The 144179-nt window shown below is 41.2% G+C and overlaps 1 protein-coding gene across 1 annotated transcript; it reads right to left on the minus strand.

The window, feature by feature from the left end:
* Nucleotides 1-23077: 23077 nt before the first annotated feature.
* Nucleotides 23078-113386, minus strand: LOC119009032 (cadherin-18). Its single transcript, XM_037079923.1, has 12 exons — nt 113083-113386; nt 91598-92161; nt 75798-76092; nt 68862-68981; nt 58533-58700; nt 56623-56810; nt 55521-55774; nt 50036-50172; nt 46211-46332; nt 43409-43526; nt 31420-31671; nt 23078-23906 (listed from the first exon to the last, which is right to left on the minus strand). The coding sequence occupies exons 2-12, from the start codon at nt 91826-91828 to the stop codon at nt 23401-23403; spliced, it is 2391 nt and encodes a 796-aa protein (XP_036935818.1). The 5' UTR covers nt 91829-92161; nt 113083-113386; the 3' UTR covers nt 23078-23400.
* Between the last annotated feature and the right edge of the window lie 30793 nt (nt 113387-144179).

A 144179-nucleotide genomic window follows, 5' to 3' on the forward strand; every position in this document is an offset into this window, starting at 1 on the left:
ATGATAAATGCTCCCCCCATACTCTCTCATCATAACAGCACCATTAAGATGCTACATGTCACAAAGTGTGACCATAGGCCTTTTTCTATTTAAGTGCCTGGCTAAGAGTCACTGCTGGTATTTTCAATCTTGCTGCAATGAGGGCCCATGGGTATTTGAACACATTAGTGCTTTAGAGGGTAGCTCTAAGCCGTTGCCACTGTGTTTGAACTCAGCAGAAGTAAGGTATTTCTTTCTTTAGTCATTATTGGATCCATTTCCTTTATAGATATGGTAATATTTCTGAACTGCACTGAGCTGTGATGACTTCAAAAGATATGTGGTGCATCATAAGGGTCAGATATAATACACTCAGGTAGAGAGTTTAGTGTCAGAGCTGAGGATGTAAAACACTTTTTTAAAGACCTGCATTCATGTATTGTAGCTCTGTCATTCACAGGAACAACCGCTGATGTTAAAGCTATGAATGTCCTAATGTAGCCGATGTTCTTATTTAGAGTGACTTACAATCAGTGCAGCGAATGGTTATTAACTTGCATGAGAAACTGCTGCAGGGCTCATAACTAAGAGCTGCTTCCCAAAAGGAGCCTCATCTAAAAAAGGTACAAGGGTTGTCCCAAAACATTAGCACTGTAGGGTTTTTTTGTGTGTGCATCAAAATTCATCTGAACTTTTAGTTCCAAAAGAGAAAACTCAACAATAGCTGAGGAGGCAGAGTTGCTCTTTTGGGAGTGAATATTCATTTTAAATGAGTGCTACCTAAATTGAATGAGCCATTAGAGCTGATGTTTTTCCTGGTCCTTTTTTTAGTCGCATCACACTGTAGCTGTCTTCAGGGTCATCAATGCTCAGAGGCATCTGGAAAATCTTAGAAATGTTTGAGTGGCTCTGATGCAGGGAGCACATGATAAACATGGAGCTAGCAAATTTATTTTAATAATATTCAGATCGTTATCCCAGTTTATGTCCATGTTATGGTGCACTACGTAGCTTTGCTTCTTACCAACCCTTTATTGGTGTCTTCTCCTTTTGTTGTAGCCAAAACATTTTATAGACATAATCACATATATACACATACACACACACACACACACACACACACACACACACACACACACACACACACACACACACACACACACACACACACACACACAGTACGCCACTGAGTGTCTCCTTAGGGGCATATTAGCCCCCAGGATAAACCCAGTCTGTCCACTCAGAGTCAATCTGGCAGTGAGGAGCGGCTCCCCTGAGAGGAGCAGCAGCAGATCAGGGAGGAGGCTGAAGAGGCTGGTGTGTTTACTGAGGAAGCTAATGCTCATAAACTGCTGTAGAAGAACCACAAGAATTGCAAACACAACCAGAGCTATGCTATGAGTTAATAGTTTGTGTCAAGCATCAAGATTGCAACCAATGAGAGGCACCTCTAGCTGAAATGCATCAGAAACTTTCAGTTTATGCCGCATAAAAGTCAGCAATTTACACTGGTTTTGGTTTTATTGTTAATTTGATGACTCGCACCCAAACAGGATTAATCGTCATCGTCGTCGTCATTTACAAAAACAGCCATCTTTTCCTTTTGAAGCCCTGGCTGATATGGCTTTTCAGATTGAAAAAGAATAATTGAATGAACAGATTCTAGAGCAGCAAAAACATATATTTCTGGGTGGGAATGAAACTTGGAATCCTAAAATAATGAAAATATCTTCCAACATGCATTAAATACTAATATAACAGGAAACAGTACATCCATCTTTACTGCTCCATATGAAGCTCCTCTGAAATGTTTCAACTCCGATGCTGGGTGAAACAGTTTTTGTCTTTTCTTGGTTTGTTTGTTTCTCTGATGCATTCACTCAGCCATACGTACACTATAGCTGTCACCACCGAGCACCAGCTGTGAAATGTGGATGTTATTCATATAGCACAGATGGCAAGGCATAGAACGCTACCGCTCTTATTTAAATGAATGTTGGCAGTAATAGACGAGTCAATTCTTCTTGTTTTCAGCCAAGTGGAAGTGTGTCAATATTCCAAACAAAGTGACATGTCACCAACAAGAGGAGAGGAATATATTCAGTTATTTATTGCTCTTCAATACTGTGATCATCAGTCATGTGCAGTCATGTAATAGTGAAAACATGACCTAACTGTGGATCATTATAGAACAAACAACCACAAGTATGGATTCATCCAGCTGTATAGCAGACTAGGGTTCAGCTTGTTGTTTTGTTGGCACACGATGGGGTGTTTTATGTTCCCCTTTGTGAGCCGGCTGCCAGTGCGATTACTCTCCAACAAGTCATACCAGATTTTAAAAGCATTTTAACAGGCATTAAATGATTTTAATGGATATTTGAGGGGTTTTAAACATTCAAAGAGGTTGTACCACAATTTCAGGTGATACAACATGGCCAAGAGTATGTGGACAACCAGCCATTAAGCACATTTGTGAGCCTTTATTCTTGAACAGCTCATTCCAATCCAATCTGCTGTTATAACAGCCTGCACTCTTCTTGGACGGCTTAGTACAAGATTTTGGAAACCGGCTGCAGGCACTTGGTCCTATTCAGCCACAAGAGCATTAGTCAGGCCGGGCAGCGATGTTGGGCGATAAAGGCTCACAGTCAATCAGCTAATCTCAAAAGGTGTTTGAGGGCTCTGTGCAGGCCAAACAAGCTCTTTTCAGCCCAAGTCGCTGGAATAAAACATTGGCAGTTAACATTTCCGACAACCACTGATATGTTTGCATTTGTATGTGCCATGAGTTTGGACATTTATACAATACATGTCATGTCTCATTTACATTACATGTTTATCACCAAACTTTAATATCAGGACATGGAGGTGGACTTAAGCAGGGTAACAATGATGTGAAGCCAGCGACCACAGTTCAAGACTGTTTCTACATTTGTAACAATTCTCAAGGAGACCTTTGGACTATTTCCAGCAATGTTTGGATGACAAAAAACTGATAGTTGGGACACAAAGTCAGGATATCTGTGAGCCTTGTGGTGAGCAAAACAGGTGTTTCAAGCAAAAATATGGATAATTCCCTGTTAACCACATGGTTTTGGTGCCTTAACCAATCCGTAAGCAGAGCATGGCCACAAGACAAACAAAACACACAAAACATTTATTTTGGTTTTATCTCCATGTAGCACACATCGGCTTGATTCTGTTCTCTGTAATTTCCCATTGAGCAGATTTATTTCAGGTTTTAAAAGGTGGTAGACTCCTCCACAAACTGGGTTTAGATGGGTTTATGAGCCACCACTTCCCTGGTGGTGATATTGAACGTCTTTTATCCTCTACTGAATGCTACTAACAGGTTCACTGTAAGTGCTACCGAGGCACAGGCCCAATCATCTCTTTTAGACTGTGAGCTGGTAGTTCTTGCACAATTTCAAATCAATTTAGCCTTTCTTTGGTGGGTGACTAGAGCTGTGTTCTTGCTTTGATGCGTGCATTTGATGCCACTTGTTGAGAGATTATTTTCTCAGACGATGTAGAATTGTGAAGGCTTCTGAGTGGGAGGCCTCCATCGTGCTGTAGAGGTATCATGCGGCAGAGGAAATAGCTGGGCTTCCTAATGAAGTAATCAGACCGGGGAAGATGTTTATCACTCCAGCAATCACACAGTCGGAAACTCACTGAATAACAGCCAAGCATATCAACAGCCTTTAAACCCCCCTTCTTTTTCTGTCAGCTTTTTATCAGACAAGCATGTCTCACCGCTTCATCTTGTGGCTTTCTTTTTTCATAATGTGCTTGCTTTACTATGCAGATTGCTACAAACTGAGCGGTGTAGGGTCAAGATTTGACAACTTGTTATTTTCTGATGTTGCAAAATATGCCTTGAATTTTATTCTGTAAAGAAGAGTGCATTCCCAACGCAGATGGAAGATTTCTTTTTTCTTAAAAATAGCACGAAATGTAGAGTCAGATCGTCGTGCATATTAGAATTTGATTTATTTTCATCAAAATGTGCCAAAAAAGCATTTGCACTTAAAAAGGTTTCCATTTAGTTTTAACAGCACACAGTCACTTAGAAATCACAGCATATCAGATTTTACATTTTTTACACATGAAGTGTCAAAACTATTTTCAGTTTTTATTGCAAAGTCTAAGCTCAAAAGATCCACTTAACAGCTTTCGCAGCCTTCTTTTGTTGTTTTTTTTGTCTTCAGGGTGGAAAAGAGACTCGAGCTGAGACTCTGTTCCTGGTGGTCCCTGCCGTGTCACCCGGTCACCTGGTCTCCCGGGGGCCACTCTGCCCCCTGGACATGCTGCACTCTCCTGTAATTTTTATGCTGTAAGTGGTGGTTCAGAGGTAAAACTGAGATATTGATTTGCAAAGTGTGTCCCCTGTGCACTCCTACAGTAAGACTCCCGCCAGCCTCCACATGAATGCAGGTCAGTAACACAGGCCTGATTTTGGGTGTTGATGCTGTTGATTTTAGAGCTGTTTGGAGAACATGTCAACTTGGAATTAGCATGAGTTTTCACTCCAAAGCAACTCCAAGACTCCAGTGTCAGGGACGCTACTACGAAAGTATAACACTGCAAACCAATACTTCGAACTTACGAGAGTAGTTCAAAGTACAACCACTGCCTCTCCCAATTTAAGTTACTGCAAAAAGGGCTACACATACAATTACAATTATATACAATGAAATAAAATACTCCACTATTCTTAATTCTAGAAAATGAGTTTCTCAGTGTGCGGGGGGTGAATTTATAAACTTGTTCTCTCTCCTCCCTCAGATGTAAATCAGCACTGCATCATCAGTGCTGTTGTTCATTGTCGAACAACCACCATCACTGATTAAATGCTGACACGACTGAGGCAGAAATGTTCACAGATCATATTCTAAAGTTGTATTCACGTTTAAGTTGGGTCACACTCTCCAAATTCTTTCCTCACTCTCTAAATCAAATGAAAACACGCCAAATCACTGAGTAAAAATCCAGTGTGTTGCATATTAAAAATCTGAATAATCAGATGAGCACCAACTACTTTCTAACCCAAACAGACTCGGTGCATGAAAAGATTCCACATGTAGTGTGGGAGAGGTTGTTTTTGTGGAATAATGTGGCCCCGGTCGTGGTTGAAAGCTCCTATAAGATATAGTTATGAAACTTGGAGAGTGGAGACTTTTCACTACATACTGTCCCCAAAGGTTCATGCTTATATTTCCATTTTGCAGCAAACCTTACTCCGTTTTAATGAATGCGGAGCCAGCGATCCAAACTCTAAGTATTCACATGGGGCCTCGGAAGTTAACATGGTCACACTGACGCAGTTTTACTCTGGGAAATGTGAGGGGTTGTTTTTTTTTGGAGAGAATATCAAAGACAATCTGGAGACTCTGGACGCTCTCACCATCAATTGGCCGTGTGCTGCTTTTTGTCCCTTTTTTTTTTTTCCCTCTTATTCTTGTTTTGGTTGCTAACGCTGCTATCACTGAGGGAATGCAAAGCAGTGGGAATGATAATAAAGTGTTGTGTAGCAGGGTTCCGTTTATTTGTTTATTCCTTCGCAAGCATCATATTAAATAAACTTCCCTTGGAGACTCGCCTAGTCAGCTGGGACATGATTGTGCTACGAGGCAGCCGCAGTGCCGGCGCCACATATTAGCTTTTGAGTAACTGGGACAAGATACCACGCCGCCGTATGATTTCAATATGTCATCCGCACATGTGGGACGCCAGCATTTCCCCTGAGTCTTGGGAATTGGAGTGCGGAGGAACCAATTGTGTTCCTCACACAACACGCGTCATAATGAAAATGATCTTTCCCTGTCCTCCACAGGGAAATCTCCCAGCACTAGAAAAATACTACGGATTGATTGCGTGTGTGCGTGTGTGTGTCTGTTTTTGTACGGTTTTGACTATTTTTTTTTCCCTTTCATTGTAAGTTTTTCTCCCCCAAAATTCTGAGAAATGAACGCTTGAAGTTGATGTGAAAGCATTGTTCGTGTATTGTTCCTGTGACAGATGCCTCGGGCATACACAGAGAAAGCCTCGTGAAAGATTCCTCACAACTCAGTCTTGTAAACAATTTCTCAAAGCTCAACCACAAATACCATTCCCGTTTCTTCCTGTCTGATGTTCCTTCTTAATCTCTGTATATGTCACGCTTTTCAATTTTTGAATGCGGCAGGCAGAGACGGACCGGGCGAGTATTGTTGGATGCAGTGTTGCCACAGGAGCGGCGAGCGTCCCTGGAGGCTCCTGTCTTTTTATCTCTGGATCAAGGATAATGAGGGACAATCATGAGACCCCCACATGATCATACATAATCATGAGATTGCTAACAGTGATGAACACGGTCCCTTTGCATTACCTATGGCATGTCGCTTCTCCCAGCAGGTTTCCTGAGATCGCTCTGTGTGTCCCCGCTACACTCCTCAACTCAACAAATAACGTCACCGCGGTGCAAACATTGCTTCGGGGGAAACTGTCACCCAGAGGAATTCTTATATTCTGCTGCTATGGATGTTGTCCTTTTATTAAATACTGTATTGTTGGCCCAGCCAGTGTTGCATGGAGCCTCCTGCCTGGAAAACAAGCAGCCGTACCTCAACTCTATACAGTCAAAGTAAGCTGGTTTTACAGTTACTTTACATACAGTTGATGTACTTTATAGTTTTGTCCTGGCAGGAAATGATATGATATGTGCTCCTATTGGAAGTTCACACAGAGAGATCAAAATATTTAACATTTCCCTTGAATTTTCCAATCCTGAGAAATGTATTTCACTTTTCTTGCGGCCAGAAGAGGCTCCCCTGGTGTTGCTGTGCAGCTTTTAATTGTGGGACAAAGGCCTTTTTTTTATTTTTCCCAGCAGACATTTTCGACATGTAGGAAGGAAAGCTCAGGTCTAATTGATGGTTGCGAGCTATTTCAGGTTTGGCAGTTCCAGTGCCCCACTGTTGTTCCTTCCCCCTCACTGACATGTCTTACTGGGTCACTTAAAATGGAGCAGGAACACTTTCATTTGCTCACTTACACCTTTGATTTGCCTGCAATGTGAAATTAACCTGCAATAGTAATAGTCAAATCAAGCTCCGTCACATTTTTTTTTTTTAACAGATTGTTATGTTCACGTCACCACTGTGTACCAGTGTACTAAAGCAGACACTGTATGGATGTGTGAGGACGTCCTGTCCTCTGCTAGCCTCACAAGAAGTGTGAAAAGATGATTATTTCAGTGGAGGCTGTTTGTACTCAGTGTGCTCGAGTCGTACAGGAGTTGCTTTAAACCCAGTTTGAAAACATCATCATCCAAGTTGCAATCACCTGTGGGAAGACATCCAGGGTTTTTATTAAAACTTCATAAATCACCTCCTGCTCCCTCAGATTTATCTTATTTTGGTTGTGAGCATGAAACGACCTCAGCTTGCATTAGGCTGAAACTCAGCGTCCACACTCTCACGGCTCAGAGTCTGAGCAGTGTTCCTGGTAAGTCTGTGAAGGTTCAGGGCTGTCCCACTGTCAAATTGTTCACGAGGGCTCTCTCGTTGAGACATTTTGAGCCCTTCATGGCCACTTTCTGTAAGTGTGCAGCCGCGGGAGTTACAGTTCATAGCCTTGTAATGTAAAAGACAGAGTTACCAGGGGAGGCTGGAAACAGTTTCTTCTATTTTTAAACCCATAAAAACCAATAGTAACCCAGATGATTCTTATTTGATCAGAGTTTACATTCACAGATTTTAAATCAAGTAATTCAGTTTATTAAAACAAGTAGAAAGCTTTTGAAACATTTTTTCCCCTGAAAAGTCTGACTGAATGTGTTTGTATTTGTTTGCATGTGTTCCCTTGTGTTCTTATGTTTCGATTATTATAAACCTTAAAGCATTGAAATTAAAAATTCCAAACCCACCCAAGATAATCTGAGATGTCACAAAGCACAGACGCATATTCTTATTTATAACATTTCAGTCCTTACTCTCACTCAAACACCTTTGGACTGGGAAGCACTTGACTAAATTGCCTGACTGTATATTAACTATTTAAAAAAACTCAGCCTCCACCAGCTACAACAGAACATTTCAGCTTTTTACCTTTTTTGCATCAAGAATCACTATAGAAAAATCCGATTAATAGTAATATCAGACACAGGGAGCGATTCACCTTTGAAGAAGTTCTTTTAAATGCAGCTTACCTATGTCCTGTTACTGAAGTTGGGTTTTGAATGCAGGCTTTTTACATCTAATGGAGTGTTTTACTTTCACTAATTGTACTCAACGTTAAATACCAAATGGCATTTCGTGCCATTTGCCCCCCCGTAGGATAACACTGTGATCCTACACTCTCACTCAAGTGCCATCAGAATGATTTTGAAGCAGCTATTTTGAAAAAGTAAAAACAAAACAAAACAAAAGTTACATAAAGATGCTTTTGAGTAAAGGGTCTGTGCATTTTTTTTTTTGCCACAGTTGCATAAATGTGGCAACAGGGTATAAATACACATGTTGTGCCGAAGCCACCAGAAAACTGCCTGAACCCTCCTACACTGCGAGCAGGCGGAGACAAATCCTTGTTGCTCTTATATTTTATGCTGTTTGCGATTATTCTCAATAAATATTTAACTGCTCTCAGTAACCTCGCCGATCGTTCCCGCCCCTCTCAGGCCACATTTCCTATTTTTTTTGTTATTTATTTGCAATATCTGGCCTTCTCACAGCCAGATATCCCATAATAGTCTTTCCATAGGCATCTGTAGAAAATGAATGGGTGCTGGTGGGTCCATCGAGCTCTAAACATTCGGTGCGTTTTCCACCCTTAATGATAGTCTGCAGGGCTCGAGGGCCTGCTGGTTTATAATGGAGCTGACTGATTTGCACCAGGTGAAGGTCGTTTACTGTTAACTAGCTGTCGGGATGGAAAAGGCAGCGCGAGGAGCAGCACCGAAAAACACTTTTCTCCTTGGCGTTTGACACCTTCCAGCAATAAACAAGCCTTTTCTGTTTCGATGTGAGAAAGCTCATATTTCAATAAATCTTCACCAAAAAAAAAAAGAATAAAAAATCTTACTTAAAAACAAGGAATTATTTTCACATTCTTTTACAAAGCCAGGTTGTTTCAAGGAGGACACTTAAGTGTTGCTTAAAGAGAAACTGTTCCATTCACACACAGCATTATGCTTTTATCATTTATAATTATCCTCACAAGCGAGCCGCCGCAGTGCCCTCCTTTTTTTAACAAGCATCAGTTTGAGGAAACTCAACGGTTTTGTCTCCTGTGAAGGTAGCCAAAGAGGTTTATATATTCTGTCTCTCATTCAGCTCAATGTCACAAACACTCATCGGCGTCTCCCCAAAGACCTCATTATCCTCTTAATTTCCAATTATTTCAAAGACAAATGAGTACACCTGGCATCCGAGCAAACCTGTCAATGATGAGCGCGGGAGACTGTGCCATCCTCGCTCCTCTCAGCGGAGACAAATGGGCTAACGATCAAACCTTTTTATTTCTTAGCTTTAGTTTTTCATATTCCAACTAGGCTAGAATTCAAGAAGGACTTTGTTCTCCTAACAGCAGCTTTCCTTTCATACACATTGATGAGAAGGGCTTCATGCTATGTGCTGCGTCCTGACATGCTGCTGCAGTGCAGCTCATTTGCGGGATGACATTGAAGGAGGATTTTCTCCGTGTACGTGTGCAGATATCCCCGTGGCTCAGCTGTCTGGGGCTACTGTATAATGTTCAGCGTCGACTGTGATCTTCTCTATTCATTATCACCCCTCAAACCTGAGTTTAACCGATACAGTTTTGTAGCAGACTTCCTTGGAAAAGGGATCAATAAAATGTGATTCGACCTTGCATTTGGCCTGAATGACATCTCTTTCACAGAAGGTTAAAATATGCACATCGATATGCTGCAGCTTTGTTTCAGTTTTCTTTATTGAGACAATTTCTGCCATATTGCTTAAGATACAAAACTGCAGCATCACAGTTTCATAATGTCAAGGGAGTTAACAAATCAGCTGTCTGGATCTAAACATGAAATGTGTTTGGCTGAGCTGACTGAATTTAAAGTCCCTGTTATTTTTGTTTTGTCCTGCACTGTTATAGAAGCAGCACAGTCCAGGCACGATGAAGCTAAAAGTCTATGGTTGTTAAATGAATAAAACATACTGTAGCATGGTTCTATAACTGTGTGACAGATTGTTGTAAAAACTGAGTCAGTTTAGTTTGACTCAATTATAATTTTATCGGATACTACAGTAAATTAGAGGTAAATAATCCTACAAATATCATGTTTTGTAAAAAATAAATAAATAAATAAATGAAAAAAAAGCTATGAGTTAAAAATGTTTGTTGGGCGGTCAGCTGACTTTCCTCTCCTCCCTGTTAGAAACACATCTGCCTCTCTGGGTCCTTCACACCTGGACTTTATTTGAAGCTCGTCAGTGGTGCTTCAATCAGTCAACCTCCAGAATATCAGTGTTCTTGATACAGCTCCGTCCAAAAAAAATCCTTTATCCCTGCTTGGGTTTTGCCTTGGTAACGTGGTAACTGTTTTGTGGTTAGTTAGGGAAGTCTACACCAGCTGAGTATTTATTTTCTTGTTGGTGTGGGTTTTAGCTTATTATATTTATTTATCTGCTTTATCTGCTTTGCTCCGCTGGTCAGTATCAAACTCGGTCCAATGACTAAATCCTTCGAGCTTGTGCTGAACTTTAAAAATCTGCTTTTAGTCTCTGTGCTCCGAGTGCCTGGACCTCGTCACAGAGCAAAAATGAACACTTTGATACCATTAGGTGAATTAGAATGATGATTCCATGATGCCTGTCTTAACTAAGTTGTTCTTGTATTTTCTATGACCTTTGTTCATACTGATATTTATTGGTACTTTTGTATCCCTGCAAATTGTTTCTTATATCATTTTGACTTAACATCATTAATAAGAACCTGAACTTTGGAGAAAATAAAGGCAATAAGAAAAAGAGATACTTCTCTACCTCTGTTCCTACAAAGTTTGTTGATTTATTTCTGTTAATGAATTTTCTGCAATTGAATGTCATTCACAGTTCCACTTGTGCTGAATTCTAGTCAACGTTGGAGGTCAGAATTTAGTTAAAATATCCATCTTCTGACCTCCAAGTGTTCCTGCTGCACAGTGCCAAAAAACACTTGGATGACTGTAATCAAATCATTTATGTAAAAGAAATAAACACCATTATACATTTTTTCTTCACAGCACTTTTATACTTGGAACCATTTTAGCAGTCCCATTGTGTTGCACTTGCCTTCTTTTATATCCTCTGGGCTGATTGCAGTAGATTCAGATCACCTGTTGCAGGGTGCAGAGTCTGGCTTCTAATTAATGAGTGAAAACATTCCCCTCCTCGCCAATCAGTGTGTGAAAACGCCCTTTTGTGAAGGCTCAGCAGAGGTGGGGAATAGCACCCAGTCTCGTCTCATCGTCACTTTGATTTTGTCCTCGACTCTCCGCAGACCTCATCCACACATATTGTCAGCCAGAAACTCTGCTCTGTTCAGGCCCTGTTGAGATCTTTTTGCTGTTGTTGTTCTTTCTCGTCGAGGGAAATCGTCTGCATTCCACAGCTGAACCGAGTGACCATCATAAGTCTCTTTCGTCATGGCTGTGTTTTTCTGTGCAAGAGTGTTGCTTGACTTTCAGCAGCCTGACTGAAACTGAGCCCCTTGTTATCTCAGCCCCTCCAGACACCTTCAGGTTTCTGTATTTCATTTCGGTGTGGAGGTAATAAAATAATTAACATTTCTGTTCTATTATTGATTATGTCTCTTGCTGTTTCAGTATCAGTCTTTCATTCTGATGATAGGACATTAATATTAGTACATATTCTTTCAGTTTAATTTAGTTTAGTTTCAGTACTTTTAGATGCAAGATGGCGAGTTCCTGGAAAGACTGGCATGGCCTAAATACTTCTAAATCTTGTAACTTGTCTTTAGTAACCCACACTTAACATGTAATGCTTGTGAGTTCGATGTCTGTCACTCCTTAGATGAAGCTGTGATTTGCCTGGTTGGGATATTCATATTTAATCAAGTTTTCTTTAAAAATGTGATCGCCTGCGGGGCGAAGGAGGATGAAGCCCATCAGGCGAAGGGGGTAAAAATATTTGATCATGCCTGAACACAAATTAGTAATTCATTCCGTCGAATGAATAATTCCTGGCTGAACCCCAGGCTTCAAAACATCTCTCAGAAACCTGGGAGTGATGTCACGGATTACCTGCTGTGTGAATAATCATTTCCATCATTTTCTACGTACATTATTAATTCAGTATATCAAATTAAAGTTTTACCTGGTGAAGCTTTTAAGGAATTGTGCAGAGTGGGATAGAGATGCTAACGGGTATCAAGTGAGAACCTGCTATTTCACATGTTTAATTGAATAAAGCCGCTGAACAGTGATCAGATCTGGACACACTCGCGCTGTGCAGATAGAGCACCCTCTGATGTTAAGCCCACAAGAGGCCGACGTTATCGAGTTAAAAACATGCGTGAGTCTACCCCCTGAACACTGAGAATAACGTTCTAATACATTAGCAGTTTAATGTGTTCTGTGTGTGTGTGTGCGTATATGGCTTGTTTCACACTTTGTTATTTAAATAGTTGTGACTTCCAGCTGTAAGATCAGTGGGGGAGCACCAGATCACCTCGACAAATTATTAATGTTCATAATGCATCCGCAGTAATCATTTGTTTAGTTCATGGGGATGTTGCCAGTGGGGAAGGTATCACCATGCTCTTATTAGTGAAGAGCTTTGAAAATTGTTTGCAGCTGCCATCACTCATGAATTAGCAGCGTTCACATCCAAGAACTCAAAGTAGCTCGAGAACAATATCTGTACTTTAACCAGTGGTTCCCACTTCAGAGCAGGGGGTCTAATTAGATTTTAAAATCCCCACATTCACCTATTAATAGAGTTAAATTTGATAAATTGTAGAAAATGGCTTAATCAGTAATATTTCATTATATGGCAGTATAAATTAATACTGTGCATGTGTTATGAGAAGAGAAACACAGCCAGGACCAAAACTCTGAGTCTACACAACCCAATGAATAAATGCAGATGTTGAAGCGCTGTATTGATAATTTCCAGCTGTGTAGGGGGCGAGAAACATCCTTGAAGGTTAGTCGGGATGAAACACAGTGTTTTTAAGGAGACCTCATGGCCATCTCCAGCCCTGTTTGTGGTGACCAAGCACAGATTTTTCACCCCTCACAAGGTGGGTTTTGTGCTGAAACCTAACCGGACCATAAGCAAATCATTGAGAAAACATAAAACTGAAATTAACCCAGAGAAGTTGCAAAATATCTGTGGTTTGCACGGACATACACTGTGAACATTTATTGTGGCGATAGGGTTATGGTGGACTTAATCTTTAATGTTTCCTTATGGACTATAAATTCAATCTGTCCCTGTGTTATGAGAGTACAAACACAGCAGGGACCAAAAGTCTGAGTCTACAACAGTAAATGCATCCAAGAACCACACAAATGAACACAGGATCTCATACTCTAGGTAATAAAAAGACATTCAAAAACACACATTGGCAAACTGAATCCTCAACAGGAGAGCACTTTCCAAACTCCTTTCTCAATGACAAACACCTCAAAACTTAATTGCTGAGAAAAAACAGAAGGTCCTTTCTTCTTTTTGTAGATGAATTTCAGTTTGAACTTTCAGATTTCAAGTGGAGCACTTGTATAAGGAGACATCCACATTGGGGACTAATTAGCGCATTAAAGCCGAATGTTGATGGAAAGATGTAGGTATCCAAATGTTTTTTCCTCTTCAGTAGTTGCGCCTAATAAGCCTTCAATCCTAGGGGAATTACCCTTTAATTGTGCAGTGGACTGTCATCCATCATCGATGAGATTGAGGTTGAGGTGAATTGTGCGAAAGAAGATTAATTCTCCAGCATGACCGTGACCATTAAAGAAACCCTAAAGAAAAGTAAGGACTATAGACTTGGTGCTTGATTTTTGGACATAGGAACAAGTCAAACCAACATGAAATATTAACAGGTGGAAAGTTAAAAAGACCTCCACCAAAGTGACCTGGGTTCATTCCCCAGCTATGGTGTTTCAAACCTCAGGCTCCATTAAAGCAGACAACCGGTGATTTGTGGTGTGAGGATCCTTGACGGAGATTTAGAAAATCTCCCTGGTTTGTAGAAACATGAACCTTTCTTGAGTGTATTATACCCTAATGGTGAAGGTCCTCATCCCCAGGTAAAAACACTCAAAGGGATAGTTTGGATTTCCTGAAGACACACTCAGTTTGGAGGATGTAGTGATGGGTATGGCAGCAAAATGTTTCAGCTGCTTAAAAGAAGAAACGGCCCACCAAAGAAAAAAATAATAAAGAGGAGGAAAAAAAAATCCATCAGTTTAAGTGTATGCTATAATTAGAATATTTTCACCGTTTACCTCACCATCCGGCAGCTTTTTCCAACAGGGAACTGAAGCCATTAGATCGCTTTCTTCTAAAAGACCAGAGCGCTTTGACAAAAACTGTAATTTTACCTTGCAGAGCGCAGCCGTTGCAGGAGTACTGCTGCCGTCTGGATTGGTTTGTTTGTGTTATTATGTGATTAAAGTGATGTTAACTCCGTGTTTTATAAACCAATACTTCCATTCAACATTTTTCAGGCATCAACGAAATGCATGACCTATTTTGGTGAGCGATGCTGTCAAATCAGCGTAAACAAAAAGATTTTGGTGAGATTAATGCTATCTTTAAGTCAAAATGCATCTACTTAAGCTAAAAGTGCTCCAACCTTAGCAAACCACGTCGCTCTTTTTGTTAGAATTTGAATCTGATTCCTTAACATAATGGAGAAAAGAGGAAAAAGGTGTCCTTATTTTGGAACCCCAGACTTAAAGCAACCCCTCTACAGCAACTTCCTACAGCAACGATGTTGATTGATTGTTGTTCCATCCATTACTGTATCCACTTATCCTTTGTACGGTTCGATCCAAGCTAACACTGAGGTCGAGGTTCACCGGTGTAATGAAAATATTTTTCAAATACCAAATTAAGTCTTTGGCGATATGGGAATGAAACCAATCAATCAACTACCTTCCTCAAGAATTACTTCAAAAGTTACATAGTGTTGCGTAAAGTGACGAGGAAATCCCATCTCGTTATCTTTAATACTAGTAAAAATGGTGGAAAATAAACCAGGCCACTTGTCAATAAATACAGAGCGGATAAAAGAATTTCAGCCTTTCATTTAACTTGCAATTAACCAAATGCAATTAACTAAGTCCGGCTACCACACACTGACCTGAATCAGACAGAATATTCAGTTCATTCCATGTGCATTAAGCAGCACATGAATCTGTCTCATATTCATGAAGAAGTTCAATTTCATGATGTAGCTTTATATTAGTCACACGCTGGTGAAGAAACTCTGCAGAAGCCTGTCCCCACTCCTCTCCTGCATAACTTTTCAAGGCTATGTAGGTCAGCTGTCTCACTGATGGTGCTGTTTTTGAAGCAAGATCTTTAAAATGCTTCATTGTTTATTCTCTCATGTCATTGGGAATGATGTCAGCAGCGGTGAAGTGTTAGGGAGACAAATGCTAATCAACACATATCCAGCCTTATTTCCCCTCATTCCCTGAAAGCATTGAATGCCTGTAAAGGCAGCAACAATCAGAATTATGTAATTGTATTTGCTAAATGGGCTCATTTTCAGAGCCTTAATTCACAGGCATGCAGTTCTCCCATTATGGCATTTCTACTGTCAACCATCAGTGGAAGAAGATGTGACACTGATGAGTCCATTTTGCATCCTGAAGTTGAAGTTCCAACTTTTTTTTACAAAGTGCTTCTTTTAAACAGCAAACAAACCTCCGCAGCTTCTGCAACTTTTTTGGGTAAAACAACTTTAATGATCGCGAGCTTGAATTTGAAAGGATTTTAGTCTCTTTGATCTTTTATTTCCAATTCACCTTGACATACTCCAGAGTCATGAACATTTATAATATGCAAAGCCCTCCTCCATTAAATCATACTCTGTGTGAGAGCTTCAAACCTTCTTAGAAGCCTCTGACCTCAAACGGCAGGAAAAGTAGCACCGGCTGGCTCCGCTGGCCCTGAGGTCTTAGCTTACACAACCATCTGAAAAATAAAAAATAAAAATAAAAAAGTTTTTAATACACCCCCTCACACACACACACACACACACACACACACACACACACACACACACACACACACACACACACACACACACACACGCGCCTCACTTCTCAGGCAGTTAGATACAAACATAAATGCACATCCATCCCTGACCTGATATGCAAAGTGCAATTAAAGCTTATTTGGTATGCAAAAAAAGTCTACAAAGTCTACTGTGTGATGCATGGCTGCTCTTCCAAGAGATATGAAGGTGTTAAGGGTGAAGGAGGCAGTAAAACATCATGAGAACCATCACCGCTTGCAATAGGACCAGTATTTCCTTAGATAATCCATTCTGCTTCTTTTGACAAAAGATAAAACCCCAGGAGCTATTTCCCCAACACACATACTCATACGGCTCATGAGATATTACCCTCAGCCTTATCTGGGAAACATATGGCCAGAGCTTTGATAGATTGTGGCTCTAAAAGGAAGAAATCTTTATTCAGGGAGTGACGGTTTAATCCATGTAAACCTCGCTCAGTGTCTAACACTTATCTTACCGTTCATTCTCAGTACAAAAGCGTAATTTGGCACTCCGGCGGAAACTTTACACCACTTTTTAATTAATTCAAAAAACTGAGTTCATTTCTCAGTGAAAAAACTTATTCTGTAAGTGTCATGTATGCTTAATTACCTAACAAGTAACTAATTGCTTTGAGATTAGTTTTTCCAGTCATGGATGAAAAATCCGCCCCTCTTTATTTAAGGCGCTTTATTCTCCGCAAGATTTATCTCCTACACAAATTGCACGTCCATGGCTGCGATAAGAGCGAGGCGTTGACAATGGAACGGCACCGCAGCCGAATCTGTCATGTTGATTTCATGTCATTAGTCTGACACCGAGATGCTCCGGTGGAATGTGTGGACCAGAGCGCAGATTGGGGGTCGAATCCAGTGCCTTCAAATCGAATCATTACACACAGTAACACTGGATAATCGTGCAACTAAATCATTAAGAGGAGGCAAATGATTTCCTGCTCGAGGGTTGTTTATTGACTTGAACATCATCAGCTGTGTCTAAAGTCAGTTTGTTGCGGGGCTTTAAAATTATGAGCTAAAATATTGAAATCTCTGTCGGATAAATGTGGATAAATTGGTCAGAAACACACCAAATTACCCCTAAATATCTGTTTAAACACTCTCGCTTAAATCTGTACATGTTGTAAGTGGGCATGGGATAAATGGGCCGACATAAATATGACTCATAATATTATCATCAATTCATCAACATATGCTAAAGCCCCTTAAAACTGCATTAAAAGATACTGGAATCACTTTATCTTGCATTTTCTCAGGGACACATCTATTTTTATTGGTCATCCTTTTTCGTGACAGAGCTGGATACCGGCTACAGAGATGCTACAGCAAATTGGAGACGTGTACCTGCAGGGCAGCCGCCTTCCTCCCGCAGTTTCCACAGATGGTAACCTCATCTTCCAAGTTATTGTATTTCCACTCACACTTTTGTAGGATACATTAGGTAAGTTGTGCCTTCAGCATGACTGACAGGCTGAGGGATTTTGGGAACGATGCACTATATGACTGTATATCTGTGCTTAAGCCTTCCTGCAAGTAATTTATGATTTCCCCAATAATGGAAAATCGCCACAATCACTGATCCTGACTTTTTTAATCACAATTCATCCTAAAATCTTGTGTTGTCCCATCCCTAATTGCAATGGATATATACACACAAGAATAATGTCAAAGATTGGTCTAAAATCTGAATAATTAGAGAGAAGTCCATAACAAGTCTGCCAAACTGACAATTAAGCCTTCAGATTACTTGTTTTGTCCACTTAACAGTCCAAAACCCAAATATTGAAATATTTAAATGAAATTAAATAGAGCAACCAAGCAGAAAATCCCCCCATGTGTGAAGCTTGAACCAGAAAATATCTGGTGGTTTTCTTCCCTGAGGAAAAAAAAAAAAACAAAACAAAAAAAACAATTTAAAAGCATGTTAAAGCATTTAAAAGGGTGCTTTCACGCTTTTTCTGTCCTCTCAAAATGTCTAACCAGGTTCATGTCTGGTCTTCAGCTAAGTAATTCCTAACAGTGATGCCAGTTGCAGCCTTCTCATCGTTAAGACCAGGTGTAAATCTTACGCCCTGCAGCCATCAAGTCAGACACTATATTTTTATACAGAGAGAGAAATGACCTATCCCAAGATTCCCCAAACTACACAGATCACAACAGGAAGTCTGTTTTATTATGTAGGACTGCTTGGCTGTTTGCTTGTGGAAACTATACATTGCTATCATGATATTCCTTTCTCAATGTCTATGAAATTGCCATTTCCCTTTTCTTTGACCCCCCCACCCCATATTGTCGCAACAAATTAGAAATGATCACTTACAAACCAGCTTGTAGACAATGTGTCCCTCAACTTTCCAGTAGATGTGAAACAACCGAGAGAAGAAAGCAGAAAACAGATAACACATCAGGGGAGCGTTTAAAACCTGGGCCTGTTTCAAAAAGGATCCAGAGCAGACAGAGAAGACACGGTACAAAAAAACAAAAAAACACTGTCATTCCTTATGTAACAACCTTAACCCTAAGGACAAAACACCCAGGCACAAGCAGAGCGAGTGGTCAGTGCAGCCAGGATTGCAGCGATTTGTCCACTGGGGAAGCAAAACAAGCACAACACAGGAGAACCAGCACCTCAGGTCAAGTCTCAGCAGTCCATTCACATCTGAAGAAGTGACTCTCCTGTGAGGAAACAATGTATACATCCTGGTCAGAGAGGACTGATGGTTTGAAAGAGGTGTGAAAGAAGCTTTCAACTCACGTTAAGTACGTTACATCTCGTGTCACTGTGACCCTCCTGTATGGAGTTGTCGCTCTTCATACAGTAATACTACAGCTACTACAGCTGCTAGAGGTCACTGCCTAATTACGAACGTAAATATGGGTTGAAATGATGTGCTTGATTTTTAAACCTCTATGGCTGTTTTTTTCTGAGGAGGAGCAGCTCTCACATAACCTTCACTTGGACACGCACCACCAAGATCCAGAGTAGTAAAGACTAAGACTAGACTGTAGCTGGTACGTACTGATCTGGGTTTTCATTTTTCTCGGACTTGACAAAAGCTTCTCCAGAGCCACAGAAGAATTCAATCCATTTCATTGGTTGATTAGCACATATAACTAATGTGCTGAATACAATGAGTAATATAGGTGGACCGACCCTTTTTGATGCTTACGTTGTAATTAAGACCAGTTTGTGAATGAGCTTTTAGTCACCTGAAAGGCTCTGGAATTCCTGCTTTGACTCATTTTACCATTTGGAGCTTTTTCCTGCTGTATGGAGGAATCTATCCATCTAGAGCTGTGGTTCCTCTTCTCCAAAACTACCGTAAACATTTCCAGTTTTCACTTGTTTACACACATGGGCCTCCAGAGCTGTTACTACTATATTTGTTACCTGAGGAAAGAAAATGTGACACTTTTGGAGCATGGGAAACATCAGAATGTTGCAGCTTTGTGGGCTATGTTTCCCTTGACAACCACACTCGGAGAATGATTTTGAGAAGAATGGGGGGAACAATGATGGCTGAAAGGGAGGATGATAGATTCTGTTTGACTGACTGCTGCTGCATTCATCTATAATCAAACACAATTCATGCACATTTAAAAATGCAAATAAATGATGCCTCAACGAGAAACTTGGCCAGTGAAATAGCTTATGGGAACTTCTACGCTTGCCTTTGGCAAAATGACCTTTGCTCCAGGCCAGGCCTCGGGCTACGCACAAATGTTGGAAGACTTGCTGTGCTTGTCTCCTTGTTTCAGTCCAGTTGTGAAAAAAGACTAAACCAACAGTCACTCTGTGAGCGGAGGGAACTAATGGGCGAGAAAATGAGGCAAAAGAATGAGACAGTGGATTGTCATGGAGAGAAGAGTGTTGTTCTTAAGACCATCGTCAACCAACACCGAACGAGAGCAGGACGAGACAATGGAGGCAGTGCTGGGAAAAGATCACCAATCAGAACTTGCATAAACACTGTTTACAAGTGATACAATTTCTGTAAATTGATGTTATGGTCCAAGTACTTTTTTTTTGTTTCCGTCAGAAACAATTCAACAGAGCTGGAGAGTTTTGTTGCAAAATGAGATTTTTCACAATTGTGGCAGCTATTGAACTTTCCACACATGACCCCCGCTTTAAAAATACTTGATAGCACAAAATGAAAGCAATCGCAGCTTTTGGAGGTGAGCTGTGTACTTTAACTCCCTGCTGAGAAAATGACACCACTTTGAAGTCTGGTTTTCTTGTCTCTTACATGGCTTACGTAATAAATGTGAGATGATTCTTTGTTCCCTGATAGATGTGAGGAAGGCTGAATTTCCTCTGCTTTAGTGTCATTTAAAGCATCCTAAAAATGTCACTCTGTGGTACTTTGAATGGGACATTTCAGACTAGAAATTCTTAATGGAGAAGCCAATACCTCACTATTACACACACTGCAAATCGTGTAAATGTGACAACGAATGTTCTTTCTCATGTTTGATTTAAGACAAATCACTCAACAAATTTTAAACAGCCATAGCCAATATTTTATATTAACAATGGATCACATTAAAAGGGTCATTCATAGTGATTAAACCACGGAAAATCACCCGACTCACCCGACTTTTGATCACCTCTACAGGGCAGTTATAGCATCTTTCAGCTAATTATGTTAGTTTAATGTCTCATTTCAATCTCATCGCTCTCATTATTGGAACCAGTTACAGTGAATAAGCTCTAAACTCCAAATGCATGGTACCTTCTCATCACCATATGGCGGACAAAGTGTGTGTACACATAGCGGAGCATTTAGCAGCTTAAGAGCCAACCGTTGTCCTCAGGAGGCAGTGGGTACCAGACCAGAGCTGAAAGGACAGTGAATATTGGACTTGCATACGCCCGCATGACTGATAATGTTGCTCCATAGCTCCTGGATGTGTGAATGCTAACATGTTTATGGTATCGGTAAGTCATGGTATTTAAGTGTTATGTTCACAGCTCGTTTGAATTTCACCATTAACTCTTCCCATTGTACATATTAAAGTGTGTTTACAGGTCTTGCAGTATAAATCCTTTTCATGGCTCCACAGGAAGCTGAATGTAATCTGAAGAAATGTCTCCAATGATGAAGTTGCATTGTGGGTAATATCAGGTTTTGAAAAGTTGCCATTTGTTTTCATAACTGGGTGCCTATTTTACCCACAATGCAACTTAGCAACTAAGTGAAATCACTGGAGGAACTTTTTCAGATTACAACAGCTTCCCATGGAGGCTTTAAACACACACTTGAAAATTGGTGGAGTTACCCTTTAACAGGCACAAACGCTAAAAAAGCTACAAATTCTGCTAAGAGGGAATAACCTACAGGTGATGTGACTTGTGTTAGGTATTGTATATGGATGCATACCGTCTTCCCCTTATTCAAGACCCAAATTAACACAATACACAAAATACTAATTTTGATTTATACCGTTTTTTACATTTTTCATACAAGAAATCAATGTTATGACTCGCTCTGTACTGTACGTAAGAAATACAAAAAGTGCTGCAGGATGGCAATCAAAACATTTCATAACATTGCAGGACTTAATTTGACACCAGTCAATTGTAAATTGCAGTCTGTAGCATATGTGAAAAGAAAATATGCAATTTGAGCCAGTTAGCTGTCACCTGTCTGTGCTGCATTATTACCAATCCCAAAACTTGCCCTACTACTATGAACTCACACAGCTCTGGTAATATATGTATTTTTCCTGTGATTCTGATTCAGTGTTTTTTGAGCTGTAATGTTAAACACCAATTTTTGCAGCCAGAGTGGTTGCGGGCGTGGGACAGTGACCTCAAGCAGAAGACGCCCTACTGAGGCAGAAGATGTCGGTGTGTTTACCTGCAAAACAACAACACAAAAAAAAACACTCTCAGAACCACGAGAAAACAGACATTACCAGATGCACTGTGTGAGTTAAAGGTTCCAGTCAGTCACAGAGATTGTAACTAATGAAGCCAACCAATCACAGGTGGAGCAGTGGATGTGACATATCTCGGCACATACTGAAACTTTTTTCTGGCCTACTAAACCATAAGGTAGTGTGGGTATTAGAACGCTGCTACCTACTATAGTGGACAACAGCACACTTAAGAAGCAAGCAAGATTAGTTTGCAAGATCTTGTAAGTAAACCTACTTTAAGAGTGTGCTTACCTCTCCAGTATCAACACTTAATGAAAAGCCTGTTCACATTAGCATGTTGAATTTAATTTAGGAAACAGCATTGAAGTTCCTTTGCACCAGCGAGAGAGTACATACCCCAAACTAATCAGTGAACTGATGCAGAGTCTGGCTCCTATAGAGGGGTTCGCCGACATCTAATTAAATGGAACGGTGACCATGAGCCGATGCTGGGGGAAACTTTAAGATCCCAGGGTTTCTGCTTCTGTGGCTCTAGAAATCAGACTTGTGGGGGAGCAAAATGTCAGTCACATTCATTGTTCGTTTTTGGATTATACGATACTACACATACCCTCACTGTTAAAAATGTGCTAGTAGTGATAACACGGTTATCTTGCCTCTCTGCAGTTAGCATCAAAGAAGCTTAGAAAAATGCAAATATATTCCAATGTATGACTTCACTGAGGCTTGCACAGAAAATGGCAAACATGAAATAAATGACACAAAACGTACTGTAAGCTCATTTGACTGGAGGTGTCACTATTGTGCACATGGCTGGCTCAGCATCATCCTCTGTGTGGTGAATCAAGAACACCTTCGGTAAAGCCTCCCACCACGATAATCTTAACTGCAAGCTGCATTGTATATCCATTCTCGGAGGAAGAAGACACGCACAATTCTTTCACATATCCACTCATATGGATTTCAGGACTTTATTGAGCAATAAAAAATATACACCAAGGAAAATATCATTTTCCTTTTTCCCCATATTGTTGTTCTTCCATCTCAAAATCTGATTTAATACTTCCAGATGCACGACCCATGATCCAAAGCGACAAAATGAAAAAGAAAAAGGAAAAAGGAAAAAAAAAAAGAGCAGACTTTTTAGTTCGACAGTAGAAGTTGAAAACCACTGGAACAGTTTAAAAGCATCTCTGTTCATATTGTTCACTGAAAATTTGAAAAACGGATTTCAAACAGATTTTGGTTTGAACGGTAGTGAAATCACAGACTAGGTCGTCACATCTGAATCTGCCTCTCCGTAGAGTTCTGCCAGTTTCTGGAACTCAGGCCCCCAGTCGTCCAGGTAGTTATAATCCTGCTCTGATTGCGTGCCGGGAGAGTCTAAAGGGCTGACGGTTCCTGTGGGGGAGCCCTGGCCCTCGTAAGCGTAGGTCTGGAGGGAGTCGTAGGGCGGCACGCTGGTGTCCATGTCGGCCTCCACCAGTCTCTGCTTAATGAACTCATGCACATCCACCTCGTCCAGCTCCACCGACGGGCTCCTGCGGCTGCGGGGCAGGACGCAGTGTTGCCTCGCCTCCGGGCGAACGTCCCGGCGGAACTTGAGCTCTTCGGCGGCGGCTGGGTTGCGAAGGGCGATGATGTCAAAGGCCTCGGTGTCCTCCTCGCCTCCGCCCTCATCGTCGTAGGTGACCACATTCTCTCGGATGTCCTCTTCGGAGATAATGAGGGGCTCTTTCTTGCTCCGCCTCAGAGTGATGAAGAGAACCACGATGGCTGCAAGACAGAAATAGAGAATTGCATCAATGCTACGATTTAAAAAAGAAAGTAAAATATCCCTCAACAAAGAGAGCAATAAATCTACAGCTCTGGAAATGCCTTCCGACAATAACTGACATATTTAATAGTTGTAGACAAAAGTCAGACAGGAAGAAAATTGCTTTTCTCAACAATTAAAATGACAAACTGCTCAGCAGAGCCACATCATATCAAGGAACAGCTGAATATGGTTACCAGGCTCAGTCCTGTTTTTTTATGCTAATGCCAATCCCTGTGTGTGCCCGTGTTTGTTAATTCATAGCTCATGACAGACAAACATGTTGTGGTTCGTAAACACCCAACCAAATGAACACAAGCAAATTTTATGTGCATATTTATCTGATTTTCTATCACGACAATAAAAACTGGCCAAGCGATGAAGAGTTGTAAATCAATAATGGCGCTGTAGCCAACATTAGCGGTGTCTGTGATGGCACTTTGAATGCAAGCTGTTGAGATAATGACAATATACACATTATAATCATCATTGGAGCAGATTCAACTTCACATCCAACAGAAAGGCATTACACCATCTAAATACAAGGTGAGCCCTCGCAAATATATGGAGTTAAATCCAATGTTCTTTGGTGGTCTTTATGGTCTTAAAGCTTTGGTGAGACTGGCAATATAAAGAATAAGCCAGTTGTGCCACATTAAAGAGAAAGCTGTAAAATATCTCTGCAGATAAGTAGCTTACAGTGTGACATATCTTGGCTCGCTATTAATGAAGTCATGAAGCCATGTAATGTTTGATGACGTGCTACAGCTCGGAACTTGTTCCTACAACTAATGAGAGTTCTTCTTTGGGTTAATGATGACCTCTCCGCAAAATGTTAACAGTAATGTCTATTTGATAAAATGGCGTCAGCCAGGGAAGTACATTCCTACAGCAATGAAATATCTAAAAGGAGTTCATTATAGTGCATTATCGGAGAGGAGCGAACAAGATCAGTGTTCCTGCTGAGGCATCTTTGCTTCACAATTAAATTGCACTGCATGTGTTCAGGAGTAAAAACATAAATGTTTACAGGGATAAAAAGGGAAATTCAACTGCTGAAAACCCCTTTTTCATAAAGTAGATATGAATGTTTTATTCACATCTGGCATTATACATCAGACTGCTGCAAGATATATTTGTTTAAACAGCAACCCCAGCGTGTTAAATCAGCCTGTTGGGATTAGAGGAGGGAAGGTGCTGGAGGTAGATTAATAGGAGGAAGAGGTTTCAGCTTTCATATCGTCTAGGATGCAATGATGCATTTGGCTAATCTGCAGTCTTTACTCAAGCAATACATTTCTATGTATACGTATTGTGGTGTTTACAGCATTCTGTAGAGGGAACATATAAAGCAATTTCAAAGGGAAGATTTAAGACTCAGTGCAGACTTAGACACCAAAAGGTTTGTTGACAACAAGCTGGAGCTGTTGTAGTTTAACTCTGGAGCCTTTTTCCTTTTTCACTTCTCTTGGGCAAGTAAGAATAATCCCAACAATCACAAACAAAAACTGATCAATGCTGACCTGTCCCAGAGTTCTCATAACTGAGAACCTGAACCAAATGCAGTAATTGAAATTCTCTTTTAATGTGACATCTGGCAAAAGATACATCAGTATCTGCTGCTGTACCTCTGGACTAAAGAGCAGCCTCATTCCTCAGGCAGAGAGATTACTCGATTCATCCTCCACACTCATCCACAAATAAGATTTTTTTATGGTTTATTATTAATTCATTTTTTAAATATAATTTTACAGCATAAAGGGACTACACATAACTTATCTTTGCACATCACTAGTTAGAGTCACACACCCTGAAAATATAGGACCTCAAATTACAACACCAGCTTTTCAGGATTTAAGTGTAACATCTTGTTGCATTTTAAATGCCGGGCCATTTTCAACATGAATGCCAGGATGCAAAGCCTTAAAAAAACAGCAATGAGCTTCTGCACTGTGTGTTAATAGGTGACAAATGTGTGTAATAATAAATGTATGTCATTACATAACATAATGGTTACATTTCCTTATGAATTTGTGTACAATTACATCAAACCAGGCAGCAAAGCGAGTCAGGTGGGTCTGAGAACCCCAGGGCATTGCCCGCTGAATCCGACCCCAGGTATGAACCGATTATTAGAGCAGACTGTTAGAAGTATCTAATAGCTGCCAGCTATGCTTGGAGCATCAAATATTAAAATGATTTATCGTAGTCTGGATTCCTACAGCTATTTCTATGTATTTTTTGCTTTACCTTTTAACTGCAGGACCTAGAATCTAATCTAATTAATTACTAAAACTCACTCTAGTAACTGAGCAATATGTGGCCATTAGGCATTTTTCATAAACCCTGATTGAGTTGCACTTGGATAATCTGAAACTAAAATGTAGAATGAAAAACTTTTCCATTATGGACTAAAAAAGATCTGCTCAACTGTAGACGACTTATGACTAAAGTAATTATTCACAGATTCATCTACATATATTTCATTGTTCAGTGCAGTTCCCTGGTGGTGTTTTTAATGAAATGTCCCCCAACCTGCATGTGATTAATCTATGGGGAAAAAAAAAACAAAAACAAAAAAGCAAATGCACTACATTCCACCTGGTGCAGAGGCATCCCAAGTGGGGTTACAGAGGGTGAGAAATGCAATTTGTGTGGGACAGTGCTTATCGCTGAACTTGTTTAAAGCAACCAATTACACAATGCAAGGATGCGAGAGTGTGGGAGGTGCGCTGGGTCAATCACACTGTGCAGAACTCGGAAATAAAGATTTTTCTCTTTTTCATTTACTTGACCCTGCATGCTTTTGGTGCATTTTTGGCCATTTCCTTTTCTATCTACAGTTTAAAAACCTTGCTGTAGTTTAGAGGTAAACAGCCTGGATATGATGAGAAATAAAAAAATGTTACCCAGACACTCAGTTAATGCACCTTTCCATTATTTACCAGCATGCTTTGCACGTTCCACAGTTCATGATCTACTTGTATTTGTAGTATATTCCTATCCACTGCACTGTATACACTATAACATAATACACTCTCTACATTAATGCTTCCTCAATGGTCCATTCAGGTCATTTCATACGCCTAGCCAAGGCCAGTTGAGGAAGAACTGTTGCTCTGCACACCACTTATGGTACCAGGGAGCATTACTCCACTCTGCAGATATGTATTTGCAACAGTAGAGGCCATTGCAAAAGTCACATTATGCTGCATTCACCCTGGTTATGGAAGATTACACTGGGGGACTAGAGAGCTGCATTGTGCTTCAAAATAATGTGTCTAATCCCAATAAGAGGCCATTCTATGTTCCAAGGCAAAAGAGCAAAACTTGTACAACATAAGCAAAAACCAAGTGGCAAGCATTGGGGCTTAAAAATGAAGCCAACAAAGTACCAAAAATTGCAGTTCTTTGAATGGCCACTGGAGGCTGGCTCCAAGACTCAGTGTTAAAATGTTTACCATGTTTACTCTAGACATAAACAGTTTTGTACCAGTTTGTAAATAATACTGTGATGTAATAATAAATAATAATAATACCTGAAGTTATGCATAATTAAGGGCATGGCCACTTTGAGTGACAGCTAGTCGCAAGCTGTCTGCCAGGCTAATTTGAGAAACTGAACTTGACATAAGCCATCTTTGTGGAGTTGGTGCCTTTAGGATAATTTTCCATGCAATTATGGAGACAGATATATGGCTTGTTGTACTGACAGACCGGAGGGGAGGGACAGACGCCTGCCTTTCTGATTAATGGGCTACGCTGCTGACTGGCCGACAGCGGCTGGACCTGGTGAGCTCTGGAGGAGACAGCTGTGGACAGAGTCTGGAGCTTCTGGAGGACTGAGATTCCAGCTTGGTGATAGTCAGTGGTGAAAACACTAAACATAAGTCTAAGATAGCACTTGATCAATAATTAAACAGTGTCCTTCACCCACATTCTGAAGTTTGAACAATCAGTTTGAAAACAGCATTTTGTATTTGAGGAAATAGGCCTTGACCCAATCAGACTAATGTGGGTGCAGTTTTCCTACTTGAAGGAACTGCAAAGGATTATTATCGTATCAAACAAGATCCTCAAATTAACAGAAATTATCTATTTTATCATGGCATTACCATTAGCGTTAAGTATTTGTTCTGCATTGAGTTAATTCCACATTAAGAAGGTTATGGTTGTGTTTTTAATCCAATTCCTCTTTTCTACCCAATTAGTTCTATAATACTGTACTGTTTCACTTGAAATCAAATTACTACAATCCAAACAATGATCCACTTATGAATATTTGATGTTATTTAAGTCACGTGTAAAGGCCATTATCAACTGTGTCAGCTCAGAGATCGTTTGTATCCCTCTCTGCTTTGCCGCAGGCTTAATTAGAGTGGCTTATTAGAGGGCACACAGATAAAACAAGGACATTAATCGGACAGATGGAAAACAATCGGACCCAAACAAATCAAACTGACAAGTAAAGACGCGCAGGAATTGATGGAGTGAGCCACGTCTATGTAAGTGATATACAGTGGACATTGATGCGCTAGCTCCACAGCTTTTATCCGTCAATCAACTTTAGTCTACATCTCTAAAACCAGCCTGCCAATCTCTCACGACACCTTCGGTAAAAAGACCTCTCACTTACCTTTTACTGTGTCTCATGTGTGTTCATGCAAGACATGCTATTTCTTTCAGTCGTGAGCGGTTTGCTCATTCATGCCATCTAAAGACAAACTATAGGTGTTAGGGGTGCAAGGACAGTCTCACCTTAAATCTGTTTTATCTCTATTTTGAATTGTGTGCATTTAGGGAACGAGTACACAGCTGTGGGTTTGAGAATTGCAAAAACCTTTCAATGTGTAAGAGAGTCTTTTCTAATCAAAAATGTAACCAAATACAATATTATTCATTTAATCTGCCAGATGTGGTCTTGTTGCACTTGTTGTTTGTATAAACCTAACTATAAAGTAGACAATCTTTGTCTCTCTCTCTGTAACTTATTTGCATATCTTAAGAATTGTTCATCTGATCTACTTCATACTTGGGAAAATTGTTGCTCAGGACCCAAAAAAGGTCATAATTTGGTGGCTTTTGAAAAAGTTACATGTTCAATATGAATACATTTTGAATAAACAGCGGGGCATGGCTTCAGCACCATGGCTCTACAGACGAAGCTTAGCTCACATGGGATCCTATGATCTAATAGGGAAGTAAACATAAACAGAAATCATAATGGATTCTGGATTAGTGGGGATAGGTTGGCAGTGCAGTTAGCTGCTCCGACATGCCTCTATTTGGTTGTTGTGGCTCTGTTCATAAAGCACCAACATAATCATCCACCCTTTAAATCATAAATGTCAAACATGTTTGATATCATCGAGTCTATGAGCAGTTCAGAGGCTTAAGACTGGATCTGTAAACCCCTCACAATACCAGATAATCTGTGCCAAATGGCACATTTTGACTGGCATCTGCACTAGTTTACATGAAATCTACAAAACTTGATCACCTTCTTAGAAAAAAAAAAAAAAAAAACAAGTTGAAAGTACTTGAAGTAGTTGTTGAAAGATGGCCTGATTTCACCTCTTCCTGCTAGCTTAAGTCAGTCAGGCAAAATCAAATTAGCCATTGCTTTCCTTGACCCGAGATGCACCATCTCTGAAATCTGCCAGCAGAATAGAGCAGAATCAAGATAATGAAAACCCTTATTAACACCAGGTAAACATGCAAATCCTGGGCCATCATATAGATAATTCATCCAGATAGAGATCACGTTAGGTTTAAATGGGGCCAAGTGTTGAGGTTCAGGAGACTTAAAGTATAAAGGAACAATTAGCATAAGGACAGAGGGCTGCATGATATGTCCCAAACAGGTACAGCAGTTACTTAGCATGCATTTTATACCACCATTCCTCCAGGACACACACAATTAGCTGTTTCTTAACTGTACCTGTCATTAAACCCAGACATGGTGAATTATGTGAGATGGTGCAGGCAGGGCAAAATGAGAGACCGTTAATGGAGCGGAATCTGATTTATTTTGACTGCGACCCACTGACAAACTCTAAAATCTCTTGGGGTGATGGGTTTCCAAGCCTCTGCAATAGTAGCTGAGCTACTGTATGTGTGAGACACTTGGCTTGTAACTGGAAAGTGTGAAGCCCAAAATGCACCAACGGTTAAAAAAAAAAAGCAGGTGTGATGAGGACCCATCTCTCCCTGTTTCTCTTTCTCCCCTCCGTCCTAACTATCGTCTTCGCTGTGCTGATGATTAGTGATTCAACGTGTGTCTCTCACTCAAGCGTTTGCTCTAGACAGCGGTGATGGCCTTTTGTTCGCCTCAGCCAGAGGGTTTGGCATAGAGGAGGAAGAAAGCTAGTATGAATATGCATAACCTTCACGCACTAATGTCCACAGACAATCACTGAAGAGGGGAGGGGAGAGCTGCAACGGTGAGGCAGTGTTATTAGACAGTTTTGTCTAATCATGTCCGACTGCAGTTTTGGTTTGCAGAGGAGGAAATTGCTCTGCGACATTTCTCACACCCCTAGTTTAGTTGAATGTGGTTCATTTAGTTCAGTGTTTCAGACATTTTCCACCTCCAACAATTGTGTTCCAAATATGTGTTCTCATCTTACCCTCAAAGCTGATTGTCCACATTCCAAATCCGAAGTGAAAAGATCTTATAGTTATTACACATAATCATTTGTAGTCGCCAGAACAGCGTGTTGCTATAGTGACAAGGCACACATACTCTTTTGGGTAGTGCAATGAGCTGGTAACACGGATGCAGCTCTGTTTATTTCCACTGTATTTCTGAATGAGTTTGGTATTCATGGTGCAGAACGCATCTGTCACACATCTATGTTGGCTGTCATCGTATTCCTTCATGCTTATCCTTTGCTCTTCTAGTCGCAACATGCAATGTCAAACATGTGCCGGGCAGAGAGTGATGGGGAAGGAGATTCAGTTGCATGGTAAGAGAGCACATTTGAATTGAATTTCAAATCAGCAACAAATGTGATTTCGGTGTAATCTGATATTTCTTACTCGAGCTGCCACACGGTTTATTCCTAGACGTCTTTCCGTTGTACACACCTCTTCTCTGAATCACATTGACCCTGCAATCTCCATTTGCCTCTTCTTTGCTGTCTTTGTCCTCACCATCTCCTTTCAAGACACCTCTCCTCCAGCCTCCTCTACGAGTCTACCTTCTCCTCTGCCCTTCGCAATCCTTTTCATTTTCTTCCACCCATGCCCTCCGAAACTCTTTCTACCCTCATTCTGAATTCTACCTGTGTCCTTGCATGTCTATTCGTCCCTCTGTCCTCCTCTGCCCTTGTCAAACCCTTTCAAACCCTTTCAAACCCTTCCACCCTTCCCTGCTCTTCTATGGCTCATCTCCTCCATCCATGCCCTCAGGATGTTGCCCCCGGGCAGCTCCCCCCTGCTGAAGTCCCCACCAGGGCTGTCCCAACTTACCCAGCAGGATGACGATGCACAGCAGGATGGCAATCAGAGCCCCCGTGCTGAGACCGGCCGAGGAGAGGAATGCTTCTCCTTGGCACATCCGGATCCTGCCGTGGCGTTGGCACGGGCACACCCGCAGAGTCAAGGTGCTGGTGCCGCTAAGCGACGGCTCCCCACCGTCCCACACCACGATGGGCAGCTCGTACAGCTCCTGGGTCAGGTGGTTGAAGCGCCGCCGCCTGGCAATGATGCTGGCAGTGCTGTCTGTAATGAAAAAAGATGAAGGGAAATTAGCCCCCTTGGCTAAAAAGACTAATTGATGGTTTCCTCTTTCTTCTCAATTATGTTGCTCTTTCAGCGAAACCTGCAATTACCTATTTATACAGACACACATTTAGATTAAGGGTAGGGATCATTGGCCAAACAGAAATCCTGTCCACATTTACCATGGCAAATTGGATGTTTTTTGCTTTTGAAGTATCTCAAGCTGGTATAATTTTCACTGCATCTTACAGTCACTTCCCTGTGTTCCAAGGCTGATTTATTTCTAAAGGTGTTTACTACTTTCAACGCACTGCAAAAGAGCAGTTCACCTTGGCCTCTGTGATAAACACTGTTAATGGAACATGTCAGAGGACTAAACAGAAATGAAAAAGAAAACAGAAAAGGCAAATGAGAGAGAACACAAGAGAGTGATTTCACTGAAAGAAGAGGAGGAAAAAAATAAACACATGCATGCAATACTTGAATACACATCAAACAAAAGGCGTACTGAAAAGGAGCTCATTGTGTAACTTGTAGTCTCTCTCAGGTGGACCTGGATTCATGATCTGAGACACAACCACAATGATGACAGTGATAAAACGACTCTAATTGGAATATTCCCTGTGAACGATGTTCTGAATTTTTCAAAATGCGCGTGTATCGGCCGCTGTAGGATCCTTATTTCGATTTGTTTGCCATAAAGATGAGATATGTACAGTATAACATGCACAGCAGGCTACTTGCCAATGTTCTCTACATCGCTGCAGCCAACTGAAGCAGCCTTGTTTGCTCCAGCCAAGTTTATTTTTACATCAGTGGATTGTGGAACTACTGGGAGATTATATAAATTAAGAGCAATATATTACACAGTACATGCAATCCAACATGGCAGCACACGCAGCTCCTGCATGGACAGCAATAGGGATAGCATCGCTGATTGGACTGTCATTAGCCATCTGCTCACATTTATGGTCCAGTTGCACACCAAATCCCAAACTGAGTCACTATGCTGCATTGAATTGGATAATGGCCTGTCTTATCCATACTGTTTTGGCATCATCAGCACCAAATAAGTGCTAGCAAATTGGTAAAAACGTTCTGTAGGGATGATCTAATAAATTTGCCCTTATAGACAAGGGAATGGTTGATGGCTGATTAAAAGCAGCCATAAATTCAATGTGTTTGTACATCAATAGGATGTAACTCTGTTTGTACACCACAATCCAAGAGCAGTGGTGTCCCAGAGTGCTTCAAACATACATGTAGACATGAAACAATAAAAGGAAAAAGCATTTTAGTTGAATCATTCCCTTTTCATTAAAGCATGAAACTTGGCAACATTATACAGTTTAAGGCCCTGAACATTTTGAGATATGGAGCCGTTGCAAAGACGCCTCATGACGGCCATTTCGCTTTACGCCATTCCGTCATATCCTTACTAAATTCACCATTAAATGTTGAACATAACCACTTACAATATTGTTTATGGTGTCATTGTAACCAAGTAGAAATAATCTTTTCTGTGTCATTATTTTTGGTTCAGGAAATGTGACGCACAACACATGGTTTGGTTGACGCAGCAAGTAAAGTAAGCCAGTACAACTGTACTGAGTTTCTTGTTTTTATGAAGAAGTGAATGATCTGTTCACATATCACCCAGACAACAAGTCTAAACAAATTGGTCTTGACCTGCTTGTTTAAAGAAGTCCAGTGTACACGGATCTAAAGTGAAATGGGAGAGTTCCAGAGGTCAGAAGCCACAACCTCAAAAGCACAATCTGCTTTAGCTCTAAGCCGAGATAGAGGAACTACTGTAGCAGCAAGCCCTGATCGCAGGACCTTGAAGACCTGCTGGTGACAACATGGTGCTGGCGCGGCAGTAGATCTCTGATGTGATCTAAAAGTGATTGCAAGAACTTTAAATTGGATTCTGTATTTGATGGGGAGCCAGTGGAGAGCAATAAAAGTTGTGTGTCACATGAGACCTTTTTAACAGCTTGAAATAAGAAGATTTAAATTGAAGAAAATGTTAGTATTGGCCAGTTAATTCTAGCAAAATAAATATTAAAAGATACTCACACTGCTCATGCATCCTGTAGCTTTAAGCACTCGGCAGAGTTATATAATGCTGGTTCACAGTCAGCTTTAAAGGATCATTTGTTGTGGCTAGATGGCAAAAATAGGCTCACTTGTTTGCAGGGATGGGCATGAGTAATAGTCATTCAATGTATATAGTAATCACATTTTTTATATAGTCATTGGTGCAGCGGTTGCCTCGCAGCAAGAAAGTCCTGGGTTAGAGACGTGGCAGGGCCTTTCCATGCTGAGTCTGCATATTCTCCCATTGTCTGCATGGGTTCTCTCCAGGTGCTCCAGCTTCCTCCCACAGTTCAGAGACATGCAAGTTAGGTAAATTAGTCTTTGTACAGTGCCCATGTATATATGCGTGTGAATGGTCTGTATATGTCAGCCCTGTAATTAAGTGGTAAAGTGTCCAGGGTGTGTTTGCTGAGCCAGAGAACAAGCTATCAGTGTGGCCGACAGCAACTATTCGAGTGGAGAGGATGTTTGTGGAAAATGCAGTGAAATTTAGGGGCTGATCTGTGGAGTGCCAGCAAGGCACTACTGACGGTGTCTAAGATGTCTCAAGTGCTCAATGAAAAATTAATGTGACTACTTGAAAATGGAAATTACTTAAAAATGCCCATCCCTAGTTGTTAGCCAAACTTATGTGCGTAATTTCACCTGAACCCTTCGAGCTGTATCTAACTATATCTACATTAAGTGCTATACGGAGGCAGCTCAAGCAGGTCCAGTTGCATCAGTATAGCACCATGCAATTAAGCAGTGGCTGTTTTTTGGGGAAGATTCTCAGTCATCCAGGCCATGGTTTATCCGTTTCCTCTTGCAACAGAACATGCTAAGCTCATTTCCCATTCGTCAGGGATGTTAAACACCACCGTCCAAAAGCTAAGAAGCTTACACCGACATGTAGGCCATCGCACGGCCGCTTCACATGAAGGGCTGCTCTCAGGGTTTACCGTTAAGAATCTAACACGCAAACGCTTCCCGGTACCTTCACACTGTGACAGTGAGGGCGAGTTATCACTGCAGTTTAGCTATTGGAGCACATGGACCACAAAGAGCGCTGACTGAACATTCACGAAAATGTAAAGCACAACAGCCCTTTTGTTGTCTCATGAGATATAAAACACAGCTCCAGCACATACCCAGCCATCCCTGTTCATTCAAAGAACATGGCTGGATGAATCATGTACCTGGGTGACTAACTTGGGCCTCACACGGCTGACTAACTAGAAACTTGCGGATGACACGTCGCTGATATATACAGTATATCCGCATGGTATTTTAAGGCTTGAAAATGCTGAATCGTGCACAGGGCAACCTTTTCCTTTCCACCCAGCGAAAAAACACCTCCGCCGCGCTGTACTATCGTGCTGCTGCTCTGAGACCTCGCCTCCCACTCCAATCTCTGCTCCATCTATGAATAATTATAATGATCGACAGTTGGAATGACAACACGTACTTCAAGCTTTATTAAGTCAGACTCGCAGTATCACCGTATCAGCAAAGCAGATGGGTGGGGGGTTTGAGAGAGTGCAGTGTGAGAGATGCAAATAACAAGGAAGAGAGATGGGGAGTTGGAAGATGAGAGGAGAGGGGGAGGCGAGGGGGTGAATGGAGGAGGTGTGAGTCTGTGTGTGTGTGTGTGTGTGTGTGTGTGTGTGTGTGTGTGTGTGTCTGCGTGCCAAAGAGAGAGCAGAGAGAGGACAAAGGCTGAGGCAGAAAGGATACAAACAAGTTGGTTGTGTACGTGGTGTTCGCTGTCACAGCCTTTACACTCTGAGGCACGAGAACCGCGGCGGCGCAGGTCCTCGTTCAGACCACAGCGAGGAAGAGCACATCAATTATGTCATGCTAATTTCACATTAAACCGCCTCCCGTCGCAGGTGGGTGGAGGGAGAGCTGCGCGCCTGCTGATTAACGCCGCAGTGAGACGGACCATCTGCAGCCACGAGGCAGCACGAGTTAGCACAGTTGTGACACATCTCTACCCGCAGAGCGAGGCGGGTGACCACGCAGGAAACAAAAGGGAAATGCACTTTGAAGAGCACTTTGCGCTTCACTGAAAATAATCCTGAACGTTTTGATCTGTGTTGTTTTGCAGATCACTAGCAATCACTTTTCCATTTTTTTTTTTGTTTTGTTTTTTTCCCTCTCTTGGAGTCTGGTATTCTATTACATAAAAAAATGCACACAGGTTTTAATATGCATATGAATGAGGCTTTACACAACCCTGTGGAATTCTCGCCCTGCACTGGGCTCGTTAAGTACAGGCCACTAACTGGCAAATGGCCTCTTTTTTTTTTTTTTTTTTTAACTTTTTCAAAAACATTAGCATGCTAGGTAAAGTATCACTTACATAACTTCTGTATCACTTGTGCATTTCTGTCTCTCCAACTATGGACATGAATTCAAGTGATATTTCGCAATGCAGAAGTTGGAAATGCAGAGATTCTGGCAGTAACTCTGTCTCACAGTTGGTTTTCATGATTGAAAACATTTTATGACTGCTTCATTTATACACATACAGTACAGTTTAAATGGTAAAATCAGCACACATAAAGCAGATGTAAATTATTTGTAGAGAGCTGCGTGGAAAACCGTGACACCCCTGAATTACAGAATCAAGAATGCTCACACTCAAATCTAAAATTTGACCATAAAGTGAATGTAAATATCTTTTTCTTATAGCTGGCTCACTGCAAAATATATCAAGTTCAAGCAAACCAACAATAGACACGCGACGCTACCACATCTCTACAGACTTCACACTTGCCTACACATGCACTTAGCTGGATTCCTTGTGAACTTTGGTGGGTGTGTGTAGGTGCCGGTGATGGGATTCAGCACGAAACCTTCTCTCCAGTTGCCACTTGGAGCACAAGCACAAATTGTAGTGGCACTACTTTGTGGGCAGAATATATATTGGGTCACGTTCTAAAGGTTGGTATGATGTTGTAAAGGTTATAGAGGCTGCAGATGTTAAGAAAATGTATGTTTTGTGTAGGAGTCCGTACCGTTGTTCTTCCTGCTCAGAGGAGTAAAACAGCATTTTTTGTTGCGAAAGGTTAATTTGTATGGGATTATGTTATCAGTCTACAAGGCTCTGCACTGACTGGGCTGTATCGGTCAACCCATCATCATCAGAAATACTTCTCCGACGTCCCATGAGTGAGGTTTTGCTACATCAAGAGCTGATGAAATAAAGATCCCTGGTTGGAAACATTTCTTAGTAATACTCTCTAAAAACAACATATGTTATTGTGACTGTTCATTAGGCACATGACTGTTAGAAAGTTTGCCAGTTGACTGTATCTCATGATATTTCACTCAGTACTAATATATACTCTACTAAAAGATTTCATTCTCCCTCCATTCTTTCACATTCTCACAATGGACATTTAATTTGACTCCTCACATCAGATGTTGAGGTTATTGGCAAGTGTAATAAAAGGAAAAACGCACATCTGCATAACCAAGATGAGCTCATTCTAAAAAAAAAAAAAAAAAATGTTTTGTGATCACAATGAGCATGGAAGCTGGTTGATAAGAACTTTTTTTTTTTTTTTATTACAGGAAAGAAACTGTAGAGTTGGGTTTCACAGTGTATCTAATGTGTAGCTCCAACAACTCAAGTTTCTTTGTGTGATAGTGCCTCAACTGGTTAAAAGTCTTAGCCAATTAAAAAATATCTCAGCCCATGTGAAAGATTGATAAGAGGTTAAAGGAAAAGATGCCCAGAGAAATATTTCGTCTTGTATTCCAGACATGCATTGTTCATCTCTGCAATCTGAAGAATAAGCTGATTCGAACAGACAAAGAATTTTGTTTGTCTGTGTCTCAATGTTTGGTTCTTACAGCCTGTAATTGGTTATTTATTGAAACGTATTGAAGGCTGAAGATAACCACCACAACAGTCTGCATCCCTATATCCTGAAATGTTGTTACACATCACTTTTTATTTGATAGAACAATTCTGACAGGATTATCTGAAATGGGTTGAACAATTTTGACAGTTTTACTACTATATAGAACAGTATAAAATGAACTTGGACCCCGTAATACCCCCAAAGATTGATTTTACAAGCTGTGATGAACATTTGCAAATACACATTGTTGCCTGAGCTACAAGTCTTGGCATCTGCTCACCAGAGAAGGCAGTTTAACTGTGCTGTCAAGATGTAACTGTAATAAGATGTATTTTGTTGAATATCACTTAAGTTACCTGGAACAGAAGGTTTGGTTTTGGACTTGTTGTGATTCAGTAAGCCGTTATCAACTAAGCAGCACAGGGCAACTAAAGATTATGTGAGAAATCTAGCTGTAATTAAACCCGATCGCCAGAATAAATGTTAGCAAAGTATGTTTCTGCCAAACCAATGTCACTTTTCTTTGAATTCAATTTAAAATCTCTCTCCTGGTAAAATGCTGGGGTCGAGTCTGGTTCTGTCCTGGCAGAAATACCGCTTGGTTAGGGTTAGGAAAACATCATATTTTGGCTTAAACTAACCATTTTCTTCCCCATAAATATGAATGGAGATGTCCCAAAATATCAAAAAAACATTTCTGGAAATTGTCCGGAGGTCTTGTGGTGTGACACTAAAGTTGTTTGTAGAGACACTGACCAGTCACATGTTATCTTAGCGACTAGGCTGCAGCTTTCTATCTTATACTAATATCATTTTGAGTATAAACAACAGGGCTTTCATGCTGAAAAAACAAACAGCACATCAAGAAACAAACGTTACGATCTCCTTTTAAGGGAAGCCTCTGCATTCCATAAGGATTAGCCTGATGCAGTAAGGCTTAGTTTAACAACACATGCCTGGCAGTGACAAGAGATAGCAGCTAATGATGTGGCTGCTTGTTAAAAAGAAAAAAAAAAAAGAAAACAATATGCTTTTGCCCACTGCACTGGTTTCAGCATATATATACTTTTACAGCATGGGGTGCTTTTTTATTCCATACGGTTGTGTTTTGTGTATTTGTGTTAATTATGGGTTGGCCTGTAAGCCTCTGCAGTAACAATCAAACGGGACTGTGGAATACTATCATTATGTTCCTCTGGTACGCAGGAACAAATTGGTTCGCGGCTCCGATGTGGCACAGACGGCTGCCGAGGCCTTACTGCACACATAAAAAGCTTCTGCAAAACAGCATTGGGTTTATTTAATGCAAACAATGTTCTTCATCTCTCTTAAATCATAAACATAACTAAATTAGGGGAAAACACGCCTCGCTTGAGCACAGCTGAGCTAATCAAATGCCCCGATGTGAGATTGTGACTGACAATCTTTAGCTGCTTGTTTTGTGCGGGTTTTGTCAAAACACGCACGAGACAAGCAGCTCTGCCCTCCCTGCACAAATCATGCTGTTTCAGCAGATAATGATGTTTGAGAATCCAGAAGTATAACAGCCATTGCAAGGGAAGTGTGAATGACATAAAATCTAATTAAATGCCACACATATATCAATGGCTTGACAGCACTTCTTTCAACACAGCTGATTAACTGTAATATTGTAAGGTCTTCTGTGTGCACCCTGGAAGTACATGTCTTCAGAAATCAATTGATCTGTTTAAGTATGTGGGTTATTTAGAGATCATAGCCTCCGTTTAATTGCCTTTTTAGAGGCAAATGTCATCACAATGTGACAGATGAGGAGATCAAAGAGGCATTCAATTTCCAGTCATTGCAAAGTAGGCATAGTCAAGTCGAATGTATTTAAAGGGCTTTTAACAGAACAGGTTTGTCGCAAAGTGCTTTCCTAGAGCAGCTGAGTAGGAGCACCCCCCTTGTTTCACAGCTTTAATGGTGCCTAATACACTGTAGGAGTTTGACCTGCATTTATTGTGGCACATTCAGCACTTCAACTGTGCAAACACATCTGCGTGACACCTCAGTGTTTGAGGATCCCTGCCTTCATCTCCGCAAACGAGGAATCGTGAATTGAGCGAGGAGAAGGCCTTGATCTGAAACTAAGGCTGACTCTGTGTTTTCTTTTAAGCTTAAGAATCAACACTCAACCGCCACGCTGATCTGATTCACTAAAACAGAGCTGGAGCCATTCCAGGGTCTCCGTACGAAAAGCGCCAATTGTAATGAGATAATGGCTTTTAACAAATCTGATATGGTTGCGAGAACAGAAAATAGCTTCCCGAAAAAGCCGTAATGCTTTAGTTAATGGGTCCTTTTTAAAAGTCATCATTGTTAAATCACCTGAAATGAATGAGAAGGGGCAATCACTTCAAGGTATCATTAGTTATTTAACTAAGAAAGCAGTCATTAAGTACATCAGAGTGTCCTGCTTTTGCAAAAAAAACTGCGCACAGTTACAAAAAAACAAGTTAATGCGGATCCGTTGTGGGCAAACTGTAACTGAGGAGGAAAGGAGGTCATGAGAGAGTTAGTCGTGTGAGTGACTGAGAGGGATTTTCGTCAGTTGCACAACAACAGAGGGAGGTATTAGGCTCTGGCAGCATGCAGCCACCAACTGTTGGTCTGCTACAACAGCAGTGAAAGAAGTTGCTTGGAGTGTGAAGAGCTTACTTTAATTATCAGACACAGGACTCAACAGTATGGTGCATTGTGCCTCTCTCTCTCTCTCTCTCTTTCTCCCTCTTGCTCTCTCTCACCCGGATCTTGTGTACACAGCAAATAACTTCTAATACACAGTGGCAGTAGGACGCTATATGACTCTGACACCTCTTCTGAGTGGAAGTGCAAATGCAGGCTCGGAGTGACTGGAAATGACTGAGGCGGCGTGAACTCTGAGTGCAGCGGCTTAACATTAAGAGGGAGGTTGGTGTCGTGAAAATGCAGATGAGCCAGGAGCAACTCAGAGAAATAATAATTGATATGAATCATTCTGGATGGACCAGGAATTATCATACAAACGAGTAAGCAAGCAAATTATGCAGCAGAACAGATCAGAAGCGGGTTGTGAAAAGGTCTTGATGCTAAACACTATACTATTATGTTTTATCATTCGAGTTTTTGCCTAACCCTAACTGACGGCACTGTCCTTCATTGATAAAGAGCTGATTGCTTGTCCAGTGGTGGGTAGTCTAAAGCATAGTTCTTAAAACAAGGACCACTTTTCTTGTCTCAAAGCTAGCTTGTGTTCACCCTTGATCAAGGCATTTAGCTGCTCCAGTGGAGCTACTCTGTGGTCAACAGAACAGTAGAAGGCTTCATTGTACAGCTGACTTCCTTTCATTTGGTTAACTAACCGTCCAGGTTGTTGCTCCAAATCAGAACAGGCTCTTGAACGGATTTTCTCATTAAAAAAAGGAAACTGTGCGAGTAAAATACAAGTGTCTCTGTATGTTAGAGTGCTCACTTGGATCCCACTTCTGTGCCTTCTATACAACCAACAGTATAAATTGTAAGTATTTCAGGATCTGTTGGGGACGATTCCTCCTGAGGGGAATTTGTTCTGTCTTGGGTCTTGCAAGACATCCCCCCATTCTTTCAAGTTGTCCCTGGCAAATTATTGAAATATGAGTAATTTTCTATTTCCATGTCATGACACATAATCGTCCTATCCCACATGGAATTACAGAAAAACATGATTCTGTGGGGCACTATCACTCAAACAGCATGAACCAAGAAAACTGCTATCAATTCTTCAAGAAAGAAGGGTTTCCTTCCTGAATGGTTTGGGAATATTTCGCTGCAGATGGCTCGGTTGTGATAAATATCACAACTTTTCAGAAAACCACTTTGCAGGAGCAGGCGTATTTTCCAGAGTTGGATATGGACTGGAAATCTAGTCTTTCAGCAGTTTAATTTGCACTATGCATTTCAAGTGGACCCCGATCCCTCATCTGAACCCAGTGTGTCCTGGAAGACCCCAACAGGAGCTATTCCACCCAACAAAAGAGCTGTCAAGATCAAAAGGTCTGTAATTTAGTTGGTCAAAGTATGACAGCTGAAACCTCACCCCTTAACCTCTTTATGCCTCTGCATAAGCTGTGATTCCACCCAAGTTCTCAGAACCTTTAATCCCAGGAACCAAAGAGTTTCTCAAGCCGTCAAGGCATGTCAGTGCAGTGAATTTGCCCACTGACATATGAAGCATGATGACCGTTTTTTCAAGTCATTTTAGTGCATAACTCATGCTCAAAAGGACCTAGACCTTGCTGTCAGACAGCACTACTCCCCTGGTACCACACCTGAGGGACTTTTTGGGGGGTTAAATAGTGTCCACAAAACTTAATTCAGACCCTTGCTCTTGTGGTGGAAACAATGAGTTCTTTCAAAGGTTCATTAGTCCCTGGGGAAAGTTACTGCAGTGCAGAAGCAGCTTTACTAGTATTTGTGGCTGTGGAGGACATAATATACATATTACTATTCACAACTATATGATGCCTCACATTATGGCAGGCATTCAAAAGACAAGAATGACTATATCACTGTGGCCAGCCTCACTGTGATTCCCTAACACAGCGAATCAGCAAGAGATGTTTTGCAGGCAATCATTGAGGTGTACCTCTGTTACTCTAGGGTATTTCTGGGAAATTCACAACGTGACAGATATGGTACATATATTATCAATGGTCTTTTCACAACATATGCGACATAGTCACGCCTGTGAAGAGATGCCAAAGTGTCAATCTTCAAATAGCTGGGATAAAAAGGCTGTCAGCGGGGCTCCAGGGTTTATTCCGAGGTTTATTTTTATCTTTTGGGAGTGATGCCTTTTAATTTCTGTTAAGGCAAAAAAATATAAACCTATGATGCCCTAAGCACTCGACAGTACTTGATATGAGAAAAGAAAAACTCCAAATGATCAAGTATTGAACTTAGGTAAAAAATCTGTCCTCTCGCCCGAACAAATACCATCACACTTGGTTAATATGTGCAAAACTGAAGGACGAGTTTCAAATAAACCCATTATACCACATTTGCACTTTCACTTGTGTCTTTTTCGAGTACTTTTGCAGTTAATCCCTGCCTGGTTTGATTCATCTGCCCCTCAGAGACATCCCTCACCTGCTGCCCGCCTCCACTTCCAAGTGCCACAGCGAAACTTGCCTCTGCATCCTAATATAGTTGAAGAAGGCAAAGGGAGGGGGGGGAGCTCACGGTGAGAAGCAACTGGACCGAGGGCTAAGCAGACTTATCTCCTATTATCACATCGATTTTTTTGATCTCTCCGGCGCTCCCCTTCCTCTCTGTTTTCCTGCCTCTCTGTGGCTCAGAGATTCATCTGGAGTGCTGTGAACTCCTCCTCTCAGCGGGCAACTTTGGGATCTTCTGGCTGAGAGCTTTTAAAAGCCCTGTGATTGCAGACCAAGGTAAGGCTAGGTGTTCGCCAGAGACTGTGGTGGTTGCCGTGGCAATGTCCACTGTTGTCAGCACAAAATGAGGCACGCACGAACGGAAAGCGAGTGGGTAATCTGTTCGACAACACAATGTGCAAACATGCCAAACCTCTACGACTCTTATGTTTCCTGAGGGCTCAACTCGGAGTAGATCTCGGTGGTATTCGGATCTTCTCGCACAAACACAGCACCTCCAAGGCTTGAGGAAAATCAGTTCAACTTATTGGATCCTGGACTGTGAGCGGCGAGGATGGAGCCCTGCCCTGAAGGCAGAGAGCAAAACTCATAAGAAATGCAAATAAACATATTGATCGCCTCGATTACCTTCATTGTCTCTCAGGGTGAAGTTGGGATTAACTGGTAGCTGGCTCGGCAAAGCAAAGGAAAAGCGCTGTCCATTTGCAAAGTCATCCTTATCCACTGCTGTGACAGTCTGGATCACCTGTTGTACAGAGGATACAGGGTAAATGACTCTCCAGAGACAACACCTGCAACATTTAATTAGCCGTTGCATTTAGGATCACTTTTGACTCTAATTGAACGCAGGACGAGGAGCTGGTTTAGTGTCTGATGCATGTCTTGTGATTTGTTCATCATAATTGGTCAGAGCCAGAGTTCCTCTGACCTACAGCTGACTGGTCTTGTAACACTCTTCTCCTCTACCTGCGAACGCTGCCTGAAAAAGAGTGGCTGGTCGTGATGCGAGGATTTCATAACATTTGGCTCGGCCGAGGCGGGGGGGCTGGCATCTAACAATGACAGGGGTGCTCTGAGGGCAACTTCACTGCCACTTTTGTCGTCTTGTTACCCTTAATTGGTAAGAGACCCAGTGAGAGCAGGGAGAGAGCCGCTGTTGAGAGAAAAACGACCTGATAGCTGCTGTCACCACAGGGAGTTCTTATCTTCACTGTGAGATTTGGGGGTGTTGTTGAGCTCATGTTGTACTTGCACAAGCTTCTTTCTTTAACAGTGCGGTATTAGGATGTACTTTGTGTGTGCTTGAGTTTACTTATGTGGATGTCATGGTTGACAGGATGGCCCTGGTGGGAGCTTTTTGGCTGTGGAGTGCAGGATTATCTTTCTTCTGAGTGTTAATGGCTCCAGAGTTGTAATGATTTCCCATTAATGTGAAAAAAAAAGACAGCTAACTGCCACTTGATTACTCTTAAAGGATACTCTAAGGACAGTGGGAGCTTTGCAAAGCACAAGAGGAAGCAAAACAATTGGCTGTTAGCTTGAAAATCTCGGCTGAGTTCTGAGTGGGTGCAACATCACTCAATTCTGGGTTTAGAAGGACATATCATGGTCATTTTCAGGTTAATAATTTCATTTTGTGCTAAATCCATTCTGAGGTGCCAAATTAGCCGCTAGATATAAATAATGTGTGACATGAGGATGCGGTGTGATGTCACTAAGTCACAGAGGGCGGGACTACTGGCGGGGCATTTCAGGAGCAATATTTCTCTGGGAGGGAGGAGTTTCTGTTGATGTGCATGTTGAACTTTCTATCGTTCAAGACCTTTTACATACAACAGAACCAAAGCAAAACAAACAAACAAAAAAAAAACTTTCTCCTTTAATGAGTCGGATATGTCTCTGCTGTTGTTTAAGCAGCTTTTTGCACTTCAGTTTCTTAATTAATCTGTGAGTTTGTCTAAATTTGGCCATCAGCAGTGTAAAGAGGACATGACACATCTTTCAGTGCAACCTTCTCCGACTAATAGACGCATTAAGATATTGACAATTCCAAGTCGCTGAGCCGTACAGAGGTGTGATTGTTGAGCTGACAACAGTCTCGCTCTCCCTGTTAGCACATCTAGGTGTTTTAGAAATATCACACTCCAATCGAAAAATCCGACCCAAGATCACCTTTTTTTTTTTTTTTTTTTTTAACTGTCAGACACCTTTCAGCACCTTCTGTTCTCACACCATTCACAAATCCTGAACCTTGATTTCCATCTTATGGCATTGAAAATTGATTCAAAGTGTGAATGTGAATGAAAAAGCATCATACAGCTGCCAGTAATAAAAAAAAAAAAGGTTCCAAATTCACCAACACACTGCTAACCCCAGCAGCTCCTTTTAAATGGAGACCTATTATGCTTTTTCATTCCATCCTTTCCTTCAGAATGTTCTATGAGTTTTTGTGCATGTAAAAGCTCTTGAAAGTTAAAAAGCCCAAAGTCAGTGCCAATGGAAGCTCCTCTCTCCCACAGAATAACACTGCTTGTGAAGTGCCTCGTCCGTAGCCCCGCCTTTCATTCTGTGACATCTTGACATCAGACAACATCACCACGTCACACATTTGCACAATTGAGGCCTATATTTACCTTAGAAGTGATGCTAACTGGACGCATGAAACATGACAGAGCCCAACTGGAGACATGGTGAGTGGCAACTGGCTTTTACTCCAGATTTTCAAATTCAGAAAAATGTTCTGTGTGAATCCCATAAAAGTCGAAGCTCTAAAGCGGTAATGAGCAGCTCTATCTTTTTACATATGTTGTCTCGGACAATACATAATTCTTTTCACTTCATCCCCTCAGCCAAGAACCCTGAGGCCATAAAGCAACCTTAATTCAAATTTAATGCAAAATGTAATTCAAACTTTTCTTCCACTCACTTGAAACTATTAAAAATGTATTTAGTTGTGTCTGCCCAGCCTTTACTCCATCATCCTCTGCTGAACCACTCTTTCAGCCATTTCCATGCTGCTGATTGCCCTATATCTCAAAAACCTTCTTAATTCGAATGAATCAAAGGCTACTGAGAGCAAATTGGAATGAGCTTCGATTTAGAGCTGTCATGGTTTGCTGCTAAGATACTCATTTTGAATGCGGGATGATTAAGCAGCCCTCTCCGATGCCTTCAGAGTCTCGTACTGCTCAGCTCTCAGTAAGCAGCCCAAACTGCTGAGGGAAACAATAGCTGAGTGCAGAACGAACTCTGAGTGTGTGTGTGTGCAGTCAGGGGGGCGACTGAGGTTAAAACGCAGCTCCCGTCACTTCCCTTTCCCGAGGTGTGTCTGTGATGCCAAAGATTTTACTGTGTGGGGAGACAGAGGGAGATAAAAACGGTACAGAGATAGCAGTCGCAGACTTTTCTAGGTGAATCCTAGACGCTCACCTGTCCCGGCCTTGAGCTCTCGCACACAATGACTTCCTCGTCTGTGGCTATTTCTGGCGGATTGTCGTTCACGTCCAGCACCTGGACGGTAACAGGAACATGACTGAGGAGGCTGGGGTTGTCTGGAGCAGAGAGAGAGAGAGAGAGAGAGAGAGAGAGAGAATGGGCAACAGAGGAGATGAAAGTCAAACGTAAGCCTTAATAACAAAGTAGAGCGTCAACAGTGTAATTTTAAACTGGGACACACTGTGCTCTTCTTGTTAGACCACTTATGGGGTTTGTCTTATAAAAGCACTGAGGGATGCAATGCTGCAGAAAACAGTTCTGCATATGAAGTCAAATCCGATCATCTTTGTGCAGCATTTATTTTCCCCAGCTGGTGTGCTCAGCCATGATGCATTATTTGCCCCTCGTGCTGCATGAGCAACTCATAAAGAATGTAGATCATACGTTCATATTCTCATTTTAATAACAAGCAATGGTCTTAGTGGCAGCCCAGAATGAAATATGTTTAAAAAAATAATTATTCAACATTTCCATTCCGTCCTGTTGATTTAAGATTTCATATTTATTGCAGTGTACGCCATCTGCATCCATACATTATTATAGTGCCATTAGCGTAGCAATGTCAAGCTCAAGTGCTCCTAGAAGTGAAATGGGACAGTAATGTGATTTCTCTGCACTAATGTGGCCCAACAATTCTAGGCACAGACGATGCTGACTAATGACTAATTTGTTAATTTACGCGAATCGTACAAATATTACCCAGAGGAGTTCTGTTCGATATTTGGAGGTTGAGCAAATCACCACCTAAAAAAACTTGCAGTGTAAAGGTGTTCTATGTTTTTTTTTTTTCCAAATATCCATCAGTTTCATGTTTACCAATAATAATAATAATGTAGTCCTTTCGTCGAAATTATCCAATTGTTTTGCATTTACAATACCAAAATGTAGACTTGACCTGTGGTCTGTTGCTTGGCAGCATTGTCTCTTGCAACTCCATCACTGCCCCATCTAAGCACCAACATGAAAGTCAGGTAAAAACATATAATGTGAACGTATAATTTGTAAATGAGTGTGTACAAATTGTAATGTATCTGTGGTTTGCAGAAACTGCATTTCAACATTTCAACCTGGCCACTCCCCTGTAAGTAATAATCATTCAGCTTTGTTTCACTCAGATTCTTTCTCCCTGGTCATCCATCCTTCCCCTCCGACTGTCGCCTTCCAGTTTGAGAATCAGTCGACTAGAGCAGGGCATTTAACCCTCAACCCGTGGGGCACCTCAGCCTCCAACACATAGGACTAGTTTTACTGCGTAGCTCCCGGATGTTTTACAGTATGTCTGTGTAAAGGTAGCACGCTCACTCAGCAAAACCTTCCTTGAATAGGAAAAAACAACTCGTGCAGGTGCAGCGCACCTTCTTTTAAATTAATGCATCAACATCTTTATTTATTTCATCTTGTGCATAAAAGGTCTGACAGTGCATCTAATGTATCATAAGGCAGATCTCTGTGCTCACGGTTATTCAAGATTATTCAAAAACATGTTGAAGTTGATCCTCTCACTCACTATGGTCTGTCTAGTCCTGGTGGCCATTAGAAGGCAAGGTAATGTTTCTGCAGGATGGTTGTGACTATGATACGGCATGTCCTTGCTCATTCAGAGTGGTAAAAGTGCATCACTCTGGCTTTTGAAAGTGTCTTGGCACGTATCCTTGAATACTACGGGGAGGTGAAGAGATAAGGAAACATTAGCATGCAGCACCTCTGTCGCTTGGCAAGAGATTTGCCTAATTGGGATTACAAATTAGCCAACTTACCTGATAACAATTCTTAAAGTTAGCCGGCGCTGATTGAATTAATTTTCAGTGTAGGGAAAGGACATCGAAACAATTGGGACTAATTTGATTTGGTAGGTAATTATCAGAAAAATACACTCTGAATACATCCTAATCAGTATGCAAATGATCCGCTTCGTCCTTTTTTTCTCCGGACTGTAATTGTTAATTTCATCGTTAACTCACCTGGTACTGTGCTGCATTTAAACACCCTCAGTGATTATACTATTACTGTTAACTATGCTAGAACATCCCGCTGTGCTGATAACAGGACATGAGTATAATAATCATGTTACTATTACTGATCCGATGATACGATACAAAACAAATGGATTTTCCTTGTTCAAAGCTTTATTTTTACCATTTCACGTTGGATGTTTGTGTGGTATAACTGAAAATAAATGAGGTGTTTCACTCTATATATTAAATAAAAATATTATGTTCTAAATACTTGAAGCTCATGGACATTTAGTCAATGTTATAAGCAGGTTATAAGATACAGTCAGGAGGGGGCTGCATGGAATCTGATCACTGGGAACCCTAAAAAATGGTCAGATGTAAAAAAAAATAAGGTAATTCATTACTAACATAATCAAAGGTCCATTTTATAATAAAGTTGTTTTTTACATCTCATTCCCTACTTGGCAGCCACCCACACCAGTGTCAGCACTTGACAAGTTGGGACTAATAAAGTTTGTGGCTCCAAATACAAAACAAATGATTTTCCCTGTTGAGAGCTTTCTTTTTTTTTTTTTTTTTTACCATTTAAAGCAAGATATTTTCATGGTGTGACCCAAATTAAATGAACTACTTTACTCTCGAAATGGAATAATATAATTCAGTGACAAAGACTTGAGTCTTTCCGAGACTTCCGTTAAGGAGAATATGAGCATGGATATAGAAGAAGGAGGCTGTGTGACAGTTTGTTCACTGGGAACCCTTTAATAAATGGTCAGGACGAGGGCATTGACACTGAACTGGTTAGCTGGACAGCTGCAGGCAACAGCCACTGATAGCAGTGGTTTTTTTTAACCATAATAGCCCTTACCTCTCTCCATTCTGGCTAAGACTGACAAGTCAGAGTCCTGGTGCTCCTGCTGAAGTGTCTTTCCTCAAGACACTCAAGTGAATATCTGAATAAAATCTGTTCAGCGCCTACAAACTGCTGTTGATTCCACTCTGTAGGTAAAGGCAGAGCGTGTGGTGCAGATTCATATAGTCATTCCTTTTAATGGATCCTTTTCTTTTGTTGGTATTGATTCTGCCTCCAATTTTACACACTATGAACCTGAACCTGGACTGTTCCCTGACGATACGATGCCCTCAGGGTGTCTCGTCATCTTGAGGGAAAGGGGAAAAAAAGGGCTTAACCTTCGGGTACAAGTATAGCACCTACTATTTTATGCTTTTATCTCTTTAAATCATGCTGTTGTGGCACAAAACTCACCAGTGATTTGAATGCAGTCCTGATAAAGATTTATAATGACTCCTATTAGCTGGGGGCTAAACAAGATGAGAGTGGAGAAGAAAGAGCAATCTCTTTTAAGTGCCTTTTTCAGCCAACTGCATAACACTATTTCATGTGTTTACTACGGTCCCTGAAGGTGTCAAACATGGGAGAAATACACCGTGGTTATTTAAATATTTATATGTCCGACAGCGAGGAGAAAGGTATGTTCAGTATGTGCAGATATAAATGGAGAATAAATGTGCCTGTAAACCTAATGAAGTTGCAGCTCTACATCAAAAGTGCTATTTCATAATGAGAACATCTTCAAGTTCCCAGGCTGTCTTGCACTTTCCAAGACGTAAAATTGAGAATCCGTTGGAAGTAGGAACCATGCCAACGTGGCAAGAAATTCAGCACCCGAGAAAAACCTACATCTGCTCCCTCACATAAGAGCAAACACACCGCAGCAGGTGCGGTACATTTACTCGCCCACTTGTAAACATTCAGTTTATGGAAAGCAACCTGGGTACCTACCAACCTCCGAGGCCATCACAGTGATGTTGTGCCAGGGCATGTCTTCTCTGTCGAGAGGCTGCGTCGTCCGTATGACTCCACTGGTTTCATCGATTCTGAAGTACCTCACGCCTTCCTCTTTGCTGTCCAGGTAATACCTACAGGAGAGGAAATCATGACTGCATGCATTTTAAAAACAAAGGCAGCATTGGTACAGCAGATACAGGCTTCAGGGTGCAGTTAGCTGGTGGTGTCCAGTAAGCACGACGATTCTTTATTTACAGGTTGAATGATGTCAAGATTTTCAGGTTGAAACTGGTCTAAATGTGACTGAAAAATGCATTTTGTCTGTTTTCGAAGCATTTTCTCTCCATCTTTTCCTCTCTGTCAGAACTGCTTCACCTTGGATTACAATAATCATATTAAAGCTCAGCGTCAGTTCAATCAGGAAGACTATCTTTGTGTTGCTCATCATTCACATTTCACATCATATCCAGCAGACTACGGGTGTTTACTTTAGACTATGCCATGATCTTCTTAAGGCAATCTTATAGCTGCTGCCAAGCTTTAAATCTGTTCTCCTCTCTGCTGCTCTCAGTCATCATTTTGGTGGTGGATCGTCGCAAACCCTCCTTCACCCCATTAACCTCCAGAGCTCCCAGGTCTGAGCTCACCAGAAGCCCGCTTCTCTCTGCAATCCATCCAGATCTCAGCCGCACTCTTCATCCGATCACCACCATCAGAGTCTAGACTGCATCAGGGAGGTAATTCTATACCATGCACAGCTTCATTACCCCTTTGAAATACGATAATGACCAGGTCTAATCACCAAAAAACTATTCACTCTCATGTCTTCATTGTGCAAGTGTCATTAAATACCTGTTAACTCGCAATAAGTCACTCCTGTTTAAAACTGTCCAAAAACCCCAGGGGTGGAGTGGAACATGAGTCCCAAATCATGGAATAAATACACATCTACTGATAAATGAGGGCCTGGGAATTTAGTGTTGCACTTCCAAAACTCACAAAATAAAGATTAAAAAACAGTTAAAATTGAAGCAATAGTGGCCGAGATTCGCATTCTCATCAAGCTCCAAAGATACTCATCTCTACGTTCCCCACATGCAACCAGTAGCACCATTTTTCTGAAGCCAACGTCTTTAGGCTGTAATGGGGGATTTCTGTTCATAATTAGCAGTATCAACGCCCAAAGTATGATCTCAAACTTTAGAAAGCTCCCTTTAGAGCCACAACAGACATTATACAACTATTTTCACAGACTGAGCTTTACTGCTCATTAGAGGTAAATTGACCTTTGTGTAAAATCAGTGCCCCTTTAAGCCAAATAGTACTGCTTAGTTAAATGCCGCAGAAAACTATGCAGGCACTTTTTCAGCCTTGGCCTTAGTCCGACGATTCTACAAAAGCCCTGGGAAATGCACATTCTTCGGCTTTTGTATATTTCATATTTGGCAACACAACGTTTCTAGCCAGAAAAAACAAACCCTTACATTAAAGATAAGAGTTTCAGTCAACCAAAGCCCTGAAGTGAAATGAATAAAGTGCAACACAAGCCAAAGGGGATGTTCTCATTGCTTCTGTGATTTTCAAAGACTGGTTGCACCTCCAAAGCACACGAGCAGAAAAAAAATTCCCCGGTGCTTTTAAAATGGACTCTTGGTCTTGAGAGAACGTTCTGAAAATACATATTTCTAAGTCAAGAGCAATTATCGTCAAAATTTAATAATGACAAAAGGCGATGTTCTGCTGCCAGTGTTTACACTGTTGTAATGGCTTTCTAGCAGTGCTGTTATCAAACCCGAAGTGAAGCAGTCCGTGGAATACAAAGCAGGAACGGGCTCAGCTGCTCCCTCTCTTGAGTTCGCTCACGAAATGAGCATTGACTGTGTATTCCCTAATTTATCTCTTAATGACCTATTTACACCTTTAATCCAGCATTCATTCTCCTGAGTCATATGGACTAACTTGCCAATTTCCAATCGACAAGAGAGATGGAAATGGTATGGGGAATTAAGTGCCAGGGTTGCATTTATTTGAAATAATGAACTTTCTTTTTTTTTTTTTTTATTGAGCCTGGATTGCTGTGCATCCTCCGTAGAAATGTTGTCATGGTTTATTAAATGCTCGGGCTCATAAGAGCATGAAGGGTTTTTAGTGAAAGCATTTCAGTGAGAGTTTAGGTGCTAAGCATTCACTTTGTCAAAGAATAATCCAGTGGAAAAAAAAAACAAAAAAACCACTTCCATTCTGTTAATTACTGCCGCTGCTGTTAAATCCTGTTTATTTTGTTGTTTGATGTTTTATTTTCTTATTTTCCTGCAAATAACAGCCAAAAGTACAAGATGTGACATCATACAATGAATAGTTTCTAAAGCACATAGATGGCAAAATGAGCTTTTCTTTTCTTCAGTCCACCCCATGAATGATGTAAAAATGCAATGCTGCATGTGTATTTTATATGTACAGTATTATTTACCTTCCCTAGCATTTTGGGCCTTATGACTAAAATATAGTGATTGTGGGTACATCTGAAAAGTGTTTGTTCATCGCTACAAAAGCCCCGGAGTGCACTGAACATCAACAAACAAAAAGACTAGACTACTGCAGCCCAGCGAGGTGGTAATGCTCATTACACAACACAGAAAACAAAATTGTTAGATGGACAAACAACTGAAAGGAAACCTTGCTTGTTCTAAAAGCAAAGCAGGCGACATTTTAAAGTCGGCATGATGCGGTCACAGATATATTTCCATGCTGTTACTCTATTCTTAAAGCTTTGTTGCTTTCGAATCTGTCTGACGTCTGCATTTTCAGCCTTGGCTCGTTGTCACTAGTCAAAAGGTATATATAGCTAAAGTTCTGTAAAGAAAATATGCATAATTTCATAAAAGAGCGATCACACACTTTCCAAATTACGCCATGCAGCCGCGTATCGAACAAGCTGATCAAGCAACATCTGTGTGGAGGAAGGTGCAAGAAATATATTCATGTTTGTTCAATCCAAAGAGAGCATGCATGTATACCAATGTGTAGCCTGTGGAAACATCTTTAAAGGGCCCAAACACACCACACCGAGACCAAAGAAGCAGTGATGAAGGCTGACTGTTGTGTCGCATACTGTCATCTGTGTACCGGCCAAAAAGATGCATTTGAACACACTGCAAAGACTGCAGCTGATGGTCAACTAGCGCTTACATTCTGCCCCCGTCTGAGAGGAAGTAACTCTCTATACCACTGGGGAGTGGTAGTCTATATTTTAAAATTAAATAGGGAAAACTGCAAGATAATAGTATTAGTATTAGACATTAGTATTAAATGTTTCCTGTTATTAGCTGCAGTGTTTTGAAAATGTACATTTCCACCGGCTGATTGATGCATCATTTTCCAAAGAAATTAGGATGTACACAAATATTTGTGCGCAAATATGAACTTTTGCTTCAAAGAACGATCTGCCTTTAGAGGTAGAATATAATTGTTACATGTACATTTCTACAGCAGTCAAAACTGTGATGTAATCCAACGTCTTGTTTGGTAACATTTCCCAGTATTTGATTTCTATTTATTTGAAAATCACTTCTTTCATCAGTTTATTTGATATTACAGCTATTTACACTTGAAGGGAACATCTGAAAGTCAGTTGATACAAGCTGAAGAAAGGGCTGACTTGAAGCCATCCAAGTTTTCACGACTGTTCCAGATGATTATGTTAATGTATAGGAGCAGCCTGAGGTAATGAGCCATAGACTAAGACTTTGTTTGGAAATTTAGATGTCAATTTCCGACCAGCATTTGATATGTCACATCAATAACATGTTTATTTCATCGCACGCCTGGGCAGCTTTATGATGATCAAAGAGCCAAATACTGATCCCTGCTGCATTCTGCACCCCGATGCAAACACGGGGAGCAGCGGCGCGGTTGTTTCTCTTTTTTCTGGGTTCAAGTGGATGTCATCGAAATACCTCCCGCTGCCTTCGCCTTTACGTGCTGAGCACTGGGACTGATGTACTGTAGGAATGGACGATGACGAGGTATCCCTCCTCCAGGAGAGCAAAGAAGCTCTTTCATATGCAGATTACCTTCCTGTTTACTACAAATCTTTCGCAAAGTATCAAGATTCTGACATGAATCAAAGAATCATTTTTGCCAAGTGTCTTCCTCCCCATTTGAAATTGCACATCATTCATCAAAAGCTGCAGCGCTCGCCGCTCCAGAATGGGGCGGACAGTCGTGCGGCCATAAGTCTCGGCTTAATGTTGTTTCGAAAACCCCTGGGCTCTGCAGACCATGCTGAGCCTTTAAACTATGATCCCATAACATACACTACCAACTGAGATTGCTTCTTATTGATATATCAGCAATACTTCATCTAAAGAGGAGTTCCATATTTACAGGTACTCCATCATTTACGGCAAGGCTACAGAGGGAATTCAAATTAAACCATGTGCTGCCGAGTTGCTTGAGTGTACTGTCATGAAACGAGGCACCTGTGCAGAGCGAAAAACTTAGGATTAGTCCGCTGCCTGAGGCCGATATCAATCTCTTTTCAGCAGAACACAAGCATATTTTTAGAGTGCATGCAAATGTGCTAAGCAGTTGTATTGCCTCGGGTTAATTCACAGGCTTGCAGACAAAATATCAATATCAAAATATGATGATGCCAAGAAATGAGAAAGATTCACTATGCATATTGATTCTCAGAGCAGATGTGAAAGGGGGATGTATAGTATCAGAAACAAACAAGAGGCTATGACATTAATAATGTCTTTTGATCATTTAACATTATGCTCTATATTGGTCTGACCCGAGACAAGTTTAAAACCACCTCAAAAACTACTCGGTGTCAAGATGTGGCTTCAAATGCTCGTCTATAAAAAGTTCAGTTATATGGAGCAGGGAGTTGAAATGCAAATTGGAGTTTTAGTTAGACAAACATTTCTTGGAGGCAGACGTAATCTTGTTAGTTGACTTAAAACCTCAATGGGCAAATCCAAAGCCCCTCAGTCGCATCTCACTGGTAAACCCGAACGCCAAAGAAGAAACTCAGACAGCCATTCCTGATGAGCCGTGACCAGTGTGGCAAAAACGGTCTCTCTTTATCAACCAAGCTAATCCAGACAGACTTAGTGGCCAGTCTTGTTAGAAATTTTTAAGAAAGACCATCTGGCAAAGACTTGGATTTCTCTAAAATTGAAGGTTTTGGCAACCAATTAGTTAGAAAAATCCCAGAGTTACATTGGCTGCCTGTCACATGTAAAAGAGTGCTCAGCCTCAAAATAAGCCTCATAATATTAGCAACCTCCTCTCTCACCCTTTGCTTTTGCAGCGGGCTTGTCTGATAATTCTTAACAAGATAAACTGCATCTACCTTCAGTTCTATCCAGTGATGCACAACTAATGAGACAGTATACCCACAGAGCTGCTCTGCCTCTGGATATCTCTAATCATTCCTGCAGATTGTATGTGCACTGTGCACGTGTCTTACCTGACAGGACTGTTCCTGCTGTCAGGATCTCGAGCCGTCACGCCGCCCACCTCCGTGCCACTCGGTGCGTTCTCATACACGTCCATGATAAAATGCTCCAAAGAGAAGACGGGCGCTTCGTCCACGTCCCCGACGGTGATTTTAAGGGTGGCGGTGTCTTTGAAAGAGCCGAGATAGGAGTAACGAGGATCCACATGTGTATTCACCCCCTCGATGTGGAGGGTGTAGGTCTTCTTTCTCTCGTAGTTGAGAGGCTGTTGGGAAAAGAACCATAGGGAAGTGTGATTAGCACACTTATAGTGCAAAGTAGCTACACTATATCTGGATGGAACCAGTGATGAGAGGTGAATGCTAATTTAAGGCTCAGTTAAATACATTGCAATACAAGTATTGCAGTAAGATAAGTTTTAGTTTGACAAGAGGGGTGGAAAAGCAAGCGTAATATTTTTTTTTTCTTCTGCTTGAGGTAAGACTTTCTTTTCCATATGATTTGTCAAATCATCATCCTATGGAGTTTTAACTAAATTCAAATTCAACAGCACTGCAAAAGAGACTGTAAGTCTTATATATATTTTCCATTTTTCAACTAATTTAATCCGAACAAAGTCTGTTTGTCTTTTAATCATTTTGAATTTTTGGAACAGAGTCCATCCTGGCATCTGCCTTCTACTAATTTATTGGAGCATTGCTACTAAACCTGACAGATGTATCAGCTAACAGATAGTATCAGCTGCTATTGGCATATCACACATATAATCATATTAGTGCATATGTTGCCCCCTTTTTTAAGAGGACATAATCTAAAAGAAAATGCTTAATTACAAATCAGTCAAAGAGCCTTTTTTTTTATTTATTTATTTTTTTTATTTGTTTAAGTCATTTAATACTGCTAGACTGTGGATTTCTTTGTGAACGGACAGATTTACCTAAGTGTCCTCGTATGATATGAGATGGTAAATAGTGGCTTTCTAGCATCCCTTGGGGTCAAAAACAGTCAACAGTTCACCCGCAAGTTCAAGCAAAAGACTGATAAACATTTCCTCATATCTTCCTCAAGAGACTCTAAAAATAGACTCATGTCTTTTAGGCTGCATCTCCTTACCTTTTTAAGGCTGATGACTCCCTCTCTCGTGTCCCTGTCCGTGGATATGGAGAACATGTTGGCCCCCTCAGAGTTAATGATGCTGTACCTGATGTCTGCATTGACGCCAAGGTCCTCATCATTAGCTTTGATCTTCCCAACCGGTTTCCCTACTTGAGCTGATTCAGGGACATACAGCTGGTAATTTTCTGTGGATAAAAATTTAGAGACGGCACAAAAAAAAAAAAAAGTGTTTTAAACAGAGGCCGATCTGCACCGCATCATTGTCTGAAAGGGCTTAGCTAAGCACTTTGAGTCTGTCACCATTTGTTCCTGGGGGAATGTCATTAAAAACACTCTGCAGTGCTTCAATTGACATTAAATGCTAAAGTGTGGTTGATAGCACTGCAATGGAGCAGATCAAACTCTGAGGCAGATGATTATTCAGAAAATGTTGATGGTTTGGAAATAGTTTGTCGCTGCAGCACAAAATGAAAAACTAAGCCTTGGGGGATTGCGCTTGATGAGGCACTTTCAAAGACAAAGAGTCACAACTTTGTCATTACTTAAACTTATCATTTAAATGGGAAAAATATCCGACTGCAAAACAGAAGCTTTTGATGAATGCCGGTCTCATTTTTGCTAATTATGGAAAATTTAACCGCAATATTAGACGACTGAGTCACACAATAATGAAAAAAAAATACATTATAGTGGGGAATGCTGAGTAGGTCTATGAGGGGAAGCCTCAATAATTAAAATAAAATTATGCTTTGCTCTTCAGAGATTGATGTATTGCTAATCAATGCATGCATGAAAAAAGCATAATGAAAAAGGATTTTCTGTGCAAACACTGAAATGTTGATGCTCACAGTGCAGAGGATAATCTGCCTGTCTCTTATGGTAAAACCTATTAGCACTTTTGTTCCGCAATGTGAATGATTTTAAAGAACAGTACCTCTGTTTCAGTTATCTTTCCACTTCCAAAAGGAAAATACAGTATGGAGCTCATTTTAAAAATGCATTTCAGGTAATTTAATGTGCCTCAGGCCTCTCTGTTGGAGGTCTTCTGCTCAAGGCCCAGAATGACTGCGAACAGCTGATTATATTCCCAGCCACAACTTGGCTATTTCACGTAATAGGAGATAATGTATTCCAGTTAGTTGTAGTAACACAATTACCATTGGTCATTTTGCTAAATCGTCCTTCTGGCTAGTTAACAAGCAAAAAAGCCAAAGGGAACAATTTTATCAGGGTAAAGTCAAAGACAATATAGTGTCTCCTGGTTTCCTCAATACAGTGCACCTTATTCCAACACAAGCATCCATCTGTTTGATTAGTTAGAATGACTTCGACACGGTTTCTTGTTACATAAGAACAGACTATATTCATTCGACATTTACCTCATTAATATCCAGCCCGTGCTCATCCCCGACTAATTTTTAAATTATGGCATGACTTGCCCGATGTAATGTGAGTTACATCACTTCCATTACTCAAATTACATATATATTACGTACAGTACAACATTACAAGACTATACGTAATTATTTCAACCCAAAGTATGATGTCTCCCTAAACCTAACAAAGTAGTTTTGTTGCCTAAAGCTGACCGAACCTCACCCATGACAATGCTGATTACAGTCTAAAAAGTCATTACATGTCATTAAACGTGAACTCTTTGTCACCAGCTTTATTTTGAAAGTCTAACCTAATGAATTTGAATTTGACTATGAATTTGAAGGACCGTACCATAGGTAAAGTCTATAAAGCACTTATTAAGCCTTAATCTCAGTGACCATATTCTATGACTACTATGACGAATAAAGAGCCGTTATGCATGCTAATAAGCCACTACTTAATGGAAAATATGTTTACCAGTAATCTAAATAATGTATTTTGTTAGATAGACTGTAAAGTTGTGAACATACTTTGTGGAAACTTGGGCGGGTTGTCGTTGATGTCCGTCAGAGTGATGTTGATGGTGGTGGAGCCAGAGAGGCCTCCGACCTGGCCTGCCATGTCTTTGGCTTGGATAACAACCGTGTAGTGTTCTCTGGCTTCCCGGTCCATGTTGGCTAAGGCAGTCCTGATGATTCCTGCACGGTCAGAGGAAAAAAACCCCAAAAAAAACCATTATGAGCCAAAATGCTGGGAGGCACTGCCATGTTTCCATGTGGCTGCAGACATTTTTTGAAAGGAATATTGGTCATGTCATGGGTTGGGGCAACTATTACAGTAAAAAAAAACATAACCCATGTGAAATATATTGGTTGTTGTCAAGATGTTATTGCCGTTTTCCTAAGATTTTTCCCAGCCAAACTTCTTGAAGTTATGGACTGCACATAAAGCACCACATCACAGCCCCCCCTTAAAGACTAACACCATAAAACTGTGCTTCTTTCATCTTTGATTCTCCTGGTCCCTCATTGCCAAGGTTAGCCTTTCCTCACTTTTCATTACAGTCAAAATGACTATGCAACCTTGGATCACGGCAGAATGCAACTTTCTATGGCACCCACTCAATCACATTTATTACTACAATAACACGGCAAACACAGCCATGAACTTTCACAATGCTAACTCTGTGATATATGACTGCACCTCTACCCACTACAGGGAAACCGTACACAGGTAATAACGCAGTAACAAGCCTAAAAACACAGGCAGAGTATTCGCCTCCCATGTTGCTGTGCGGTAGGTGATTTACTGAATGCAATAGCTGGGTGTCTTGCGCATATGTCTGTGTGTGTTTGTCTGTGTGCTGAGTCTTAATGTGTCTGTTCCTCCATATTAGTTTTGTGTGTGTGCGTCTATATCTGTGCTGGAGGGTTAATGCGCCATCTTAGCTCCCGAAACCACATCACCACATGGAGCCAGATTTAATATGTTCTACCCGTTACATCTGTGCTCGTTGTAAATCTTGTTTTTTTCCTCAGAGCCATGACCCTCCAGCAACAATTGTACTCATGTTCTTGTGAACTTGTGAACCTGCCAATAATACACAACGGTTGACCAGGAGCACAGAGACCTGTGAGAAAATGGGATGCTGTTGCTCATGATGGTAAATGGACTTTGCTGCTGTTGCTTCATGTTGTGAGTGAAAATCACAACAGGAGGTGATGTTGGATAAGATGGAGAATGAAACAAGGCATCGCTAATATCACTGGTGCCTGGTGAAACTGCTCGATTTTCTAAAGTGGTTTATGTTTACAGCAAAAAGTGTTAAATGGTGCATAAATAATCACATTATAATATCACTTAAGCTATATTTACCCTTTTTTTTTTTCTTCAGAAGTTTAAAATGCCAAATTCAGTTTGTGGCACCTTCCTTCTCAACTCCCAGTGCTGATTAAATTCCACCCTGGGAGGCAAGATGAATGCACTAAACTTCAATTACACTTTTTTTGAGGTGAATGTGAGGACAACAGCGAGTGATGACAGTGTTCAGGATGTACTAATTATGAGCAAAACCATCTTATCTTTTAACTGAACCTAACCAAGTTCTTCTGGTTGAAATTGTCACCAGACTTGACATCTTTGTTATTGTTAACTTGACCATGGAAGAGACCGTGTCCTGTGGTGCCTAGATGCTAAACATAGTGGAGCATTTAGCAGCTCAAGATCCAGATTTGTTTCTCAGGAATAGGTGGAGACGATAAGAGAAAGTAACGTTTGGACCTACATTCACCAGGTACCCAGAAACATGACTAATGCTGTCCTGTATCTGCTGGATCTTGGACGACTGACCAAGAAAATTATCATTTATTGCAATTTTTCTGTTAGCTCTAGGTTTCTAACTCGAGCCTTGAAATATTCCAGTTTCATGATTTCCTAATTTCACAAAAGTGGCAGCAATAGCCGTGTTATACAATAGGTCATTTTCCTCTTTCTTTCTTCTCGACTCTATAGACAGAAACTAATCCACTCGCCTCGAGCAGAATAATCATTAAAAGTGGGTCAAGGAGCAGGGCAGCCAACAGTATTACGATCCAGGGGATCTTAGGTTCCACATCATCTGTCACACTGAGTAGTAGCTGAGGTCCTATAGACTGCCTGTGAAGCCTGGCTCATCAGCAGTGAATCAACAAAAAGGGAAATTATATTTTATTAATCACACGATGGACAAGGATGGAATGGTAATATATAACTATCATAAGCAACAGACATAAAAGAAGAGTGATATGAGCAGAAGGTGTCACAGAAGGAGTCGGTGTTCTGCTGAGAATTGCATTGGAGAGCCGAGTTCAAGTCAGATGATTTTGTAATCCCCACAATGTAACCTTTAAAAATATAAAGTTGACAGGGTGATGAAATTTATATGAATGAGCTTTGAATAGAGTTCTCTACTGCAGCATCCACAGTGGTATGAGCAAACCTTAACCTATTGATTTCTCCAGTTCAAATTTCTCTCGTGGCTGATGCTTCTGGACTTTTTCCATATAAAGGACAGAATCAGTCGACTGGTTAAAAAAGAGTGTTTCAATGTGTAATGTCACACGGCGCTCTGTGTGTCCTCAGATGCCCCTACAGAGCTACACAGAAACACAACCTGTTGGATATTGTGAGATAAAGCAAAACTAGATTTAGACACTTTTTGTACTTTAAAGCATATTGCAGGGGTTCAGTCTTTCTTTGTACCGACTCTGATGGTATCTAATACTCGTGCGGCGTCATTTTGTGTGTATTAGTTCTGCCTGTACATGAACAACCGTTAAGTGGGGCACCAGCAAGACAGACACGACGTGTTGCAGGGCTTTATTCCAAGGATATCAAAGCTAACACATTTACTTTGACTGCCAGGTAGATTCCTCTCTGACACGATATAAAAAATATGTTGTTTTTTTTCCCCATTCAAAAGTGAGTTACTAGAATTCATTCTTGATTTAAAATAATGGTGGTTCATATATCATATGGTTTTTAATTAAATGGGAGTCAACTGACCTTTTTGTTGGTGAGTTACATGTTGGTACATCCTTCTTATCGAACGCTAATCAGACAGTGACAGAATGTGCTGGATTGCTGTTTCAGCTCTGAGTCAACAGGAGAGATTAACATGCTGCTCTCTGTATTGGAAAATGCCAAAACTATGAGCTAAATGCACATCAATAATAAACACTGGCGTTTATTTTTTTGTGACTCCCAGCATTTCCTGTGATCTCACTTATCAGAGCAAAAACTGAACCAGTAAGGGAAATTTCTTCATAATAGACGAAATATGGGTTTTAAATTGTACATTTAAATAACACAACTTTGATCGTCAGTATTTTGAAGCCTTACAGGTCGTGAATGTGGAATATAGTAGAATCTAGCAATGAGGTGGCAGATTGCAACAAACTGTACACCCTTGGCTTTCACGCTCCCCACTAAAAACATGACCAATGTGAAAACCTCTTGAGCAAGTGTTGTCCATTCTGGGCTACTGAAGACATCAGGGACAGGGGACGTTTAATTGGGTTTTGTGGCAACCATGTGACATCTGCAGTCATGTTTTTGGTGACCAAAAAAGTCATTTTAAGCCAAACCATGTTTTTCTGACCCTAACCAAGATGTTATTTTGCTTAAACCCAACCAGAGCATGAGCACAACGTTGCAACAAGAAAGACATTGAACCTACAGAAACTTAAGGTTGCAATATAAAGAAATGAGAGGTTTTAACTCATCTGTAGCTTTGCAGAATCTTACCTTGCCAACATTTATTCTGGCTATTGGCTTGACATTAATGAAGACATAAGTATGACTATTTTATTCCATTTCTGCCGTTAGATCCTCCTAAATATTTCACACCGGACCTTTTAAACTCAAAGATTTTAATTTTACCCTACAAAACTGAAGCATAAAAAATAGAAAAGCTTGATTGGACTCGTGGTGGAAGCCTGTCAGAAACCTATAATGTCTGTCCTTTGTCTTCCCATTACCTCTACAGGTTAGACATGATATTTTCTAGCACACTGTGCCACATTGTTCTTTTCAAATGCCAGATCTCAGCATGAATCTGCTGCTTTTCTTGGATTCAAAACTAATCAAATTGCTTGCAGCCACTTTCTAATGATGCGGGCTTTGTCTTGTGTTATTAACTGGAGTCTTAGCATTACTTAACCTGGGGTCCTTGAGACACAGAGATCTTGGCAATTGGCCACACTTTCCATTAAAACAACACCAAGACAGACGAGCTGACCTTTCAAGTCTCTTATTACCCCTTTACTCATGAAGGCACATCGCTCCTGAGCAATATTTCACAGCACCGGGTTTAGGAACTTTGAGCACAACTATGAGGTTTTCTGTCTCAGCTTTGGGAATTCCACAGTCGTCAACAAAAGTGCAGATGATCTGCTGTCAATCATTTGTCGACAAACAAACACAGGAGAAGCCCCTGACCATTCAGGAATGAGGAAAACACTTAAACAAGAAAAGAGATTTGTGACCACCTATGAATGATGTAGCTAAATTACAAACATACTCACTGAACTGCATTAAATGTTGAACAGCATTCTTTAACAATAAAGAAAAGGCCACAGAGGTATTCTCTGGAAAGTGCAAGTACCTGAGCGGTATGTCAGTGCTTTGACATGAAGATCGCACCCCTGAACTCCCTCTCCTGACCACTTCTGAACCACAATACCTCAGATAGTCTCCCCTAAATCTCTATGGAGCTCGTCAGTTAATTTAGAAAATAATTGAGAGAGAGCTGACTTCCTTGAACCCGGGCCCATTCGACACAGTGAGGTGGTTAGCCTTTTCCTCAACCTCCCCAGTCTATTAGAGTTGATACCATCACACTATCCACCTCTTTGTCTGGCTAGAAACTTCTAAAGGAGGACAATCTCCTGGGTGAACAAAAAGGATTATAGGAGATTACTAAAGCGCTCTTCAATCTCCAGCTTCAGGAATCTTGGTTTTTGGTCCATCCAATACGATGTTATCCCTGTGTGTCTGCACTCTTAAAGCGTTTCTGGATAAGAAAAAAAAAAAAAATGGTAGATAACACCAACAAAAGCAGAAATATAAATCACAGAAATCATAAAAAGTAGACCTTTACCTGTGACTTTACAGGGACTTTTCTGTTTTTTTTGTTCATATTTTATGATATCTGATTGAGAATAATTGGACTGCTACATCATGACTGACTGACAGTGACAGCTTTTTCCTTGATCTAACCAGTGGTTAGACTTAATCCATGAACTGCAAAAAAAAAAAAAAAAAATGTCTTGATCTGTGTCAGCTCCTTCAATAAACTCGAACACTCCCAAATCCCAGATCAGCAGAGAAATTAGCCTATTTAGAATGCAAAAGGGACTTAGTGGCTCTGCAGTGTGGTGTGTCTTTGCGCCTGTGTGTGAGCGAGTACAGATGTTAGGCAGGGTTGGAGGGGCATTCGACTATGAGACTCCAGAGGAACAACCTTGATGTCTCTGCGGGTAAGTGACAGATGCACGGTAGTGATGGGAAAGACAGGAGTTACGACCCGACTATAAAAAGGATAAATGCAGCCGCCGTCTAAGAAGTACTTTTGCTGAGATATAGAAAGCTCTTAATAAAAGTGCTGGCTTGCACTTTTGAAATTTGCAAACCATGTAATCAAGTAAAGCCATTTCAGCGAAAGTACAGTTAGCACATCATTTAGCAAATAGAACTAGTATGGCGATATGGCAAGCTAATACTGTAATATCACTCTGGCAAAAAGTGGCAGACTTTACCTGAGTAAACCTGTCAAATGTAGAATCAGGCACCATTTCTAACTTTTATCCTGTAATTTCCATTCAGTGAGCTGAGGAAGGTAACGTCTGCCTAATACGCTGCTGTCCTTGTGTAGCCGCTCTTGTTATAGACACACAATCCCCAGACAAGTCACAACAAGCGCAGCAGGTAGGGGGCTCAGGGTCCTGACACCTTGCCAGGATTCAAAGCTGTTGTTTAAAACTGACCTCAGCAACCGTCTCTGACCATCCAGCTTTAAAGATACAGTTTGACATTTTGGGGAATGCACTCGTTCAGTTCCATACAAGGTTATCAGAGGAGACTGATAAATACACAATCTGATATTGCTGCTTATGTGTTGTTCCTGGAACATCATAAAGAAAAAGTTGCTCTGGGACCATCACTGAAACTGACTGATCATGTATTTGTTATTTTTGTCATTATATTACACTGCTTAGCAACTTGGGGAAAAAGTGTAAACAAAGTTGCCTAAACCTAATCAAGTATATTCATTGTCTAAACCTAACCAAATGTGTGCGTTGCCTAATCCTAACCAAGGAGTTTTATTGCCTGAAACTTGCCAAACAGCAACAGAAAACTGAAAGGAAATGAAGAATAATTGAACTTAGTACATGGATAGTAAGTGAGTGTGACGGAATATACGTACGGGATCTGAACTTCGCTCTCCTGAATAAAAGTGGTATACTTAATCAATGATGATGGCTTGCTCTAGATGCAGACCTTGTTGCTATTTGATGATGATGATGATGATGATGATGATGGAGGAACATTAATTATGATGTTCCAGCAACAAAACACAATTCAGTTGCAATTATGATCTGGGAGCAACAATAATTATGGAGCAGCCACCTAGCTCAGTTAGAAAAAAAAAAGGGGGGTAAAGAGGAAGCTGTCCAAAGGTAACAAAATATTGTTTGTAGAAAAACCAACTCCATCATGTCACTGCTTCAGGCCAAGAAGGTTTTTGTATTAGACACACAACACATGAAGTGATAAGGGGCTGCTGAAGGGCTGAGAAACAGATTTTTTTCTTTATCTTTGGGCAGAGTCAGGGTAGCTGCTTCGAATCATTATGTTCGGTTAAACTCATCCCCTGCTGACCCCCACACTATATTTAGTCCTGTTTACTAGTCATGAATACAGCAGCCTCCATATGCAGTAAGTCTGGGTAGAAATGGAATGTCATTATAGGTAGGAGTCTGCAGGTTTCTGCTCCAGCCACATTCTGCACCAACAAGATTTCACTGATTAGTCCACCGCACTTTCTGAAGGTGTGACAATCAGTGGCGTTCGTTGCTGTAATGTGCAGTTGGAACGGAAACCTGCAGCGTCTCAGTACTTCACTGATCAACAAGTGGATAATCCATACCTTCTTCCAAATTACATTCCACTGTGCTTTATGAAGTGCTACAGACGCCATACAATTTTGATTATGCACAAACCTGCACAGGGATTGATCAAACACGTTTAGAATTTTGTGTGGTATTTCTGATGGTAATAGTCTTTAGTATGTGGCGTACATATGAACTAGTTGATTGAAAAGATTGAAGCCATTCAACCATGCATTCATCAGTTCTCATTGATACACTCTGGTGAACAGTGGCTGCTGGAGTGTCGGTTTCTTGGTAAATAGTCATCATATCACCACCTAGTACACAGCTACTTCATCATATTCGGACAACTCTTCCATAACCAGCGGCTATAATTTGGAGTTTGCTCTGAGCTAACTCTTCTCATGAATTCATTACTTTTTCATGAATGATAATAAATAAGACTAACCATCCTCACCATCAAATTTTGTTCTCTTAATAAGTAATTCCAGCTCATTTTTAGCACTATTAAGATGTCAGATCATAAATATGAAAAATTATTGGTCCATTGGACTTGTTATGATGGAAATGTAAATCTCTTTCACCTTCATATAATCTGTATGGACTCGATGGATTGTTGGAATTACACCTCATATTGCTCGGATGAGCAACAATATTATTAAGTAGCAAAATGTAAATCACTCATGAGTTCTTACAGACAACTGTGTCATTCTGTGTCCAACCTTAGAGACATTTTTCATGAAAAAGAATTGCGAGGCCATACAAAACATTTTGGAATATCAGATTAGCATCACGCAGTGCAGAGCAGCCACATTTGTTTTCTTCTGCCCACATATTTCCCCTCAGGTCTTCCATCATTATCTTTTGCATCAGTTATATTTCTGTCTTTACAAACTCTGTCATGCTCGTCTATTTCTCCACTGAAGTAAATCTAATCCTAAATTCCCATCCCTCCCTTATTTTTGCATGCTGCATGACACCATCACAGAGGCATCAATTACAGTTTAACATCCATGATTGAATCTTATTTCTAGTGGCTTTAATCCTTAATAACTTGGCAACATGTTATGTGGAGCTATTAACATGTCTGTCTTACAGTATATATAGTTATATTTACTATTAAGGACTATGAAGAGAAACTGTGTCTTGGCCATTCACAAACAGCATGATAACAGTAATTTACTTTTCAAATTTTTTTTTTAAATTTTCAAATAGAGAATATAATTTATGGGCATCACAGCAAGTCAAGTGGATCTTTAAAAAGAAAAAAAAAAATCAGGAGCTGAAACACAAGTTAATGATTGCTCTGTAAAAGCATCCTGTTACACAGGCCGCTTATCCTGTTCAAAGGATGAAAACTGCTCTACGCTTTGACAGTGGTCAATTTAACACAATATCCAAACAGTCATTCCAGTCACTTGTGGGTTAGAGATGATCAAACCACAAAGTCAGAGCAGTAGAAACAGGTAAAACTGTTCCTTGCTGAGGATTTGGGTCAAGTCTGAGATGGTCCTTTGGGGATTCCTTCTGCACCATATGTGTAGGCCAAATGCTATCATTACCCTCTGTCCTTAGACGATCTTCCCTTCTACCTCATGGGTCTTGTAAAATCTGTCACTGCTGTATCAGGCCACCGGATCAAGGTCAGATGGGGAGAGGTGCATTTGTCCATTTGTGTGTACGTGCGCGCTTGAATGTGTGTGTTCTCTTAATCCCGCTAATAATACATGAACATTGTCTCTAAGCATGGTGGGACTCAGGTACATGTGGATATGAGAAGGTGTAGCCAAGGTAATGCACTGTCAGACAGATGCAGGAGCGGCTCCACCTCCCCAGTGTGGTGCTCAACAGTGGCAGCATGCCAACGCGACCGCTTTAAGACTCAGGCTTAGCATTTTAAAGATCACATGCGAGTGCAACTCCCTCTATGTGCACATTTTCCACTGACCGCTGGAGTTCCTTGTCCTAATTTGAGGGAGGAGGGTGGTTCGCCAGCGGCGAAAACAACTGCCGACTTGTATAAATTAATATGTGTGGATGGAATAGTGCTGTGCAGAGTGCAGCTGGCTAGGCCTTCGATCACATCCCTACTCCTGAGCACGTCCCATGCTGAATTACAATGCAGACAAGATGCCGAGTCAGCTTGAGCAAAACAAGCCATCTGATGTATCCAAAAAGCTCTCTGCGTATAGAGAAGGAAAGAAATCACTGTAATAATCACTTTTCTACAATCAAAACATGATACCAAATAGATAACTATGGACTACAATAATGTGTAGTTGATAGAACAAAATATGTGGTGTTGTGTGAGAAGGAAAGCCCGGCTTTCCCTCAGAAACTGGCATTGCTCCTGCCTCGCCACATCACTGTGAAATTGCTCCATCAATCCCCACTGCCTTTCCCTCGAGGTAAAGTCAAAATATTCAGCAATTCATTTGTGTTGCTCATTCGGCAAAGAATTCATGTTTTACATGGGCGGTGCAGTCTCGAAGGGGCCAATAGTTGTTCCAGACAGCAATGAATCAATTCATACAAGTGGGTTGTTGTTCATGTTAACCGACAGCAGCAGCAGCAGCAGCAGCAGCAGCAGCAGCAGCAAGCATGCAAAAGCTAAAGACACAGACGTGCACATACACACTCCTTTGCAAGACAAAGAGAGATCAGAAATAAACAGACACGCACACACTCACATAAAACACATTTTTTTTCACATTGTATAAAAGTTATATGTCTTGCACTTTGGAAGGTTTATTAACATTTAATAGATTCCAGACTCCATTCCCTCAGACAAAAGATGGATCCTGAAAGGGTGGCTTTTCATCTCCTTTCAAAAGGTAGGAAACAATGGCTTTCCGAAGGCATCTCTACATTTGTCTCCTTTGACCCAGGAGAAGTTAGTTATAGGCCACAAAGAGAGGACTGCGTGCTCAACAATACAGCAGCCGTATGAGTAGTCCATAACTCTGCTGTGGCTGCTTTAGCTTTTATGATGTCAGACGTGCCGCAATAACAGAACAGGATGTTCACTGCAAGAAGCGTATGGTGCACAGATTTCACAGTGTGATATACACATCACTTTAGAACACTTTAGGAGATCAACAAAAGAGATTATAAGAAAGTTATTACCTCCTTTTATAGTTTTTAGTTACTTGTAAGAGCTTGCTTTGCCTCTGCATTTTTTTCCCCCCCAAGCATGCAGTCGTAACACACCTGTTTTGGGGTCGACGGAGAAATATGGCTGTCCTTGAAGAATACTGTAGACTATTCTGGCACTGTTTCCATAGGTGGGATCATCAGCATCCGTCGCCGTGACTTGCAACACAGACGTGCCTGAAAATTAACAAAAACAAAAAGACACAGAACACAGCAAAATTATTTCCTGATAATGACTCTGTTAAAAAGGTATACAGATGTGTAAATGTGATTTAGTTCGTTCTATTTAATGCAACCTTGCACCTTTACTCCACTTGTAATTTCGACCAACAATTATTAAATGTGAGAAACAAACAATTATGTAAGAAAAAAAATATGTCTTAAAGACACTACAAGAGCCTGGCGGCAGTAAAAACATCTGATACTGACATATAAATATTAAACGCATATTTTGGCAATGGCTAGTTAAGTACCACTTTCACCAATATCAGAAAATGTCACAGGAAATACATTAGATATAAATCACCCCATGTTTCTTATTTTGCGTTAAAATCTCATATTGTAGCCGACCGGACAACAAACAAACTGATACCAATAAGTCTGATATGTCAGACAGGCTCTAGTACAAATTTGAGGTACATGTATACTTTACTTTCTCAGAGGCAGATACTCTACTTCTTACACCAATACATTTGTCTGGCAGATTTAGTCGCAGGTTACTTTTCAGACAGATATTGGTCTTTCAACGGTTGGGAAGATGTTCCTACTCAAACGCTACCATGAACATTTCAAAAAACCCCATTGGATAATCTGTAAAATGCATCGTCACAAACTTTGTGTAAACGTGGTTCTCAGGAGCTACAAACACATCAATACCTTAAAGAATACAGCGTATCCATATATGCAGTAAAATACAGCCTGCGCATGAAAAGCAGTAATATCATGGAATACCATACACGTTAGTAAATCCTCCTTGGAATACTTCTTCCACTTCACTGAATGCAATTGCGTGATGCTGGTTATGTGTTGAAAATAATCTCCTAGTAACCATGTCTGGTGAATTTGGATCCAAGGAGAAACCACTGGGTGCAATCTCAAATGTATGAGCGCAAGGCTAGAAAAGAGAGAGATACTTAAAAATGCTGAAAAACAACTTCAAGAAGAAAGATGTAGCTTCAAGAGAAACAACTAAATAACTTACATTCTAGCAAATTCTCACACGACGTTCCAGCGCACAAACAGTGACAAAAGCAGGTGTCGTGGTTTGCTTACTGGTAAACAGGCGGCATTATGATTATGTAAGCACAAATAGATGATAATTAACTGTCTATAAAATGTAATCAAGGGTAATCATATATAATCACTTGTTCACAGGCACTGTTGCACACCAGCCGACTGCAGTGTGTGTGCGTTATTATACACAAGAAAGGTCAATTCCTTATTCAGTTGTTAAACCTTGCAAAACCTGCAAATAGAAAATATGAGTACAAGCCCCGGTCTTGGTTTTCATGCAATTTTCATCGCAGAAGATGACAAAAACAAAGACAAGTAATTGGAAAACTTAGCGGGATGGCTCATTATTTGCACCGTTATTTAAAAAGTCTGTGTAAAAAGCCATCGTGGTTCAATTTAACACTTGAAGCGTTGCTCAAACAGCATTACAAGCTTCATTAACCCATTATAATTGCATGATGAGTGCATTGTAATTGCATTTTGGTGCTTATACGATGCATTAGAATATGTAAGAGTCACTGTATGATTGTGTTATGGGACATATGAGCTGTATGATCCATCATAAGAGCCTGAAAACCTTTTGACATTTGCCTTTTTTATAAAACTAAATCAAACAAGTGGAACTCGCTCCACTGCGTCACACCTGATATGACTTATTTTTTTCTTGGAAAACCTGGAGGAGTCGAACGAAATGCCACCCGTAATGAGCCACGCACTCCACTGTGTGCTCGGGCACTCTGAATCTCTGTCAACCTTGCTGCCAAAATTACACTGGGAATTATTGGGACTTAATCAATTGTGGGATTGCTCTGGAAGCTGAGCTGGTTCTAAATCATCTGTCTAGCAAAACTTATTAGTTAGTACATAATGTAATTGATTGAGCCTTGACTTGTTCTGTGTTAATGGCGTAAGAAAATAAAATCCTCATCTGTGACCTTGTATGAATAATATTTCTGTGTAGAATCTTGTGAAGAAAATGACAAATGTTCAGATATAAGGAATATATATAAGGAATTGTTAAGGTGATAAACACTAAGTTAAAAGGTTCAATGCTACTCAAAAAAGAGTCAATACTTAAGACTCAATATGTTTGTGCTGGCTGAATATTAACTTTAAAAATCAGCAGAACCTTGCAGGGAATCTCGTCTCACATGTTTGAAGGTCAAAGTAACATTTTTCATGTTAAAGGCATCCTGGAGAAAAAAAAAAAAGGCTTCAGAATACAACCACCACACAAGGTTTTCACTAAGGAAGCACATACCTGACAAGACTTTAGTTGTCTGTCATAAAAGGAGCACAGATTCTCTGTAAGCAACTGAAAACATCAACAACAATTATTTCAAATGCACTTTCACAACATTATGGTTAGACCTTTGCAATAAATTTGACGTTAAATCTTTGAATATTCGATTGTTGTAATGCCAGACTGCTTTTAAAGCAGGAAGGCTGCATTTAGGCTTCAAGTGGTGCACATCGAATTGTAGATGGATTATATTTACAGTGGCGGTGCTTTTTTTTTAAGATGACAACGTTTACAGAGAATATAAGACTGGCCCCTTTATACAATGAATACAACAGGCACAAGCTTAATTCCATCAGGTGGGATGCTATAAAAAAAACAGAATGTGATACTCGGCCAATCTTTTTGGACGTATACTCAATTCAAAAATAGCCCAAAGATAATACATAATGTATAATCAATATTTTACCTCATCAAAATAATTGATTGTTGCAAGTATACAGTTTATCTGAATTTGACACCAGCAACATGTTTCAAATAAGTTGGGACATAAGCAATAGATAGAAGTTGCATAATGGTCAAAAATCACCTGGCTGAAACAGGTCACTTGGTAACAGGTGATACTATCATGATTGGGTATGAAAGGGGCATCGCTAAAAAGGTTCAGTCGTCATCCAGGATGGAGAGAGGTTGGGTGTGTGAGCGAATTACTACATGGACTCAGGAACACTTTGTAAAACATTTGACAGTAAAAACAGGTTGTGTTAAATGTTCATCAATACAGATTACGATCACCTGCAAACAGTGTCCCGACTTCTTGTGAATCAGGGCTGTATGTGACATTGTTGTAACTGTATATATTCAATTATACATTTCTTATGTAGGTCAAGCTAAAGTTGCTGTTGTACATTTGTGTAGGTGAGTGGGGTAGAATTACCCCTCAGTAAAGTGCAATCCAGCACAAAACCATCACTAACTATGGCCTCAGTGATACAACATATAACTTAACACCTCAATGACAGAATCACTCAAATTTGAGCATTTTTAGGCACCATAAAAGCAAACTTGTGACCTGTGTGTTGGATTGCATAAGCCTGTGCAGGTGTACCTAATAAAGTGATGACTGAATGCATATAAGTTGCTTATATTCATGAAGCGTCCCAGTGTATTCTGACTCCATGAGAGTGAGAGACTCCATGAGAGAGCATCCCGCGGAAAGAACAGCAGGTAAAAAACGGTAATTTAGAAACACACTAGGCTTGAAAATGGCTTCTGATTTCCTTTCAAAAGGTTTTTTTCTGCAATCTGGTTCAACATATACAGATCACCTGTTCCATTATGAACCCAGTCACATACTGTGTCCCATTTTTACATCCACTTTCATCACCTCCTTTAGGTTTCAATCCATCCATCTCTCCTGACCTCTCTGGACTTGCGGCTGCGACCGCAGCACATAATTCACTTTTTAAAGATCAAGGGTTGGGCTCTGACGCTGCATTACAACCACCAACCATAACATTTGCTTCATTCCCACTTTCATTTGGAAAAACATCTCCTTGATGTGCACTGTAATAAAGCTCCAATTAGTTATTGAGGATGTTGGTTGAGAGTTGACGGGTTGGAATAATCGTAATGGGATAAATGATGTCAATACGTAGAGGAGTGCTGATTTTCAGAGGAGCTCGCCAGAGGATATGGAAACCTATTGGAAAATTGAAGGCAAAATAAAATGCGCAACTACATTTCATAAAACATGGGTAGTAAACATAATTGATCTGTGTTTTAGGATGGATTAGAGCATCTACTGGGAACATTCGATAAAGGCTTATGGGGGACATAAATCACAAGTATGCCTTCGGTCCTCTGAATGCAACCATGAGTCTCTATTTTGTTTTGTTTATCAAGAGTCCACATTTAACCATGAGCACTCTTCTGCTACATAAGTCCCAATAACACTCATTAAATCATAACTATTCATCTAAACAAGCTGCCTCTGCCACCGAGTTCTGAAAACCACTATCAAACCTTTTCCCAGGAGTGAAATGATTGACAGGAAAGCAGAGCTATCATCTCCAGCGTGTCCATTTAGAGATATCTCAACTGGGAGACATACAGTGGTGGGAAATTGATACTCCTTTCATCTGGCACTCTAAAACATATTACTGTACCATTGAATGGGAGGTGGGAAACGGTAATGCTGGACTAGCTGGCATGTGCCCAGCTAATCAATTCAGACAGGAAAAAAGAACATCACAACCAATTAGCTGCCACACACTCCCAGACAGCCCTCTTCCTGCACTTGGGAGCGGCAGTATTGACAAATGCTGGGGGATTAGCGCTGTGGAGTGTGAGGACAGTTGATTGTTACAGCCGATTTGACGGCGCAGACGCCGAACCGAAGAGGAATTACTTTAATGGACATCAGCAAAAGACAGGGCGGGAAAAAAAAGGCTAATTATTTTCCCCTTCACAGTCCTTGATTTCCTCCCTTGGGTCATCAATGGTGATTGATTATGTTTTGTGCAACTGATGATGGAGTTTGCAGCAAACACTGAAACTTTAAAATGAGTAGTCTTGTTAAAAACTACATGAAAGCAAACAAGTGCTGCACATGTATTTCCATTTGCCTAATATGCACTCATTCTGAGATAAAGATTACAGCAACCAATTCAATAATCAAAAATCATTGAATGCAGGATTTAAAGTATGACCAGAGCTCTGTAGCTTATTGTGGCTGCCATTAGCTAGTTTGCTCAGTTGGCTCATTCAACATTACAGCTAGCGATTCGTTGCCCAAATATCCAGAATACGGATGCCAACATCGTGCACTGGTGACGTCATTTGGTCAGCACAACAGATATTTGGAGCCACTGTAACGAGGTCCCGCCCATATACTGGACTAACTTAACTGCAAGCAGGATTCACCTGTCATGTCAATCATATCTTAAAAAAAAAAAAACACGCTTGAACATATACCAGCATGATAGCACTGAGTTAAAATGACAGAAGCCATCTTTTGAGAAAAATGATTTGCCATGTACTCATATTTTAGTTTGTGGAGAGGGGAAACGGGGAATACTGGCAGGGAGAGCTGCTGGAATGGGCACCAAAAACCGGCTCAGCTGCCTATTAGCAAACATGGCCGGACAGGGACCGAACACAGCCTCAGAGACCAACGGAGGCCAGCCTGAAGACAGAATGAAGTAGAGTGGTGATACTGCACCCTGTAGCTCTGCTCTGGTGGGCGTTGGGCAATCGAAAAGAAGGTGGTGGGGGTAAATACTGGAAAATAGATTGGGCCTGTACCTGAAATAAAATATTCAGTGCCTGTCAATACATTATTCTTCAACATACAGAGAATGTGAACATACAGTGCAGCCCTCTCAGATGAGATTAAGATATGTGTTGACATATCCGACTTGGAAACAAATATACTGACTTGCAAAGTTGTATGTGTGTCAGGCACGTCTGGTCGTGAATATTCATGAACGCAACGAGGGAGATATTGACTGTTTATAAAGAGGGCGCCTACAGGTCTATTGGGGTTTGCATATTTAATCGGTTTTGCACATTTCCATCGTCTCGCTGCAAGAAACTGATGAAGCTGTTCGTTTTCTCTTTGAGATATTTTTTTTTCCCTAATAAGTCTTTCTACTTCTTTTCAGCAACTCAGGGGATTATTTTAGACAGGCAGATATAAATGCTATCTTCTCAACAAACTGCCGGCACCACAAACTCCCCATCATATAGTTTATTTGAGGCAAAATCTCTCTGACAACAGTTTGGCCACCACTTGGACAGCCTACATATGTTCTGAAGGAGTGCTGTGAAATATCTGAGCATCATACTTCTGAGCTATTGTGCTGTGAGGCGGAATTCACTGGACTGAGAAAAGGGGTGGCTTTTGTTCACGGAGCTAAAAACAGAACAGTACAATAAAGAAATAAAAAATAGATGTTTGCCACATGATGCCGGGCATACGAGAAGCAGCTGTCTCAGAGGAGGTGGATAGAGGCTTTTCTTTCCTCTATGATGTGGAGGACTCCACAGTCTCGATGGCGGGGATTGCTGTGGAGGCATTATTGAGTGCTTTATAAAGACCTGCCCACCCGGGAAACCATCACAGCAACCAGAAAACAAAGATGAAAAAGAGGACTGGGCTGGCTTACAGAAGATCAAACATTCTGCAGAACCTTATCACATAGGGGACAAACCAGAATGCTGCGCGAGGTAGCAACATGTTTGATCACAGTTCTTCATGCTAACACCTCTTTTTAAACCATCTTGAAGCGGGACATGTGTATGAATATATTCAAACATACACAAGATGTAAAGCCAAAAGGTCTTGCCGTAGTATGTGTCGGGATAAAAGGGATTTTAAACACACAGAATATCTGAAAAATAAACTACATGACGCTCCACCTCAGACAGTTTTCTCATCCATCAAATTAAGGTGCACGGATGCTGACAGTAAGAGTGTAATTATTTAAAGGTCCAGTTTATTTTGTAGCACTACTCACCCACTTCAGACATCTCAGGCACCGTCGCTACAAAGGGTCCATCTGGAAATTTGGGCGCATTGTCATTGATGTCTTGTACTTTGATGATGAATTCCGACTTTGGTTCCAGCGCCTCCTCTGTGTGGCGGTCCAAGGCTTGTGCATGCAGAACATAATGCGTTTTCTTTTCCCGATCCAGGCTCTTAGTGGCATGAATATCTCCTGTCACCTCGTCGATGATAAATATAGTCCCAGCGCCTTCCCCGTCCAGAATGTACCTGACGGATCCATCGCCTTTATCTGAGTTTGAGTGAAGCTGCAGGGAAAAGGCAGACAGAAGGTGTGTGAATACAGGGAATAGTGTGTTGCCAAAATTACTTGCTTTTGATTTACAGCTTCAAAACGTGATTCATGGGCTTTAAAATTTACTTTGCCCAAGGTGCACTGATGTAGAATGGCTGCAGGAGAAATACCTGCAGAGGGACTTCAACCAGGATGATCATTAGTGCCCAAACGACTGGTTGATTAATCTTTTAGTCAACTGACACTTTTAATTATAAAAACAATACCAAACATTATTTCATTCAAGCCTCTCAAATGTGAAAACTGTTCAGATTTCTCAGGTTTAAATCATCCTACATGTCTCCAGACTAACGTTTCACACCGGGTGCACCAGTGTGCCTAACTTTTTCCTCCCTTTTCTAACTTTTTTCATCTCTCTTTTCTAACTGCACCACTGCAATCAGTGTTAACTTGAACTTGACAGATCTTTGGAGGGATGTGTGACGGAAAATAACTGCACCCTGGAATCCTGTTCGAAATGAATCCTGAGTTCTGGACCGACAAAAATGAGAAAAACTGAAGGTGTAAGATCGGGATTTTGGATATTATGTTGATCATTTTTCAAAACTTTTTGATATATTCGAAATAATCAATGAATGAATATACAATATTATGATAACACTATAAATACTTACAGCACTAGTCGGTGTGAATACATGGATTGGGGTTTCATAAGAATGAATTACACACCCCATGTACTGCACTTTGATATAAACCATTTAAAAACATATAGCAGTAAGCTTTGCAGCATTACTGCAGTGCCGAGCGGTCCTGGGCCCGTGTCCCAGATCTAACGCAGACATTACATTATTCAATATTCTTCTCTCAGGCAAGCGTCTACCCGGGCATTGGTGAAGAAATGCATCTTTGGAGATTAAAGTTTTGGGGGATATCCTCACAAGACTATTAAAGATGGAAGAGCGCTGCCTCTTGCTCACCAGGAGAGAGAGGAATAAGAGAAAAACGAGCCACTTGTTCAGTTGTAATTGACACCATGAGGATTAAGACTTTCATGCCAATTGCTCAGCTGGGTTGCAGTTTAAGACTTTATAAATATATTTTACAATGCCACTGTATTTTCGAACCAGGGTGCAACAGTAACATCATAATTTAAACAACTTCATTTTTCGCCCATGAATAAAACATGTTAAGAAACATGGACTTTGCTAGCCTCCTTCTTCCACAGGGAACTGTCACAACTTAACAGAACAATCCATTTTTGCTGTGCACACTTTACATACTGCTCTTACTGGTGGCATTTTTGCATTTCACATTTGTAGGTACACATCAAGCGAACTGTGAAAATAACCCTTGGATTCCACAGCACACACGTCAGCTCAGCCTCAAACAAGATTCATGCGATGCTTTGGAGAACATACGATAGACACACTTGCGAATACATAATTCATGCTGTGTTTGTGAGGAGATTATGTGTTACTCCTTCTCTTATTATTATATATGCATTACCTGGACACGTTTGCAGGGTAACACACTGTAGAGTTGGTGACAGAATCTTTTGAATTTTCTGTCAAAATCCAACGAGCACTATTTGTCAGACATAAAATAGTCCTGTTAGTGAGCACTTTGACGTGAGTTTTGCACAACAAAATCAGACGACTATCAGAACCCTCCCCAAGAGACCAAATCCTCCGCGCCTGAACAACAAAGACAAGCTGAAAACAATAACAAAAAAGAAATACAAGAGTTCAACTTGAGCAGTTTCAAAAAAAAAAAAAACATTGCAAAGATATTAGCAAGAGCAGTCACAAGTTGAGACTAATCAACAGGAAATTCACTCCGTACCATGATTATGTCACAACATCTGTCCCAACCGGACTTGAAATATCCAAATGAAATGTGATAATTATGTCACGCAAGAGGATGTTAAAACTTCTTTACAAGTTAGCACACTCTTCAGCAAGTGTAGGTGTTTCAAATATTTTTAAATGTTCAAAATCAGATGTCACAACATATGTTTCAGCGAGGTGTATTATCCAATTTCAGTTTGTTATTTGTGAATAACTGCACAGTTGATACATCTGATGAGGGATAGGTGATATAAACTAAATATACTTTGACTGGAACATAAAATCCCCAATGTTACATTGCTTGATAATCTACTACACCTAACATCACAAAAAAGCTATTTATAACCAGTCATATGGCTTCCCAAAGTAGACACAGCTGTTTTGGTTTCTTTACACAACACTGTTGTAAAAGTCAGATGGTTGGATGGGAGGAGACGAGCACTGCTGGAGGGAACTTTTTCGTTTCGTCAGGGAAAAACAACATCTCAACAGTCCACAACAACCTTAAATGTAAGGAGCTGCTGTGGATAGATGACGCAATAAGACATCAGTGGCGTGGAGATACATTGGCAGCCTAAAGCCCAGGGACTACCTGCAGTCCAGATGATGGTGCCTGTTGTTTACCAAAGTAAAACACATGTACCAGCAAATGCGGAAAAGACCACGAATTAGGTTCATCACCTGAAGCACCAGCAATTAGACCCATCCACCCAAATGCACAACAAGGCTCTCAGAGGAACACAGCAGCAGCAAATAGTGACGTCACTGTGCTGCACCTGTTGTTAATGTAAATGGCTTTTTGATAGTAGAAATCTGAACTGACCCAAGGTGCAAGCTTCCCGGCTGGAAACATTTCAGAGTTTAGACAAACAAGGTTTAAGATTTCATTCTATTTTTGTCGAGCTTCCTCACATTAATACATTCTCTGTTTGCAGCTCATGTAAAACTTGGTCAGTCAGGGTTCTTGATCTACTCCTACTACTCAATGTCAAGGTTCAGGGAATTATGAAGCTCAACAGAGTAGTGTATAGTGACATCAACTTATATCATCTTATGCATATCATAATGAGTTTACTGGCGCATTGCCCAGCCCTACATCTGCTTTCTGTGTAAGGATTTATATAATGTTCTCCTGCCAAGCCTGCAGAAATAACTGGCCGACCAACTGCCATGATTTTTTTTTATTTTTCTATTTTTTTTCGCTGTAAACACGTTTGACTGGTGCATTCCCAGAATTGGGACACAGCTCAGTGTCTTGGAGTAATGACGAGAGCTGAAAACAAGATGGTCTACTTTCACAGTGACCCAAAATTAGAAACAATCAATCATCACGCTGCTCAATTTTATTTTCGAGCATTAGAGCAACACTGCACCCATTATTGACCAAACAGCACAACACGTAGCTGTCTTCTGTTACATAATTAATTACTACAGTGTTTCAGCTCTGCTAATCCTCCACCGGGTGTCCATCAGACATCTCTGCTGGGAGAATTTGAAAATACTGGACAGCCTGTGCACCTATAGCGAGCATTACATGGGAAAAACTCAATTCTGGCCGACCCAGGTGCATTTTCAAATTATGTAACAGGTACAAACACATACGCACGTCTATCTAAAGAGCAGAAGACTTCACTGATCCAAGTATAAAATACACAAACATTTCCAGAGGTGAGCTATTTAACAAGTCGAGCGGCGGAAGTCCTCAGGCCACATCTAATCTAAACCTGGCCTGGCAAATAAATTAGTAATTAAAAAGCCGCCGTTGATTGCAGGCCCGGCTCTTGATGAGAGCCGACCGTCCTTTCCGTGGTAAATATCAAGCCTGTAATTAGATAAGGAGTCAAAGATCCTGTTGAATCAGGTAGTTAATCAGTTGCTAGATTGTACTAATACGAAACACAACCTTCAAAGCAAGAAATCAGAACATGTTTACACATCTATGGCCTTGTGGATAGGACCGATTACTCTGTTGACACCGTTTGGTGCATTTCTGCAGTCACTGAATTTTTAATGTAGTCAAAGACATTTAGAACTGGCTGATAATCAATTCCTACACACAAATTTGATCATTTAAATGCAGAGAACCAGAGTTATTACTTAAAGACAGACCACTTCCATAACTAATACGAGGATATATCCACTTCTGTCCAGCCGCACTCTACAACTCCAGCTCATAAATGAAATTACGCCTCCAGTCAGAGTGCTAATTTAGCCATTGACTTCCCTTGCAGGAGCCAATAAATCATGCTCGGCAAAGTGCGGACCAATGATGCATATGGCGCCTACTGCCTTCCAAAATCTATGGGTGATAAAAGTGTCAACAGGTTGCGGGCCATTACACAAACATCACGGGCCGGAAGCACAGAAGTGTCAGGCCAGCTGAGAGTGAAACAGTGTGAGGATACATTCAAATCAGAGAAGAGTGACTGGACAAAGACACATGCTTGGAGTATTAACACAGGTCATGATTGGTTCTGAAATCCTCCTAATCTTCCGTAACACCTCGTCATGGTCCATCGTGTGCTCATTATAAATCATCCAACATCCTGTGTGATACCATAGTACCTTTTTGACCACCATTACATTTCACAAAAGAAGAGGAGATATTATTGATTGATCTGCTAATAACACTAGAAAAAAGCAAAAGTAAATGTACATATCCGAGTATCAAAATGACCGCAAAGGTGAATATGGAGTGAAACTTGAATGCACTGATATAAAGGTCAAAAATGGGTTTCAGGCGGTTTAAGTCTTATTGACTGTCTGTATTCATGATCTCCTGGCTTGTGACATTCCTACCATCAGTTTGTAAGGCTGAAAGTACTGAACAACTCTCAATGAGTACATATTTCTAAAGAGGGCTGAAAAGGCTTTTGAAGCAAAAAAAAAAAAAAAAAAATCTTTTTTCTTGTGAAAGAAGGTTATCTTGAAGGTTGTTTCATAAATCTGTACTTTTAAAGATGGTGTGATGAAGGGCTGAAGGACTTTATACCTTTATGACGAGAATTTCTTTGTTTCATTGGCAAAGGGGAGGACTGAATGAGAACAGAAGTAAAATAGACAACATGCCGCTGGTATCTGCATTGGCCAAAACTGTTGTTTGGACATCAGTATCACCTTTGAGCCTGAGTTTTACAACTGGTGCATCTTACAAATACACCTTCATAAACTTTGAATCATGGAAATGCAGTTTCACATAATTTCAGATTATTATTTGTATACAACAACCTCTGTAGAGATATCTTGTTAGTTTTGTCGCTCTCCCCATTGATTTAACATTTATTTGGCTTACGTTGTGCTCCAAAACGCTTGTTGCTGTGCCTAAGCTTTATAATGTTAGAGAAAACTCTCCGTACACTCACATCAATTGGATTTATATGATGTAAAATGTGAAGATGTTTTAGCCCCAGGTTTACCTATCAGGCTACACAGAGATCCCCCCTAACCATCTGACTGGTGGAGATGTTGGGGCCACAGGAATCTTTAGGAAAAGATCTGCAAACAAAGTGATCTCTCTCACACGGTTTATTAACAAAGACACATTTCTAAATGTTTTGATTTGAAGCTAATTGTTTGATGAAGGTTCTCGGCCATCCAGGTCATTGTAATTCTAGGTGTTGTATTCTAAACAACCGGACTTGTTTCAGTGTCTGGTGTCTTAAACTCTGTGTTTCAGCATTGTTAGGGGTGAAACTCAGAGCTAACGCGTGCCAGTCCTCATTTCTAACAGAAAAATCAAGTGAATTAAAACAAACTCAGTCAACTGAAGCCTTAAAGACCGATTTAAGACAACATACCACAACCGATATTGGTAGATCTCATACTGATATACCTCCTCCTGCTGCAGGTAAACTGCACTCATCTTTCTCAAGTTTACTGACCTTCTGTGACTGCTTGATGATATCTTAGAGAGGAGAGGAGGTAAATAAATTCACTTGGGGTGTCCAATTTTCTCTGGATGGGGAGCTCCATCACTAGTGTTCAGGGGACAGTTTATATTTCATATATTTCTTAGTCAAAGCCGATTGTACAAAACTGGGCTCGGGGCACATTTCCGACACAGGATTTCAAATACAGGGCTCCGTTTCTCTGCAGACGGTTGCTGCTACTGCATTTCGGCTTCAGGGACGGGATATTTTATTTATAGTTCATTTTGATCACACAGAAAATTTCATGACTACCCGCCTTAATGTAATTAGTGTCAGTTTTGTTTAACGGCAGAGCAGGCCCGCTATGAGCTTAACATACATCAACAGCATATGTGGCAATATGAAAGAGGGAGGGAACGCGGCGATGTCCAGCTCGCGCAATAAATAATGAATGGCAACGAATGGAAACCTCCCATACACAGTGATCAATAAAGCCCGGGGAGATGTCATGTGAGAGGTGAAACGATGACCTCCGCAACCTTGTTTTGTGGACATGTCTCCACAAAGACTTAGAGGAATCCTTTTCCTCCACAGGGCATCAAAACAAGGGATTGCGGTTTATCTCTCTGTCTCTATGGGCGACTTTATTAAAGACTAGTGGAATAGATGACTGGCATGTGGCTGGCGGCTGGCAGCTGGCAATGCATTTCTGAGGAGTTTAAAGAGATCAGTAGAGTCTGGGGCTCCGAAGTCGCGGGCGAAAAACACTCCAATCTCAAGGACTTATAATTTCATCATATGCCCAGAGGAGCAACCTGAGAGATAGTGTATCTTCACTTTCCTTTCGACAACAAGCTACGTTTTTTTCTCACTGCTCGGGCTGTGTGTGCTCATTGTCAAAAGTAGCCGTAAACGGTTTGTGTTCACAACCTAATTGGTGCTCACAGCCAAACAATCTAGCTTCCTATTCATTTGCACATTTTCATTTGCACATCATTCTTGTAATTGTTCACTGCCAGCCGGTCTGCTCCTTTTATCCTTTTACCCAAAAAACAGATTGTGTATATATATTTATATTGTATAGTTATATTTTCTACTTTTTAAAATAGTTTATATTGTTAATTTGTTATATTATCTATTCTTTAAATAGTTTATATTGTTAATTTGTTATATTTTCACTTAATAGTTATTTGATGCATGCACCAATATCACCACAACAAATTCCTCGTATGTGTAAAATCGTACTTGGCAATAAAGCTTTTTCTGATTCTGATTCTGATTCTGATTCTTCGGCTCTGTCATACCACTTGTCAGGTGTCTAAGTCAATTACAAGGGGGGAGAAAATTTGAGGAAGAACAAAATCCTCCAACCCGACAGATATTTGCCACTGCGGCGTTATTTCAGCAACATTAAACTGTACTTTTTTACTCATTTTGGTAGTGCTCGATAATATCAAAGTTAATGGGTCACAAATGTGATCAAACTGGGGCTGTAACTTGTGATTATTCAGTCACTCATTTAGTCTGTCGGTGCCACGCATTCTGAGTTCGATGGAGCACAGAGTGAAAATTGCACAGATGAATAAAAGGGGAAGCTTTTAAAAAGGAAAAAGTACTTACACCTGTTTGGCCAACACCATCAAAATGCTAAATTCATTTAAGTGGTTTCTGATTGGCAGGTTGATCATTAACTAATCTGGCTGCTGTTAAAAGCTGACAGCTGACATCAAGTGAACCCGCCTTCTTAAAAATCACCATATCTGTGATGTATTTTTAACAGTTTTAACTGATATTATTCAGAAATCATCATGAATACATTTTAAAACATTTTTTTTGTATGTATATATATTTCAGCACATGACAAATCTTTTCTTGTGTTGGTTTATTTATATGTTATACCATTTCTGGAGAGCTGAACTGCACTTTGGAATGACTGGATTGACTGAACATCTGAATAGAATGACGCTGGCTGCAGAAATCCAGATTATTCATTCACTGAAAGGAAAACTGCAGTGAGAACAAACATGAATTGGCAGGAGATTCACAACGTCTGCGATTTTATAAATTTGATTTATCAGATCCCCCGGTAAGAGGTCAGAAAATAGCCAACAATCAGCATCAGAACATCTCATTTGATAAGCTAAAAGAAGCATATTTGTTTTTGATTGGCTTATCAATTGGCAGAAAATGAACAATCAACTAATCATTTCAATCCTAATGTCAGCAATCAATTGCATTATCCAGCAGCCATTAAGTCCACCAACAGAGCTCGTAATCACTCAACAAACAACTACTATACAACAGAATATCTTAACTAAATAACAGAGTTCCCATACCTTCCTTAGACAACAAATTCAAGGACTTTCCAGTCGTAATTCCCATGTAGGCATAGTTTCAGACATGGATCAAGGTTAATTACTGTTACAACACTAAGAATTCTCATAACGAGAATGAGCAGGCTATGCAGACGCTCACAGAAAACAATTAAAAAGAGAGGGAGTCTCAATTGCTCCATGTTACAGTGATGGCAGAAACCACAGGAGACACACACAGACAGCAGAATGCAGAATGCTAACCAACATTTAGCTAAAACACACATCAAAAGAACTTTTCCGAATCAGTTTTCTTGCACAAGGTAAAGAAAAACACTTTTAATGACCCATATCTATTTTTGACTGTTTTCCAAAATTTTCAAGGGCTTGATGTTCCCCTTCCTTTTTCAGGGATATAAAAACAAAAACTCATGGGAATCCTGCTTTGAATGAATGAGTTAAGAAGAAATAAATCTACCGCAAGAAAACCCAGTCTCATGTCAGAGCAAATAATAGACCTGCTGTTCCCTCTGAAGTCAGCATGTAGCTCGCCTAAGTGCTAAAAGTCTGCACATGTATGATGATACAGTGCCAGCAGGGGGTGGTAATGAGCAGAACAACAGATAAATGCAGTTCAAAGAACCAGACAGTCCATTTTCAATGGGAGGTCTTGAATGATCTGGTTCAAGTCCTAGTTGAGGCAAACACAGCCAGGAAGTAGTTATTCTAAGCAAAACCGAGATCTTCACCAAAATAGCTCTGGGGCGTAAACCAAACTGAGGGACTTTAGCGCTTTTATTTTCAAAATGTAACCTGATATAGCATGCTAGTTTTTATCTTAAACATGGACGAGACTGTGTTGGTTCTCATGAACAGGCGCAACCAAAGAGAAAGGAACACACTGAACCAGCTAGCAAGTTGCTAAAAGAATTTCAAAACTTCTGAAATCATACATAACCATCAATAAACTCGTTCACCCATAGCGGATGAGAGAAGATCCAACCTCTCCAATTGTTGACCAGTAGGACAATATGCACCATCACAGCATCCAGTCTCGGTTTAGACATAACCAGCATGCCAATTATGCAATTCCTGCCAAATCTTCCTGCAGAACAAGTGTAGAGCTGACTGACCACATGGTGCTGTGATAATCAGCCAAAATACTAAGTGGCTGCAGTTCAAACAGACATTATTCATGTCTATCTTCAGAGTCAAGAAAATTATTTAATCTCTTTAGATTCTGGCAATCATTAATGGAACACTGAAACTATCAGCTGCTTGAAAAGTGGGAGTACATGACATGTAGCACAATCTTCACAATTACATGCAGCGAGGGAGGATACTTTCTATTCAGTGCCATCCTGATACATGATTAGTTGCTACGCAGCTTGACCTTCATCTGTTTGACTCCTGTACTTCTTTCCTCATCTGTGCTTGCTTCGTCCTCTTACAGATCCCGATAATGTATGTGCGTGGTCGGATTGCATTATTGTCAAACGCCCTCTGTAATGGCTCGGTCGTACTCTTTCTTTTTTTACAGATCCACATAATGTATGTACCAAGCTAGCCTTCACTGGCTCTCTGCTTGCATTAAAGGATGTTGCTATGCTGCTGTTATGTCCACTCATTATGGACTGTGCAGAAAGAGAACAAGAAGGCCAATGAGAAGAATATCTCTCTGCTGCAGGCGGAAAATGAATAAGTATGGCAATAAACCCTGCATGTGACAATCCGGAATCAGATTTTATGCCAGGCACAGAGTACAAAATATGTCAAAATAACAGCCACGCAGGCTACATTTGGGCTGATTGATCCAACGCTGATTTATAATAGATTTTTCTGAGAGTTCGACTTTCAGTGAGACATCAAGTTTATGACTCAGCTAAACGGGCCTGCGGGCTACACCAGGGCACAGCACATTTGTAGAGATGCACCGAAGCCACAAATAGCTGTACATGCTTTACTGCAAGCTCGACATCTTTGTTTATCCGCGTGCTCTTCGTTGGGATTTCACAACTCTTGCAGTCAAACCTGCGCTGGACAATGTGTCGGCCCGCAGAAACAGTCATTAAAAACTGCGTCGCTTTGATGTCGGAGAGCAGGCCGTGCCCATGCTCAAATGGAAGCTGAAGGTGGGAGTCGGGGTTTTGGAGTGTTTATTCTGTCAACAGTGTGCCTGCAGAGGGGAGCAGGGGGGAGTAAGGAGGAGGAGGAGGAACAAGCAGGTTACGTGCACTAGCTGATGATCAGTGCCTTGGCTTCATATTTGCAATTAGTGAAGGGGGGGGTGGGTTCGTGTTTGATTAAATCTCGGCTCTTTTACTTCACTCAAGAGGACTTAATCACTTTCTATGTGGGCGTGCTTGATTGTCTGATTATCACCACGTTTTTGGCCACGCACCCTCCTAATCAACTCCTCTGAGCGGCCCCTTCTCTTCGATTGATTCGTAACAGTCACAGCAAACCCTGATGATGGAGCGCCATCCTAATGACCATACATCAAGAGACGGCGATGAGGGGCGTGCTGGAGATGTGATGCACATCACGGAGATCCGCCCCAATAGTTGTCCTCTATTTTGACATCTGCAGGGGGGTGAATCGCTGTCTTCCCAGCAGGATGGTTGACTTCTTGATGTACAGTAATGAGATTATTAGAGTCCCGGAAGCAACCCTGACACTCATTTAATGGCTCTGCCTCTAACTGCTGCTAAAATTTCACATTGGAACGAGACAGAAATGAAACCGTCAGCAGATCAGCTTTAGAAAACATGTTTCTGCCTTGTGCTCTGGCATTGAGCGAAGGCAAATGGTTTTAGTCTCAAGTGTCTAAATGGTGCTAATATGTTTGAACGTTTGAGCCAGAGGACAGAGGAATGCACTCTGGAAATTACGCATGCCTGCACAGACAGCAGGCGTGCAGTAAGCTTGAAGTGTTATTTTTCCGTGGCATCAATGGAAGTTTAACTGTTATTCATATGGTTTGGCATCCTTTTTTATCATCCTTTGTTTGGCGAATGTGTGACTGTATCAAGGACTCAGCAGATCAAACACATTTCTATCCCTGACAAGATCAAAATGAACGTTTGCAAACAAAGACTGACTCAAACCCAGGTGAAGAAAAAAAAATTAAAAAAATCAATGGCACTGTGCCACAGATATGCACATACAACATTTACAGAATGTACATGCTGGTGCTAAATTGATTGTTCTTTTGTTCAGTTTTGGTTACCATTAAATGTGTAAACCTGCAGCAATCAATACTTTTGTATTAGCGATGGATTATATGACTACGCGTATCGTGGAAGGTGTCACTTGTGGTGACAAACCCACAGAGAGGGAGCAGCAGGCAGATGCTTTCAGTGGAAAAGATCAGATACAAACCTGCTGCACACTGCAGACAAAGAAGGCAACAAAGAGGAGCGTTTAGCAGAAGGGAGCCACTTTCTGTTGAAAAATGGCGAGTACGTACGTAAGGGCTCAGTGAAGGGACCATTTTCATGGTCTAACAAATGTGATTTAAGGCAATACAACAGGGGATCAGTATGAAGTCAGAGTTATATATATAATTACAACAGGAAAAGCATCCTAAAAGGGGGATATCTATAGCTACTATATCATCGACAATATGAAGGTATTCAGAATAAAATGCACAATATTGGTGTCCTTCCAAGTGACAGTCATCTATATGCATCACTTCAACATCATGCCAATATTACAGCAAATGTTGAAAGCACAGGTGCATGTCAGTCAATCAGTTTGATCTCTTAGTTAATATTTATTGTTGAAAGCTAATTTTAAGAACATTTTAACAAATGATGCTTTTAAAAGAGTGGCAGGGACATATGTCCCAAATTGTAAATGACACATATGGTTCAGCACCTGCAGAGACGGATGATTCCACCAAGAATTGGTGACGACCAACGCAGAGCTACAATAAGAACATATCAAAAATTGGTCATGTATCTTGTTCATGTGTCCCCAGTTGGCCATAAGCAATCAGTGGATGCTGTTTTAAGTCACTACTCAAACAAAACTTTGCTGTTTGGAGCTTTTAAAAAGAGAAAATTCACTGTTTAGTCTATCTGTAAATAGAAAGTCTTTGGTTTTACAACTGATGGTTGGACCAAAAAATCATTTTCAGCTCTGGTAAACGGCAAAGGGCTTTTTTTTTCTATTTCACAATATATTTGCATTAATTGAAACTTGAATTAAAAGATACTCAACAAAGTCAAATGTCTGCTGATTCCAGCAGCTCATCTTTGTTGTTTATGACAGTGAATGAAGGTTCTGTCGGCTGGATTAAAAGAAGCACTCTGAAGACGTCCCTTTGGACTGAATGATTTTCTCACAGAATTTGTGAAATATTTCTAACTGAACCATTTACTGATTATTCATGAACATAATCGGCAGATTAATCACAAATGAAGTAATTGCAACCCTGTAATGAAATGTCTGAATGTGTAGCGCTGCCACACGTACAAATATAGATGCACCGCTGCACGTGTCTGAGTGTCAGAAGTCAGATGTCTCCTGCTAAGTACTATTTCTGCTGTTGTTCAGGATGTTTCTCATTCCAACAAATGCACAGTAATAATGCAACACTTGCCATTAAATTTACTGTCGTTGTTCATGTAACACTCGACTGCATTAACACTGAAAACATTCCACTTTGCATGCAATTGTTTCCTGAATTGCAAAGTGTGGATGAAAAGGAATTTAATTAAAAAAAAAAAAAAAAAAAACCTCCACTCCACTCTTCCTCCTTCCCACTGCTGAGCTATTACTGTACATACAACAAGACAGTTGCCTGATTCTGTCACAGCACAATCCATTTTTAGATGTATGAATAAAACATTCAGCCACCTTTCTCAGGGGTTGCTCTGCAAATGAACACAGGATAAGACAAGGGGTATTCCACCCAGGTTGAAGCTCCCATTCAGTCAAACCTATATCATTTGCTGCATATTTTAGCTGCACCCAATCGTAGCTTGATATAAGGATTTCTGACTGAGGATCTACTGTATTTTTCTCTTTATCAAACAGCTGCAGCTGTTCAGCAGCTCCTCCAACAAAGTTACAGAAGTCAGTTCATCGCAGTTCATACTCATTCAGGGTTTGGGGATTTGCATCGTCTTCAAAAAATTACCATCCCGTCTGTAACCTGCACGACTACTTCAAAGCGCCACGCTGAGCTGATTGACATGAAGACATTCACACCTCCCATTGGGAGAGCGGGTTGTCTCCTGTCTCGTATCTGGACAAGCTCTGTCCCCTACCGAGCATTTGCGTCTCACTCATGCACAAAGCTGTCATTTCCCAAATGCATCAGCCCCTCAGAAAGGTGTCACTGGGGATTATGGCATACCTCAAGGGGATTAAAAATGTTCTTGACAGACTGGCCGCTTCACTTATTCCCAGAAGTCAGTCTAGTCACTGTGCTGTCCTTTATGTAAGAGCATCGGTAAAATGTACACATGACACTTTCCCAGTTCCCAAGGCCACGTCGTTCATTGCGGTGCGCTCGGTTGATGTTTGACATTGCAGATGTTTCAGCACACTTCTGCTTTTTACACTGACCATGCAGTAATTCAAAATTCATTTCGGCGTGCACTATCCCACACATGTTATCACGAAACGTCTGTTTCAGAACTTCACATTTTTTGATGATGGCAATTATCGACAAAGAGAGTGTTGGCGATTCCCTGCAGTGGAGCTGCTCATTTGCTGCTCGCTAATGTCCAGAGTTTTTAATCAAGCAGAGGGAGGAGAGAAAAAAAAAAAACAAAACAAAACAATACAGAGTACGTGCTGAGTGCATTAATCCTCCTCCTCCTCCTCCTCCTCCTCCACTCCTGTCTTCATCTAATTAAGGGTCATTCTGTCTCCTGGCCACATTAGGACAGTGCACACGAGTCCCAGCCCACATAATTAAATGTTTTTTTGTGCTAACCATCTGGAGACCTCATCTCTTTAAACATGCATGTCAAATTGATTCCTTAATAATGTTTATGTTTCTTCTCAGTGCTTTATTATCATCCAGGATTAGCTGTTTATGTTTGCTTTCATCAGCGACACCCGCCACACACACACACACACACACACACACACACACACACACACAGAACAACAACACCCTTAAGGTAGGAGTAGAACTAGCACATCAGCTAACCAGCCAGCGAACCGAGCAATCGTGAACTTCAAAGCAGTGGACGAATTTAATCTGAGAGTAATTTTGTTCATGCAGTCTGTGCATCGACCGTCTGACGCTCTGAATGCTGCAAATATCTTTGCTATTGTCTAATACTGAGGACACAATGGTTTGGATTGTGTTTGTTGGCGCTGTGGGATTTTATGGTTCATCCAGGCGTCAAATAATATTAGCAAAAACATGTTTCACCAATAAATAACCTTTCTTTCCCGCTTTGTCAGCTTCGCAAGGACACTGTGATTAAATCCCCTGGTTTATTTCAATAAGGAGCCGCTTGAGGTGGAAAGTGATATTTGCTGTTGTTGATTTTCATTTTCCTTCTCAACCCTCCCTGTTTTTTCCATCCATGTCATCTCTCCTTTTCTTTCTTTCCCCCCCCAAATGGCACTGTTGTTGAAATACCGACATATGTGCAGTCAGAGGAACGTTCTTGCCTTCCCCATTCTCTTTCTCTCAGAGTGCGGTTGAGGGGATTAATCTGTGTCTGAGTGCCTAGAATAATGATCACTGCAGCGGAGAAACACATTTCAGGAGATAAGGGCAGGCAATCTGCAAGCAGAGGACTTAACCAGCTCCCTGTGGCCTATTGTGGAGCTAAGAGAAAAGTCACCAGCAACAACCAGGCGACGTCGTGCCCTCTGCACACGCGGGAAGGAGAACCTCTACCATCTCCTCTACTGCGAGGTAAATCCATCAGTTTGAAATGACACTGAAATTACATTCATAAAATGTTCTAACTACGAGGCACCCCGGCTTATAGTGTCCCCATTGCACTACTGTCCAATTTCTAACTGCGGTGGTTCATTTCCCACCAAGAGATCAGATCTGGGTTCATTTCCCACAGAGAGACCAAATCTAATACTTCACTTCAAAGATGGCTTGATATAGAGGGCCATTCTCACTTTCTTACCGAATCCACTCTTGCATAGCCGGCTTCCCAGAGTGACAGGCACGCTGAGAGGCACTCCTTAATTACAGAGAATAAAACATTTTTTGGACATTATCATAAGAGGAATTTCGGTCAGACAACGTAATGACAGGAGAGGATGAAAAACGATGCACACCTTCTCAAACGAGACCCCGAATTTCCACTTCAGACGATAATAAAAAGCGTGTACAATGCCGACGCGGCAATCTACCTCAATAGAACAGCTTGCTCCTGCTCTAACCCATTTCTCAATAAACAAGAGGGGAGAGAAAAATGCCAAGTAAGCTGTTGAAAAGCAAGTTCCCTGTGATCAAAAGAGTTTTTTTTTCTTTTTACAGTTTAATGAAAACCTACCTTCCCCACATACTGTGCTTCTGTTCCAAAGTGTTCTTCTAAAACAAAGAACTGGTTCCAGATCCAGCCACGCTTAGGCCTGTGGTGCACCTCAGTCTCCCCGTTGGCCAGTTTGGTCTGGTTCTTGGAGGGCACTTTGGCGGGGACGTGGTGGCTCGCCCCGTAGCACCTCTGGATGAAGCAGAGGCAGACCAGAAAGGGACAGAGACAGGAGGTGGTGGATATCCTCATGGTGGCGTGTGCGTTTGTAAAGTTATCCCCGTCTTCCAAGGTGGTAAGGTCCTCCCACCACCGTCGCCGCCGCCGCAGCAGCCGCCACCACCACTAGCCACCGCTGCAGGCTCGTGCAAAAAGAGGGATTTAAATCCAAACTATGGAAGTAAAGGTCCCGGTAGATCCTCTAAGGTTCATGGCTTCCAAGCCGACGGTTTCACAAAAGAACAAGAGCAGGACACATTTACATTATGGAATTTCCCAGGCTGTGAGACACTGTGCAAACAGACGTGAACTTCTGGGTAGTTCTACGAAGAGCAGAGGTTAATCCCGGAAGCCATTCTGGATTTCCTGGGAGAGAGAGAGGAGGGGAGACAGAAACACAGAGTTAGAGATTAATTTGATGGATATTAGAAGCTAAATGTCCACTAATTCCCTCCAATTAAATTGCAACTCATAAATCCTCACAGATGAGGACGTGCACTTCAAACTGGCCGACTGTGATAAAGTACAACAGCAGCAAGAAAATCTTGTTTCAGTATTCCAGTCGTTTTTATCGTTGTGCAGATGATATAAACAAGTTTAGACTCGGGGAGTAACAGTGCTATTAAAAGGTTGTCCATGTCTCTAAGGTCAGAGAGCTGCTCGGTGACTGATAGCGCCCTGTGAGGTCAGAGTCATGTATCAGAGCCCAGCAGCGGCAGCCCTGTGACTCAAAGGATGAGTTGGCTTTATTAAAAAATATCCGCGAAAGGTTTGATTTGGATGTTTTAACAGGAGCGGGGCAGAGGCTTAGTGTGTCCCTCAGCGCGGTGAATAATAAGTGTGGCAGGAAGAAATACATTTACTATGATAAGGACAGACATCAAGCCACTCAGACGTAAGGCAGAGGGTGATTTTTAGAAGGCGGTGAAATGGAAAACGCAGACGGGAACTGTTTTTCTAAATCAAAATTATATATTGAAGATGGCACTGAAGTAGTGAAAAATAACCGCAAGCATTGTTGAATTTCTGTGTCTCTGAGCATCCAGGGGTAGTTCTGGTAGTCCTGCGCTCCAACGTGTGCAGCTGTGTGGTCTTGAAAGAGGATATGTGAGGAGTCGTCTAGTCTCAGAGTGTTTCCTCAAGTTCAATGTGTTATTTAGTTGCCGCTGAAGCATGAAATCACTCCTCGAAGCTTACGTTTCTTTCTTTTTTGATAAAATCCGTCATTTGACCTTGCTTCTCTGAGATGCCCTTCGGTGAGATGACACGACTAAAGAAAATAATGATTCTGTAATCTCATCGCGGTTGCTGTGCAGGGAGATATGAACGAGGCCTTTTTTCAAACAGGGTACATCGAGTTCGAACTTGTGCCAGAAGAACAGGAGGACGCAGGATGCTCAGTTTGCAAATGAGACAAAAATGTTCTTGCTGACTTTACCACCTCTACCATACCCTGCTGATTTTACATAAAATCAATGGTACACCTGCTTTGTGTGAGGTTCAAACTATTCAGTGCTTTCAGGTAATTTTCATTTGATCAGCGATCACTGATTGATGGACACTGAGTGTCATATCTTGAAAATGTCAAAGGAGACCTTTTTTCAAGTGGACTTAATTTCTTCTCCAAGTCTCAAAACGAAAGTTTTGGACTTAGCGACAGTCTTAGAATGGAAATTGTTTTTCCAGTTTTTCTCATATTTTCCGGCACTACTTCTCGGTTATTCAGTGTTCACAAAAGCTCCAAAAGCATCATTAAAAGAGGATTTGAATCATCCTTGGCTAAATCCATACTTCAAACTGTGAGTCAAATAGTCAGGCTTTTGACTGACATTTCACAAAAAAAAAGTCCACAAAAACACGCTTAACATGTTAAGAATGCACAAAGAGACAATCCTGTGGTGTTTTGGTATGACAGCGGGTGGGGGCCTGCATAATGCTATCTCACAAATAAACAGGTTGTTCCCGTGGAGACTGTGCGCGCTTCTTAGTCACACCGAGTTGTCACAAAAACAGAAAACTGCCACCCCATTTATATGAAAAACAGCCCCCATGCATTTACAAAGTGAAACTTTAAGTGAATTATGCGAGAGATGAGAGTCGAAAAACAAACACCAAAAGTAAAAAAAAGAAGTTTAGGCCCTTTCCCATAAAAAAATATTGATAAGAAGTACCACAGTCGGGAAAAAAACAAAAAAAAAAAACAACTTCAAGCGGAAAAGTCCAACATTCAAAGTGGTGCAGCAGAATAGCAGCTTCGTGGGGGATTATCGAGAGGACAAACACATGCATTTGATATTTAATAGGATCTCGGAGCTGACAGACTTCAAAGGCTGCAGCTCTCTACTTCTTACAATGCACGTGACAACATTAGACGGAGACGCTTAAACAAGACATTAATGCAACTTATGACTGTCACATACTTTGAAGGATAATCACTGAATTTTTATTTCTTATAAATATAAATATTTTCACATATATATGGATTAAGATGGGTTTAGAAACCATCGCTAATCCCCATGTTTCAAGTATCTCTACATGCAAATTACGCAGCTCAAACCATAGTTGTTGGAGATGTCGACTAAGTGCAAGCGGTTGTAATACCTGCTGCGAGACCAGGCTGCGAAAAGAGGAGGCAGAGTCTGTTCCACATCGACTTGGATTAAAGCGGTGGGGGATAAATACTCGGCAACACTCTAAACATGTGTAATCTGGGGAGAGATTCTCATCTGCATAGGTAGAGCTTCACGCAAATCCTGCTACAGCTGCTCACTTCCAGTGAATATCAAGCCGGTGAAAGAATACTGATAGGTCCCTTTTCAAAAAAGGCTGTTTTAAGGCTCCTCAGTTTAGAATTAATTTTCTCATTTACTACTGTAGTTCATTTTCCCACCCAGTCGAAGCATCTTGGAGACAATAGAGTTACCTGAGTGAGTCAGACTCTGTGTCAGGATGAGAATAATCGTTTCCAGTGGTTTCACTTTCGCCTCCTGGGGCTCTCTTCAATCAGTCCCGTAATTGTCTGATTATCATGCCGATTCGAGGCAAAATACATTTCGGAAAGCCATGAAATCAACAGCATCTGGCTCTGTCAATGGAAATAACTCCCCCCACCCATTTTTACGATGATGATATTGTTCTTGAGCAGCCTTCTGCCCACGGCGTGTTCATATATGAGCAGCGTTTAGCCAAATGGGTTATACTCAGCGGCAGCCATAAAGAACTTGGCAGGATGCATAAGATAAGTGGCTTTGTTTACATGCACATGCAGTTTCTCTCCTTATCTAGTTTGGTGTACGCTTTACCTTCATTTCAACATCCTGGTTTGGTTCTCTGATTGTGAAAAAATCATGACTGTTCTTCAGTTAGTTTGAAGGAGAAGGCTCGATTTTTTTAAACCATTTTTTTTTGCTTGGTTTTCTCGTTGCCACCACCGACAGTCTGATCCGACTGAGAAATGAGGCTCCAGCTAAAGTTCCGACAAGAGGACAATTTCTTTTTGCATTCTTATCATGTAGTTTATTTCCCATGACATCCCGTCATTCACTCCTCTCACGCATTCTCACTCATAATCTCCTTGCTGTCATTCTCTGGGGCTGTCATTTGACATATCAGCTGTTCTCATCTGCTGATCTCATCTATCCAATATCACAGCCACACACTTCTTGCTGTTTCCCTATTTTTTTTTTTTTTTTTTTTTTTTTTAAATGTTTCTCTCTCTCTCTGCCTTTAGTTTATTTTATGCTGCTCTCCTGTGCACCCTCAGTGTCTGGACTGGGGGGGGGGGGGGTTCTTGTGGCTGTTGCAAAGTGCAGTCGAAACTTTTGCGGGCCTGGAATTATTAATTAATAGACTGATTAAAATTAAGAAGTCATTTATCGAACAAAGAATCCAAATATTTACTGGCAGCAGAATCACCAAGTAGGGTTGGGTCGATACCCGTATGATAGTAAAATACCTTAAATGAAGCCTAAAACGCTGGTGTTGTTGAGTGCATCAGTCGAAGATCATCCATATTTATTGGAAATGGGACACCTGACCTTTGTTTGTTTGATCTCAGTATCAGACGTCAAGGTACCAAGGTACGGTACAGTAGGTTTCACAAAGAAAGAGAAAATGGCATTGGGGCATCGGTACAACTGTAAATGTGCTGCTTTCCTCTGTTGTACATCATCATTTGCCATCATCACCTTTGGTTATTTGGACTGCTGGTCAATCAATGAATGATCTACTGACTGCTCAAAATAAACCAATCAATGATGAAAAGGTTAAATGGGTGCAACTGTAACTCAAGACCACTGCATCGCTGTGGGATCATCCCGTTCCTAGATAACCAACCACTCAGCTGACATAGATAAACCCATTTTTGTTTTTAAAGTATTAAATTATTAAACATTTTTTTGGGCACACTGCATATAAAATATAGATACATTAAGTCATCACATCTCCTTTACCGATCCACGCTTGCACAAAAATACCCAGCCCTCGTGATGTTTCCACTCCCTGTCCTCCCTGTTCCCTTCACTCCCAGTGGTGCGCTGAACATTTTCATACTTTCATTTTTATTTTTGTAGGTGAACTGTTCAACCTGTGGCTAGGACACCACTGGCAGACAAACACTGTGTCTCTTCCTCCTGGTTTATTCATGGAAACAGGAAAACTCGATTGCGGGGAATCAACCGGTCATGTAAACAACCTAAATTGAATAAGACCTTGGCCGAGGACAGCCAACAGTTCTTGCACGTATCCGCAGCCACTGATGACACTGCGGTAGGTGAAGCACTTAAAACGCCAGGAAGATAAAGTCAGAATACTGGCAGCGGGAGAGGGAAACATGTTGGGAGCACACGGATGCAGCACCTCTCTTCAGTCTGGCAGAGAGGGAGAACAGGCTCCTATCACCTGCCACTAATAGCTAATGTTTTGGGCTCCTGCTGAGAGCTCACCCACTGCATTCGATTTCACAGCATCAGCTTTCTGCCGATGTCAAACACCAGATAGCAGAAGACGAGGGAGGGTCAGAACACATATCGCCGCACCTCTGTTCTAACCTCAGAGCACAGAGGGACCAGTCGCAGAGAGGCGACCACAGCAAAAGAGTCTCTTGACTTTTCACCCCTCCTCAAAGGAACAAATAGAAACATTTTCTGCCGGCGCATGAGGCCTGGCTGCTGCCTGTGTTTTTCCAGGCAGCGTTCCCCTGAGCTGAGGTAAATAAACAAGACAGTTAAAGTAAGTGCAGCACGACACAAAACGCAGAGGAGAAAATTAGCGTTGGCTTTGCGCTCGTGTGAAACCAGACTGTAAGACTGCTGCGATGTGTTCCCGAGGCCTGAGCGTGAATTTATTTTTCTCCTCTATGTTGTTTCTGCTGACTCGGAATGAGCTCGCCACAAACCTGTTGCTCGATGCATAAATGAAAGTCAAGCTTAAGGACATATTCTGCACCAGTGGATGCAATGTGTGTTCTAACGTCTGGTGTTTTTTTTTGTATTCCTTGTAGCATGTAGCTTTACAAATACATGGTTTGGTTAATCGATCATTGTATCGATCGGCCATATAACCCACTCCTATAAGGCAATTCTTTGAGATTTGCAAGTTTATCTGCAGAGACACGAGGTTGCTCAGTCAGAAATGTAAATACCTGTTGGAGCTGTGTTTGTAAAGCACAGCAGAGTCTCAGAAGCTGAGTTATATTACCAGTCACACACACAACTTCATCAGCACAAATGTGTTTGTCTCTTAAGTTTTTTTTGTATCTTTCCTTTAGTCCATCATTTGAATCCTGTGAGTGGGAGATTTGTTTCCGTGTGACGGCAGTGACGCATTGCCGTAAACATGACTTTGACATTGGGCTTGTTTTGATAAATGTATTTGGGTCCCTCGCCAGAAAAACATTATTTCCTGTTCCTCAGCGATGTCCTGTTGCCTCTCCTCCAGCACCCAGCGTCAATGTCAGCTCCTTTAAACGTCCATGTCGATATTTGCCTGGCAATGTTTCACTCCAGGTCTGATAGCACTGCAGTTCTGCTAACATTAAGTTTAAGTAAAGTTGTGTATATTTAGCAGTTTTTAGAAAACTCCTACATGTTTCTTGGATTTTGCACATGATGGTGCACAGTACAAGGATTCAACACTGCTCCTGTTGATCTGTGAATATAAGCTCTCTTATGACGCATCCTCTGCAATGACGATATATACTTTTGAACTAATTATCTGATGACAGCCAGTTTTGTCAAAAGTGCCAAAAAACACATTTGATTGATCTGCACTCGGTCTGAAAATAGGAGCGTTCTGCCTCGGAGTCTGTCGGGTGACGTGACCCAGCTCATGGTTTGTGAAAGGAAGCAGATTAGTCTGATCAGCTTCACAGGCGGGGCAATCCTCTGAATGTACAGCACACCCTGGAGGTTCCACGAAATTGGGGGAGATAAATAGGTTGGAGAGAGGTGCCAGTGTTTCAGGGGTTTAGCCAAGCAGACTGTAGTATTTCTACAATGCCATCTTACTCGAAAAAAAAAAAAAAAAAAAAAAACACAGAGGGAATCACGGCTGAATGGATTGTTTCAGTAGTGTTTCTACAAACACTGCCTGAGCCTGTGAGCCCTTTTCCAATATCGAGCGTGATTTGGAGAGAACATGATTTTCTTTTTATACGATTTTGTTTTTTTGTTTATTTATTCAACTCTCCCAATGCGGTGAAGGTCTGACCAGTTGCACAACATCAAACAGTATTCATGAATGAAGCCTGCCCTGAAAAAAAAAAAAATCTGTTTGCCCGCTCTAGCAGGTGTTAAATGCCTTTGCTCACCTTGAGAGTAGCTATTGAGCCAGAAATATGTATAAATAATAGAATATGCCAGACCAGCAACCCAACGTGACACAGTTAAGTCGCACACTTGCTTCCCGAGCCCCAAAAATTAATTGCACTCATTGTCATAAATCTCATTCCAACTGCTCGACAGCTGCTTTTAATTTTAACATTCCACCTTCATTTCAGCACTTTTTTTCCAGGAGGCGAATGATATTTCTGGTCTGGAAGTTATATTCCAACAACTGCAAGAACACGACTTTGATCACATTACGTAACCCAAGGCCGGTCGGCAGAAAACAACCTCAGGTCATCTAATAATCATGACCCGGCTCGATGGTTAAAACTTCCCTCGACTCGTCTTCTTGTCAAACCGAGATCTGAAGTTCTGGGAATCAGCTCTCTTTCTTCTCACCTCGAAAGTGATGCGGGCGAGAGTCGTTTAGTTTCCAGGCTACAGACAGTACATCTGTCTGAGTAACATCTCAAATGAAGGTGAACGCTGTGGAAGAAAAAAAAAAAAAACAGAAAAAAAGAAAATACATCGCTGTCAAACGCACTTTTTACTGTAGAGCTCCATGACAGTCTGAAGCCCTCTGTGCAAACAGTCCAGGAGAGACGCAATAACACTGAAGCCACAATTAGGCACCTGAGGCTTGAAAATATGACATATTATAACAATTCCTGCATATATTTCCTCTTCCTTCTGCACACACGGATGCAAAATCACAACAAACTCTCCAACCTTGCATTTCAATCTTTTTCCCAACGCTTGTGGGTAATTAAAAGGAATAAGCAGCAGGTATTTAAACACAGATTAGGCCTGAAGGTAATTAGGCCCATTGCAGTAATGACTCCCACTGAGTCTTGTGGGCTGGCTGGTGTGTCAGTCACCCCCTCCCCACCATGTTTCCCAAAGTCAACAGTGACTTGTCCTTCCAGTACGCTACCCTCCGAACGCCATCTGTCCTAACCCTCAGCTTTGATTACCCTCGAACCCAACGCTCGCCACTCCTCACACGGCTCGGCGAAGCAAAGGTTGCCTGGATGAGAGCAGGAGGCCTCCGATGGTTTTTCCTCTCCTCATGTTTACATGCCAAGTTAAACAACCTCAATTACATCTGTGAAGGAGGAGTTCTTCTTTTCCTCTCTCGCTGTCAAATTAGAAAACATGCCTGCACTCGTCAACCCCACTATATGTTGTTTGGCTGCTTAATGAGAGCTGGGTGGAAGATGGAAAATGTCCCATCTGTTGTGTGTTTAATGGCTGGATTCTTGAGCTCTAATCATACAGCGGGAGTGCCAGGATAGAGCAGACAGCACCCATCTGCTGGCCACTGCAGGGAAAAAAACACAGTTTTTCAACTCGCATCATCATCATCTCTCTCCACTCTCCGCTGCAGCCGCTCCCGCACAACACCCTTTTGTCTGGATGTCGTGCAGTGATGGCAACTGCAGTGAGAGCCACTATGTATTATGGGTAGAAGTTGCACGAGGCTGGCAAACGGCTGGATGTAGAGTTCCAACTCACGATTAATCATTATTTGTTGAGTAATTCGTTCATTGTTTTTCTTGTTGAACCAATTAATTGTTCAGTCTATCAAAACTAAGAGGACGGTAAAAAGAAAATGCTGAACACAACTTTAAAAAAGGCGTTCAAATCTTAAACCCCACATATGTTCTATATGTTTTACAATAAAATGTGTTAAGCAAACGTTTACATTTTAGAGACTGAAGTTAGGGATTGTAGTGACATTTTTGGGGGAGTTTAATTACAAAAACTAGGGAGAGAGCATAAACAAATAATAATAATAAATGAAAACAAATACTTCTTGTCAAATGTAATTATGTAAAACTATGTTTAAGGCAGCAAATTCTCACATTATACAGGTTGAAATCAGTTAAAATATATTTCACTAGATAAAGACAGAACTGGCCATCAGAGATTTCTTTCTCAAATATTCCAAGGACATCTCTGTTATCAGTATCATTGCACAGTAAAAAGAAATGTATACAACATCAAATGTTCAAAGTATATGTATTAATTTATTTTATAACCATGAGTCCAAACTCTTCTTATTTGTGTAACTGAAAGAGAGATTTACCATATTTGGCTCATAATTCATTGCAGCTTTGTAAATAATTATTCTGAAGGTCAGTGATCTACGATGTTGAATCACTGCCCAACTTAAAATTGTGTGCTTTGTCCAACTAATGACCCAAAACCTGAAGCTACCCAGTGCCACCACACCGATAGTAGCACTAAAATAGGGTTGGGCGAGGCGCCCCAGTAGCTCAGTTTGTAGAGTATACACCCCATGTACAGAAGCTGTGTCCTCGCTGCACAAATCTGATCTGTGACCGCGGCTGCATGTCATCCCTCTCTGTCTTCCTGATTCCTGTCACTCTTCCTGCTGTTCTTCTAATGAAACCAGTGGCATATGACGATGTCTACAATGAAATCATAGATACTGTAGATGTTGGAACCACTGGGTGGTTTCACTGTAGACACTGTAGACACAGACACTGCTGTCTCACTAGCAGAGAGAAAAGTCTCACAGGCAGATCAACTCTCACATCCCTGCCGGGCGAGCATCCAAAACACATCCTCGTGCCAGGTTGAAGTGCCTTTGTCTTCAGCGCACGCCCAGAACTGGGTTGTGACCAGCTTCTGAAGCTCAGAAACAAAGTTAGCTGACCAACTGTACTGAGGAAGCCAAGCTGAGAAAGCAATACCCCAAAGGGCACGACTGAACGAGACAGCGCTGCCACCACTGTGACCCGGGCATCCTGGGTTTACCTTACTGGACGGATTTGGGACAGTGAGACGTAACGCACTGACCAGCAACAACAGCTTACTTTAATCTCTTCTCCCACATGTTACGGCAACAACTCCTTCCTTATGGCATCTCTGAGGGGACACACTACTTTTAGTTCCTGTTTGGTTCTGAATCTCATCCACAAATCCAGACAAACTTTCAAAATCTCTAAACACAAATGGATTCCATCCTTTGTTAAGCCTGAAGGATAAGTGAGATTTGGTGTAGAGAGACAACTGTCTGTTCTCTCTCATAAAAAAAAAAAAAAAAAAAAAAAAACTTCACAATGCTCCTTTAATCCATTGTCAGTTGACTAGTCAATGGATTGACTCACCATTTCAGCACTACTTGCATGGGTTTTTGCAAATCTTTGGGGATTTAAGTCATTGTCTGCCAAATAGAACAAGAGGAAAAGACACACGGTGGATTCAGGATGGAAATGTATTCATATCACCTACAGCTCTCGGTTCTCTCCATGTCTGAGGAGTCTAAATTCAGGTTGAGGCTACTCAAGTTTGGCAGGCTTCGGCGTTCCACACATGCTAAAACACACAGAGCAGGTGGGTTTTACAACAAGGAGAGGGCCTCTGTGCTCTCATCCACAAAGTAGGGCTGCGGCTATTCACATTAGCATTTCATACACAGATAAGCTCGCCTTTCTCGCTGCCAGGTAGATTCCCTCATGAGAGGATGAAGTGTGAGAGATTTGGGGGTTTCGCAGATGCTCGCCACGCCGCTTTTCAAGTGCCCACAGAGACTCGTGGGGAGGGTGATAGCTGCGGCAGCAGACAAATATGCCTCCTCATCGACCAAATAAAGAATAAGCTGGTGATGTCGACCGCTGAGATGGAGGTTGGGAGGAATAGTCATCAGGAAGTGTGAGGAGAATGTGCAGTATGCTGTGTGGGCTGAGGGGACAGCAGTGTTTTCACACAGACGGTTTTCTTTTTCTTTTTTTTCTTTTTTTTTTCCTCTTGCCATCATTACAAATGCATTAAAAGCTGAAAACTGCTGCAGTGAAAAAGAATCATCAGTTAAAAGAGCACACATCTGGGCAGAATGAGACTCACGACTTTCTCACTTGAGTTGAGATTACAATTCTTTAGTTCCTCTTTTATTTATTTCCTCTTTTTTCACGATCACCAGTGGGTTTTCCTTTATTCTGACTGCGTTTGTTCTTGTTTTTTTGTTGGTTCCTCCAAGGCCCTTTCTTTTCTGTCATTGTTTTACTTTGAGAGATTTGAAAGACACGCTCCAGTTTTTTTTTTTGCTCCATGTGCCCGTGCAGAGACAACATATGGCGTAACATAGTTTTTCATTTGTCGATCCAATTTAGAGTGCAACACTGAGCCCACTTTTGTATTTAATTGGTGAATTGCCTTTAATACCGAGACTCTTCCCACTCGATGCAGAAACTGGTCCTTTTGCTGCAACTATCAATTATTTTCATTTTTTGATTAATCTATAGTCGGGATGAGCGAGCACACCGTTATGTGTCTGTTCAGCCAAATCATTTAATCATATCTGGACTCAGTACGGGCGGGGCCCAAACCGAAAGCAGGTTGTGCTCAAACTGGAAGTTGGAATAATTATGCCTGAAATTAGTGAGGGTTCATCAGAAGTTGCTATATTTATTATTTACTGGAAAACTGTTTACAGCCTCAAATTAAGCTTCTGATCAGTGTTGTTCTTTTATCAGGGGCGCAGTTTTATAATCTTAAATGCATAAGATTCAGTCAGCCTCCCAATGAGGACATCCCTTCATCAGCCTGTCATTTTTATGGATGTTATAACATTTAACTCAGATGACACTCATGCTCATAAACAAGTACACTCATTTCAGCCGAGCAGTTGCTCAACCCTAATCTACAGATTGCATTCTTGATTGATCAGTTTTTGGTGTTTAAATCATTATCACATGGTTTGTTTCATCAGACCAACATTCAGAATCCATCACATGTTCAGAGTGATATCATAACAAACTGAGAAAAACATAGTTTACAACTGAGACTCTGGAGCCAGAAGGTTTTCACCATTTTGGCAAACACAAAGATAATGCAAGAATCCACCCATAAGTGTCTTAAGGACCATGATCGTGGGCCATGGTCTCAAGTGCCTCTGGCCCCCCAACATTCATCTTCGAACTCGCAACCTTTATTTTGATCTCGATTATCCATCTCTTAATTTCATGACTGCATCTTGTGATTGTTTGTCGAAAAGTCTGTCCACACTTGGCAAAAATACTCAAAACTGTATCTGTGGTAGCTTCCACTACTATTGGTCTCCAGGACCAACTTTTCTCATGATTATACACACAAACAGACTCGTCTTCAACTTGGCTTCGGTTGTTTGGGCTTTAATTGACACGAGATCTGGATTTGAATGCTCAAGCTACATCAGGGTGCGATTGTGCTCTTTAAAAAGGAGAACTTGTTTTGCTTAGTTTAATGCAAAACAACACTCTGCTGGTGCGAAAACTACAAAAACCACAGAGAGACTGTGTAGATGCATCCACTTAAAATAAGATACGAGCTCTGGTATAAACTGTATGACATGTCAAGGTTGAAATCAGGCTCCTGGCACAGGGTGGTCGACTTGTTTAGGCACATTGAGATTCATTTCAATACACGCGGAGCTGTTTGACACGTTGGCACCAGCTTTGACAGTTTGGCAACGGTGCTCATAGCTCACAACCGGCGCGGTCCTTGGGGCGAGGAAGCAGGCAGATGTTGCTACAAAGTGAATGGTTCAATCACAGTTCTGGAGACGCTTCTAAGAAAAGCTGCTTACACACAGCACAACCCTACATTAGCGGCAATGGGAGCAGTGGAGTATAGCCAGTGTTGACTGACAGTATGAATTAAGCTTTTCTTTTTTTTTCATATCATTGCTACAGAGATAGTGTAAATGCGTCCAAATAGAAGTAAAAAACACAACGTTTACGCCTCGGCTAAGCTAGAAAATGGGAGAAATGGAATGCCCGTTTACGTCATTCTTATTCCTGCGCCCACTCATATAGACGCTATCCTCACACATATTCACCCTCTAGATGGGATATTTCAATAAAATGTAGACTTTTGGAATATATTTAGGTGAGCTTTTACGTATTTATAAATCCCAGCATTGGATTCAACCCTTTGCAGAGGTATTCAAGCAGCGTTGAAATTCAAGTTGTCGCCTTAACTCTAGTGGACAGCCCCCCGCGGCTCGCCTCTCATCCACCTCAGATCTGTGAATCAGCAGGGACTCTCTGTCCATCTTCCCTCGTCCTCTCCCCCCTCAACCTCATAAAGCGCTGGCATGGTCCAATTAACATCTCTCTCACATTTTCCACGTCCCGCCGCTGCTTGCGAAGGGTGAGCCGGTCTGACAGGCGCTCAGCACACTAATGTTTTTTCAGTGCCATCACATCGGGGCTTCTCTTTGCACCGTGACACCGACAACTAGCTGACGTGACTCACCTCCCCTCTCTGTCAGGACACTACAAGACTTTTGAGTTAGTGTCCATATTACACTGAGAGCTATATTTTCAGCCAGCGAATGTAATGTCTCTCAACACTGAAGGGGTAAAATATGATTAATAATTCCTGCAGTGTTTCACATGAAAATGCTTTAGACATTCTGTTGTTATAAACTCCATCCAATTCCACAAAATAAGAAAATAGTTTGTAGATGAGTACCTTGTTTTAATCCTGCACTTTCAATAATGCAACACTAGAGCTGCAACAGTTTGGTAATCGATTATTAAGTGCATTATATGAGTTCTTGTGCATGAAAAAGATCCGCACCAACAGAAGCTCCTGTCTCCCACAGTAAGCACCGCACCTGAAATGCCTCATCAGCAGTGCTGTCTCTAACACCGTGCCTTGTTGACATCACAGTGTGTCACCGTGTCAGACATTTGCATAATGTATGCCTGGCGGCCAGTTTGGAACGTTCAAATTGATTGAGCACAGGTGCTCTGTTGTTGTTAGTGGTGCTGGCTCAGGCGTGTGTGAGTTGACCAATCAGAACAGACCGTACTGTGTATTCAGGATGGGGGCCCTTATAGACACATGAGCTAAAACAGAGCTGCAGCACTGGACACAATGATAAAACAGAAGTGTTTTTTGAGCATTTTTTGAGCACGACTTCATCTTAGGCTTTGGCAAACACTGATGGACTGTTTATAGACCAAATAACAATTAACAGTTAATTAGAGAATACAACAACAAACATAATCCTTAGCTGCAGCACGATGTCGCACACTGGATGCCGTTCAACAATTTTGTCACATTTTTGGAGTAAAACTTCGTCTTCAACAGAAGTTTAACTTCAACACTGTCTTTGAACACACCTCCATTCTGCTGAACTCCCCCTGTGTGAGACAACCAACGTCTGCCAGTTTAGTCTGTGTATAATGTGGAGTTTGTGTGCCTAAAGCTTCGAGCATAAATCTAGAGGGGGACAAATGTTACAAAGCGCGAGCCCAGGTGAATAAAACACACCTCCCGAATGTGACCAAAAGGCATACCCACCACCCCGACGCTTTCGAGCAGAGAACAAAATAAAATACTCGGAGGCAGCCCCGAGGATTCCAGGCAGAAACGCGCAGCGATTACATAATGACAGTTCATCCTTAAGAGCTATTTAAAAAAGAGAAAAGTCTCCGAGCAAACATTCACAAATGCGAGATGGAAACCAAAACCCCCCTAATAGTACATTAACTATTCATGCGGCGCATTGGCAATCAAATGGCTCTGTTTTCATGGCTCGCTAAGACGTCCTTCACATAATACCCTGAACAAATATGCAGACAGAGGATATTTTGTGTCTACGTCCCTCTGCAGCTGCAGTTTTTTTCTTGCTTTTACGTCACATTTTCTTCTGATACGTCGCACTTTGAAGTCTCTGCATCTTTTTTTCTTGCCAAGAGATAAATCAGACATCCTGCAAAAACTGATGTTGGGCGTTAATGTCTAGTTTTTTGCATTATCATTTTTGAGTCACATCTATCACACTTTGCAGAATTTGACTGAACCAAAAGCTTTCTTGTCATGCGAGGCAGAACAATGGTTCTATTCAATCCTGAAAACAGATTTGTGGCAGACTTTGTTGACATGTTGTGACATCCAGATGTTAGAGGTTGCTTTGCAAAGGCTGGGGAAATTGTGAGTGCCCTCTTCTGGAGGTTGATATGAGAACAAATTGATTTTTTTTCCCCAGAATCCAGTTAGAATGGATAACATATATTTTGAGAAATCTATACTCCCAAGTCTTCAAAAAAACCCCACAGAAATTCAATACTATAATGAAAATGGCCCCCAAAATGGTAAACAAATGATCCATTAAAATCAGAATAAAAAAACCTCAAAACCGAGGCAAACTATGTATTATTTCATTTTCATTTTCAGTTAGCGTTAATTTCATCATTCATTGTGTTTTCCCCAGGCTCAAATCTCAATGCTCTGATGCCACAGCCTTATAAATATGCTTCGTCACAATCTAACTTAAAATTCCTCTCGGATCGCTGAGTGTTCTTCAAGGAAATGCTTTGCTGCCCATTTGTCACTGACAGTGAGAGCTGGAGATGAATCATTCGAATGCAGCTTTCACCCATACTAAAAGAAACCCAGAGTGCAATAATGTCAGCGTGATGAAGAGTGCTTTGTGTCCTACTGTAAAGAAATGAGAGTCTAAATCAAAAGTAAGCAAACGCTTGACGACAACAAAGTCCAGAGAGACCGAATTAAAAGTATCGGACTGGATATTTTCCCTTTCTAAAAAGGTATTGGGGAGCCAAGTGTGTTTGGTTTCAATCGAGGGGAATCTTTTTGTTGCTGCATGCAGGCAAATGAAAACTGCCTGCCAGTGTTGATTGTGGGCAGTGCAGGATGTGAGGCACACAGAACTCAGCTGGCTGGTTTGAAGTCTGTTTGCGGGGTCAACCACACACGTCTTTGCTTTTGGCTGCGGCTGCGACTTCTGCAGGAAAGTTCACCAGTGTTGAACTTGCAAAGCCACAGTGCAAATTTGCTTCCCCACAGGATGCAAATGTATTGTTTGCCCCTTTGCTGTGGCGGTGTGACCCCTCACACATGCGCCCCAAAATCTGTTGAGTGCGACTTCTTGATCGCAACAGGTGACTGAGATGCAGAGGCATGTTTTCTTAACATTTGAGACTGACACAATTTATTCTTGCATTTGATGTGAATAAAGGAAAGCACTGATTTCCACCTTGTAACCTGTTTACAGTAATTTACCTAATATGTTAAGAAAAGTCAAAAATTAAATGGCCAGGTACACAAGTGCAACTAGTGTGAAAATAAGTCTGGAGTCATGAAGAGTGGAAGAATCTGGAGGTGATTACTTGCCACTGGTGAGTTTGCAAAAGTGTGACCATGCCCTGATTTTCTTCAAAGCAAGAGAAGTCAAATCCTTCCAAAGTGTTCTCAATTTCTGAATGATTACCATGTGGACCCTTTGACCACACCCACCCCGGTAATGAGCTCATGGAAGCCTCCTTCCACCTCTTGTCTCCTGATTGGTCATTGAGTCGTTGAGTCTGTATGATGGACCTGAACTGCAACAATGTTAACATGGAAGTAAAATAGATACAATACAAAGAGAAATGCTGAGTATTGACTCACTTGATATTAAGCTTGGAATTTGATCCATGACAGAAAATGTCCCCATTGAAAGACGATACTGTTTGTGGTGTTTGACAGCCGGAATATCTGTCACTAATCTCTATCTGGCTTAATATGATGGAGACAAGTGCACTTTATTGATATTTGGATAACAGACATTAGCAGTAGCAGCGGCCTGATCAATGCAGGTAGCAGACTCAAAACAATCTAACTGAAAATCTTTACTGGAATCAGTTTAACTGGACAGCGGGTCATATTGAAACACAACGGGCGTAAGCAGGAAAATATCACACATGACGGCAGAAAATTGGACTTGAAAGTCGATAACTTTGGATCTTTAGGTCTTAAATGGCAAGGCACAGCAGTTCATGTGCATTTTTACAGAACTATCTCCATAGAGACACTGGCTGGAGGAATGCTTTTCTTTTAAGATGGTGTCAAATTCAGGGTCTTGTTTACAGCAGCAGCAACAAAGGTATGAGAGATGCAGTCTGGGAGATTCTTGCAACAACCGTTTTGATGCAAAACTGGTGCAAAGATTTAATTTTAAGGAACAATTTTGTCCATAAAATCAGCAGGGTGTCTCTTTATTTCCTCTTCACAACCTAACTTTCACAAGGTAGCACTCTTCTCACCCTCGATCGGCCGTGTTCATGCTACCCATCACTTTCCTCGTCAACTTATTCCAAATGAACAGCTGCTGCTGCCATAAATTTACAATACGTTTCCTGCATGTTTGATGCCCGAGTGCGAGAACTCATTTTGGGGAGCGTACGTGAGTGTACATTCCCATAAGGCTTGAATGATTTGATGACACATTTCATCCATCATTCATCTTTGTAGACCATACAATAACATCACGCCGCAGCATTAGAAGCAAGGGATTATTCTTACCCTTATCGCGTGTGTGGATTTGGAAGAAGATGGAATCACTGACACGATTGCCTTCTCAAAGCTTTAATTCTTACTTGCAGAAAACAAGTCAGTCTTGGTTGGCATACAGAAACAGTGGAGGACCACTTTCTGTTCGCTGTCTGTGGAGAGACTGTTAATGCTTGGTGGAAAGCATGATTCATCTTATGAATGGCTCTTTGAATGTGCCGTTGGAACAGTAATCCACTGTTCTTTTCTCTGTCTAGTCTGCCTCAGATATGATTGAAAACACAATGGTGGCCATCACACTGGAGCCACCTGGGGTAAACCATTTCTGTATGGACCATTACTTCATGATGCATCTAGCTTTCTTTTTACGATTGATTTGAAATGATTTAGAGAAAGGGCTTTGGTCCCCCCCAAACCCCATCCATGAAGTTCTGTGAGCATCAGGCGCAAAGCTGCCCTGACATTTTATCTCTAGTTTTGGTTATGCTCAAAAAACACTCCAATTCCCATAATGCAATAGCTCTTTGTTTGAGCCTCTCCAACTGCTAAGCACCCATGTCTTTGAAACGCTACCCCTCTATTTTGAAGCAGACGCTGGCTGTTAGTCACCAAGCCTAAAGGGAGTTAGCTCACCACGGAAGATGTTACACAACTGTTTGACAGGCTGAGCGGTGGTCCTCTGTGGTGAGTAAACTAAACTTCATCTTTTAAACGAGTGAGATGACCCTTAAATGCACATTAAAGCAAACCCGTGTGTCCACTTTTAAGTCGACTTAAAATCAACTTCATTTGGTCAAAAATAGTCCAAAACTGGCCTTTCAGCACCCGAACAGCAGGGATGGGTGACTGAAAGCTTTCACGGTGTTAAAGTCTCGTCTATAATTGAGCTTGGTTTGACAATTAGTTTTTGGTGTTGCCACCAACCTGCCACCATGCTGAGCAACACGCACCGCTTAAGATGTCTGCTCTGCAGCGAGCGCACTGTAATGACTGATAATTGCACAGTTGTTCACACTCGAGCTGACACAACACTTCAGGGCAGGGTTTGCGAAACTGGCGTCAGATCAGGGGAATCCATTATTTAACGTGTGCACGCCTGGCATTATGAAGTTATCATAACGGCCGAGATCACACACGATTCAAACGCTGGAGTCTGTTTGTGAGCAAAGCAGACATTTTCCTGCGCTGCCGTCTTCAGTGAGATTAATAATGGTGTATTTAGCTCAGTGCCCTTTTCAAACAAGGAAACATCCACAGGCTGGCCAAACAGGTGTACTATTATATCAACAAACAGTGTCTAATAAGGGTGCTGAGGCCACCTTTGTCCTTTCAGAACATTTGCAGTCGGCGTTTGATTGCTCTCAGGCAAGTGTTGACCTGTGTTTAAGGGGATACTACACTTTGTTTTATCAAAAAGCAAAACCTGCCAGTCACTGATGCGAAGAGGAAGTGGAAATCCAAATTTCTGATGGGATAAATATCCATTTGTTCTGGTGATAAGTGGGACAGCTTGTAGTTTTCGGTGATGCTGAGAGGGGATTGACCAATATAGTGTTACTAGAACTGATACGGCTCAAGGAGGCAGATAACCAATATTTGGAACTGTAACAATAAAAAAATCTTCACTTCAGAAATGTCAATTATCACTGATTGAATGTAACAACATAACTTAACTCCCCAGTTTCACACATTCAAATGTGTTTACAGGTCATAACAAGTATGCTGCATGTGTGAAAAAAAACTAGTATAAAACCTTATGTGGCTCGAAAAGGAAGCTGCCTGTCATCTGATGAAATGCCTCCATTGTTGTCACTCAGTGGCTATGGTGCATTCTGGGTAATGTAGGCACTGCTTTTTTAAAAAACCTGGTGTCTACATTACCCACAATGTAGTTCTTTAGCCACAGAATGACGCTACTGGGGGCGTTTCATGAAATAACCTCCAGCTTACTCTGGATCCACAAAAGGTTTCTCAGTATTTTTTCACATATAATCTGAAGAAAGCGGAACGCGGGCTGTGATAACCAGTCTGTCTTTTGTGTCCGATTAAACTTTTAAATGGTGCTTTTCTCTTTTGGTTGGGCTGACTAAGCAATTCCAAGGCCTCTCTGTTGGCTCTGCTAGCTTGTTATTGGCTTCAGTCATACTCATCAAAACCAAAAACTACTGAAGAAAAGAATCAGTACCTGCTATCCATTTTAAGCCTAAACATTTTTTATTCCCCCAGTGCAGCTGGTGGGCTATTTATTTATCTATCTTTCTTTTCCATATGCTGTCATACAAACCCAGACTGCTCTGAGTGCTGGATAAAACTGAGCCATTTCCTGACCAGTAAATCTCAAATTCAAGAACCATCATGGCCTCCTTGAACTCAGCCAGTTGCCTCAGTGTGCTTTAACAATGTTAAAGGAAGAGATGAATCAGACTGCTTTTAGAGCCAACACACACGCACTGCGTTGTGGCCTTCAACCTAAAATGCCATGCCTCGGTTACTGCTTCAGGTGCAATGGTTAATTCAGAGTTTATGCCAGTAAATATGTAGTGCTCAGCCCTGCACATGTCAACTGTGGGGAAGAGTGAGCGATAATGGCTTGCACATGGGAACAGATTATCAACCTAAAGACAAGATTGACATGATGGATGGATGGATGTTCAGCAGGGGGGGGATCCTCTGAGACCAATGCCTGGAGGGCACACCACGCAAGACCGCTGCAAACCACATATTGTATTAATGTTTGCAAAATCACCTGAATCCTCAATTGCAGTCCAGAGCTGAAACCAGTCGGGGAGTTTCTGACGATCAGCTAATCATTCAGACGAAAATTCTGAACACTGGCTGGTTAAAGCTAATGAAATGTGAGAATTTACACGTTTTCTGCTGCTCGAGTTATTGCAAATGGATTCCAGAGCACTGTGACGGACACGTTTTGCTCATTTTCAGCATCTTATAGATGGAAAGGCAGCCGTAGTTCATCAACCCACTGGGACAGAAACTGCTACAGATGTCCCCTGGCAGCAATTAAAGAAATAAAAAAGAAAAAAAAACATCAAAACTTCTCCCTCTGCCTAGTTTTTTTTTTCCCTTAACATTTGCATGTTGTCTGCATCAGTGTCAGAGCCCACAGCAGCCTCCCAGTACGAGCCCTTCTGTGAAATCATCCACACCTTTTTTTTTTTTTTCTTTTTTTTTCCTCTCCACACTCTGTATCCCAACAACATGCCACTGAATCACATGACACTTGCCATCTAAACATTTGCAAACACATCAGGGAGGTGATCACCTTGCAAAAAATAATTAATAAATAAATATAAAATGCAACGCTGGGGACTGGCAGCCATACAGTTCTCCCTGTGCTCACCAGAAGCCAGTCAATGCAACATTAACAGGGACAGCTCAGCATCTGGCACTTGGCTGAGGCGTCTTTCCACACACGCACACACGCGCGACTGTCAGACATTCTCTCAAAAAGCGTCTTTGGCGTTTTTTTTTGTTTTTTTCGTTTTTTGTTTTGTCTTTCCCTCGCGCTACAGAGAGCTGGGATGTGGCGCGGGGAGAGAGAGGAGCTGCAGTCAGTGAGTGGACTCCTGTTTCCTGCAGTGCGCGTAAATTTCAGTCTGGCTACACTGGTGCGGCACGCGCATCGGAGGGATCGGATAGCCTCCAACTCCCACTCCGCTACAGCAAGCTCTGTCTATCGTTCAGAACTACACCGAGGCGCTGTGTGCAACAACACCCCAGGTGGAAAGACCGAGGCGCGCGTCCACTCATTACAGCCACCAAAAAAAATAAAAAATAAATAATATATACATATATAAAATAATAATAATAAAAAATGCCTGAGACAAAGTGCGCATTCTTCTACTTCCACTTCTTCTTTTTCCTCCCTCGACCTTTTTCCCTTCTGCCCAAGTGCCCAATTCCACGGGGGCGCAATAGAAAATGCGCACACGGTCAGTCCGCACATGCCCCCCCTCCCTTCGCTCACAACGCTCCTTTTTATTTACCAGCTCTCTTTTTCCCCCAACACAACACGTTATAGGCGGGGGCGCCACAGACAGTCACGCGCACAGGTGCAAACGCGCAAAACTTAACACTCTCGACGCAGAAAGAAAAAAAAAAAACAGCGCAAACTTCTTTTTCCTCGCTTACCTGTCTGCGTGCACTCTCTCGGACACGCATGGCAGCTGGTTGACGACGAGAAAGACGCACGAGTTCGAGTTTGCTCCTCATTCCTTCCTCTTTTTGTGTCTTTTGCCTCGGTCTCCCGTTCAGCTTCCTCCCCCTACACCCGCTGTCATCCTCTCCAGGGCAGAGCTTTGACTGCACGGCTTCAGGAGAGCCGATACTCTCTCTTCCCCCCCGTGTGAGTGTATGAGAGTGTGTGTGTGTGTGTGTGTGTGTGTGTGTGTGTGCGGGGAGACGGGACGAGCGAGCCGAGCCGGTGCTTGTGTGCGCATCTCTCCTCCGAAGCGTCCCCTCCAATCCTGCCCGGCTACTGCGGCGGCTCGGGCCGAGGACGGCGCCCGATTGGTCGGTTCTCAGATCAATCCCCCGGCTATCAGGCTCGGACCGGCCCTCCCCGTGCTTCCCTTCCACCTCTCTCTCTCTCTCCATTATCTCGCTCTCCTCATCTGCTCCTCTCTCCCTCTGTTAACACGTGATTATATAAGATAGTGATCGGGAGGCGATACGTGATCCCGATCTTCATTTTCTAACACACACACACACACACACACACACACACACACACACACACACACACACACACACACACACACAGTTCCAGACACAGCCTACCTTCTCTGACTGTCCCAGTAGGAAACAGAGAAAGAAAGAAAAAAACTCTGCTTATATCCACGTTTTCTTTCCTCACTTTAAATTAAAAATGAGGAGAATTTACCATCTAATAACCTCATGAAGTGAACCCCCAGTGTTAAGCCATTTATTTAAATATCACTGTAATATTTTTTGCTTGTGGAAAACTGGTATAAAATACTCTTGGAGGTGAGGAGAAGTGATTGTGTTTTTTTTTTCTTTTTTTTTTCATTTTAAAAGCATTAGAGACTCTGGCTGAGACTATAGGCAGCAAATCACGCTGACATTCAGAACTGTGGGAGCTGCACGCAGAATACTGCACAGATTTCTTGTTTCTTTTCTTATTTTAGCAGCCAAACTGTTTGAAACACTTTCACTCCCGTGCCAAAGACTGTGTATGTTTTTCTTTTTTTTGTCACGCTTCTATTTAGTCTCTCTATTTGAAGTTCCTTTTCTTTTCTTTTTTTTCAGAATGACTGTTTTAGACTGAATAAATAGTTGTTTTGATCAACTTTCAGGATATATTAAACTAAAATGTAAATAAATAAATGATGGGTTTGACCTGTGTACCTGTGGTGTGTCCCGAACAAGTATTATTGGATCATTCCACAACTTTCCCAGTCTCTTGTCCCAGTGTTCTTGGCAGGAAATGTACAGTCAGCAAATACTGACAAAAACCCATAAAGCTGAGGTAAAAACATAGAAACAAATAATGTTTCTGCACGATTTTCAACTGAGTATGTGCCGAGAGAGTGTTAGAAAAAATGCCACATTCTGTTTCATCTGCTTCACACTGCGTCCCAACTTTTTGCCTCCACCAAAGAGATTATGTTTTGACCAGTGGTGGTTTGTTTGTTGGTTTGTCGGCAGGATAACACAAAAAACTACTCAGCAGATTTCCACAAAACTTCGATGGAAGATGATTCGGGGCGCCCGGAATAGACCCAGTTAAGTGTTGGTGCAGATCCAGGATATGTTCTCATTTCCTTTAACATGGTGAGAAATTGTGTCTTTGGACATTTTGTGAACTTGTCTGGGAATAATGCATTGCTTTTAATGAATGTAGGTGACTGAAATCTATGGGTGGGTACAATTCGGTGCAAAATCAGGATCTGGTCTCAGAGTCACAGTCTTCTTTCAGATGCTACACAGCAATACCAAGGGACAGAAATCTGCAACTACCAGCAGTGTGCATCTGAGATAATGTGGATTCGGAAAAGGATGCAGATGACAATTAGGCTCGATTGAATTAAAGAGGACTGTTGGGCTTTGGTGGAGGTCTGTGCTCTACTGAGTGCCGTTCTAGTTTGGAACTGAGCGTGTAATATAAGCAACTTGAGAGCACTTTACAGCCGAGTGTGGTAGCTAATTTAGCTCATTATGACCTGGGATATCACTATAACTATGCTGACTGACTGAGAGATTCAACAGTCCATTCACGTGCAGGCCTTACTTTAATAAGAGGAGGGGCAGCTGGGATGGAAAGGGTTATACCAGAGTAGAACAATGAGGACAGGCTCACTCAAACTTGGAATGCAGTAGTTTTTGTTGTATTTTTCTAGGATGTTTGTGCTTCAGAAACTTTGCTTTAAAACTTAAAATAAATAACGGACAGACTTGAGGAACAAAATAATTGGGCAAAGACCATTCATGTTTTTTTGGGCGGATGGTATATTTTTTGTCTCCCAAATCTACACATGTGGAGTTGAAGCAGTGTTGTCTGTGGTTGATTTCATTTTTTTATTTTTTCAAAAGCTTTAGACACGTTCAGACATAAATATTCTAAGAGTCAAATATCCTTTAAAAACATTGACTGTCTTTCATGAGGTTTTTTTGAGTCATGACGAGCTGAGCGTTACTTTCATCCCCCAGAATCTTAATAGCGCCAACAGCGAAGCACAACCACCAATTACTCCAGTGAGTTCAGAAGAGTTAGGAGAATTAGGAGAGTGAGGTCAACATCTAAGCAGTGGCATTCAGGGAAAATAGGCTGCAGATTCATAACATTTCATTTGCTCCTATGGCCTCGCCTAACAAGCGAAAATATTGATCTTCAATAGTTGAGATGAATTTTGCATATTATTTTTTGAGCTTTTGAGAGAAAAAGGAATCCATCCAACACAACTTTATCAGAAAAAAAAAAAAAGTTTTAAGCACAAAAACTCTTTATCACATCAAACGTAACACTCATTAAGACGTACGACACAAGGGATGCTACTGGCACACTCCCAGTGCACCAGCTACCACAGCCTGACCCTTCGTCTCTGAGTTTGTTGCTGCTGTTACACCTAATGTAACTTCTTGAAGCGTAACTTAAGTTTTGTGATATGAGTAAGGTCACTTAGGTTACAAGAGTAAATGTAGTTTTTTTACCCAAATTGTGATATTTTTCTAACCCTAACCAAGTATTTTCTTGTGCCTAAACCTAACCAGATGATAATCACTGTGTTGTCACAACATTGTACATTGTACCTAAAGAAACACGAGTTTGCAGCATAAAGGAATGTAACAGGTTCAACATCTCTGGGGGTTTTCAGAAACATATATCTCCAGTATTTATTCTGGTGACTGGATGGATTTGCTTCACCAACACGTTCTCATTCCCAGCTCGTCAAATACAGCAGCTTAGTCAGTGTTCTTTAGCTTCAAACTATGACACTCTACCTACTGCTCTGGCATCACGTTAGCAGTAATACACAAATTTCAATGTACAGTTGGATTTTAACAATAAAGCTTGCTGACAAACAGTTCACATGTCATGACATTATGATTTTAGACCTTTGAAACACTTGGTTAGGCAAGGAAACAATTTTGTTTTGGCTTTAAATGTCTGTTTTTGTTCACCCCTCAAACATGGCTGGCAGTCTCCTCAAAACATATCCAGTGGTTTCACACTCACAGTTGCTGATATGCATTCTCGGACTGTGTTCACAGGCTTAGCAGCCTTGGCAACTCTATTATTCTGTCTATCAACTTTCAATTCATTTCTAGAAAAAAATAAGCATCTAATAACCAGAGATTCCAGCTACTCATCCCACTATCTTTTCACCTCTTCCTACAGTACAAACCACTGTTGACAGTCAACAGGGTGCATCAGTAGTCAGCTGTTGCTTTGAGTGTGCATGAGTGATGCACTGAGGCGTTCAATAAAGAATGACATTTTGTTTTGATCCATGTTGCAAAATGCTTCACACTGCTCTCTGAAATTCAAAGCTGGGTCTGCGACCATGTATGCATCCTTGAAAACACTTTCCAACTCAAGCAGCCACACATGTGGTGTCACAGACAGTCTGTCACAGGGCCTGTTTCCCCTCGGGGCATTTCAATGATGTTTGCTGTCTGGCCATAATCTTACCAGGAACTGAATGCACAGACTCACAATCGCAGCATGGACCCGCAATATCCAGTCAAAACCTTGTTTTTAAGCACCGCAGATGTTCCTCTGCAGGCCAAAACATGAAGCTGTGATCCACAGTAACATTTTTCATGAGGATAAAACTTTCTGGGGCAGAAGTGGCAGAAGGAAATCCTAAATATCTTCTCCACACAAGGTATAGCTGTTTTCTTCTCACTGCTTCTCATTAAATTAGCTTAAGAATACCACCTCAGAGGTAAATAATAGACAGTTTAACTGCTAAATGCTGTCATCCTTATATTTCCAGTTTCTATGTGTGATTCTGTTGGCCAGTGTGTTTGATTTAAATGGTGGTTTTGCAGTTAAAAAACATACCAAAACAATTGAACAACAGCTGATGGGGATTAATCATGGCTGTTGAAATTGTCATGTTTTGGCCTTGGTATGAAATATTCTTATGGTATTCTTCTGAAAATATCCATATTATAACTCTCACAAATTTCCAGATGTTGCATTCTCCCTTTAGATATATATAATCAGTGTTTTATCATTTACAAATGTTGAAACACAGTCAGTGTTCACTGGCTTTGCAGCCTTTTTGACACACACGACACGTAGTAAAAAAGTCAATAACGTTATGTATGACACATATAAATGTGAACGTATCAGCAGTTTGCAGAAACATAAACTGCCAACATTTCATGTGGGTGACTGGTCCGGTGCTCTTGCCCCACCATCGATCAAACAGCCCCACAGACCTGCAGCTCTTCATACATTTAAAGCAGATCAACAGTGGACGATCGAGATGGTAAAACAGTGATGCGACCAATTGCAGTGTCCCAGCCTGGTGCTGTATGTGCTGGGGATGTACAGCCGCTGTGTTAAGGGCGAGGCCGAGAAAATCCCCCAAAACAGCAAAATATCAGTAAATTAAGGAAATACGGAGAGCGCATTTCAACATTTTGGAATTGTGGAGTAAAGGATGATGTCACTGACCTGTTGAATACTTTAAAGAGAATGCTCCCCGTGTTTGGTACCTGGGTATCACACTTGCTTCCATTATTGTGTACCACACTTGAATGGGTGCAGATTATTTTGCAATTATCCCACAACGACGGAAATATTTTGTTGGGCAAAAGGTTTCCAGTAAAGTGAACGCATCCCCATACTCCTTGCTTGCGCGATGTCACATCGTGACTGAAACGCCATTGTTCAAACTGACTACAAGTAAACAAACAGATGATGTTTTGATGACACGCCGGAACAAATGATGGCATCGCGAGCAATGATATTAATGTCAAGGCGGAGATTTGCTCAGAATCGCTTGCATAATGTCTAGACTGGGTGAATAATCAAATGACACAGTTATCCAGTCTTCCACAAAACATTAGTCTTCAAAGTCATTCATAATCTCAGTCTCTTTGTATTCTCAGCCGTGCTGTACATTCTCAGCTCGGACACACACTCTTTTCTTGGTTTCAAAATAGCCCAATTACACTGTTTTGAACTCTTTTTCGGCAGGGTGCTCTTACCCTTGACTTTCCCTCTCTCTTCGTCTCTCCCCCTCCTTTTGTTTCTGTCAATCAATTAGTCAGTCTGTCAGTCAGCCGCTCTCTTTCTACCTCTCGCTCTTCCACCGCTCCACCGTCCATGCAGGCACACGCATTCACATTGCTCACGTACCCTTGGGCAAACTGTTGAGTCTGCCTATGAATTCAGCCATGCTTTTGCTCTCTCTGGATCCAAAGGGAAACATAATGAATAATGAAGAGAGCAGTGAACGGGGCGGGTGGGGGAGCGGGATGAGGAGATGGGCAGCATGAGAGCGAGAGAGCGAGAGGCCCTTCAGGACCAGGACACGGTGGGGAGATGGAGGGAGGGCAACTTGTTAGTGTTCGCCCATCAATTAGGCCGCAGAGGAGACATGGAGAGAATGGAAGGTGATGTGTCATGAACGAAGGGAGGGGAGGAGAGGCAGTGGGGGGGCTATATACTAAAGAGTGCTTGCTTAGGAGACAGATTAGGCATCAGAGACGAGGAGGTGAGCGGCGAGATGAGAGTAAGGAAGTGGACGTGGAGAGGCAGGGGCCTCGAAGACGTCAGAGGCTCCTCAGCACTCTGCCTCCAGCTTCATCTATCATCCAGGCCTAGTTCTCCCTGCCAACACAACTGTGTCTCTGGTCCACAGCCAGAGTTGGCACCCAGCTTCAAACACGCTCTAAAGTGGATGTGCTCAGTATATTAACAAAAAGTAATGACTCTCCTTGAAGTTGCATAGGTGTTTTCCTTGCTTGAAGAAAGGAGAACTGAATCATACTTCCCATTATGCAGACTTTTTGTTACTGCCAAAATTTAAGGCTTAGATTATTCAAGAGATAAATGTGACAAACCCAATTATCATCAATGTTGGCAATAATGTCTGCAAACTATCGATGTGAGGAAACTCACAGTTTCTTATATAGGTTAAATTTTTCCATCATTAATTGTTTTTATGTTCGGGTTAGGTTTAGGCACAAAGACCACTGGGTTAGGTTAGGAAAAGATCATGTTTTTGCATAAAATGCACCTGGTTTTGTCGGCGCAAACATGGTTCAAAATGTCCCAATATCCTGTCAGAAATATAATTTGTTTTGAAACGCAGTCTTGAACTGTGGTCACTGGCTTGGCAGTCTTCTCAGGTAACTCCACCACCCACCTCCTGATAAAAGTCAAGTATGTTGTGACAATATTGTCCATACGCTCTGGTTAGGTTTAGGATGTGAAAACCACACATAATATAATATATGATCTTGTCTTAAAATGTCAGCTTTGATCGCCTCAAAAACAACTTGACATGTCTCAAGGTCTCGCCATAAACTCCCTTTTTTGTGGCCGCATACACTGGCTCGAAATTGTCCTGAGGTCTCCTTTAAAATATCCAGTGATTTCACACATAATCATGTTATGTTATGTGATATGACACATATTGCATGAGTGTCAACACAGATCGGTACAAATGTGGTTTGCAGAAACATTTCCTGACAACATTTCTTTCTGCCAACTGGGCTGGTGTGACACAAGTATCTGCTTTAAATGCTAATGCATGTGTCTCTTCTTCATGCCCATCATCTCGTTTGCCCCTCTCGTCGGAATGATTGCTGCTGGTGTCTGCACAAATTCAGGGGAAGCTGTTCCCTGCCATTCACTTCAGCACAGTGAAAAGTCAGCCTAATCCCTGCGAGGTGGATTATTCTGCAAAATTGCCAATAAACAATTGGTGAAGTCAGTCTTGTAGAGGTTATTCATATTCAACCAACTTGTTTCTGAGTTGGTTCATGCTGATCTGCATGCACATACAGCATTAGAAAACTGTTTTTGGTTGTTCGGTGCGCTCATAGAACATGATTATGATTCAGACTTTAAAAAAAATATATATATTTATTGCCTTAATCCTAACCACAGACGGGACCCAGGATGCAAACTCTGGTGTCAGCTGTCAAAGTTGTGAGCACTTCAACACCTCCCACGTTGTTCTGCGTGGAGCAAAAATGTAGCACTTCCTTCGCTTGAAAAACTGCCAGTTGCCAGGGAACATAATACAGGTGGAGATTACATTTCTTATCACGACATAATTGATTTTTTGTGAGTATGCCTCCTGGCTCAGACCAACAATTAATGCTTGCTTTCCCAAAATGATTCACATTAATGATACCTACACTAATGCTGAGTGATAACCGGGACATCCCAATCAGTATTCTAACAGCCACTGTGCAAGAGAAAGCCAATGACTGTTTCTCATATTTGAACGTTTCTTGCAGGTGGTCAGCGGCAGTGATGCAGAGGCTGTTTCTTTAAATTAAATAGGGACAGCCAATCACCTAGAACCTCACATCAAGGTAGAAGGCCATGGCTCCATTCTTATTAATACTGCATGTCAGTCAAAGAAGGCTTTACAGACTGTGGACATCTTGCAGATGCACGGTGCATTAGTCAGACCACGAGGATGTGCGTGTCAGGGTGGAAACATGCTATAGATGGAGGAGAAGACTTTGCACTAAAAGCTGACATCCTTTGAGAGTGTATCATACTCAACCTCCTGTCGGTCACATTTCAACCATCTGCAAACTTTAGCATCTTTATGAGTAATTAGTAACATGACTTGGGACAAACTAGTGGTAAAATAGCAGTAGACAGGCTATGACACTGGTACACTGAGACCATTTATTGGCCTGGCCGACTGTTCGGATCAATATTCAGCAAATTTCCGATTATCTAAATCTATTTGTTTCTTTTGGTCCTATAAACTGTCTAAAAATAGGTGACTGACTCCTCTCCCTATTGCCAGGAAACAAGTCATCACAAATATACTTGAAAAACAACAGTAGAACAGAGGGAAGAGGCGGATCCTTCACCTAATCAAACTGTATCCAGAAGACTTTAAAACAAAAATATGTTGACACTGTCATTTCTGATCAGAGCTGGAGCCAGTGAGTGCCTGTGATTATCTGCTCTTGACGTGGGAGTAAATATTGATTTCACACGGATGTAAGCGTTTTCCTGTCGATCATTTGTCGAGTCTTAAATGTGGAATATGATTTTTTAACTTTTTGCAGCAAATATTGGTTTTCAAAATCGGGTTGCCTTGATTACTAATACCCTATATGGCTGCAGCCCTGAGAGAACCCCAAATGGTCGATCCCTTGTACAAAGTGCATGGAGATCACTGATAGTTTATTCATGAGTGCCAGGAGACCTTCCTCGCACATACAGTATATACGAGTGTGAAACTCTGTAAACACAAATGCTCACCCTTAATGACGAGCTGCATAGTGCTTTAAGGGGTTACTCAGGTATCGATCCAATGGCCCATTTCTCTGCATGATGTCTATTTCCCTGATGGCTTTTTAATGACAGGTCAGTAAATCATTTTGCCAGGGGGGCTAATTGCTGAAGAGCCTTTTTAACGAAACAGAGATTACAGTGTGCTCCCCGGACAAGTTTGCAAGCGATTCACTTGGACTTTTTTTTTTATTTTTGCGGTGTACCACATATACAGTGTGGGTTTTCTTCTTTAAATGGTGCAAGCTGGTTCTGTGGACCCTCCACATATAAGAGACATTTGGTCAATTAATCACAGCTAAGCAGAACTGAGGGATTATGCACTTGAGTGAATCTCATTTCAAGCTGCTGGTTTGGGTGGGTGTGTGCGCGGGCACCGCTGTGGACACAGACAAATGGCGGAGGCAGCGGGCTCTGCTGGAGCTGGGAGACACATATCAGCGGGGTAGGACTGGGAATTTGTTTGCCTCATGCAACACAATTAATTTACATGAGGTTGACGAGCATCAAGGTTACACCACGTCCCACCATTAAAAATCCATATACGCGTCACTCCCCTAGTGGAAAATACTGTGAGTACTGTTACCCCAGAGCACTTCCCCGGCCAAAACAAATTGCTGCTCAGGAATCAAACAAATAGTTGTTTTTTTTTTTTTTTCTGCTGAGTCTGAAAACATATCGTTTCCTTGTTAGAATGCATCAAACGCCTCGCTGAAGAATATGCAGCCTCTCAAAGGCCAGCCGTCTCCTACATGCACAATGGACCTCGGAGCAGTTAAAGCTTTCTACTGTGTAGATACAGATAAAGATTTTTAACAGCTTCATTTTTTGTGTAAAGGTTACCTTTAAATGGCAAAATTAAACTTTATATTTCAGTTTTTCTTACCTAACATAAAACAGCGGATGAATGTGTTTTTTGTCTTAAGATTCACAAGGGTTTCACATTTCTCAATCCACACTTTACACCCTCATTAATTATGAATTCTAACGATCTGCTTGACAATACAAACACATAGGCATTGCCGGGTGAGAAGGAGGGGAGAATGTCAAGAGTCAATCTGTTTTATATGGGTGGGGCGGGGTTTACAAGCTGCTTATGTACATCCAGCCCCAAACATATGGTGGAAAGAGTCAAACTGCCAGAGAGACCGAAAGTGACTGAGAGTCACATCCGACACTAAGTATTAGCCGTGTAACTGACAGGAAGACAAAGAAAAAGATCAATCCTATGACAGAATATTCTCATTGGCTTTCACATCCACGTTTACTTGCACTTGTGTATGGAGTGGCGCCAGCTCTGTTGCTCCGAGACTAAACGCAGGAAATGGTGTGAGTAGAGAGACACCGTCGAGAGTCATAGCCCCTAATGGGCTGGGCGCACTCTGACTGAACGATGGAGCAGCTGCTAATGAAAACAAGAGGCGCAATTATGGAAGTGGGTCAGGACATTTAAATCCTTATTAAAGTAAGAATGACTTCAACAATAAACCTATGATGTTCTTATCGAAACATCACCTTAGTTCATAAAAAAGAGGAAAAAAATACTCAAAAAATCAAAACACTGCTAAAAAAAGTGTTTTAAGATTATTATTATTATTATTATTATTATTATTATTATTATTATTATTATTATTATTATTATTATTATTATTATCATCATTTTTAATGTAACATAATAAACTGACTTCTGACAACCATATGGGACACACTGCAAAAACTATGGCTGCAGATGCTCACGTTGGTGATCTTGTTGAAATACTGCAAGGACAAACAATGGCCAGTCCTGTCATTATATATATATTTTTTATATTTATATGTATTATGTAAAGATGTCTACAATACATTTCATATCACATTCAAGTCGTGCTTTCATTGTAATTATTTTTTCGAATGAACGTTTGACTCGGGTACATTCACAAAAGACTCTAGGTTGCATTTCAGTGAGAATCTCACTTTAAACCTAGCTGGAGCATAACCACAACGTTTCAAACAGTATATGAAGAAACATCAAGTTGTAACATAAAGAGACTGTGTTTGTGAGTTTCAGCTCATCCGTGGTTTTACCAAAACACACATCATCAATATTTATTCTTGGGCTTGGGTTGTAATAACACAACCAAAACCATGATTATCATCAACCAGTGTGATTTTAGCTCAGTCTAACCTGGTGTTAGAGTCCTGTGCATAGTGCAAAACAAGCATTGCCAGAGAACATAATCCATGAAGCAATTATGTTTCCCTCAAAACAGCCAAAACCGTTTAGTACCACATAAATGTTTTTTGGACGCAGAGTTGAAAAATGTCCAGCATGTTTTGACAAATCAGCACATTTGAGAAGCTTTAACTGGCAAGTATGTGGCTTTATTTGCATCATAATTGGCTTTGATTAATAATTTATCATAGAAAATAGCTGTGTAGCTGTCTGTGGTCCTGGAACATTTTGCCGTGAGATATAAAAAAAAAAATAAGTGATTCATTATGATGCATGCGTGTATTTTTCATTTGTGAGTCATTGGGTATTTACTCACGTCTCCGCAGTCTCATATGAGTGCGAGATACACATGATACAGAGAGACAAAGGGGAATATTGATGGCTTACGATGACCTTGAAAACCTCTCTAATGCTCAATAAAAAAAGGCCGGCTCGAGTAGACTCACTCTGCCTGAAGGCTTAACCGAGGGGCTAAAGGTCTCGCTGTAGGATACTCTTATTCCACCCTCAGAAATACTATGACAACCTTGATAACAATGTCTTTGATCTGTGAAGGAACAGCAGAAATTCCCGGAAGGCTGGCCACTTTGCCCCTACTCACCTCCGGGAGCTTTCTTCACATCTTGTTAGGCTCCAATCAGTGGAGACTTGGTCAAAAATCAACACGTGAGGACATTTTCACCGACAGTCAGTCAGTGGCTTTTTCTGAATCATGTCCACATGCAGGAAATATAATGGCAACTATGGGTGTTATTTCAGAGGAAGAGGAAAGCTGATTCAATCCATTGTGGACACTCAGAGTGTTCTAAGAAAATATGTTATTTAATATTTCAACGCAACTTCTGTTACGTTTCCCATAAGTTAAATATGTTGACCCTTATCAAAGTTCTTTTTTGTGTGTTTTTATTGTCTGGAGCTGATTTCCAGAGTTTGGACTTGGCAATTTTGTTCCAATGAAGAAAAATATCTTAATTACAGAAAGCAATCACATTTTAGACAATAGTTTTGCTTCCAACTTCATGGACCTGGCTGTCTGCATGGTTCTTGATCAGAAAGAACTTTCTGCTGAACACTATTGGGATGAACTGAAACACCGAATGCGAGCCAGATTCAACATCAGTGGCCAACTTCTCTAATGCTCTTATGGCTGAATGGGAGCAAATCCCTGCTGCCAGGTTCCAAAATCTTGTGGAAAGACTTCCTGGCAGTGTGGAGGCTGTTGTAGAGGCACAAAGTGTGTGATTTTTCCAATGACACATTCAGCAATCACATTTGGGTGTGATGCTCAGGTGCTTTTGTCTTGGTGTTTTACAGAACCTATAACACTAAATGGCTTCTTACCAATGCCAAAGTAATAATAGGATAGTACTACAATATACCGGCAGATGATATAACACTATGTGCAACTCTGCATAATGATTAGTTTTGATATGGTAGTACATTCTGATATTATTGAATCTTTATACTACAAGCAACAATGTGCAGTCCTTGTCATTGACGTATCTAAAGGATTTGATACAGTGGATCATATAATACTGTTGAAGAGACTTGTCAGTATACGACTGTCAAAACAAACTGGCTGGTGGTTTGAAAATTATCTGTCTGGCCAATCTCAGTGTGCACAGGGAGGAGGTATCACTTCAAACCTGCTGAGTGTATCTAAGGGTGTGGTGCCCCGGGGATTGGTCCTGGGACCTCCAGCATTCACTGTGATATACTGCTCGACGTCTACACAAAAGCACGCTCTTTGTCAGCTGGCAACGTACGTGAAACGTGTTTTGAATGCTGACAAAAAAAAACTCATTATGTTTCCAAATGCAACATCTAAGTCACTGACCCTTCCATCTATCACCACATCCCATGGATCCAAGACCCAGCCTGTATATTCTTATTCTTCTCATGGTGGCCTATTGTTATATTCTTATATACACGCTTAACAAAAGAATGGCTAGTCATTGTCTTCACTCCCAGGACTTACTTATATTTACTGTCCCTAACGTCCTGACTTAATTTGGAAAAGGGTGTTTAAGTATGCTGCTCCCTTTGTTCGGAATCAGTTACAAAATTGCCTGGATCTTTGGGAGCTGGTCACACTGGATGCATTTAGAATGATTCTAAAAGACTTGGAAGAAAGGACATCTGGCAGTAGATGAGTTTTGAATGTTGATGAACATTTTGATAGTTTTGATTTTTTTCTCTCCGTCTGTACTGTGATTGTTGTGTTTGTTGTAAGTCTGCAACTACATACAGTAATAAGTTGGAATTTACAATTTTGATTGTTTTAAAGTATTGTTCCACTGTGGTGCTCTGATTTAAGTAGATGTTTGAAGTCATAAGACTGTTCTACCACATACAATCTGAATCTTCAGACTTTTAAAAACATGCTTTTGCATTCGTGGTGCTGTTTTTAAGGTTCTTACTGAAACTGAAAGGTCACATTGTTATTTCTGGAACATGGTATCTCAAACCCTCACCCATTGATTTGTTGAAAAACATACCTTTCCCAGCTTTTGTTTCCGTCTGACAAGACTGAAATGTAGCTGTGAATGAATTATTTAACATTTCACATGCAGAGGTATACACCATTAGATATGCACTGGTGTGTGAGGCATGTTTGTTTGACATTGCAGTTTCGGTCTTGCAGTTGTGCTTACATGAGAGTGACTAATGGTACATTTGCAGCCAGGTGATAAAATTATAACAGTATGTCACAAAGTGTACACACTTTGCAGGTTAATGTGGAAAACTCTCCACCACTGTGTGCTCCTGCCTGTGGGAGCGCCCCGAGGACCTCTGTCCTCCCATGCATAGCGAACTCATTTATAGAGCCGCAGTAACCAATCAGGACGGACTTAAAGATTTTTGTTTCCCACTGAGACAGCCAGCATGCGGAAAATGTGACACCTAAATATTAAGTTTCAGGGATGGTCACTTATATGCTTTTTGGCCCAAAATGCCAAAAATAAATGGTTGAGTTTTCATACATGATATACATTTCATCCATATACATTCATGTGAACTTAATTTAGCCATTTTTAGGCCATTTTCATATATTGACCATTTCTTTTTCCAAAAATGCATTATTTAGTTTATCTTAGATATTTGATATATTTATTAAAGGTGCAATATCTAAGAATTGCTTACCTGTTGAATTCATACTCAAAACAAAGGGGGCAGAATATCAAAGTAACTACTAACTCCTGCCCACTGTATTTACCATTAGCTAGTTAGCTCAGTTAGCCGTGCAGCTACCAATCCAGACAGCAAGCACTGGAGAAACATTAGTGTTTGCACAGTTAGCGCAGGACATTTGGGACAGGGACGGGTCGAGGCTAGCTGGTTAGCATGCTAAACATGCTCTGCAACACAATACATCATAATGTCAAAACTGTCAGTGTCAATTGTTTCATATACCTCATACTTCTTTCATATACATTCTCAATAATTGCTCAATAATTAACTCACTGTGTTTCAGTAATTCATTTAAAGTCTTTCAGGGTGTCCTCGTAGTGGCATCCAAACCAAACCTGCTGTGTATGAATAAAGATTCATCAATATCTAAATAAATAAAATTGTGGCTCCTGAAATGCAAAAATACATAAACCTCAATAAAGTGTTGGATTCATGTAGCCCTTCTCGTAATGACATGTTAATCATATTAAGTATTTTGTATGTAATTTTCTCTTTGTTGGAAGACCAACAGGCAGTAATAGGTTGATGTTCAAAAACGGTGGGCTAATGAGCGACCAAAAAGTATAATCAACACTCGGTGTCACAGCTTCAACACACTTAACACAATGTCATCTCTATCCTGTGAACTGCTAATTAGGTGGTATTAATAGAAGGGCTGCTATCAGCGGATTAATGGGAAACTCCTTATGTATTAAATAACCTCACAAAGGAACAATTTGGGACATTAAAAAGGTTTGAAATGCCAACCCCTTTTTCCGAACCAATTATTTTCATTAGAGAAAACCTGAGACCAAAATAAACACACTCTCTGCCGAAGCACAGTGGTGGATTTGCGCTGGTTCGACCTGTATTCTAATGGGATTCATTACACCCAGAGTAATGACTCTGCATGAACCATGTAAGGCACCCAAACCACAGTAGTGCTGTGTGACAACCATAGAATATGAGTCCATTTTACACAACAAAGCACCCCATTGTGCAAACACTGCTGCCTCAAGATGTTCCCATTATGTTCAACATTTGTCAGCCTACAGTAAATACCTGACTGCTTGTTAACGGTTCAGTGAACCTGTCCAACAAAAATCCCACGGATCTCAAAGGACATATGCTGACAGATTAGCAATAACTCATGAATTCAAATTGATGATATATATATAAATTCATCAACATGTGTTTTACTGTCTATCCAGTGGAATGTATGACATTTTTGGGGGGGAAATAATGTTCTCTGCAGTACAACAGGCTGCTTTGAGCTCGATGACAGTTAAGGAGCTGTAGCTCATTTAGCAGGATAAAGGAGCTTACACCTCCATCTCAAATAGCGTGGGTGTTTGTTTTTAGGTCAGTCGCCTTCCAGAAACACACAGAACTCACTTGAGCTACTGGAGGACTGTTGACACGGTGCGGTAGTTATTTGAGGGATGATGGGAGCGGACAAACTTTCAGTCAGTACAAAGAACTCAGACAGTCACTTCGCTGCAAAGTCACAATCTCAGCAAACAGCACGAAACCCCATTTGGCCTTTCGAAATAATCCACTTCACTACACTTAATTAATCCTTTTATACAAGTACGACGGAGTATAGGTGTTCTGTCACTGCTGACAGCCCCAAATACAAATAAAATGGCTCCCTAAATTTAAATACTATTCATAATAGTATGTTTGCTTATTATTGGCATTTCATGGCTTGCTTGTAACTCACTTTGCCCTTTGAATCATTGATGTGATCAATACCGAGTCCGAGCACGGCAGCTGTGGATGAAATCCAAGTCGGAACTTTAATATCAGGGCAGGCACGGCGACCACAAGGCATTGAATCACCCATAATAATAGCTGGATGAGAGACTGCATGGCGGATGATGGTAAGCATCTGATGCATTAGGAAGGATGCTGCAGAAGAGGCTTTGGCTGGGAACACAGATTCATTTCATCCACGGGGTCAACAACCTTGTTGGACAGCCGATAATGGTGGATATCCATGATTAAGTGACTCCACATCGTTGAACCACACATGCTGAGGAGGACACTCCACACACACATTACTTTATGTCTATCGAAAAGCTCCGTCATAGTTCATCTATCGCTTGAATCGGAGCGAGTTGTTTACATATTAGCAAGGTAGAAATATCCTGACAAAACCAGCAGTCGACACATGAGCTCAAGGGGATTTGTGCACAAGGATTTAAATCAGAATCATGTCGTACCGGTGGAAGTGATGACGGTGACAGATTTACAGAATTCTGCCAAGGCTGCATGTTTAAACTACAGCAGGAAGATGGAGGTCTACTCCACCTTGAGCAGCACCTGTTTTTTATGGTGCTGGCAACATCCAGCAGACAAGAAAATCTTATCACCGATCACTTAATTGTGTTTCCAGTTTCTGAGTCGTGCCCACGTTTTAACCATTCATTGCAACAATACACATTTTATATTTGCCACTGTGGCTCACGTGAAGCTCTGGAACCAGATACAGACATGATGTGAGCGCACATGGAGAGTGATGTCCTTGCCTGCCTAAAACTAACTAGCAAAGGCTCCATTTTGTATCCTTAAGGTAGTGATCGTAAGCATATTGATTAGCTCTGGTTAAACCTCGCCCTCGTTTTGCTGTTCAGTCTGCCATCGGGCATGATTTTCCCTGCAAATGAAGGTCGATGTTAGCACAAAGGATGCACCTCTGCTGTTGCCGACCATAACAGGAAGAAACATTGTTTTTGAAGTACGGCCTGTAAAACACTGTATTCAAGTCCATCTCGTTAAACAGAAAACCCATCCATTAATAAAGGCTGTAGGTGTATAAAGAGTGCTGCCTGTGAAGGTGGTAAATAAGGATTTCATGTTGAACCATGTAACCAGTAATAATTCAAATATAATTAACAATGTGCCTGCATGGAATACTAGGTCAGTTATGGGCTGTTTGTGTACTTTCAGATGAGAGTCTGTATCGTGTCCTCTGTATTTGATAACTGTGTGTCAATCCAAAGTACATCATATTCTATATCACGGATCCATATTCTACGTAGGTCTTATGTCAGACCGTTAGCGCTCCGGCACAGGACATTGCCCGACAACCTAAAAACGTCATCCTACATCTTTCAGACATTCAGTGGGGAGGAAAATAGATCTTCAGGCACCTTCATGAGAAAAAAAAGGTCCAGTCATATTTATGGTTAGTCGTTGCAGAAAGTCATGGGTCAAAAGGCTTCACTCTCTGGCGGACAGTTTTCGCCACAGGCTGTCTGCAGTTCAGCTTTACTGGGCTTTACCGTTATATTCACTCTTAACTGTACTTGATGGGTATGAGCTTAGTGAATGCGACGTTAGATTTTTTTGCAGCCCACATCAGATACCTTTTTTCTTTTTGTAAAATATGACTTAACTGGACTGATTTTAGGCAAGAACAAGAGATATCCAACACTTATCATACTGTATTATGCTAATGGTCACAATGAAACATAATTATACATTTTACGTGGAAGGAAATGAAAAGAAGTGTGCGTTCTAACAGACAGATACTATAGAGAATAGAGGATTTCTCTTGCTGAAAAGCACTTTGAAGCTTTTAGTGGGTGTTGTGTACCCATTAAAGAAACAAAGGTAATAGTTCGGGACAGTTGAGTTGCAGTCCTTTCTCAGAATTGCAGGGAAACTCTGGGATTGTAATATTCATGGGACCAATTAGAATAATGTCCTGTTACCGCTGAAGAACCAGTCAGCCTCTGTCTCAGCTTGTGTCCCACACACAGCAAAAGAAAATTGAGCGCTAATGGGCCCGAGGATCGTTTTCGATATCATTTAAACCCTTTCAGACGTTTAAACACAGTTAGTTCAAAGGCATCGCTGGCACGGATGCAAGTTACATTGTGGTAGTGGCTATAAGAGCTTGTGTCATTATGCTGGGTTCAAGAGCATTTGACAAAACATGAAGTGACAAGTGTGTTTTCTACAGCAACACCACCTAAATATCTGTAAGGGATTTGCCGCAGACGAGACAAGCAGAGAGGTGCCTGAAAGCCTGAGCCAAAGTGTTCGGTGGAAATCGACACTGTCAGATGTCACTCACATGAAGAGGAGGCGATGTAGAGACACCTGCGTCACTCAAACTGTCTTAGACTCCAAGACTAGGGGGTCACAGAAGGGAAACAGTGAGAGAAAGAGATCATGAGACAAAAAAGCACCACAGTCCCTCAGCAGATTGAGGTATTAGTTATGCAAACATTTCAGAAAGTTGAATACAAAACGACTGTTACACTAACTGAAAAAAAAAAAAATGTAATAGGCTTGTTGAGGAGTTTGCTGTTTGACCCATGGCTGCTGCAGGTTGTGAAAAGGAAGATCATTTATATAAGCTCTAATTAATATTTCCATGAAGGTTCCTGGTTTCAAATTTGTTGAATAATAAACTAATTAGACTATTTCCGCCAACGGAGTATCTCTGCCTCCATGAAATGTTCATATTAATCCTACCTGTCCAAACTTGTGTACAACCTGTAATAGAACTACATCCGGTTTGGAAACAGAGTTGGATGAATTATCTAAGTAAGCAATAAGGAAATAAGAAAATAAAAAAAAACTATGCAGTGAAGAGAACGGACAGATTCAATTTAAAAGTGTCTCTGTGTACAGAATCAAAAAGGTTTGGCCCAAACAATCAAAGGTCTGGTGTGTAGGGCTGAGGGTGATATAGGGTCGGAAATAGAAAAGATATTTTATGATTATGTTTTCATCCAGTGTATACTCATCTGAAACCAAAAAAACATCTTGCTGTATTTCAAGAAGTTTTGAACCAAACAATTGTGATGATTAACTTGTTAGGAAACTCTTGATTAAGATGATAAAACAAGTGAAAAGTACCATCATTTTCTCACAGACTCATATGCTTTTGGATTTCTTTTTGCATCCAGTGGACTTTCCCGCTGCTGGCCATGAGAAAACTTGCTGCTTTAACTTCCACATCGGCTTCACTATTCAGGACCTGAGGCTCAGTCTATATATTTATTAAGCTAATGGTAAGCACACACTCATTATCTAATTATGAAACCATAAAAAAGATAATGAGGTGGTGTTTCTACTGCTTACCTTTCTGAAACTAGATTCCAAAAAACATTAAAAATATATATAGAATCCAAGATCGGATGTCATAAGTAATGATGACCAGTGACAACTCTTCACTCCTCCATAAATATATCACACCGTCTTCCAAGCAACACCATTCACCATCTACCCACCGAGCCGGATGTGTGAGAGTTGGTCTTTCCCCCCGAGGTTATGGCACCAGACCCAGAACCCTCACAACACCTGCAGAATCAGGAGTGTTTTTTGACCTTGAGCCTCTATTTGTTCACCCCGATGACACTCTAAAACCACTAATCTGCGAGTTACACACACAAAAAAGAACTGGTGAAGCTGGTTCTGCTGACTTGTCATGAGTTGTGTATCATCAGCAGTTGTATGTTAGAGCGACACAGGTTCAGAGAGAGTGATCTACAAAGCCACACTCGAGGAATGAAGCTGTCATACATGATATATGAAAAATATATATATTGATCCCTAAACTAGATGTCTTCTTGCCTGCAGCCAGTATCCAGCTCCAGCATTTGTTTTGAGGAAAAAATCTGGATCCATGAGAGACGATCCACAAAGTAAACTAAAAGAAGAAAAAATAAAAGAATTTACTTCACTCAACATGCAACGTTTCAGTGCAGATCAGACACGGTTTTAATCTACAACATACTGTATGTACAGCCGCACAAAGAATCCCTCTCTTCGTCCAGTCATGGCTGCTTTGGCACGACACGCTATCTTTTCCTTTGAGAGTAAAGCTCCATAATCTTGGAGCAACGAGATGCTCTCCCACTGTGAAGAGAGACTGTTGACAAACGTGTCAAGCTTCTTGATCTGTATGCGGGTCCTGCTTCAGTTTCTCAGCTCCCACACAGTGTGTTCCTCAGGAGGTAGCACTCATTATGTTCTACAACACCAAAATACACTCTAAATTCATGGAGCATGTGCCACATATAGAAGTGAGGAAACAGTTGTTTGGCCGGCACCTTATATGTGACTCAGTGGTCTCTGGGAAAACATGAGTTGTTAACAATGTTATCAGTAAGTACAGTGTTTTTATCTGAAGACAAATGTGTTCTTCTTCAAATGTATTAATTCATTTTTTCACGAGGTGGAGGATTTTCTCACTTTAGAAACACAATTTCTGATGAGCCACCTCTATGGTTAGGTGTCTGATTACATTTTGGCAACTCAAAGTACATAGCTAGGAAAATATCTTTGTTTTTAAAAGGCAGAGACGTTTGTCATGACAATGGAGGAGATGGATGATGGACCTCGGTCTTCAGCATCAAAGTCGCAGGTTTGCCCGAACCTTCATCACAGCCCCCGTTCGCCACGTCTCCTATAACATGTCCAACAACAGAGACTGTTAGTGTCCAGTCAAAGCTTTCTGTCAAACTGTTTAGTTGCCCATTCTTCATTAAAGTGCCGAATAAATGTGTCAAAATAGTCGTATACAAAATTACATTTTAGTTACTTGTTTGTTATCTGCGACAATGCTGTGCTTATGCTCTGGCTGGGTTAAGGCACAAAAAACTATGTCCTGGGTTTAGGATAATATCGTGTTTTGGTTTAAAATACCTGTCTTAGTCGCCACAAACATGGTTTGGGTTGTTACGCCATCTTGTTAAAAAGAAATTGCACATCTTTGTCATCTCAACACTTGGAGATGTCCCAACTTCCTGTCAAAAAATATCTGTGAAATTGTCTCAATGTCTGCTTAAGAATAACCACTAACACAATGTCAATGTTGTATGCAACCTATGACAAATACAAATGTGAACACATCAGTGGTGGTTTGCAAAAAAACATTAACTGCCAACAACTTAGCCTGGTGACCGTGCTGAACAGCATCTGAGAGACTTCAAAACAACCTGACAAAAAGACAAGCGTGTCTGAATTATTTTTCGCTTCTTTGAAGTGTTTCGTAATGTTAGCCCACAGGAGCTCAGAACTGTAACACGGTGAAACAAAAGCAGAAATGGTGTTTTATATAATTTCAACAAAGCCGTGACCATCTGACCCCAGGTCAGGAGTATTATACCAAACTAGTTTATGTCACCCTCTGCACATGTATGTATTCTGTGCAAACCCTTATTTTTATCATCTTTGTGAGCATGGAAGTCAGTGAAAAGCTATGATTTATCAGGGCTCAGTGTGAAGTCCCCTGTGTCTCTGCCAAGTCGCTGCAGGTTTTGTGGCTCTATGACACAGTGATCATCCTGAGACTAAAAAACTCAAAGAGAATAAAAATGGTTAGTCTGATCTCAGCAAGACACCACACAGATGAACATTAATAAACGTAGAGTTATAAATATTAAAAGTGTCACAACAATGCCAATGGCGATAAACAATTATTATTTTTTTTAAATTTAGAAAGTCACAGGTTTCACTTTAAATCGGAATCAGAATCAGAAAAAGCTTTATTGCCGAGAACGATTTTACACATACGAGGAATGTGTTGTGGTGATGTAGGTGCATGCATCAAGTGACTATTAAGTGAAAATATAACAAAGCCATCTTTAAAGATTTTAAGGGAAAACATACTTCCCGCGCATAGATGATACTGTCACACCGTGTTGAAGCACAGATGTAAAAATGACATGTCCATGGTGTTTTTGCTCTGATGAGACCCAACAAACAACTTCCCTCCTTTTGCGCTCTGGGGGAAAAATTCATTATCTAATGAGAGCAATGTTTGGGGAAGCTGAAAATAGCTCAATGAATATTTTAAAGGCACTGGCTCCACAAGCTATTTACTAAAAGCTAGTTGGAGTGCAGTTCAAGAAAGAAAATATTAACAACCAGTAGGGTGGGGGCGGGGATGGGGGGATGTTGGGAGGGACAGTTAAGGCGTGTCACTTCTCAGCCTTGCATGTGGTTGATTTCCGCAGTGCTAATCTTTGCGAGACAGATCTGGGATTAGAGAATCAGGAGCATATAACCAGGTAATCCAGCTTGTGTGTCTCACTGGCAGAGGTCAAGCATGTCAGCGTCTGCTGCTAAATAAGGCCTCCAGCCGGCGCGCTACAGAATGGCAGCGAGAATCCGGTGGGATAAGCCTCTCACCCACCTAAGCTAGCGGTATTTGTAAGTCAAGTCACTGAAACCAGCCATGTTGGTTGGTCCACCGGTATTTATAAATATCCTGCAAATGTACAGAGTGCATTCTCCACTGCAAAGCTTTACATTTTCATTCGACCCTTTGGGAAATCCATAAATCTAAACATAAGTGCTTTACTCACAACGGCTGTAAAGATTTAATAACATGTAATCAATGCGAGAGTTTATGAGGCCAAACACTGCCCTTGGTGCTCTCTGTGCACAAGAAGAGAGCAGCTCTTTGCTCTTCCAAGCAAACTGTAAGGTTACTTTTCATATTGTCAGAAAGATCAAGAGTCCACGTTTCAGCCGGTGGTGAGGAGGAGGATGAGGAGGAGGAGGAGGAGGACGAGGAGCACGAGGAGGAGGAGGAGGACGAGGAGGACGATGACGAGGAGGACGAGGACGAGGAGGAGGAGGAGGAGGATGAGGAGGAGGAGGAGGAGGAGGAGGAGGAGCACGAGGAGGAGGACGACGAGGAGCACGAGGACGAGGAGGACGAGGAGGAGGAGGAGTCTCGGTATGCCTCCTTCACTTAAGAAATTCAGATTTCAACACCCCACACTGAAAAACTGACGCCTCTCTACAGAGAGCATCCAGATCAAGACAGAATTACAGCATCTCGGTTGTGAACTCCCATACCAGTTGCCTTTACACCCCGACCGATCAATACAACCCACCCATTACAGCCCCGCAGCCCTGTGATGCAACACAGATACTGGGCAGCATCCTGACCTGAGGAGGCAGAGGCCTTTACCTCCCAGGTTAATATAGAAGCTGAAATAAATCCTCTTCTTCAGTCTGCAGCCAGAAATCTGGCAAGGCGTTCTTCTCTGCTCACGATACCTCTGAGCTCCACAACTGCACCTTTTCAAATTAAAGGACAAGCGATGATGGGACTATCATATGTAAGTGTTATGAAAATAATAATTCCGATAAGATTGGCATCTCTTTTATTCTCTACTTATTCTGAAATACAAATAACAATTGGTGCTGTTTCACTCACGGTCTGTTAAAATTGCAACACTTAAGATTCCGGCTGATTTTGTCACATCTGTGGTTACTGTAGTAACCACAAGTGTGCATGAATCCTACAGCCAAAACTGCTCCAGCAGTCAGAAATATAACAGAAGACTAGTCTTGTGTTTATTTACAGAGCAACTGTTAAAGCTCATGTTTAAGCTGTGTAGGAGGGCAATTTGACTGTGGCAAGAAACTATAAAGTGAGCGAAGACGATAAGCACGCTGAATGGTTATTGCAGAAAAGTAATTGCCGTAAATATCATTATTTTTTTAATACTATATGGTTCCATTATTTTTAAATCAAAAACTGTAATGAATATTGACATTAGTTTTATAAATAAATAAAAACCTTATCTCAGATATGTATATTTAGGAGCAAAACTCTCCCAGCACTGCGGGACGGTTAAGTACCGATTCTTTAAAGTAGCAGCACATCATCAAAGTATAATTACATCATGCAGCAACCTCTGACTTAAATCAGATGAAAGCAGTCAGGACCGACCTACGAGGCTGAAAGAAAACCTACAAACTCCAAATTCCACAGCAAGAAATCACATCCAAATTAGAGATGTGCGGAGTAATAACCAGCCACTCCATCACTCTCATCCCAAACAATGGAGCGAGAGGTAGCCACTCACGCTCAGTCCAATGTGCTAACACAGCCTTTGCAATGTGAGGGCAACGTCTTAATCTCTTACCTCATTAAGCCGTATAATGTGCAATAAAATTCTCATTCCAGGCACAGAAGCGGGGCAGCGTCGACTTCCGAGTTCACCGTTACTGCCAGCAGCAGTGAGGGTACAAATCCCACATGGGCGGCCCGCAGCAGGGGGAGCTTGTTGTGTGAAAAGCAGGACTGTGCGCTTTTACCAGGGCTTTATGTTAATACCTGGATAATCCCTCGTTATCAATTTAGGCATATAAACACATGAGGACGTTGCCTTTTCATGAATTATTTATGACACACCTTTTTGGTATGGACCACCATACTCGTAAACATATCTGACACATGGCACGTTTTCCTCTGCATGTTTCAGTGTGCACGTAGGGGTTTTTGTTGAACATCTGCTGGTTACAGGACAGTCCTTCTGATCACTTGGCTGCGCTGTTATCTCAATCAATTATTCAGGTCGTAAGTAAACACACAGTACATCACAAAAAATAAACTTATAGAGCTTAATGTCATTCAATCAGTGGGTGTTTCTCCATAAAACACACAACACACAATGATGTCTGCTACCCATAATTTTGTAGTGACTTTGTCTCTAGACAATGTGAAGAATGTTCAGGGGTTAGCTCGCCGCTCCAGATCCCTTATATGCATCCAATACATGTATATAGCCACCCCCGACTTCGAGATGAGTTATGAGAAATATTTACACATCTTAAAAGGAAGAGGAAAATGAGGGATTTGGTTTTAAAATTAAATTAACAATCAACTCAAGGACAAAATAAGTGTATTTTTCAAGTTCTTATGTCTTGTCAAGTGTGTAGCTGTGCAGAGATTTATACATCTACCCAAAGTTATAGACTGGAATCTGAGTTATTTTCATGTTTTTTCCCCCCTTCTTTTATTTTGGCAGTTCAGTTTGAAAGCTCCATCACTTTTACATTGGTTAGTTGCCATCCATTGTTAGTTGTTTACTATTAGTTGAAGCCATATGGTGTCATTAATCTTTAGTTGTCAGTCCAGTAATGAAAATCTTTGAATAACAAAAACAAACAAGCAATCAGTGCCTTGTTTCACTTGATTTACACCTTCACTCACTTGAAATGCAAACAAAGACGTCGCCCACTGCTGTGGCAATTTTTAGCTTTAAATCAAGAATGAAATGCCCTTTTTACTGAATGTTAGAAAAATCCTTTTTTTCTTTCACAATATTTATTTTTTCAACAATTTCCATCATACTTTATTTCACTATGTTTCTGCCCAGATTAGCCAACATGTCCTTTAATACAGTTAACAAACATTATAATCATATCCTCACACTGCTTCTTCAACAGGCAACATCAGTTCTGCGGCCACATTTGCAATCAACAGATAAGTTAACTTTTCATGCATGGGCATCAAAGAGTTAAACTGTGGAGCCACAGATGTAATTATTTTACAAAATGTCATTTTTCTTGATGTTCTGCCATTTCAAGCTTCCCTACCTTCCTGCGTTATCACTGGAAACATTTTTAAAACAGCTTAATGAAGTCTAAACATTTGTTTTTCCATTGGTGACTCATGTGTGTTTTAGCTGCAAAACATATTTTGATGTTAAATATCTAAACGGATCGCATCAATGTAACAACTGACTCTCACGGAAAATGTGTTTCAAAGATGTTAGTAATGCTGTGAGAAAGGAGACAGAGATGTCATGAGTTTTGGGGTGTTTTCCTAACAGATGTTGGTGTTAAATAACAAAATTGACATTATTCCCCTCAAAGCATACATGTGCACAAGGGTAGATCCCGTCTCGGGTCAACTGTCGGTATAGTCCCGTGTTTGCTCTACCTGAAACATGCATATATTCTAAAACATTAAGACGAGGCTTGAAAAGTAGTTACTCTGAGCGACGTGTTCATTTATCTTTTTGGACGGTTGTCTTGCGCTAACATTGAGGGATCATCATCAACATACCAAATTGCATATTGAAATGCATTGTCTCGGGCGCCACGGTGTCAGAACTTATTCAAGACACTTTCTCTCTTCTGTAATGGAACGACTTTCCCATCACATCAAACTACAGCCCAGTGTCGCTCACACAATAACAATCCATCCTGAGATATGGAATCACTTGTCAAATATAATGCATTAGGACACAAACGGGCCGCCTCATCGATCCAGTCCCAAGGGTGCTTTAAATTGTTCCACTACCACTGGCAGTGAGAGCGAGAGAGAGAGAGAGTGTCCATTCACCATCCGTGTCAGGGAGACATCCTCAATTTGTCCCACCGATGGTAATTAACAAGCTAGATTCTGAATCTCAGAGAGACTGTTTAGGATACTCCAGACAGCCTTTAGTCCAGATGCCTTAGATTTTCCCCGCTTGCATCGCCAACACTGTCCCCCCGGGCTTTGCCTGCTCCAGAAATTTCTGTAGGAATGCCTATGCTTCTGCTCTGTCAGTCCCAGTGATCTTCAGGAGGAATGGCCCTGAAGAGATAAGGCAGCCGGACAATGAGCATGTCCACCTGGCAAGGGGAGATGCTCCATCACGGGGCCCAGGGTTACTAAGGTGTCAGTAGCTCTCCCAGTCTGCTGCACTGTAGAGGTGCCATGTCCTCAATGGTCCCTGGCAGATGCAGAAGACCTCCTGGCATAGCACTTCACCAACCACAGTGTCTGATTTTATATTAAACTCCAAAATTAAAGCTGCACTGAGCATGAATGTTACGTAACAAGGACACACAGTGTCATGATGTGAAGCACCTGAAATGAAGCCAAAGAGAGCTGCAGTGCCAGCAATTTGAAAATACCATGTCTGGGCCTGCAGTTCACGGCCAAACCTGGTGCTGCTATCACAGCAGCAGCAGCGGATTGGAATTACAGATGTAGATATGTCAAAGTGCAACATCTACAGGCAAGGACTGTAATAGCCTTTTACACTGAGGAACCAAGTGTCACAACTCAAAGTCTGTGTGTGTGTGTGTGTGTGTGTGTGTGTGTGTGTGTGTGTGTGTGTGTGTGTGTGTGTGTGTGTGTGTGTGTGTGTGTGTGTGTGTGTGTGCGTGTGCGTGTGCGTGTGTGTGTGAAATCCTCAAAATATAACACCTTCTTCTTCTTTGGTTTATGTCCTCTTACACACAAGGTTATATCCATCCTGAGAAAAAAACAAAAACAAACAACAACAAAAAAACAATAATATGGGGTGTAGGAGCCAAAGTTTTGGAGAAGATAATATTTACAATATTAATGAGGTAGTAATGCAAACACAGACATATGTCATTTCCATGACTGAATGAACAAGCTGTTCTCAGAGGAAAATAAGGTCTCAGCTTACCATTGGAAGCTAGAAAGGTGGCAGGCTCCGCCACACAAAAAGCAAAACATTATGAAATTGCATTGTCCGTCAAAATCAGTTTGAGAGGGAGAGAGTTTGTGTAGTTAGTCTCTCATAAACTACATGCTGCACCATTAATATTTGAACTCAAACTTGTCTTCGAAGTCATTGGATATCTTCGGTGAATTAGTAGTAATAGTATTCCATCTGCAGCTGATTATTTTTGTCGACAGTTGGGTTTAATTTTTCTTCAACTCAAGTGCCCCCAAAAATCTATTATTCCAAGGACACTGGTGGGCAGAGAGCCAAAGAAACACTATTTTAATTATGCACTATCCTAGAAGTGACAGCTGGTATTTTTAAAGCAAGAGACTTAAGTGTATTTATATTTCTCCATGTAATATCCACTTGAGGTGAAGGTATCAGTGACAATCCTTTTGGAGTGAACCAAGCCTTGGTGTCCCCGAGCTTATCACAATCAAGAAGCAGCAATATCTTTGCTGAGGTTATATTAGCACATCTGCAGCTAAACGGATTGACCTGTCCTCATAAGAAAATCAATCATATAGATCAACTGTGCAAGCAGCTTATTACAACTCATATTTACAATTCTTATTAGGTTTTGACCCAAGCACCCAGCAGGAGCGCCAGGCTTTAAAGCTAACTTTGGTAGTGGCCAAATTGTGAAATTACCATGTTAGGTGATGTGCTGGGGTCCAAACGTATGTTTTCCATAAGCTTAGATTTTCAAAGGAGCGGCAGGAAATCAGTTCGATAACAATTTGGAAGTCCAGAAGAGCCACATGGTGAATCATTTCATTCCCGCTCAAGTTAGCTGGGCGCTAAAGAAAACGGAAGTTACCTGGCACGGCCTCAAGAGCGCACGCTCTTTGGGCCCCAAAATGCAGAATATCTGGGTAATTCTATACCTGGGAAGTCAAACTTTATGGCTTCATGCGTCTCTAAGCAGCTTTAATAGGAATGAACGGGCTCCGTCTCTGACAGGGAACCCAAGATTTTAATTGTTATATCCATGTTTGAATCTCTAGTGGCAAGTGTGTATTAGTAGTAATTAGTTTTTATGGCAGCTGAGGGGGAGCCAGGTTATGTGGAAATGAGGGCCACCGTGTCTACATAAGGACGAGGTTAGAGTGGAGGGATTGATCAGCACACAGGACTCACGCAGGTACTGTCAGTGTTATGTTACTAAGAGATGACACAGAGATAGGTTTGTAACGGAAGTTCCAGGAGTTACGTTACGATTTTAACACAAACCAGGATGTTTTCCTAAACCTAACACCAGATAGGTTTCTCTTGCCCTTACTTAACCTCACTGCAAGCTTACAAAGAAAGTCAGCTGTGACTGTAAATGCTGCAGCCAACAGTTGTGCTGTTTTGGGTGATGCTGACAATCGATCAATCACAATTCACTTGTTCAGGTGTTCGGACGCGTCGACACCGATGCTTCAGTTAGTTTCTGTAGCTGGAGGTGGCAAGCTGCTGTTACTTTGTTGGTTTGTTAATTTGTGAGTCTACAACTCAAGGAGGTGATTTGAATCTAATAACACACTCTCACGGCTTAACAGAGAGGAGTCTGTCACCCAGTGTATCAGACTTAATGAAATTCTTGTGTCAGTATGACCCAGAGGCATTTCAAAACTCAAGAGTGAAATACAAACTCTGCTACAACTCCTGGACTGGTGAGAGGCGGACTCGATAAATTAGATTTTATTTTGGAGAGGTTTAGTGTTTTGAAGTTCAAGTTGACATTTAAAACTTTTTTTGATTCTCTTTTACAGTGTGACAGCTTTGTCACTCATCCCTCTAGTGAGTTACCGAGTGGAAAATGAAGTTTCCTGCTAACATAAAGCTATAGCGGTCTGCCCGGACAGGAGAGAGACAGGAGATTAGATGCCATTTTGTGTCCAGCCAGGATTGCAGCGTGGTTTGAAACAGAGCCACTGTTTTTCTTTGTGATTTCACTGGCTCATCAACTAACAGAGAATTCAGCCAAGGGGTACATTGCAATACAAGCACTCCAGTTGCTGTATATAACTCGGCCATTTCAATTATAAAGACTTTATTTATTTTTTTTTTTTTCAGCACATGCATCTTAGTGAAAATACCCCACTTTAACCCTACTGATTGTCTACACCGCTGTGTTTTAACTGTGTAGAGTACAATACTATTCACTGTTGGTGTGTTACAGTAAATGCAAGATGTAAAATGTCACCAGCTCGACGCACAGTGGAGTCATCAAGGCGATTTAAACATCTTCTTTTACTTCACTACAGGAAAAAGAAATTCTGCTGTATAATATGATCATTACAAATTTCCTTGGAGCAATATTAATGTTCTTGATTGTAATTCACAATGCAAAAACACCAAATAAGTAATAAAACAGAGAGTCCAGGTAATGTATTAAGTCACTAATGGCATTCTGCTCAAGTTGAGGCCAAGTAATTCCTGAGTCGTTGCCATCCTTCTCTTGTCTCGGGGAGGAGCCGGTGTCAAAAAAAAGAATGTTTCCCACTGCTTAAATCACACCAGATGGCTCAAGAAGCGACACAAGAAGTAGGTAATCCGGATTTATGACCTTGCACATATGCTGAGTGCAGGGGCATCTGCCGTGATGAAAATGGCAGCCATTTTAATGAAAGCGGGAACTTTGCGCTAAGGTGTCATAGAGAGGGGGCTGTAAAAATTACAGCACATTACACCAAGGTTACTCCCGAGCCGGCCCTGCACGCTCGGCCTTGCAATTATGGAGTGGCTTTGAAATTTGCTCAAAGAGGATGAAGCTGGCGGCTCCCCTTCTCTCCGACACCTCAAAACATTTTGTTTTTCTTTTTTTTGCAGTGAAAACTGCAAGTAATGATGATAAAAACAATCATCACTGGCATCGTCACCTCTGTTTATACCGCAGCTGTAAAAAATGCGCTCTGTGGCTGGTGTTGCATGGCTTACATCACCGAGTCCTGCCAAGGTATTACTCACCGCCACCGCTTCTTTACACAGGCACGGATAAACAACTGTCAGGTGCTGTTAAAGAAGAAGGAAAGGGATGATATGGGGACAAACGACATGGTGCAATGTGTTCCATTGAGGCTGTGGGAAAAAAAAAAGTAATTTGTTGGGAAATAAAAAACAAAAAAAAATCTGCCTAAAAAGTCTCTTAATCTTGTAGTCGAGCTTTCAAAAATGCATTTTCTTGCCACTTGTTCAGGCGTCTACTTGAAACAAGAGACATCATAAAAATGAGGCAAATCACCCGACTTAATTCTCTCACATGCTTTTATGATCCTCTGATTGCTGTCGGATTTCAGGTCGTGACAGCCACGCTGTGGTTCATAGATCCAGCTGTTTCAGCGACATTTTCTTGACTTACACAAAGGCTGCCGCCGCCGCTGCGAGAAGAGAGAGGAATACAGATGCATTTCTCTCCATAACCTAAGCACTGCTCATGCTTCTTGTTCTCTCTCCAAAGTTGCAATTTGGTGTGACAGCCATGGCGCGTAATCCTCGCTCGGAGATGACGAGGGAGTGTAAGTCATGTCACACTGACTCCGAAATAGAACCTCCCTGATGATGATCTTGCGTGCAGAATAACAACTTGTTCCACTGAACTGACAGCCATGATCCATATACACCATTCACAATGACCACTTTACACACC

Source organism: Acanthopagrus latus, chromosome 19, assembly GCF_904848185.1.
Source record: "Acanthopagrus latus isolate v.2019 chromosome 19, fAcaLat1.1, whole genome shotgun sequence".
Classification (NCBI taxonomy): domain Eukaryota; kingdom Metazoa; phylum Chordata; class Actinopteri; order Spariformes; family Sparidae; genus Acanthopagrus; species Acanthopagrus latus.

What these genes read in the sequence shown, in the direction of transcription:
- LOC119009032 (XM_037079923.1), bottom strand. Translation starts at nt 91,828, where the DNA reads ATGAGGATATCCACCACCTCCTGTCTCTGTCCCTTTCTGGTCTGCCTC. An exon ending in GAGTCATCAGCCTTAAAAAG is followed by an intron (nt 55,775 to 56,622) that starts GTAAGGAGATGC and finishes TTTTCCCAACAG; the next exon opens with CCTCTCAACTACGAGAGAAA. An exon ending in GTGCATCGTCATCCTGCTGG is followed by an intron (nt 23,907 to 31,419) that starts GTAAGTTGGGAC and finishes TCTGTCTTGCAG; the next exon opens with CCATCGTGGTTCTCTTCATC.